At 42.6% G+C, this 144,179-nt stretch overlaps 1 long non-coding RNA gene across 1 annotated transcript; it reads right to left on the bottom strand.

Moving 5' to 3' along the window:
* Positions 1 to 64,053: 64,053 nt before the first annotated feature.
* LOC138740110 (uncharacterized) lies at positions 64,054 to 123,065 on the bottom strand. Its single transcript, XR_011342674.1, has 3 exons — positions 122,945 to 123,065; positions 102,493 to 102,633; positions 64,054 to 64,130 (listed from the first exon to the last, which is right to left on the bottom strand). It is a non-coding gene; the product is annotated as an uncharacterized lncRNA (long non-coding RNA).
* Positions 123,066 to 144,179: the final 21,114 nt, after the last annotated feature.

The following is a 144,179-nucleotide window of genomic DNA, read 5'->3' as shown; positions in this document are numbered from 1 at the left end:
AACCAAATGAGACTAAATCTGGAAGGATGTCGGTGAACTAAAGTACAGGGTATCTGAAATTTTCTTCTTTTGTCTAAAAATTTCTAAAGAACTGCTATTTTGTGTGTTTGATTTTTATCTTCTAGTGTTTCATTTTTCAAGGAGGGATACAATGTCTGTGGTCTATGTTGTATTGGTTTGTACTTCTTTAATAACTTTACTATGTAGCCAGCTGCTCCCTGTGTAGAGTGATGTCCTCATTGCATTGTAAGTTATTTAGCTTAGTTCTTTAGTTCTTTACTTTCTTTCTTTAAATAAGCATCACCCTCCAATGCTTTAGAGAGTGACTGAGAGATGAAACAGATAAAATATGAATGTCATCACCAATTTATGTTTCAAATAAATTCCTGTGCTTTACTTTGCTTCCATTTCAAGTTCAAGTTCATGTTTATTTACCATCCAATTGTAAGAGTACAACCCGACAAAACAGCATTCTCCGGTCCTCGGGGCAAAAACACACAAACTCACATCCAAACTTAACACCCAGACAAGCGGCCATTTGCATTCTTTTCACACACCCTGCAGGGCCCTGAGATTTGACATTCCTTGGTCCAGAAAGAGGCTCAAGCCACAATTGAGGCAGTGCAGGACTGGTGCCATTACCTGGCCAGTAAGAGATTAACCTTGCTGACTGACCTACGCACTGTCGTGCTCCTGTTCAACAATCAACAGCAGGGTAAAATCAAAATCTATAAAATACTGCGGTGGAGAATAAAATTATCTACCATATTCATGATATCCTGCACTGGCCTGGAAAACTTAATGAGCCACCAGATGCCCTGTTCTGCGGGACTCGTGCCAGCACTCAGATTGACCGACTGCAAAGCCTCAATAATGATCTCTGTCGCCCCGGAGTCAACAGGTTTTTCCACTTGGTCAAGGCGCACAACCTCCGCACTCTATTGTTCAGTAAAAAGTCTATCTAAATTGTCTTTACCTGTTTCAGTTAGTGTCAGTAATATCACTTGTGACAAATAGTCATCTATAACCATTTCATCTTGCAATGATTCAGATGTACATAATTTTTCATAAAATCCCTCAAAAGTTTCATTTATTTCTTGTGTTTTAAATGTCACTTCAATATTATTTTGTTGTATTGCATTATCATTCTAGAAGTCTGTTCTGATTTTTAACTGCCAAGCTAAAACTTTATGTGATCTTTCTACTAATTCATAATATTTCTGTTTAGATTGTAATATCATTTTCTCTAAGTCAACATTGTATTATATTGTAATTTCTTATTAGTTAAACATCTATATTTATTCTCTGATTATGATTTTTTAATTTCTTTTTCCAATACTGTTATTTCTTTTTCTAATTTATCTATATCTTTCATAGAGTCCTTTTTAACTTTTGAAGTGTAGTTTATAACTTGTCCTCGTAAGTATGCTTTTAACGCATCCCAAATAATAAACTTATCTTCTATTGAAATGTACATTTTTATCATAAAACAATTCTATATGTTGTCTTATAAAAGTTCAAAAATCTTTCCTTTTCAATAGTAAAGAATTTAATCTCCACCAATAGAGTTACTGTTTATTTTCAGCAAATTCCAATTCAATCAACAATGGAGAACGATCAGATAATATTCTTGTTTTGCACTCAATATTCAAAACTCAAAAGTAAAAAAAATCAATTCTAGAAAAGAGTTTTAGCTGCCTTAGATTTAACTATTGTCTTGATGATTTATATAATAAAGGATCCAAAAAAAAATTAAAATCTCCTCCTACTAAAATATTTTCATGATTTTGTGCCCGATGGAGATGTGGGGGGGCTGGTAGTCATGGTGGGGAGCTGGCTGATGGAGGACCTCAGTTTTCTTCAGGCTGACTTCCAGGCCAAACATTTTGGCAGTTTCTGCAAAGCGCTGAAGAGCTGAGCTGAGGTCCTCCATCAGCCAGCTCCCCACCATGACTACCAGCCCCCCCACATCTCCATCGGGCACACAAAACTCAAAACGGTCAACCAGTTTACCTATCTCGGCTGCACCATTTCATCAGATGCAAGGATCGACAACGAGATAGACAACAGACTCGCCAAGGCAAGTCTTGGCGACTACACAAAAGAGTCTGGAAAAACAACCACCTGAAAAGCCTCACAAAGATAAGCGTATACAGAGCCGTTGTCATACCCACACTCCTGTTCAGCTCCGAATCATGGGTCCTCTACCGGCATCACCTAGGGCTCCTAGAACACTTCCACCAGCGTTGTCTCCGCTCCATCCTCAACATTCATTGGAGCGCTTTCATCCCTAACGTCGAAGTACTCGAGATGGCAGAGGTCGACAGCATCGAGTCCACGCTGCTGAAGACCCAACTGTGCTGGGTAGGTCACATCTCCAGAATGGAGGACCATCGCCTTCCCAAGATCGTGTTATATGGCGAGCTCTCCACTGGCCACCGTGACAAAGGTGCACCAAAGAAGAGGTACAAGGACTGCCTAAAGAAATCTCTTGGTGCCTGCCACATTGACCACCGCCAGTGGGCTGATAGCACCTCAAACCGTACATCTTGGCGCCTCACAGTTCGGCGGGCAGCAACCTCTTTTGAAGAAGACCGCAGAGCCCACCTCATTGACAAAAGACAAAGGAGGAAAAACCCAACACCCAACCCCAACCAACCAATTTTCCCCTGCAACCGCTGCAACCGTATCTGCCTGTCCCGCATCAGACTTGTCAGCCACAAACAAGCCTGCAGCTGACGTGGACATTTACCCCCTCCATAAATCTTCGTCCGCGAAGCCAAGCCAAAGGTATATATATTTAACAAAGTCCATTCCTCTGAAAATATTTGACAATTTACCATTACATATCTAACTGCCGGGCCTGTTATCACACTTTGAAACATAATTGGTAGATTTTTCTTAAATAAAATTAAACTCCTCCAGCCTTAGAATTAAATAAAGAAAAGATCTATGCAATCTCTTTTTAACTTTAAATGTTCATTTTCAGTTAAATGTCTTATGCAAAAAAAATTCAACTCCCAATTTCTTAATATAAAACAAAATTTTCTTTCTCCTAATTGTTCCATTAATCCCATTAATATTAAAACCTTAATTACTTCATTCATTTTTCTTATTTATAAAATTTGTAAAATTCGTTTTCATCACTCCTATCCAGTAAAAATTCCCATAAAATAATTTGGCCTTGAACACCATCATCTGCAATCCAAAAACATCCAGATTATTCAAACTAAATACATTACACTTAATTACTAAAAAGAGAGAAAAAAAGCAAAATAAAAATCCATCCCCAAGAGCTAAAAAAATAACTAGCTATTTTATGGGTCATGGCCAAAGCACGAAAACACATATGGCTGCCAGAAATCAAACTACCACATCCCCCAACCCCCACAAGGAATTTTATTTTATCTTACCAACCATTCCATCCAATATTGAAATTCTTCATCCATCAAAGAGAAGAAAATAGGGGAAAAAAGGGGGAATAACACCCCCTCTCTTTATACATCAAATTCATTGCAACAAATCCGTAACTTTTGTTACTTGAATTTTAGACAAATTCTGAGCTACTCTTTGGCTTATACATAATTTGTAAAAAACATATTCTGTTGACCTGGCACAAATATTTTCAAAGTAGCTGAATAATGCAAAACAAATCTATGACCTTTATCATATAAAACTTTCTTAATTGGATTAAATTCCCTCCTTTCTTTAATAGAACATGGCTGAAATCAGGATTTAAAAAATCTTATCCCCTTCATAGCTCAAAGGATCATATTCTCTCACACTTCTCATCGCCAAACCAAGAAGCCTCTCTCTATCCTGGTGGTTCAAAAATCTAACCAGAATAGATTGAGGTCTCAGACCTGGACCTGATTTTGAACTCTAAGCTCCATGAGCTCTCGCAATTAAAATCTTGTCCTCAAAATGTTCTTTTCCAAATATCTTCGGTATCCATTCTTGAACAAAATATCACATCTTTTCCTTCTTCAGACATTCCTACTATTTTAACATTATTTCTTCTACTAGAAGTTTCCAGAATATCAACTTTTTCCAACAATTTTTCATTAATTGAAATCAAATTGGTCGTCATATCTTCAGACTTATTAGATCTCTCTTCAATACGTTGTATTTCTTCTCGAACATCTTGAATTTTATTTTCCAACTTACCAACTCTCTGTGAGACATTATTTATCACTTTTAAAGCATTATCGACTTTAACTGTCAAATCTGTCTTAATTTGCTTCAATTTTCTAGCCAACAATTTAAAATTATTTTCCAAAGTTAAAGTAAATCCATCTATTTTTGTCTCAATTTTATTAATTTATTTCTTAAAAATCTTTTTCTTGCCTCTAAATTGTTCCTCTTCTGAACTTGACAATTCTTCTTCTCAGTCATATTCTTCTGAGACCTCTTCTTGTTCAGATATCGAGATGCCGGACTCCCCCTTTAACAGACCTTGTAATTTTTTCCAACCTTTTTCCCTTCTGTACCGCTCATGCCCGACTTCTCAGTTTTAACTTTTCCTCTGATGCCATCTTTACGGGACACTGCCAAGAAGGCTCCAGAGGAAGGTCCCTCACCAGAATCCTCACCAGCGGATCCAGAGTGAACTTCAGTGGACTGCTTCACTGACAACTTCTTTCTTCTTCTTCTCTGATTTTTTGGTAGGTGTTAATTTTGGAGTCTTTTCTTTCTTAGGCAACATCTTTTTTTTTTCTTTTGTTAATAACCTTAAATTAACTTTAGAGTAATTTTTATATAAAAAAATTTTCCTTAATATGGACTTTTTTAATTAATCCCGCAGGAGTCGTTAGAGTACATGCTGCCTTTCACGGGATCAGGCGATGTCCCTCACCAGCGTACTCTTTTGACGGGATCAGGACTATGACAAAGAACTGCCAGGTCTGTGCTGAGTGAAAGCCACACTTCTACCGACCAGACAGGGCACAATTAAATAAAGCCACCTGCCCCTTTGAGCAACTCAGTGTCAACTTGAAAGGACTCCTGCCCTCCACCAACCGTAACATATCCTTCCTTAACATCATCGACAAATACTCCTGTTTTCCATTTCCCATCCTCTGCTCAGACATGACCGCTGCCACAGTCATCAAGGCTCTGCACAGTATCTTCACTCTATTTGGCTTCCCCAGTTACATCTACAGTGACTGGGTTCCTTCCTTTATGAGTGATGAGCTGCGCCAGTACCTGTTGGCCAGAGGCATTGGCACGAGCAGGACCACTAGTTACAACCCCTGGGGTAATGGGCAAGAATAGAGGGAAAATGTTGTGGTCTGGAAGGCAGTCCTACTGGCCTTGCATTCCAAGGGCCTCCTGGTCTCCCTCTGGCAGGAGGTTCTCCTGGAAGCCCTCCACTAATGCTTCACCACATGAATGTATGTTTTCCTTCCCCAGGAAATCTGCCACAGGGACCACACTACCAGCATGGCTGATGTCCCCAGGGCCCATCCTGCTCCAGAAGCATGTGAGGAACAATATCTAACATATTGGTCCTCCATGCCAACCCCCAATATGCCTACGTGGCATATCCAGATGGACATGAGGACACCGTTTCCATCAGGGATTTGGCTGCTAATCACCCCAAACCCTCCTCACAGATGAATGCACATGATGCACCCAACCTCTGGTATCCTGTCTCTACCCCAAGGGAGGATACACCAGGCATGGTGCCCACCCATCAGCACAATACTGATGAATATGAACAGGCACCCAAAACTGACCAGTGCTCCGCTGCTGCACGACAGTCCCAGTGAAAAACCAGACCACCTACTAGGCTGAACTTATGACATTTTAAATGGTAAATTTGTAACTTTGTAAGTTCCACTTCAGCCCACGGGACTCCTTTTTAAAAACAAGGGGTGATTGTGGGAAACCACTGTTATGTATAATTATCTGGTCAAGCATACCTATTGGCCAGTTGTAGCTGTGGCCCCTCCCCACTGGCTCCTGTATAAAGATGACTGTTCCACAGCTCCTTTCTACTCAGTGCAGGACAGCCAAACAGTAAGAATATGCTAAGTTCTAAAGTGAATAAGTGCCTATTGGTTTCTCTACAATAGTCTTTTGAGTGATTGATGGTGCATCAGTAACCTGCTAGAAAAATTCTAGGATTGGTTAAACACGACCAACCATGCACAAAGCCATGTTTACTATTCCTAATCAGTTCCTATCTATCCAAATGATTGTATATATGACTTCTTGGAACACCTTCCAATAATTTAACACATACTGATATCAGGCTCACCGCCTATAAATTCCAGGATGACTTATGGATCCTTTTTAAAACAATGTGAGTTACACTCCAATCGCCTAGCACCACACCCATGGCTAAGGACATTTTAAATAGTTCTACCAGAGTCCCTGCAATTTCTACACTAGCCTCCCTCAAGGTCCAAGGGAATCTCTTATCAGACCATGGGGATTTATCCACCCTTATTGGTTTAAGACAGCAAGCACTTCCTCTCCTTTAGTATGTATAGGTTTCATGACCTCACTGATTGTTTTCCTTACTTCCCACGACCCTGTGCCATTTCCTGATGAAAAAGAAATTGAAGACCTCTCCCATCTCATTTTGCTCCATACAAAGCTGACCACTCTAATCTTCAAAGGGACCAATTTTCTCCTTAACATCTTTTTGCTCTTAATATACCTGTAGAAACCCTTAGGATTTTCCTTCATATTGTCTGCCAAAGCAACCTCATGTCTTCTTTTAGCCTTTCTGATTTATTTCTTGAGGTTTTTCATTCATTTTTATGCTCCCTAATTACCTCATTTGTTTCATGTTGCATATACCTGTTATACACCTCTCTCTTCTGCTGAACCAGATCCTAAATATCCCATAAAATCCAAGGTTCCCTCTACCTTCTAACCTTGCCTTTGATCCTGTACTCTCAAAATGTCACCTTTGAAGGTCCTCCACTCACATCCATGCCTGAAAACAACTTGTCCCAATCCACACATCCTTTCTCATTTCCTCAAAATTGGTCTTTCTCCAATTTAGAATCTCAACCCGAGATTGCACTCTCTCAAGTTGGAATCTCTACATATTGATTCATAAAACTCTCCAGACTACATTTGACAAACTCCAAGCAATAGCAACATTCAAGTCATTTTTTGAATTAAACATTTCTTCCACCTCCCTATTAAATATTCAAAATGTTTTCATTATGTCTAAATAACACATTTCTGCATGTAGAGTTGAACTACTACTTTGTAACTGAGTGTAACTACTGGTATGAAGCTGAAGATTGTGCAAAGTTGTGAATAAAATTAATTTTCAGAAGTTTCAGGTTACGGCTGAAACGACATGTTCTTGGCTTTGAGGGGAAGATTATTGAGTAAAAGAGACGAAGTCCATTTGAATTATCATGGTATTAGCACAGCACCAGGGCATATTTAAGGTAATAATTTACGATTGGCAAGAATGGCACAAGTTAGAAACTGAAATATATGAAATTGTGTTTGCAAACAATGATTTGAATCAATTTAAGTTGAAGTTTTAAAGCAAAGTACTGTAAATAACTGTCATTTTTGAATATCCACTAGACTGATTCCTGGGATGGCAGGACTGACAAACACTAAATTTTAAATTTAGACATACAGCACAGTAACAGGCCCTTTCATCCATAGCGCCCTATTACCCCCAATTGATCTACAACCCACCCCCCCCCCCGTACATTTTGAAGGGTGGGAGGAAACCAAAGCACCCAGAGGAAACACATGTAGACCTGGGGAGAATATACAAACTCCTTACAGACAGCGCAGGAATCGAACCCTGGTCCTGATCACTGGTGCTATAATAGCATTGCACTAACCCCTATGCTAACCGTGCCGCCCAACAATATACTCATTGGAATATAAAAGAATAAGAGAGAGGATCTCATTGAAATATATAAGATTCTAACAGGAGTAGACAGGTTGGATGCAGGAAGAATCTTGGGGATATCAGGAGTCTCAATCTAAGGATAAATTATAAGCCTGTAGGACTGAGAGGAGAAGCATTTTTTTTCACTCAGAGAGTTGTGAAATTGTGGTACTGCCTGCCACAGAAATTTGTTGAGGCCAATTCATTATTGGCTAAAGAGGTCAAGGGGTATGGAGAGAAAGTTGGAATAAGGTTTACAAGATTATGAGGGGTATAGACAGAGTAAATGTGATTAAGCTCTTTCCACATAGATTAGGAGAGATAAATATGAGCGGACATAGCTTTAGGTGAAAGGGGAAAGGTTTAAGGGGAAATATTAGGGGGAACTTCTTCACTCAGAGTAGTGGGAGCATGGAACGAGCTGCCATCTGATGTAGTAAACACTGGTTCACTTTTAAGTTTTTTTTAAAACTTTATTTAAAACTTTTTAAAGCTACGTAAAATCAATAGCACAACAAAAAAAAGGTTTTATACAATATAGTAAACCCCCTCATCCAGCCCCCTCAAGGGGAGCCAAAAAAGAAAACATAAAACATATACAATATTTTAAGATATTTCCAAACCCATATAATCTAAATACGATGACCACATTTTAACAAAAAATTTTATCATGTAAATTATATGTTATGTTATTTTCTCCATATAAATACAAGATCTCAATTCATTAGGCCAATGAGCTACATTAATCTCTGCATTGTCTTTCCAAGTAATTGCTACACATTTTCGTGCCACAGATAACGCCAAATGTACAAATGTGGTAAACACTGGCTCACTTTTAAGTTTTATGAATAAATTGGATAGATACATGGATGGAAGAGGTCAGCAGGGTTATGGAATGCATCCAGGTCGGTGGGACTAGCAGAATGATGTTTTGGCACAGACTAGAAGGGTCGAATGGCCTGTTTTCTGTACTGTAGTGTTCTATGGTTCTAAACATGTTAAATTCCAAACCATTCAATTCTTCAGAGCTCTAAATCACTCCAACAATATCAGCCACCAGTCTGCTTAGCTAGATTTAAAATTCAATCAAGTTTGATTTTAATCCCTCCTAACTTCAGCTCATGATCCCATCACCCCCTCCAACCCATGCAGCGCTGACTCTCACCCCACCTCTGTTTCATGGCTACTGGGTAAATTCAACATGCAATGTGATATTAAAGCCATCCAGGAAGGTTCATTTTTAATCCCTAGTCAGAGCTGACATTTTTGATCACAGACAGATTTCAAAGATTTTCCCAAGGAAGTGAAAATGCCATCACTTAGGTGATGTCTGTCACTCACAAAGAACATGTATCTATGTGCTGAGGCAGACTCCTCGGCTGGCCGCTTTTCCACTGTTTCCCTTTCCTTACCCAGCTACGAGGAAAGGCTGACGTTTAAAGCTCTAATAAATGACTTGTAAGTGATGGCTCTGAGTGAAACAAAATGCATTTTTTATACTTCTAAATTATCTGACCACTTACAAATTACTGCAGCTTGAATCTATGCCATTTTGTTCTGTCAATATGGATACCACTGGAATTAAATTTTGTTTGACCTACTGTGTGTGGGAGACCCGCTTAATGATAAATATTGTGATGAACCTTTCAGCGAACCACACATAGTTTACAGACACTGTGACTTGTTACATTTCTAAATAATCTAAACTCGGTCAGGAATCCTTTGGGAAAATCCTTCGTGAAATCCTTTCAGTAACACTGACAACATTTTCACAGCACCAGGCCTTTCTGCCCAACATATTATGTGTGTAAGCAAGTTAACATCTGAAGAATTGCAGTTGTGCATTACATTGAATAATTTACACACAAAGAATGTATTGCTACTTTTCACACACTACAAAAAGAATAGTTTTTTAACTGAGTAATTGTTGTATCATCGACTCACATTGGTCACAATTTCCATTGATCACACTCTGCTTGGTGAGCATCTATGAGATGGAATCTGGTGTTTCTCACAGACCATGGACTTCTATTAAAGAGTCCAAAAACTCCAGTAACACCAATAGCATAAGAGGGCACCAGCATTGCAACAACAATGGAGCAGTAGAAGAGAAATGAAATACAAAAGTCTGCAGACACCGCGATTGAAGTAAAACACAATGCTTGAGAAACTCAATAGATCAAACAGCAAATGTTATATAGCAAAGATAAAGATACATCACCAAGTTTCGGGCCAGAGCCCTTCATCAAAGTATGAGCAAAATGTAAGCAGGCACCTGAATAAAATGGTGGGGTGGGAAAGGCAGGGGGAGGGATGAGAACAGTCCCACAGGCAGGAGGTAATAGGTGGATGAAGGAGGAAGGGCATACCAGCAAACAAGGGCAGGGGAGATGGCTCTCTGAATGGAGAGGGAAGGGGTTGGAAAGCTGGAGGAAAGAAGACAAAGAGATGGGTAAGATAAGGAGAAATGGGGAGTAGCCTAGCAGAAGATCATTTGACACCATGCTCAAGGTGTGATAGTACAGATTCTTTCACCAATGTGTATATGTACAGATGGTAGTGTAGGATGACTGTGATTGGCTGAGAGTGTAGCCACGCCTACTAGCAGGTCTTAAAGGATTGCTCCTAGCCAGACCAGGTCATTCTGGACTGGTCGACCTACTTGTGATATGCTCCAGTCTTTTAGAATCAAAGTCTTTGGTTCTTTCGATGCGCTCTACAGGCATTATTTCTACATCGTCACCAAGCTAAATATTCATTACAATGATTCTTGCGAGTGGTCCTTTGAATAAAATTAGTTCACAAATAATGTCATTTATATCAGTTAATTGAATGAGGCAGCTCCCTGGTTGCTGTTAAACTCCTTTAAGCTAATATTGTTTTGGGAAAATAAATTCTGGTGTTGATACAAATTTATCGAGTGAACATTTTCTTCAGCATCAAAGGATTAATGAATGGTTTATTTGGGTCTTTTTCTTTGTTGTGCAATCTATATCGTCAAATATATTTTACAACATAAGTATGGCATTTGTCAGATAACACAACCCTCATAGTTCTGCAAGGGAAAAGCTTCACTGGTGTCGATACAGGCCCAGTAGTATCTTATCTCTTGGATGAAAGTAGAGGGGGGTTTAACAAAAGAAGAATCCAATGAACACCAGCCTCCTATCGCTATCTGGGTCAGAATCATGATGGGCTTGACTTGGGCTTCACATAAGATTCTGGACTGAGTAATTCGTGTTGATCATCACTTGGCCCCATAGAGGACATCTACACGAGGCAGTGTCTTAAGAAAGCAGCCTCCATCCTCAAAGACCCCCACCATCCAGGCCACGCCCTCTTCACTCTGCTACCATCGGGAAAAAGATACAGGAGCCTAACGACAAGCACTCAGCGGCACAGGTACAGCTTCTTCCCCACTGCCATCAGATTCCTGAATAATCAATGAATTAGACACTGCCTTACTTTTCAAGCACTACAATTGTTATTATTTTTTTATAGTCATGTCGTAAGATGGTTATAAGATGTATGTTTGCTCTATGACGCTGCCGCAAAACACCGAATTTCCTGACTTGTTCCTGACAATAAATCTTGATTCTGAATTCTGATTCTAATTGAGCTTCTGGGCACGGATATCACATTAATCTAAGGATCTGCTTCAATGCCAATTAGATAAGAAGGCTCCTTCATCTTGATGAGGGATGATGTAGATAATAAGCTCCAAAACTCAGTAATCCCTCTGGATTGTGGGATTAATTGGAGGTCAGGGCTCATACTCAGTGCTCGGTATCAACCAACATTCAGGTTGTGAAGAAGCAACGAAGCACCATTCTTAGGGGTCATTAGCCACCGCTCAATGGAAAATGCTGTCGTTTCTGCTCACATGAAGTAGTTCTGATAACCAGACTAATCACAAGGAATCAGTGATAACCAATATCCACCTAAAGAGGTCTGATGTTCACACTTACAAAGCTCAGAGGAACAAGCTGCATGAGTGGGGGAAAAGAATGGTCAACATTTCGTGCTGAACGATCCCGCTTGGACCATTGAATTCCTCCGGCACATTACGTTTGCCTTTAGATTCCAGCATCAGCCATCTCCCGTGGGCCTCCACACTGATTTGTTGTCCCTGACAAATGATTAAATGTCCTCCATAAGTTTGATGTTTGGTTTGAGATCAAAGTAGGTTGAAAGAGTCATATTCAGAAACAGAAAAGTTCATAACTAATTCACACTTGTTTGGCAGATTTGGTAATCTGATACCTGAGCCAAGCAGGAAATTGATGATTGACCAGGGAGTCTGATTTAGTAATGGAAACAACAGGTCGAGTCCTGGCACCAGGGACTACAGATTTTAGCCTTAGGTAATCCTGCAAGGTGATGAGCAAATGGTAAAGGATGTTTTTTTTTTAATTTCAAAATAAACTTTATTCAGAACAATAATATATATTTATATATGCGTGTCTTTTCAAATTTTCAGTGTCCTTTTCCTATATATACAAAGGAAGGCAGTGCAAGGTCTATTAACATTCATAATGTCATATTTGTTTGTACATTCTGTTATTGCACCTTGTAGCATTAACCATTAAGAACACCGTTGCCACTCTACCCAGGGTTCCTCCTGTTGTTTGAGGGGCTTGCCACAAATCTCAGCCTCCCAACGCTCAGTAACGGAAATTTACTGGACTGTGGTCCTTTCTCACAGTTTTCATGCATTGGCTGCGCCAAGCCTCAATGCATCCCTCAGCACATACTCCTGCAGCCAGGAATGTGCTAATCAGCAACATTCCCTGACTGACACCTTACTGTGCTGGAAGGCCAACAAGTTTTGGGCAGACCGCAGAGTGTATCTGATGACTGGCTGTCTGTCTCTGCGTGTGTCCGTTGGAACGGCCCATAAATCAGGGTTCCCTGTTACACTACTGCAGATGTACTGTGACAAGGAGCCTTGCAACCTTCTGCATACACTCTTAACAAATCCTCAGTCTGCAAAGAGGCAGTCGACTGTCTCCTCTCCATCACAGAAATCTGGAAAGCAATGTACATTGGGATGATAGTCCAGCAGCAAAGGAAAGATCTGACCAGGAATGCTCCTCACACCATCAGTCTGACCAGGCCTTGTCCTGGTGCTTGTTAGTGAATTCCATCAATGAAGCATTCTGCCAGATGACCTGAATAGTCTGCTCAGGAAACCACCACACAGTATCCATCGAGTCCTTGTGCCTCAGTATTTGCAGGACATTCTGTGCTAATCACTGCCTGATGGATATTTGATCAAAGGTATTTTCCTGGAAAACCTTCTCCACAAAGGATAGATAGCATGGCAATTTCCAACTGACTGGGACATTGTGCAACTACAGGGCTAGGCCCATCCTCAGGAACACCTGGAACAGGTAGAACCTCAGCACATGACAGCACTTTGCGCCCTCGTACCTTGTACATCAGACCCTGATGTAGCCACACATGAAGGTAGCCCTCAGGATGAGAGCTACATTAGATGTGCCCTTGCCCCATTCTCAAGTGACTTACACATGGTCACCTTTTGAACAGTTCCATTTTGGATCTCCAGATGAATTGGAAGACAACTCAGATCATGGGCAAGACAGAGGTATGGGGGATGGGTCACACCTGTGCCCCAAGTACTACAGTTTTGAGAACACTTCATTTCTGATATCCAGATACTTTGCTGTTATCAAGTGAGAACATTGCTCCCACTGTTCCTATTTCTGGTGGACCTTTGCTAACTCCTCTGACCATTTATTGTTACATGCCCTGGATCCTCCAAACCAAATCCTAAGCACCTTCAGGTAGTCAGATCTGACTGTGAAGGGGTTGGTGGACTGGTCAGACCAGTTAGCAAAGAGAATTGCCTTGCTCTTATTCCGGTTATCCCCAGTGCCCACTCAAAATGGCTGCAGATGCTAGTCTGCCTACGCACCGATTATGGGTCTGAATAGAAGACAGTGATATCATCCATGTACAGGGAGACTTTGACCAGGGTTCCTCTACTGTCTGGCAACATCACTCTTCATGCCCTCGCCCTTCCTGACACATTCAGTATAGAATGCTTTACAGCACACAAATAAGACAGGAGTGAGTAGACAACCCTTCAAGACTCCAGATTTGATGGAGGAGCAGTCTGTTTCCCACACATTAATTTGAACTGCACGACAAGAGCCGATGTAGAGCCATTTAATTCAATTTATGATTCCCTCCCCAAAAGTTAATTTTGCAGAGCATATCCAAACTCAAAAAAAATGTGCTTTTTTTTCAAAAATAGACTTTATTCCCAATAAATTATTTCCAAAAAGAAAACTGTTCCAAGTCTCTTGCCACCCTTTGTGTCATGTCTATACATTCCCATCATTGTACATTGTTATTAACTCTCTATTTACACCATACTTACACAATTCCCATCATTGTGGCGCCTTGTCTTTATTACCCCTCTGTTGTTTGAGGAGCTTCCCCTCGGTCAGAGCCCATCAATGCCCAGTAACAAAAAGAGTTTTGACTGTAGTCCTTCCCAACAAAACTCTCGTGTTGGCTGCAGCAAGCCTCAGTGAGTCCCTCAGCATATACTCCTGCATCCTGGAATGTGCCAGTTGACAGCATTCCTGCACCAACATCTCTGTGTGCTGAAGAGCCAACAAGTTTCAGGCAAACTATAGGGCATCTTCCACCAAGTTGATCGTCTCCTAGCAGATCCAGATGTCTGTCTCGGTGTGCGGCCTTGGAAACAGTCCATAACTGAGAGAGTCCTTTGCCATGCTGTTGCTGGGGATGAACCATGTCAAGGACCCTTGCACCCTTCTCCACACACTCTTAGTTTGGAGGGATTGAGGCAAGCAACAAAAATTGGTCAGAGGGGATTGCAAAAGTTCACCAGAAATTGGGTCTGTGGGCATAGCGCTCCCTTTCAATAACAGGGAAGAGCCTGGTCATCAGTACTGCTCTCAGGTGTAGCACTGGCAGTCACCAGAGCAGTCTTCCATTCATTTGAGGATCCAAGAGGGAAAAGATCCAAAGTTTCACCATGTACAAGTCATCAGACATTGAGGGCAAGAGTGTACTCAACATGATGACCACCTTCGTGTGTCGCTGCATCAGGCTGTGCATGGAACGAAATGAGGGCACAAGTGCAGCCACGTGCAGAGATTCTCCCTGTTTCAGTTGTGAACGATGGGCCTGGCCCCATTGCTGCATAATGTTCGAGTCAGCTGGACCTTACCACACCACCTGTACTTCATGGAAAAGTTTTTTTTCCCAGTCAAGCACCTTTGACCACAAGTTCATCAGGGAGTGGTCAGCACAGAAGGTCCTGCAAGTACTGAGAGATAAGGACTCGATGGACATGGTGGAATGGTTCCCTGAGCAGGTTGTCTGGTGGATTGGCTTATCTCCAATGCTCACGAACAAGCACCAGGACTTGGCCTGGCTAGCGGTAAGAAAAACCCTTCTGTCAGATCCTTCCTGTATAAGAGGAACATCATCCACAACACATATTGTCCCCAAGATTATAGCAGTGGAATGGAGACAGTCGCACTAATTGGAAAAGATTTTTTAACCAAAAATAGAATTTATTCACATTAAATTATTTAAAAGGAAATCTGCTCAAAGGCTCTTCCTATACATAGTTTCATATGCACACCTTTCCATAACTCTACATTCTTTCCTTCTTTTATTTTGGTCTCAGCTCTTCAATTCCCAGTAACAGAAAGACTTTAGACTGTGGTCTTTCCACATTGTACCAAGCCTCAGCGCACCCCTCAGCACGTACTCCTGGAGCCTGGAATGAACCACTCAGCAGCATTCCCACACTGACATCTCCTTGTGCTGAATAGGTTTCAGGCAGACCAAGTACGTCTTCCAGCAGTTCTGTGTATCTGACCCTGTGTGCATCCCCAGGAACAGTCCATAAATCACACTGCTGTTGTGGGTGAACTGTGACAAGGACCCTTACATCCTTTTCCACCACCTCTTAGCAAATCTGAATTCTGCAAAGAGGTGGGCGACTGTTTCCTCTCCACTGCAATCATCTCAGCAACAATGTGCATTGTGGGTAATATTCCACTTGTATAGGAAAAGATGTGTTTTTTAAATCTAAAAATAATCATTATTCACAATAAATTATTTACAAAAGGAAAACTGTTCAAAGACTCTTCCCATCCTTAGTTCCGTATCTATACATTTCCATCACTGTATATCATTACATTCATTACCACCACTATGGCAGCTTGTCATTACTCCCCACTTCAGTGTTTGAGGGATTTGCCTTGGTCTCAGTCCCTCAATGATAGGTGATGGGAGGACTCCAGACTGTGGTCCTTCTCACAGCGCCCTTGTGTTGGCAGCACCAAGCCTCAGTACATCCCTCAGCATGTATTCCTGAGGCCTGGAATGTGCCAGTCGTCAACATTCCTGCACCAACATCTCCGTTTGCTGTTAAACCAACAGTTTTTAGGCAGACTGAAGTGTGACTTCCAGCAGTTCAGGATGTCTGATCCTGTGTTTATCCCGGAGAACAGCCCATAGATCAGAGAGTCCTCTGTCACACTGCTGCTGGGCTGAACTGTGACAAGGACCCTTGCATCCTTTTCCACACACTCTTAGCGAATCTGAATTCTGCAAAGAGGAAGGTGACTGTTTCCTCTCCACCAGTCATCTCAGGGACCATATGCACTGTGGGTGATGTAAAAACACACAGTAAATGCTGGAGGGACTCAGACTCGCAACATCCATAAGAGGTAAAGATAATATTACAAACATTTTGGGCCTGAGCCCTTTTTCATGGCAGAAGCGAAAAGCAGGTAGGTGTCTCGATAAAGACAGAGAGAGAGAGGTGGAAAAATGGGAGGGGGAGAAGTCCAGACCTACAAACAAAATGAGCTAATTGGGTATGATAAGAGGAAAAGGTGAAAATTGATTTTGACTCTGTGAAAGGAGATGGAGGTAAAAGGGAAGAGTGGCGGAGGCAAAACTAGATGAAAAGAGACATGAGGCGAAAATGGGGTAGGTGGGGTTTTTTTGAAACCAGAGAAGTCAATGTTAATGCCATCTATTTGGAGGGCACCCAGCTGGAAGATGAGAATTTGTTCCTCCAATTTTTGGGTCGTCTCAGTCTGGCAGTGCATGAAACCATGAACAGACATGTAAGCAAGGGAATGAGATAGGGAATTGAAATGGGTGGTCACTGGTAAATCCACACTATTGCGGCAGACAGAGCCCAGGTGCTCAACAAAGTAATCTTCCTGTCTGTGCCAGCCTCTCTGATGTAGAGGAGACCACAAGTGGAGCACCGAATGATATGGGTGCCAATGTGGATGATCTTTCAATTGTATTGGAAGGATATGACTGGGAGAGCTCCTCTCACCATCAGCGAGATTACAACCTGGCGCTTGTTGGTGAGCACTGGTGATGAGGCATTTACCAAATGACCTGGACTGCCTGCTCAGGGAACCACTCCGCCAGGTCCATCGATGGCCTTGTGGTCAAAGGTGTTGGTCTGGAAAAACCTTTCCACAAAAGATAAGTAGTATGGCAAAGTCCAGCTGACTGGGACACAGTGCAGCCATGAGATGGATAGAATCTCAGGACATAACTGCTCTTGGTGCCCTCATACTTTGGTTCCATGCACAACCTGATGCAGCCACACATGATGATGGTCATCAGGATGAGGGACACATTGGGTACACCTTTCCTTCATTATCATAGTGACCCTTCAGATTCTTTGCATCTTAGATCCCCATATGAACCAGAAAACACCTCTGCTGACCCCCCCTGGCGGAGATGCGGAGTGTGGGCCACTTCCTCCTTCTCCTGGAAGTCCAAAAGCATCCTCGGCCATCCCACTGAGGTCTCGAATTTCACATCGAAGTGGCAGTCAACTGTGACGTTCTGGAGACAGTAGATGTTTTTTGCCTCAAATTTGTAGCATTCCATCAAGACCTTCTGAATAAAGAGGTCCCAGGAAAACAGGGAAACTTCACTCAGGTCCTTCAATGCCACCCTGTTGGTGTTCGCGATTCTTTGTCCTCCCGAGGAGTTTATGGCTGTAGCCATCCTCGTGAAACTGGTGGGGGTGAGGTGACTGCTGGAAAGGGTATTAGATTGGTCCCCCCAATCCGCATAGATCCACTCCAATGTCAGCAGGCCAGCTCACACCAGAAGATCTCATTTGCTCCAACAGTCATCTCAGCTGTCTGCCTCATCTTTCCTCTTCCTTCTTGATGCTACAGTTTTTCACTGATCTTGGTACCATACTTTGGTATGGTACCATACCTTGAGGAAGGGCTCAAGTCTAAAATGTTGGTTATATATCTTGTTCTTTGCTACATAAAGGACACTGTTTGACCTGCTGAGTTTATCCAGTATCTTTTTACTTCAGAAATTAACATGTTATTTGTGCTAGATACCAGGCAGAATAAAAATAACTGCTGTCGGCAAATTAATCACAATCATTACAAGAAAGGTTACCGTTATTATGAATAAGAAGCTACTTTCTTTTCCATCGGGTTTATAAGTTTTTCAGCAAAATTTGAATGCACTTTTCAACAAAATGTTTGCAAACTGTCTGGTGGAAATGGCAGATTGGAAAATGTTTGATCGACTGCAGCCAGGAATGAGAATGAATAGTGTCGACATTTATGTGAAGCATTCATAAAGTAGTAAACAGTGGCAAAAGCTGGATGTGTGCCTGAGTTATTTTTTATTGAGTAGAAAATCTTCATTGGGGTTAAATCGGTAAATGTGCATCGAGATTCCAATGCACAATTAGCCTGCAGGTCACACACACTAAATTCATGCTCCTGCCTCATTAGTATGGTTGCAGGATTCAGGCAGCGCTAACCATGCTGTTTATTGCCTGAGCAATAACATTTTGCATGAGCAGCTAGCACCAGCTGAAGTTAACTTGTATTAACTGAACCCATGCCCATAACTCTTAAAAGGTTGATGCTCATTGTCTACAACCAATATGGAAGCCATTTCGGTAGCTTGCTGAAAGCTTTTACAGTACAGTTGAAGGCACACACCCACTTTTTCAGACTTGGCTGCTTTGGTGCCTAAATAAAATTTCCTGAACAGAAGAATGTCATGGATTGTATTGGTAAACATGCTCTGATGCATGATGAATGTACAGGTGCACACAAAACATGGGCCCCTGCAACATAGCCATGATTTTAGATTCAGGCATTGTGTCGGTTGAAGAGTGGAGAGGAAATCTTTCCTGTTGTGTAATAGAAGTGCCTTTTACACAGCCACTTTGTTCCGGGATATTTGCGGGGTTTTTTTTTTACATTACGCCTTCTTTGTAAAAGGCAACGACATGGAATGAGGGGGATGGTCATTCCAGACCCAGCTTTTTTTTTCCTGCAGCAGAGATAGTAAGAGTGCCTGAACATCGTCTGTGTAAAAGGGAAATCAACCATTCCAGGATCAACTAGGGTGAGGATGTGTTTGTCTATCATATTTTTAAAGTGTTTTTATGGGTAAACATTTAAAACTTGGACAAAACATGCAAGAAGGACAACAGGAAAAATCTTTTTTAATAATAATACTGCTCTCCCACTTTCTCTCGGTGGCCTGCAAATGTTCTTTTCTTTGGCTTGGCTTCGCGGACGAAGATTTATGGAGGGGGTAAAAAGTCCACGTCAGCTGCAGGCTCGTTTGTGGCTGAAAAGTCCGATGCGGGACAGGCAGACACGATTGCAGCGGTTGCAAGGGAAAATTGGTTGGTTGGGGTTGGGTGTTGGGTTTTTCCTCCTTTGCCTTTTGTCAGTGAGGTGGGCTCTGCGGTCTTCTTCAAAGGAGGTTGCTGCCCGCCAAACTGTGAGGCGCCAAGATGCACGGTTTGAGGCGTTATCAGCCCACTGGAGGTGGTCAATGTGGCAGGACAGCAAAGGTAAAAGGCAGAGTCGATCTGACTGACAGCAAATAGTTCACTAGGGAATATCTGACCAACCAGCACTTGAGGGTTTTAGCCTATCTCGGATGTCTATGCATGCTCCCATAAATGTAGATGTCTGAATTAAGATGGAGATAAAATGGCTGGAGATGGAGATGAAATGAGCTGGTGGTGAAATAGAGATGTATCCTCTACTAGACTCACCATTTTGATATGTGATGTGTTTCTGGGAGGGGAATGAGAGATTATTTAATTCATAAGTACATAATTCATGGTTTTGACAGGACAGATGTGGGGTGGCTGTTGGTCTTTCAAAATAGGGCTTGATCATTTATGAATAAGATAAAAAGTATGTATCAAAGTAGATGCGAATAGGCTTTTTCCATAGATTGGGGAGATAAATATGAGAGGTCGTAGTTTTAAGCTGAAGCAGAAGACATTAGGTGGAAGTTTTTCACTCTGAGAGTGATGGGAGTGTGGAATGAGCTGCCATCTGATGTGGTGAATGTGGCTCAATCTTATGTTTTAAGAGTAAATTGGATAGGTACATGAATGTGAGAGGACTGAAGGGTTATGGTACGGGAGCAGGTCAGTGGAGCTAGGGATAAGATAGTTGGTACAGACTAGAGGGGTGAAACAGCCTGTTTTCAGTACTGTAGCATTCTATGGTTCTATGGTTCTATGGGCACTGAACCTGGAATTCTACCGAAGGAGATTGTGAATGCTCAGTTACTGAATGTATTCAAGAGGGTCACTGACAGACTTTCAGATATTAAAGGAGAGAAGATTAATGTTAGGGAGTGGCATTGTGATAAAAGACCAGTCCCCACACTGATCCAACTGCCCTGGTCTCAGCTGTTCCCAGGTGTCTCTAGTCACCTTGTGCTGTGAGCAAACTGGTCTGTGGGCTAGTCCTCAGTTTGAACAGTCTGAAGCCCACCACCCCACTCCCCACCTTCCCCCTCCCCCGACAGCCTGCCAACAGCCCCCAACGATTGATAATGGTGATTAGTAAGAGATTACTTAAGGTAGTATGTGGGTGGAAAGAAAAAGTAGAAAACCACTGTTTTAATCATACCTAATTGATTTGTTATGTGGGTGGTTTCATAACTCCAAAGGAAATGGGCCAATGACATTTTTTCTCAAGCAAATTATTTCAGAACAGTGATTCTCAACCTTTATGACCCACTCACATACCACCTTAAGTAATCCCTTACTAATCACAGAGCACCATTGGCATAGGGATTACTTAAGGTGGTATGTGGGTGGAAAAAAAAGTTTGAAATTCACTGCTATAGATCAATTCTTGCAGTACATTTTCCCATTCTCATTTATAAATTGTGCATGCACATTTTATTAAATTTTTCACGTATTTTCCAATGCTCTTTTATAAATTTTTCACATAAAGTGGAGGAAGCTAGAGAAGAGGAAGGGGTGGGCTTTTCTTTCGAAAATATGCCCCAATATCTCATGAATTACAAGTGATTTCTCTAAGCATAATAGAATTCAAACCTGAGGGGTGAAATTACCTCTTGTAGGGCAATTGGGATAAAAATGCATGTATTTTCCCACACTCTTTTATAAATTGTGTGCATGTGTGTTTTATTCCCGCTACAATTTTTCCATGCCCTTCTATTAATTGTTGTGTGTTAATAAAAGTAACTTTTGATTCAAACCCTTGAGTTCAGACTCGTCTCTCGAACTTGACACTTTCTCAACACAACAATGACCAGTGCGGAGAATGACAGCAGACCACCAGGAGAGTCTCCCTACAACCTGCCACCAATCCCATACTGATCCCACTGCCTCATTCCCCCCCCCCCCCCCCACACTCTCTGACAGCCCTAATTTCAATTTTGGATATAAAACCAAGGGAATATTTTTCAGTCATTTTTGGGGAAAAAGTGGGCCATCAAATCCGGTATGTTATACATGACACTAGAATCCGATGCTGAAGCTGTTGTGTTACATGTTCCCGCCGGCTTGCTGTGTAAAATGACATACCGACCTGTCATTATGCCAGCTTAATTTGGTTCAGTGTAAACAACCATAGCTGGCTAAATGCTGGGTCTTCTTTCTGGCAATATTGCGGGATTTCTGTGAGGGAGAGTACCTCTTTTCAGTGCAACTAAGAGAGAAAGAAGCTTCAAAAATTAATGTCCCGTTCAAAAATCCAAAAGGAGAATTTCCAATATTGTGGTCTCCCAATATTCTTAGTCACATAGACATAAAGATTTCAACAAAGACTGTTTCCTAACTGAGCCAAAGGTAAGTTTGGCAATCAACTTACCAGGCCTTGAAAGGTGGTTAATTCAAATAGAATTTGCTCTCTTCTCTCATGATGAAAAAAATAGTTTGTGACAAAAAACGTAATTTTGTTTCCCTTTTCTCAGTTTTCTTGCAGACAGGCACCATAAAGTTCAAGACTGACTTTTCAAGATAATGGATCGCAAAAGCAAAGAGGTTTTCGTTCATTGGTTCACATATTGTGTAATTTATTTTATGATTTCAAGATTCCTTTGTCATTTACTAATACACAAAGTTAATTAACTTTTGCCTGGTGTAGAGGCATAAAAAGGGGCACTATTAGCATTGCCTGGTGCCTCCAACAATAAGAGAATGAGAAACAAAAGAGAATCCCTTCAGAGACACAAAGTGTCTGTGGATCACCTCCAGTGATCACCCAACTGCTGCAGCCTCCAGTTTGATCCACTGGCAAATGAGGTCCCAGATCCAAACCCCTGATACACTCCTGGAGTTTCCCTGAGGGCCCTTTGGGAGCCCTTCTTGCCATTGGTACACCCTCAAATCCAATCCCAATATCTGGCTCCCAGAAGTCAGTCTCATCACAGCCCAAAGCTCTACCATTAAGAGAATGAATGTGCATTTTAATGTTTCTCCAAGATTTTGGAGGTACAGTTAAACCCCTGTTATCCAGAATTCAAGCCACTAGCAGCCTCAGGCAACCAACAAAAAAAAAACTGCAGAAAGTAAATAGGTAAATATTACATAAGGCATGTCTGACTGCTATTTTGGCAATCCATGCCACAGGCAATCTCAAGCAACTGGGAAATTCACTTATCCAACATCTACCAATCTCCATACATGCTGGATGCCACGGGTTTTACTGCACTATGTTTGATTTAAATCAATACCGTATAGTAATTTTGACAGAGACTTGGAAGTAGAATTGAAAAAGATATCATGGGTTAAAAATTGCAAAATGCAGAAATCTTCTGCTGACAGAAAGATTTCATAGCATAAAGTTTTCTGCTTCATTTTGGAATGATGTTTCTGGCATCATGTGTTGTGATTTCCAGGACAGTGAGACTGTGATTACCTTCCATGGAAGGAAATGTGGATGGGAACCAATCACCTCCCTGATTGACCATCCTGATTAAATCTAGCATATTCCTATATTTCCAAGTTCCATCAGCAGAATGAGAAAGCCCTTAAAAATGCAAGCCTATGAATTTGTATCGGTCATGTTACAGAGTTCTGTGTTGTGTATTGACCTATGTATTGTGTGATTTTTATGTTAAAAAGTGACAGTTTGCCTTAGAAAGCCAAGGTGAAGGTGGACTGCTGAGAGAGTGGGAGACGGACTGAGCATGTGCAGAAAATTTTCTAAAAATTTCTGGAATTGGATGATAAACCACCACTGGACGGTGCTGTGGAGTGGAAGGAAGGTCCAGGGCATGAGTCATGGTCTAGAGGACAGTTTAGAATGTTGGAATTTCAAAAAGGATGAACATTCCGAAGGCAACCAGAAGGATCCAGACAAAGCCAGTGGTTCCTTTCTCTGCAAGCAACACAAGACAACTTTGAATTTTGTGCTCTCTCTCTCTCTCTCTCTCTCTCTCTCTCTCTCTCTCTCTCTCAAAGATCTTTTGGCTTCAGTTTACCAAACAAACTGAATTTTGTTTATGATCTTTGCTTCGGTTGAGATCGAAGTTTTGTGAGTCTTGTGTGTTTTGTGTTTAAGTTTTTCGGTGGGCTGGTTGGAAATATAACTTAGACTTTAATTACATATATTATATTTAGACTGGGAATTTATTAGTTTTACACTGTTAAAGAAATTTGCATAGTAACCAGTGGGCATTGTTATAAAAGGGGGGGATTTTGAATTAAAGTTTGAAGGTGAATTTTTTTGTTAATAAAGTCATTGTTCATCTTTACCCCTGTGTGATATGCCTTCTTTGTGGTTGCTGGTTTGATCTTGTAACAGTCACCATTTGTGCAAGTTACATTGGACTAGGAAGATTTTGCTTCCTGAACACTTGAGGGTGTATTTTATGGATTTTGGGCTGCTGATCATAAAAATTCACCTTAAACTTTTCCCATGTTTTCTCAGGATGCAAAATCTTCCTAGTCCAATGTTACTTGCACAAATGGTGACCGATACAACTTCATAGGCTTGCATTTTTAAGGGCTTTCTCATTCTGCTGATCGAACTTGGAATATGCTAGATTTCATCAGGATGGTCAATCAGGGAGGTGATTGGTTCCCATCCACATTTCCTTCCATGGAAGGTAATCACAGTCTCATTGTTCTGGGAATCGCAACACATGATGCCAGAAACATCGTTCCAAAATGAAGCAGAAGATTTCTGCATTTTGCAATTTTTAACCCATGATATCTTTTTCAATTCTATTTCCAAGTCTCTGTCAAAATTACTATACAGTATTGATTTGAACAGAACATAGTACTGTTTTTTTAGATGTAACCCCAATGAAAAATCATTTTCTGCATTCACACTTGGACTTCTTCCCTGCTGATCTTGGTGGAGTCAGTATCAAACACGATGAAAGGTTTCATCAGGACATTGCAAGTATGGAAAAATGGTATCAAGGCAACTGTAATCCATCAATGCTGGCTGACTATTGTTGGACACTGACAAGAGAGGCATGAGATGCTAAGTACAAAAGAAAATCAGTGGCAAAACATTTTAAGGTCAGTTGAACTAACGCAATGTGCCAGCATCATTATGCGATTAAATATGCTAAATTAATTTAAAGTTAATTTAACATTTCTCAACTGCCTACGTAATACAGCATATCTGAAATTATCTTTGTCTTTAGCTTGAAGTTGTCTATCATAATCCCCAATTTTTTTTCAGGAAGCAAACCCTTTGAAAAAATATGTTGTCCAGTGTTATAAAACAATCACAGAGCAATTTTCCATCTGTACTATTAATATATGTATTAGACATGTTAGAACATACATGTCATGTAGGCTTTCTCAGAATACAAAAACATAGTGTTACAATTAATACAGCTGAGCATCTAGTATATATACAGATTTATGTTTAGCACTAGAGGGTGCAGCTTTCATAAATGTGATGACAGTTTGGCTGAACAATTACTTTTTTCATTGCCAAGCTCAAAAGAACAAAGCTTTCATATTTGACAAGGTTGATATCAGTTCCATTTCAGTCTGATTATATCCTCATGGTATTTGCACTCCAAGCTTCACAGCTGTCACCAGCCACAATCCTACTATTCCTAGTAGTCATACTTGCTCTGTCTCAACATGTCATTACCAACATTTTTTTCCAGTCCCTGGCACCTGCTTCTCTGCTGACGTTTTGCAATTGGGTTGTGGGGGGGGGGGGAGGGGCGCTACTTTAAATCAACTGAGCTGTCTTTTACTGCCAAACTCCAGAACCCAGAAATTTACACTCATATGGGATTGCATGCCCAAAATAAACTGACCCAGGAAATTTCTGCACAAATTACTTTCCTGAAGAAAGTAATTGAGCAGAATTGAGCAGTCTCAATTCTTTCTCCAATTATATTGCAATGCAAAAATGCTTCTTGTTGAGAAGCTTTCTTCCACTGTGAAAGCCCAGAGAATTAGATATATCTAATTAACAGGTTTGTCCTTAGTTGTACCCAAAACATAATTTTCCTTTGAAGAAAAATATTAATTTTATCACAACAAAAATTTTATCTTTATATATTCAAGTAAATTGAGACATGAAGTTTTGATAACAATAACAGTGTAGTGTTAATTATCAAGTGTAAGTATAGCTGTAAAATTGTGATAGTACAGACCTATCACCAATGTATATAGTTACAGTATCTAGAGTGTAATGACTGTGCTTACAGCGATTGGCTGTGAACTTAGCCACACCTACTGTCTGGGCCTTAAAGGGTTGTGTCCCTAGCCAGGTCAGATCATTCCGGACTGGTCGGCCACCTGTGAAGAGCTCCTGTCTTTTGCTAATAAAAGCCTTAGTTTGGATCAACAAGTCTTTGGTTCTTTCGACGAGCTCTACAAAAATATCCTTAATTGGGGCAGTACAGTTAGCGCAATGCAGTTACAGCGCCAGCGATCTCAACCAGGGTTCAAATCCTGCGCTGACTCTAAAGAGTTTGTACATTCTCCTCATGTCTGTATGGATTTTCCCCAGGAGCTCCATTTTCCTCCCACTGTTCGAAACATACTGGGGGCTGTCAGCTAATTAGGGGTAAATTGGGTGGCACAGGTTCATGGGCTGAAATGGCTTGTTATCGTGCTTTATGTCTAAATTTAAAAAAAATATAAATCTACACAAATCCACCAACTCTTGCAACAATCTTGACTACACCTCTTCATACCCTGACCCCTGCTCCATGTCTCTCCACTGCCTCTCTATCCCTATTTCTCTTTTCTTCTCACTCTCTTTTTCATTCCTGTCTCTTTTCCTGCAACTCTGCATCCACAGAGCTACCCCTTCCCCGATCACTTCTTTCTTTCCCTGTCCTCCCATCCATGTCCAATTATTACCTTTTGCCTGTTGGCCTGAGCTACTCCCTCTGCCCTTTCTTCTCTTCTCCCCAGCCTTTATATTCAGTTACCTGCCTGCTTTTTGCTCAGACCTTGAAGAAGGGTTCAGGCCTGATTCGTTGGTTACATAAGCCTTATCTCTTCTGGATGCTGCGAGACCTGCTGATTTCCTTAGTTTTTTTGTGCTTTTACTACTCTCATAGGTCTTTCGTGTTTCAATATAAATTTGAAAACAAATTTCCATTTTTTTCTTCAAGCAAACAGAACTGAATCTCTAATAGCTGACAGATTCAAAACAGTTTCTAAAAATACAAAAATTGTTAAATTGATATCATTGATTCTGGATGCTTAAAGTAAAAGCAAAGAGATCTACTAAAATATTGCAACATAATGTTAACAAGCAATAACTCAAAGAAAAATAAAATTAGTGCAGAAATAAAAGTATGTTTTCTAACATCCATTCACCTCTATTTTCAAAGGATGGAACAAACCCAACTCAAGAAAAATATATGCAACTTTTCACTTCGAGTTGTTCTGCCCCAGGATCTCCTGACAGAAAGCTCTGAGGAAGCAGGAAAACTACAAGCTGAGGCAATGTCACGATAATCACACTGTTTTAGTCAACAGGTTATGAATAGGTTTTCTGTAAAACTGTTTTGATGCCCTTGTTAAGCAGTGAAAGATGAACAGTCAGCTAATCCTGTGATCTCTATGAGAGCATTGTTCCATCCGTAATAATACTCCGCAGCCAGAGTGTAGGTAAGTTTACATGGCAAGAATGTTTGACATTCTAATTACCACCTTGGTGTTGTTTGAAATGGGAGTACATATCCACTATCCACATTTTCTTACTGCACACTAATAAAACCAAAGTGCAACTGGACGAATTTAAGTGCTTTTGTCAGTACAGATTTAGAAGACAGAGATTGATTAAACATATAAAAGTTTTAAATGGATATGAATCATTACAGGGGAAAAAAATTTAATTGCTGGAATTGTGGCTTTGCTTACATGACCCAATGCAGCAAGCAGAAGACAACCCGAAGGACTGTGACCACGGTGACGGTCCAGCGAGGAGCCCTGCAACTGAAGGGCACGCGCAGGCAGGGAGCTGTTGGCAACTTGCGGGTGAGGAACCAACACGGGCTGCAGGCTGCTAGTGACAAGGTCAAAGGAAGCAGGCTACAGAGCTGTTGGATACTGGCTCATGAAAACCAGGCATCAGAACCAGGATTTGAGAGGATTTGAACAAGAAGGGCTCCCAAAAGGCCCTGGGCACTGAAGACTTCTTCATCGTGTCGGATGTTTGGATCTGGGCTCAGGTTGCCAATGGTTTGATCTGAACTGGAGTCTTGTGAAGCTGCAGAGGCTGACTGAACATTGGTGGCAAATCCTCAGACATTAAGTGACTCTAAGGGAACCCTCTTTTGCTTCCCTTTCTCACTGTAAGAGCACCATGACAATAAATAGTATCTGATCTGATCATATAATTGTAGAGTTGAGCCCACCATTATGTTTATCACCAAAATACATCAGATATAATATTGTATCCAGTTCAATTAAATCTTGGAAGTATTGATTGAATTTGTGGCAGCACCACTTAAAGGGGCAATACATTTGGCCTAGAGGTTAACACAACTTGGTTATAGTACCAGCAATCGGGACCGGGGTTCGAATCCTGATCCGTCTGTAAGAAAATTGTGCATTCTCGCTATGTCTGCATGGGTTTTCCTCAGGTAGTCCGGTTTCCTCCTTTTAAAAATGTACTGGGGGTGGAGGTTAATTGGGAGGCTTGGGCTTGTGGGCAGAAATGGCATATTATCATGCTGAATGTGCATGTTGAAATTTAATTTAAAATTAAAATTTAAAGATGATATGACACAAAACTTTGGAATTCTCCACAGATCAGGAAGCATCAGTGGTGAAACATTTCAAATTGATGATCTTACATAGTTTAAAGGAAGTGACCCCAGTAGAAACCGGATGGTCTAAACCTGGGTAGGACAGGGGTTGTGTCTTGGGGGGGGGGGGGGTGGGATGGGTTGTTTGCTCGTTCTGTTAGGGAGGGTTTAAACTAATATGGCAGGGGGGTAAAAATCCAAGAAGAAAAACAGAATACAGCAATGGGGAGACGAAAATTAAAGTTAGAAAAGAGAAAAATAAAAGTTGGGTACAGAAAGGTGAAATGCAAAAGACACAAAGATTACTAAAAGACAATAATGGTAAGCACTTTATCTGAATCCCCAGAGCATTCCAAAAGGTCAATTAACTTGGTGCAAATAAGTATAAAGGGGTTTGATTAGTGACCATCACAGAAATGTGGGTTGCAGGGTGGAGATGCTTAGGAATTAAATCTCTTAGAGAAACAGGTCATTCAGAGTGATAAGGAGGAAGGAAAGAGAGATGAGGCAGTGGTTTAATTAAGGATTAGATCAGAATGATAATGAGAAATGATATAAGACCAAAGGAGCAGAAAGCTAAGTCCCTCTGGATTTGTCGTTTAGCTCCAATCAACTTGCATGGCAGCTTTTAGGGAATGATGGTTCTGGATCCCAAGATCCCTCTGTTCCTCATAGCTAGGGATTCTCTCACAAAATGTGATCACAGTATCATTGAATTTTGCCATTTTGAGGATGCAATCCAACACCTGTATATTATGCCTAAACAAGTGAGACTACAATGAGATGAGGGAGGAGTTGGCTGGCACAGACTGGGAACACAGGCAAAATGTTGGGACAGTTGAGGAACAGCGGAGACTTTCTAGCAGAAAGGGCCTGTTACCATGGTCGATGTCCAAATTAAATTAAAATTAAAAAAGAATATTCCAGTTAAATATGAGGTAAGAGAGGGAGGGTAGAGCCAGCCTTGGATAACTGAAGAAATAAAGGAAGACATCAAAGTAAAAGCTCATACATTCCAAGTGGCCAAGAGTTGTGGGAAACTAGAACATTGGGGCTTTAAAAAGCAAGGGATAATGCAGAAATGGCTGAGGCGATGAATGACCATTTTCTGGCAGGGTTCACTGTGAAGGACAAGTTTAACATGCCAAACAGAGATATTACGGATGTGCTCGTTGGTGAAGACCTTAATGCAATCGCTGTCACTAAAGAGATCAAAGTAATGAGCCTAAAGATGGGTAAGTTCTCTGGTCCTGATTGAAAGCATTGCAAGATGCTGTGTTACAGACTTGTGTTATTATTAATCTTTAAGTTATATCTTAGATATTATATCTTTCTTTTCTTTGGCTTGGCTTCGCGGACGAAGATTTATGGAGGGGGTAAAAAGTCCACGTCAGCTGCAGGCTCGTTTGTGGCTGACAAGTCCGATGCGGGACAGGCAGACACGATTGCAGCGGTTGCAAGGGAAAATTGGTTGGTTGGGGTTGGGTGTTGGGTTTTTCCTCCTTTGCCTTTTGTCAGTGAGGTGGGCTCTGCGGTCTTCTTCAAAGGAGGTTGCTGCCCGCCAAACTGTGAGGCGCCAAGATGCACGGTTTGAGGCGTTATCAGCCCACTGGCGGTGGTCAATGTGGCAGGCACCAAGAGATTTCTTTAGGCAGGAAAGGGCTTTGGCAAATACTAGAGCGCATCGGATGTCCCCCAAAGTTCCTCAACATGATTATCCAACTGCACGAAAACCAACAAGGTCGGGTCAGATACAGCAATGAGCTCTCTGAACCCTTCTCCATTAACAATGGCGTGAAGCAAGGCTGTGTTCTCGCACCAACCCTCTTTTCAATCTTCTTCAGCATGATGCTGAACCAAGCCATGAAAGACCCCAACAATGAAGACGCTGTTTACATCCGGTACCGCACGGATGGCAGTCTCTTCAATCTGAGGCGCCTGCAAGCTCACACCAAGACACAAGAGAAACTTGTCCGTGAACTACTCTTTGCAGATGATGCCGCTTTAGTTGTCCATTCAGAGCCAGCTCTTCAGCGCTTGACGTCCTGCTTTGCGGAAACTGCCAAAATGTTTGGCCTGGAAGTCAGCCTGAAGAAAACTGAGGTCCTCCATCAGCCAGCTCCCCACCATGACTACCAGCCCCCCCACATCTCCATCGGGCACACAAAACTCAAAACGGTCAACCAGTTTACCTATCTCGGCTGCACCATTTCATCAGATGCAAGGATCGACAATGAGATAGACAACAGACCCGCCAAGGCAAATAGCGCCTTTGGAAGACTACACAAAAGAGTCTGGAAAAACAACCAACTGAAAAACCTCACAAAGATAAGCGTATACAGAGCCGTTGTCATACCCACACTCCTGTTCGGCTCCGAATCATGGGTCCTCTACCGGCACCACCTACGGCTCCTAGAACGCTTCCACCAGCGTTGTCTCCGCTCCATCCTCAACATCCATTGGAGCGCTTACACCCCTAACATCGAAGTACTCGAGATGGCAGAGGTCGACAGCATCGAGTCCACGCTGCTGAAGATCCAGCTGCGCTGGATGGGTCACGTCTCCAGAATGGAGGACCATCGCCTTCCCAAGATCGTGTTATATGGCGAGCTCTCCACTGGCCACCGTGACAGAGGTGCACCAAAGAAAAGGTACAAGGACTGCCTAAAGATATTATATATCTCTTAGTAAAACTACCTTGTGAGATGAACAGAGGAAAGACACGTCACACATTTATGTTAGCAGATAAGAAAGTCTTCCAGAGACAAAATCAAAGTCGAGCAGAAGCCATAAAAAGCCATATGCTGTTTCATTGAATTTAGAGACAATGGAGTGCTTGCTTAGAGAGGCACCTATTCAAACAAACAGCCATTTGTTTCATGACCTGTGGAGACAAGTCCAAGACCAGTGCCATGAGTTGTGTTCTTAGTAAAAGAGCCAGTGATGATCAAAGCAACTCATGTGATTAAAGACATTTGAAAAGCTGCATTTTAAGTATTCAACCAGATTCATCTGAAGTCGGAAATGCAGTAATATTCTGTGAGAAAAGAACTGCTACTGTTTTTTCCTTGTCAAGGGAGGAGCACAGGATCAAACTGGCTTCAGGAAAAATGGCCTCCGACTAAGAGAGAGCAGTGCTACTGGGGCCATTTGTAATGGTCATTTCATCTAAGACCCTTGTCTGGGTTTGTAAAATCATCATCGAAATCACGTTCGGTAACCTCCATGCAAGAGAGGGGAATTGTTATGAAGAAATATTTATCTGAAAGCAACTCTACAAAAGTTCATGGGTTTTGAGAAGTCTGATGTCTTGGAGTCTCAACTCCATAATTACTTTTGAGCAACAGTTTAAAGACTGAGTTTCAACACAAAAGATTTCTAAGACTGAACTTTAAATATGAATCATCTCTTCAGAATTGTGCCTAAACTGTAATGGTTTGGGATCTCTCTCTCGCTCTCACACACACACACACACACACACACACACACACACACACACACACACACACACACAAAATTTGCACATCGTGGGGTTAAGTTTAGAGTTAAGTAAGAAATGTTATATTATTAATAACAATTATTGTTTTGAAGATACCATTGTCTTGGTGAATTTCTATTGCTGCTGGTCTAGGTTGTAACAGCTGAATGAAGTTGCAGTAGATGCTTTTTTTCTTTTAAAAAAAATTCCACTCTTATTTTTATTTAGTAGGTGGTTTTGAACCAATTTACAAAAATTGTCTGGACTCTGGGCTGGTCGTGGCAGAATGAAACAGAATAGATGTCATACAGCTATATTAATCTGAATGCAGATCAAAGGCAGGTAACTATAGGTCAGTTAGCTTAATGTCTGTTGTCGTGAAAATGCTTGAAGGAAGTAAAAGCAAGATAACTGGATAGAAATTGTTTCATCAGGCCAACACTGTGGATTCAGCAAGGGCAGGTTGTGCTTAATACATTTACTGGAGTTCTTTGTGGATATATTAAGTGCAGTGGATAGAGGGGAACAGGTGGATGTTGTACACTAGGATTTCTGGAAGACATTCAAAAAATGCCACATAAAAGACATAGATAAGATAAGAATGCATGGAGGTGGAGTAAAGTATTAGAATGAACAGAGGTTTGGTTAACTAATGGAAGACAGAGAGTTGGGATAAATGGGTGTTTGTCTGGTTGGTGACCAGTGGTGAGCAGAGTGCTGTAGGGATCGGTGCTGGGCTCACAACTGCTCACGATGTATATTAATGATTTGGAAGAACGAACCATGTATAGCATATCGAGGTTTGCTGATGACACTAAATTAAGAGGAAAAGAAAATTGTGTTTAGCATGCAGAGAGTCTGCAGACTGATATTGATAGGTTAAATGAGTGGGCAAGGATCTGGCAGATGGAGTGCAATATTGGTAAATGTAACAGGTAGATCACATATGCGGTCTTAGGTAATGTAGTGGGTTAGGAACAGGGTTCCATATACATTCAGAAATGAGGTCATCTTTCGGAGTTGTGATGTCTGCAAGCCAGAGTTATGAAGGTCACACGTTTCCAATACCCTGGACCTGCAATATTGGTAAATGTAAATCCACTTTCAATAGTAAACTAGTAGATGAAATTATTTTCTACATGGAGAATGGTTGCAGTATGCTGTTGTGCAGAGGTCATTAGGAGTGCTTCTGCATGAATAGCTCAAGGTTGGTTTGTAGGTGCAACAGGTCATCAAGAAGGCAAATGGAATGTTGACCTTCATTGTTCATAAATCCAATCCCTCCAGCGTTGAGGTTCTGCTGCAACTGCACAGGTGAGACCACACCTGGAGAACTGTGTACGGTTCTGGTGTCCTTTCTTGAGAAAACATTTACTGGCTTTGGAGACAGTGCACAGGAGGCTCACCCGATTGATTCAGGAGATCAGGGGTTAACCTATGAGGAGAAATTGAGTCACTTTGTACTTTATTCACTGGAATTCAGAATGAAAGGGGATCTTAGAGAACATATCGAGTTGTTTCCACTGGTCAGTGAGACGACAACTAGAGGACACAGCCTCAAGATTTAGGGCAGTAGATTTAGGTCAGAAATAAAGAGGAACTACTTTTTCCAGAGAGTAGTGAATATGGAATTTTCAGCCCAAGAAAGCAGTCGAGGTTGCCTCATGAAATATATTCAAGACACAATTAAATATATTTTTGTATAATAGGGGAATTAAGGGTGATAAGGTAAAGGCAAGTAGATGGAAATAAGTCCATGGCAAGATCAGCCAGGATCATACTAAATGGCAGAGCGGGCCCAACAGGGCACGTGCCTATTCCAGTTTCTAATTCTTTTGTATTCAGCTTATACTTAATGTATTTTTTTCTGAAATAGCTGGAAGATTCTTGGTCATCATTACAAATGGTACCCTCTATTCAAAATTATTACAGCTTAATTTCAGAGCTGGAATGGTGATTTTGAATTCATATCATAACAAATCTGTATTAATATTAATATTTAGGTTAATGTTGAGCTATATTTCCTATAAAATGTCTTAGGTAATGTAGTGGGTTTGGAACAGGGTTCCATATACATTCAGAAATGAGGTCATCTTTCGGAGTTGTGATGTCTGCAAGCCAGAGTTATGAAGGTCACACGTTTCCAATACCCTGACCTGGCAACTGTAAATTCCAAGAATTTAGACTGATCTCATTGATGATATAATGTCTGTGTGCTACTGGTGCCATATAACCCAGTTCGACCTGTAACGCAGTCAGGTGGTCAGCAACTATAGCCCACTTCACATGCATCCCACTAAATTGGCCATTCAGTGTCCTGGGATAGGAATGGGAGTCTGGCTTTTCACACTTGACCACTCTTAACTGGGACACAGAATGCTTTCACACTTGCAAGGAGCCATCCCGGGGTTAGGACTATTCTACGTTCTACCGGTTACATCATCAAGCAACGGTGGACCTGCCCTAAATCCTGATCAATGTATTATGATATATTTAAACAAAAATGCCGGGCGCGGTGGCGCGCGGCTGTAATCTGGCTACTCGGAGGCTGAGGCTGTCAGATTGCTTGAGATCAGGAGTTCTGGGCTGCTGCTGCCTGTGTTGAGCGGGTGTCCTCACTAAGTTGGGCATCGATATGGTGTCTCCCAAGGAATCGGGCGTCACCAGGTTGTGTGAAGAGGGGTGAATCAGCCCAGGTCAGAAACGGAGCAGGTCAAAGCCCCCGTGCCCATCAGTAGTCGGATCGCGCCCGTGAATAGACCTCACAGCACAGCCTGCTCAATACAATGAGACCAGGTCTCTTTAAAAAAATAAAAGAAAAAAAATTGAACAAAATTAATCATGCCTAATTATATCATAATTAAGCTTCATGTACATCACAGTATGACCCCTTCAGCCCCTGTTTTGCTGACATATATAAACCTTTATAAGGGACCGTTGGAAAGTGCTAGCAATAAATAGCAATAACGGACAATTTTTAAACAGGTTGGGAAAGTTGGTAGCGCTTTAGGGCACAAATTATACAGCATGATAAAGTTTGTAGCACTATAGCACGCAATTTATACAGCATGGGAAAGTAGATTGCACTATAGTGTGCAATTATAAATGCTGTGGAGATCTTGTCGCTGAGGAGGACTTTGCCTTCTGAGCTGCGCAGAAGGCTTTGGACGGGGTGAGGGGCCGTACACAGCCTTTAGTGTCTCATAGAAACCCCTGAAGTCGCCAATGTCGGCACTAAGCTGGGTTCGTTTGGCGAGGCTAGTCCACCACTCATTTTGGATCTCCTGGAGTTCGCGCTGAAGATGGCTGCATGCGAGACAGAAGGCTCGTTTTTTCTCTGGCCAGGAAGGCTTTGCAAGGTGAGCCTGGAGGGCAGATCATTTCTTTGCCAGCAGCTCCTGGATTTCCTGGTTGTTTTCGTCAAACCAGTCCTTGTTTTTCATGTAAGAGAAGCCCAGTACCTCTTCAGTGGTTTGCAGTATGGCCGTTTTCAGCTGATCCCAGAGGGTTTCAGGAGACGTGTCCGTGAGGCAGTTTGCTTGGAGGTTTGCCTGGAAGTTTTCTCTCACTTCGTCTGACTGCAAGTTTCCAACATTGAACCTCTTTCTGGGGGCTCCACTGTTCTTGAACTTTGGCTTGAAGTGAAGGTTGAGCTTCCTGTTTTGCAGAAACTGCCAAAATGTTTGGCCTGGAAATCGGCCTGAAGAAAACTGAGGTCCTCCATCAGCCAGCTCCCCACCATGACTACCAGGCCCTGCACATCTCCATCGGGCGCACAGAACTCAAAACGGTCAACCAGTTTACCTACCTCAGCTGCACCATTTCATCTGATGCAAGGATCGACAACAAGATAGACAACAGACTCGCCAAGGCAAATAGCACCTTTGGAAGACTACACAAAAGAGTCTGGAAAAACAACCACCTGAAGAAACACACAAAGATCAGCATGTACTGAGCCGTTGTCATACCCACGCTCCTGTTCGGCTCCGAATCATGGGTCCTCCACCGGCATCACCTACGGCTCCTAGAACGCTTCCATCAGCACTGTCTCCGCTCCATCCTCAACATTCATTGGAGTGACTTCATCACCAACATCGAAGAACTCGAGCTGGCAGAGTCCGCAAGCATCGAATCCACGCTGCTGAAGACCCAACTGCGCTGGGTGGATCACGTCTCCAGAATGGAGGACCATCGCCTTCCCAAGATTGTGCAATATGGCGAGCTCTCCGCTGGCCACCAAGACAGAGGTGCACCAAAGAAGAGGTACAAGGACTGCTTAAAGAAATCTCTTGGTGCCTGCCACATTGACCACCGCCAGTGGGCTGATATCGCCTCCAACCGTGCATCTTGGCGCCTCACAGTTCGGCGGGCAGCAACCTCCTTTGAATAAGACCGCAGAGCCCACCTCACTGAGAAGAAAAGATAAATACTGTGGCAAAAAGCAATGGCAGACCCACCCTCCTAGAATGCCGTGTGGCAGAAAAAGGGCTGCATGCATGGAGGGGTTTCTGTGCTGCATGGCATTCTAGGAGGGTATGTCTGCCATTGCTTTTTCCCACAGTCTTTATAAATTGTGTTATAGCGCTACCAACTTTCCTACACTGTTTAAAAATTGTCTCCTATTGCTATTTATTGCCATTTATTTCCTCTCTCTCTCTCTCTCTCTCTCTCTCTCTCTCTCCCGCTGTGACTTTCCCACAGAAAAGTTTTTACCTTTATTTTAATATTTTCTTCCTTCACTGATCCTGCACTTGCAAAAAATTGGGTCATTTCAATCCCACAATGCAATTACCCATTTCACACTTGCATGATTACAACATCGGCATCCGCAGATGCTGGGGGTTGTACTAGGGGGTCAAGGCCGTCAATCCCCAGTGTGAAATGACATCACATGTCACCAGCATTGAGCTGATTTTGCTTTCGCACTAGACACTTTAAAGGCCAATTGGCCATTAATTCCTAGGATCATTTGCAAGTGTAAAAGGGGCTGAAGCTGGCTCCCCCATCTGGGGCAGAGGTTAGCTGGACTCCCTGCAGGATGAAAAACAAGACCTGTCAAAGGACAGATGATCCCTCTTGTAGGGTCAATGGCCAATTAGCTAACACGTGCCATGAAGTGTGGAAAGGACATCCTTTACATCGAAGCTTGGTCTGGCCATTCACTACAACAGAACTTCGTCCAGCCATCTTGGACCTCACCATGCCGCTGGATCCAGGAGGGAATGTCAAGAGGGTGGGTCTGGACCTGTACATCCCTTCTCATCTAAATCCATTCACGCACAAGCTCTTCCTTTCTGAGGAGTGGGGTGTCCTCGTATCAAACCCCACAAACTGCCAAAAGAACATCACATGATTTTGAGAAATACATTGGAAAATTCAGACATTTTGAAGCAGTTCAGAAGTTAAGATCCTGTTGAACACATAGGAGTTAAACCCTTGTCAAAGACAGGGTTGAATTGAAGTAAGTGGAATAGGTGCTGTTTTGTGTTACTCCTAATAAAAGGGAAATACAGAAATAAGTGGATTTTGAAAGGGAAACCACTTTCTGACTGCTTTTCTTTTGAACATAAAGTGTGCAGCCTCATCATGGAAGGAAAATCTGTGACTCTTAAGAAGATAAGAAGGAGTTGAAGGTCACTAGTGTGAGAGATTAAGAACAAATCTCTTCCTAGAAAATGGCTCAACAAGATTTGTGAGCTTGGAAAAATCTAAGAACTTGAATGTTAACAAATACTTTGTTGCTTTTAAGCAACATTTGCTTTATAATTACTTTTGAACTGCGATTTAAAAGTATCCTCGAAGTTCAACATGAAGTTTGATAACTGGACTTTAAATTGACTTTTCAGACTCACTTTAAGCTAAAATGGATTGGACACACACACAATTAAATTTACGCATGATGGGATTAAATTTACCATTGTCTGGTGAATTTTCCATTGCTGTTCTTTGTTAGTACTAATAAGGATTGTTAGTTCATTACAAAACCATGTCTAATTCTCTCAATTACTATTCCAATTACTTTTTCAATACACATCTCATCTTCACAATCTCCAACTCTCCAAGCTTTCCCACTCAGACAGCCAATAACTCCCACCTGGCCTGGGAAGAAGTGCTGAGCAAAAATAAAGAAATGAAGGTCGCATCCTGCCACTCATATAATCATAGAGAGAAAAGGCACAGAAAAAGGCCACTCGGCCACTGAGTTCATGCTAACCTAATTAAACAGGGAAAAGTCACGTATTGTGCCTGTTTTGCAGCAATGTAAAAACTGTCACAGATAATTAGGAACATTCATTTTGTAAAGTCTGCAGCTAGAACTTAAGACCTCATTAGACTAGCAGTTTAAGTGTGCTACCATGCTAGTAAACTTCTTTGGATCTGTAATATAGTCTATTAATGCCTTTAAGAAGACATCATAAATTATTAAGAATTCAAGATTGCTGAATGAGATTAGCTTTTTATTTGTTTGGTTTTAAGTGAGTTTACAGGACTAAAATTGATATTTTGTTGTGTTTCTCTGCAACCACTCATGAGGAATTTCATTTCCCTTGGCGGCCATTAATACTAATACTAAGGAAATCGCAAACCACAGCAACCCACGCTGATGATAATGATCATTCTGTAGCGGCAGCTACACTGTTCCTGAAAGAACACACACAACCAGATGGGTTGAGCTCAATGAGCAGACTAGTTTATTGCAGGCTGCTGGCTGTACTTATACTCCCAGCCTGGACCTGGCTGAGAACCGCACTGGAGGGCGCTGACGTCACCCGGGCATCATGTGGTCCCCCAGCGTGGGGCTTCTGAGCCCCGTGCTGGGAGGAAGGGAACACCCCCGACGGCGCCATTTTGGCTGGCTGCCCCACCGCGTGGCTTACAAGCGGGGCCAGTTTGCCTGCCTAGTGGTGAGCCGTCACACAGCCCGCCCCCCCAGAACTGGCGCCAATCTCCTTTTTCGCCAGGCAGCCTCGCTTCTTGGGCTGGGCTATGACCACAGACTCAGTGGGATCAAGGTGCGCTGGCTTCAGCCTGTCCACGGTAAACAGCTCCCGCCTGCCGCCAATGTCCAGTATGAACGTGGAGCTGGAAAGAAGTACAACCCCTCATACTGTCACTGCAGATATGCCACAGTCAGGCTCTGCCGAACGAAAATGTACTCCATGGAAAGCAGTTCACCGGGAATGTGAGACGGGCGGGTGCCATGCCTGGGCGGCGGTGGGGGTTCGAATGAATCCAAGCGTGTCCTGAGGTGAGGAAGTATTTTGTGCAACGACCACTGGGAATTGTGAGGTGCATTGATGAACTCACCAGGTAGTGCCAGTGACGCACCGTAGACCAGCTCAGCAGATGATGCCTGCAGATCTTCCTTGGGAGTGGAGCGGATGCCCAGGTGCACCAAGGCAGTTTGTCCGCCCAGTTGGGACCGGTGAGGCGGGCCATGAGTGCCGACTTAAGGTGGAGGTGCAGACGTTCAACCAGTCCATTGGCCTGCGGGTGGTAGGCCGTGGTACGGTGTAGCTGGATCCCCAACCTGTTGGCGAGCTATGCCCAGAGTGCAGATGTGAACTGGGCACCCCGATCACTGGTGGGGTGACCCAGGATGCCGAACCGGGTGAGCCAACCATGCAACAGTGCTCGGGAGCAGGAGTTGGTGAAGGCGTTTGGGATCGGGATCGCCTCCGGCCAGCAAGTGATGCGGTCCACAGGTAAACAGGTAATGGTTGCCACAGGAAACAGGTAAGGGCCCGACGAAGTCCACGTGAATGTCGCTGAACCGTTCCCTGACGTGCTCGAACTCCTGTACGGGCACCCTGGTGTGCCTGTGCACCTTGGACGTCTGGCAATGGGTGCAAGTTCTGGCCCAGCCCGTGATCTGCTTCTGCAGCCCATGCCATACGAACCGTTCTGCCACCATCCAGACTGTGGACCTGATGGATGGATGTGAAAGGTCGTGGATGGGACAGAAGACCTGCCTGCACAGGATATCGAGGCCTTGTGTTGTGCCTGGTCCTTGCTGGCAATGAGGATGCGTCCAAATAAATAAAGACAAAATCCAAGTCCCTGCCCACAGAGTCCATGAGGTGCTGGAAGGTCTGAGCGGCATTCTTAAGCCTGAATGGCACGTGCAGGAATTCAAACAAACCAAAAGGGGTGATGATGGCCATCTTGGGTATGGCCTCAGGGTGCACCGGGATCTGGTGATAACCATGCACCAGGTCAACCTTCGAGAAAACCCTCGCACCATGCAGGTTGACCGTAAGGTCTTGAATGTGAAGGATGGGGTAATGGTCAGGAACTGTTGCCTCGTTGAGACATCGATAGTCTCTGCAGGGTCGCCAGCCGCTGGAGGTTTTCGGGACCAGGTGGAGCGTCGAGGCCCATAGGGTGTCGGACTGCCAAATGAATCCCAGTTCCAACAGGTGCGAAACTCCTCCTTCGCCACCTGGAGCTTGTCAGTCGGGAGCCAGCATGCCTTGGCATGAACCGATGGGCCCTGGGTGGGGATGTGGTGGTTCACCCCATGGTGCGACAAGGCAGGGGAGAACTGTGGCTTGAGGAGTGTCAGGAACTCATCCAGAATTCGCTGGAACTCGTCTCTGGGCATGCTGATCGTGGCCATCTGCGGTTGCTCCGAGCGGGAGGAGTCGAGGCAAATGGCCTGGAAGGTACGGGCATCCAACAGGCGCCTACCTCAAATGTCCATCAGAAGCCCATGTGCGAGGAGGAAGTCTGCACCCAGGATGGCAGTCGGGGGGGACGAGACGGTGAACCTCCACACAAAATTTCATTGGCCGATCTGGAAGTGGACTGTCTTGTCTCCGTATGCCCGTATTGCTGTTGCGTTGGCCACACAGAGGGGAGGTCCACAAGGTCGGTTCCTGGACTCGATGGCTGTGGCCGGGATGACACTGATCTGTGCTCCAGTGTCAATGAGGAACCGCCAGCTGCTGACTGAGTCCTGCAGGAGGAGGAGGCTGTGTCCTTGGATAGCCGCCGCAGCCATTAACAGCGGCTGGCCTGGTCATTTCCCTGGAATAAACAGGGCTGATGACACTTCTGAGCCTTGGCTCTCCAGTGATGGTGGTAGAAGCAGAGGCCTGGAGCAGATGCTGTGGCCTTGGTTATGCTCTTTGGGGCCCCTGCAGGGGCCAGATGCTCTACCGCAGCACTAGGGGCGGGCTTGGTGTGGTCGTGTCCATGCCTCATGACCTACTGGACTGTTGAGCCCTCCGGGAATCGTGCAAGCCATAGCTCTTGGGCCTTCTGGGCGACCTTCCTCGGGTCGGTGAAGCTCTCCTAGACCAGCAGCAGCTGGATGTCCCCGGGCATATGGTCAAAGAAAATGCGCTCGAAGAGTGGGCAGTTGGTGTGCTCACCCATGAGCATGAGCATCTCGTCCATCAGCTCCATCGGGGACCTGTCCCCCAGGGCATCGAGGTGCAGCATCCGAGCGGCACGCTGGTGTCTGGATAGTCTGAGGGATCCTGTAAGCACTCGCTTGATGGCCTCGTATTTGTCTTCGGCAGGTGGGTGCTGAACAAGGTGCAGCACACATCTGGCGGTGGCCTGGTCCAGGGCAGTGACCACATGGTAGAATTTGGTCGTGTCGGACGAAATCTGCTGGAGTTGAAACTGAGCCTCCACATGGCCGAACCAGGTCTCCGGCTCCTGAACCCAGAATTCAGGCAGTTTCACGGCTACAGCGCTGATCCCAGGCTCGCTCATGATGGGTTCAAAGATGTTTGAACCAGTCGGGGTCACCAATTGTAGCGGCAGCTACACTGTTCCTGAAAGAACACACACAACCAGACGGGTTGAGCTCAGTGAGCAGACTAGTTTATTGCAGGCTGCTGGGCTGTACTTATACTCCCAACTCGGAACCTGGCTGAGAACCACACTGGAGGGTGCTGACATCACCCGGGCATCATGTGGTCCCCCAGCGCGGGCTACTGAGCCCCATGCTGGGAGGAAGGGAACACCCCTGATGGCGCCGTTTTGGCCGGCTGCCCCGCCTCGTGGCTTACAAGCAGGGCCAGTTCGCCTGCCTAGTGGTGAGCCGCCACAATGAGTTCGTTGTGATATACAGTAAATCCCATGGTATCTAGCACCTATGGTTGCTTGAGATTGTGTGTTGCTTGATTTGTAAACTAAAGACGAAGCATGCCAATTTTAAATTCTGTATGTTTTACCTATTTATTTTCCACAATACTTTTGCCGGTTGCTTGAATTCTGGAAACAGAGGCTATACTGTACATTGTAATACACAGTAGCAAGAGATCGTAGCACTTATTTATTACTGTGTAGTGTCTACTCCAGTAGATCTACTAAATCAATTCACCAGGCACAGTGTTAGTCAGCAGAGTTAATCAAATTTGTCTTCTCTTTTAAATCCCTTCCAGTTCGGACACCCGGGACCAGAAATTACATCACCCTGTGCGTCCAACTCCCCTGAAAGGCGTGTGTCTAAAGTAAATTCGACAGGAGACCCATACCATCTTGTAGGTGAGTACTCAAATCTCCAATGTGCCATGTCCCGGCCCGTAGCACCACGCGGCCTCCCAGCCAGGTGAGAGAGTGGCAACCAGGCCCACAGCGCTGCACAGCCACTCATCCAGCTGCACGGGTGACGGTTCGTCCCACTGCACTATGCAGCAGCTCGTCCCACTATGCTATCCCCCCACCCCACCAGATTTGACGCCCAAATGAGATGAACCGGTTGCGCACGCCTTAGGTGGACACCTTTGTCTCCTCAGCTGGTGGCAGTGAATAGGGGTAGTAGGGTCCACATGTGCTGGTTTGAATCTGTCTAAGGTAAACAGTTGAAAATGTCCCCCAAAGTCTAAAGTGTACACAACCCTATCCCTTTTGATCACGGAAATGGTCATTGTACGGCCGTTGCAATCCTGGGACCTGTCTCAGCATGAACACAAAGTCAGTCTCAAGGAGGGCTGGAGGCACATACTGTTTGGAGGGTCCATGTCAGTTGGTTGGAATCAGCTTTCTCGTTGCGACGTGGTGTGAAGCTGCTGAAGCTCGTCTAGATCCGAAGGGCAGGAGTCGGACAAGAAGTGGACGTCACCTGGAACCGAGAGAATTGAACCATAAACCAAGGAAGACTGGCATGTCTTCCTTCAGGTTGGTGCACACTCCCAGCGGAACCCATGGCAACTTGTCTACCCAGTTGGGTCCAGTGAGTTGGGCTTTGATTGCAATATTGAATTGCCAGTGGAAGCATTCCACAAAAACATTGGACTGCGGGTGGTACGCTGTGGTGTGATGCAGTCGTGTGCCACAAAAGCATGCAAGGGCAATTCATAATGCAGAGGTGAATTGCACTCCGCAGTCTGAGGTGACATTTATGGGAACTCCGAATCTAGAGATCCAGTTGGCAATGAAAGCATGGCTCAGCATCACTGGATGTCAATGGGATGGCCTCTGGTCATCAGGTGCATTGGTCTATGACTGTGAGGATGTATCTCATGTTCTGAGACACTGGCAATGGTCGGCACAGTGCTGGGAAAGACTGGAGAGGTGCCTTGGTGCGCCACTGAATTTTGGAATTTGGCAGTGGGTACAAGTCCGGGTCCACTGCGCAACATCTTTCTTAAGTCCATGCCAGACCTATTTGGTTGCCATGATCTTGACCGTTGCTCTGATGACAGGTTGTGAACTTTGTCAAAAAAGCATTGTCTCCAAGACAAGGGGTCTACCGTCCTGGGGTAGCCCATAGACATATACTAAAGCAGACTCGGCCCGCCCAGTTGTGGTGCCACATCTTGTATGTCTAGGTTTGTAATGACAGTTCTGTACGCCTGAGCATCCGGGTCCACGGGCTGTGCACTCGCCAAGTCAGAGACTTCGATGCCACCCTGGATATGATGCCCTGCCAGTCTGGACAGCACCCCAGCAACAAAATTATTTTTTCCTGAAAAATGATGCACATCCGTAGTGAACTCGGAAATGTACGACAAGTGGCGTTGCTGCCTGTCCGACCATGGGTCCGATCTCTTGCTGAAGGCAAAAGAGAGTGGCTTTTGGTACACGAAAGTGGTGAAATGACAGCCCTCCAAAAGGTATCGGAAGTGTCGAGTGGCCAAGTACAACGCCAAGAGCTCTCAAACAAATGCGCTATACTTCATTTCTGCCTGCTGCCTGCTGTTGTTGCATCCATGTTGACTGTGGATTCAAGCTTTGGGTAAACCTTGCAGTCGGGTCACCAATTGTAGCGACTACTCCAGTAGAGCTACTGAATCAATTCACTAGACTCAGTGTTAGTCAGCAAACTCTTTATTCAAATTTGCCTCCTCTTTTAATCGCTTCTGGCCTGGACACCTGTGTCTGAACTCACCTGAAGGGCGCGTCTTAAAGTAAAGATGACAGGAGCTCTGCGCCACCTTGTAGGTGAGTACCCAACTCCCCAGAGTGGGCCCAGCCCGCAGCACTGCCCGGCCTCTTGGCTAGATGTGTGGCAACTAGTCCCGCAGCACTGCGCGGCCACTCAGCCAGCTGCATGGGCGATGTTTCAGCCCACCACACTACGCAGCTGCTCGGCTTGCTACACCTGGACTTTCTCACACCCACCACATTTAACTGTGCTATTATTGCACAGTGTTCTCACAACAAGGCTGTTCCACAAAGAGCTATTTTGGTAGCCTTACATATATATGAACAAGTTTAAAAAACTTATCAATAGATATGTTGTTCAAAGAAAACAATATCCTGGAAGAGTAAGAAGATGAAGGTAATAGTATGAGAACTCAAAATTATGAGATATATGAGCATAAAAACCAATACTCCTGAAGGGTTTTGGGCCAGAGACAGATCTTTTTACACCATATCTTATTTAAAGATGTCATGCAGAAACTGGAAAATTACTTTAATCTGAAACCATTAAAAATGGCTGAAACCTATCTATATCAGATGAGCATCTAGAAGTGGAGCAAGATGATACAGTAAAACCTTGTTAGAATGCGGTAGTTGGGGGTTCAAGATTTCATACTACATTAGCCGAGTCGTGGAACAGATGCATACATGTCATGATTCAGGAAGCAGGAAAACAGTATTTAAGTCCACCCAAATTGTGCTGCCATATCCTTCCACTCGCGCTGCTGTCTCCCCCCCACCCATGCCCACCCGACTTGCGCTGCCAGTCTCTCCCCCTCACCCACCCAACTTCGTGCTGCCGGTCTCTCGCCTGCCCAACTTGTGCTGCCTGTCTCCCCTCCTCGCCCATCATATGAGTCCATTTTTTAGTTTGTGGCTGTTAGCCACTGTTAGCCTGGCATCCTAAAATCAATGTTTGGGGTCCACAGACACCTGCGCTGTAGCGATCCGCGGATTAACGAATTGCGTTCTAACAAGGTTTCACTGAATTATTTCATGAAAGAATTTATTCCTTCTTTTCAAATTTACTACCTTATTAAATCATGTCTTGCATGTTTATTTTAGAGTGCAGTGACTAACAAACAATTTGAGCACACAATGTCTCGCATTCCAATTGCAGACAAAATTACCATGTTAAAAGAAACACAAAAATCTTGCATCCAAGAAGCAACCACAAGCAATTGGATGAGCAAAGATTTGAATCCTTTAATCAACGTCGGCAAATCAAGAATTTTTAACCAAACTCTCCCTGCTGCACCACACTGCACTCAAACAACTGATCTGGAAAACCCAGAATATTTCCTACACCTTGGGAGCCACCTCTCACCTCATTACAGGATTGATGTAGATGCTAGAGAGAGGGTGCAGAGGAGATTTATCAGGATGTTGCCTGGATTCGAGAATGAGGTTGACAGAGTGAAGACTTTTGCAGTGATGAACAAACAATAAAGATATATGAGATTATGAGGATCTTAGATAGAGTGGGCAGCCACGTTTAATTTCTTAGCTCCTCTAGGAAGTCAACCTCACAAGCAAGGAACATTTTTTCTGTATTATTGGCTTATTTCTAATGATGGGATTTGGAATTCTGGATAAATTTCCTATGAAAGAAATACCATTGCCAAATTTAGAAATACCACCATCTCCTCCAGTAAAAACATTGACTGAATATGACATTTCTTTTTACACTGTACCAACGTTGCACTAAATGTTTCATTTATCAACTTGGGATGATATAATTTCTTGAAGACCCAGGCCAGTCATCAACTATTATTGGTATTTCTAATTCTATGGGAATTATGGTCATGCTTATGCTCACACTCAGGTGCTGAAAGAAGTAATGGTAGAGATTGTCAAGACATTGGTAATGATCTTTCAGGAATCAACAGATTCTGGTATGGTTCCAGAAAATCACAAATGTCACCCCACTATTCAAGAAGGGAGAGAGGCAGCAGAAAGGAAGTTATAGACTGGTTAGTCTAATGTCAGTGGTTGGGAAGATCTCGGCGATGATTGTCAAGTATGAAGTAACAGAGTCCTTGGAGTCACATGACAAGAGAGGCCAAAGCCAACATGGTTTTCTTAAGGGAAAGTCTTCATTTACAAACTTATTGGAATTCTTTGAAGAAGTGACAAGCAGGCTAGATAAAGGAGATGAAGTGGATGTTGTGTACTTGGATTTTCAGAAGGTCTTTGACAAGGTACCACACATGAGGCTACTTAACAAGATAAGAGCCCATGGTATATCAGAAAACATACCTGCGAGGGGAAAGCATTGGCAGGAAGCAGAAATTAGGAATATAATGATCATTTTCAGGTTGGCTGCCAGTTGCTATTGGTGTTGCACAGTGGTCAACTTTGGGCAGCTTCTTTTAATGTTGTACATTAATGATTTATAATTATGGAATTAATGGCTTTGTGGCCAAGTTTGCAGATGATACAAAGGTAGGTGGAGGAGTTGGTGATGTTGAAGAAATAGGGAGGCTGCAGAAGGACTTAGATAGTTTAGGAGAAAGCAGAGAAGTAGCAAAATGAAATACAATGTCAGAAAGTATACAGACATGCACTTTGGTTGAAAAAATAAATAGGCCATTATATTCTAAATGGGAGAAAATTGAAAATGCTCAGCTGCAAAGGGACCTGTGAGTTCTCGTGCAGGATAGCCTGAAGGTAAACCTGCATGTTGAATTGATGGTAAAGAAGGCAAATGCAATGCTGGCATTCATCTCAAGAGGAATAGAATACAAGAGCAGGAATGTGATGTTGATGCTTTACAAGGCACTGGTGAGGACTTCTGGACTCCTCATTTAAGAAAGGTTGTGCTGGCGTTGGAGAGGGATCAGAGGAGGTTCACAAGGACAATTCCAGGCATGAAAAGGTTATTATATGAGGAATATTTGATGGTTCTTGGCCTGAACTCTTGTTGGAATTTAGGAGAACGAGTGGGGGATCTCACTGAAACATTTCAAATGCTGAATGCATGGACAGAGTACATATAGAAAGGTTGTTTCCTATGGTGGGAGTGTCTAGGACAAGAGGGCACAACTTCAGGATTGAAGAGCGTCTGCTTAGAAAAGAGATTCAGAACAATTTCTGAAGCCAGAGGATGATAAATCTGTGGCATTTGTTGCCTCATGCATTATGAAGGCCAAATTATTGGGTGTATATAAAGGAGAGATTGATGGGTTCTTGATTACCTTGGGCATCAAGGTTATGGGAAGAAGGCTGGGCAGTGTGGATGAAAGGAAAAATGGATCAGCTCATGATTAAATGGCAGAGCAGACTCAGTAGGCTGAATAGACTATTTCTTATGGTCTTATAAATATCTCCTTTGGAATCCTTTTAAATTTCAGAGATGGTTCAGCAAATGACAAAGTAAGTGAAATGTGTCAATTGGTAGAAATAAAATACAGTTTATCTCAAAAATCTACAGCTGTGATTGTTTTTTTTTCTGCTGAGAACCACAAAATTTAATAAAAAAGATCAACCATGGAACTTATTTCTGATCTATAGAAGTCCTTTGCCGTGTGATCCTGAAAATAAACTCCAAGCACTTGGCACAGAGGGTGAACTTTAAAGATTTCCTCTTCAACTCCCTTCTTGTGCAAATCTTAAAACATTGGATCAACATCTTAAAGATATTTCAAGATATCCTCCTTACAGAAACCATATACATCAGCTTTAGATCAGGTTCATTACATGCATGAGTCCAATCCACATTCATGAAGTGAAATTTTCTTGAAATAGTATGGTCAAAGCAATGAAGAAACAGTGGATTGTAGTTTTCCATTCAAGATCAAAAGGTAATTATTTTGGATCAAGGATAAAGAGCCACTAAATAGGTATAAAACTAATACAAATTTCCTGCCCGGATTTAGCATACAGCTTTGCTCCTACTTGTTGAAGTAGTAAACATGCATCTGGAAAATGATGGAAAAAATCATTCGGATGAATCAGATAAAGGGCGACAATGGGAAAGTCCTCAGAAATATTTACACTTGCACAACAAAATGGTTGGTGCATTGACAGGTCTGCCAAAAAAAAGTGACATAAATTTCAAGGAGTATGAGCATGTCCAGCAACTACGTTACACAAGGCTTTTTTTAATTAACCAAAAATAGATTTTCTTCACAGTGGATTATTTACAAAGGGAAAACTGTTCAGAGTCTGTTCCCACCCTTATTTTCATATGCATTCATTCCTGCCACCGTGCCTTGTTACATTTGATTTCATTTACACCATTACCACCACTGTGGCACCCTGTTGCTTCTCCCCGTTCTGTTGTTTGTTGAACTTTTCCTTGGTTTCAGCTCTTTAGTGCTAATGGGATGACTGTGGTCCTTCATGTTCAATGATAAGCCTATTCTTTTCAGAATCCATTTGTCCCAATCAGGTTCCTTTCAACTATTATAAAGATGTACCACCTCTTGGGGCTTCTTCTGAAGCTATATCCTTCCACAAACTTCCACAAACCTTTCATTAACCATGGGAAAATCTTCCACTAACTATGCAATATCTTTCCAATAACCATGTTGCAACCTATTACTAAGCAAGGACCCAAATTTCACCAATCATAACACAACTACCTCAAGACAGTAAAAATTTACCACCAATCGTGCTGCAGCTTATCGCCAACTCTGGTCCAACCCTTCCACTAACTATGCCACAAAATCGAAGCTAAAAATGGAAACTGTTGGAAATGCTGAAAATCTGTTATTGTTGAACTCAGCATACACTCCAGAAGACTTTATTTTAGCGAGACAAAAAAAAAATTAAAGTGTTGGTAATTGAGCTGATCTTGAACTGCATGGAGAAAACAATGAGTGGCTGAGGACGGTGATCAGATTGCAGGCAGAATGAAGAATTAAAGTGGCAAGAGACCTGGAAGCTCTGGGTCACACTTGCAAATTGAACAGCAATGCTCTAGCATGTGCCAGTTGTATTTATACTACTGTGGTTGGTGTATTTTATGCTCCTGTGTGGTTGCATCTGTACATTGTACTTTTATATATGGCAATAAACTTCTGCATCATACTATCATCTATGTTTGGTCTCTCCAATGTACAGGAAAGATCATTCTAAGTAATAAAAATAGTTTCAAAAAATACCAGTAAGTTGCTGCGTTTTAACAATAGAGTGTATCTGATGGCCTGAACAACGGGGAGAGGAGATAAAACTCATGTGATCTCCTGCACTAGCACAGAGAAGTACTTTTTAAAGGAGAATATGTATAAATGACAATAGAAAAGTAAACCAGAGTGACCTGGGGGATAATTGCCTGCAGAAAACTAAAAAGTTATTTATGATTGACATTTTAAGGTGTTCTGCCTGGCTCACAGGGTAAAGAATCTTCGGGTTGTATGTGACATCATGTACGTACTCAGATAATAAATCTGAACTTTGATCTTTTTAGATCTGCACTGTCGATCCTTCACATCCTCATTTCATTCCTTGTAAGGACCAACATCAGACGCCTTTGACCTTTTGCCTGGTGATTTTAGATCAGTGGAGCAGCACAAAACTCTCTTTTCAAGACAGACCTCGGAGAAAACTTTTGATATAGAATGTTGCTGAAACTTTGACAGTGTACAAGAAGGTGTCTCAATACATTTCAAACATCTAATTCGTGACCGTGGGAAAAGTAGGTCTACCTTTAAATAATGAGCAGGTCTTCAAATGGAATTTGAAAAACTTTGATTGTACTCCAATCAAATCAGCTGACAGCTGTTGAAGATGGAAGTGGACAAAGGGCAGCCGTCGATATTTTGGAACAGGAATTCCATTTTGAACTTTTGACACAGCCTTTTTCCTGTTACGCATTGGCTGTGTAAAAACCATAAATGTTTTGGGTCTAAACCCTTTCTCAAGGTTAAGATAGGAGAAAGTGCACACATAAAGGGGGAAAGGAGTTGGGTGAATGTCCTATCAGCAATAGAATATGGGACAGAAGGTGGAGAAACAGGCAGAGAGAGAGAAAAATCTATGTGGAAGGAGTGATTGGTACTGATTAGTTGTTCCTAATGTTGAATTCAAATTCATGTGTCCAACATGGACGTTCAAATCAAAACCCTTATCTTGAGCATGTCCCAGTATCTTTAATTACTAAGGTTTTCACTAAAAATTGCCCTCAAAGTATTTCATCTTAAAGTGCAAGCCCCAGCAGTGTATTGCTTTCCTATTTTATTTCAATGAATAAATTAAAAAGCCTCTGCAGTATTGAAGTAGGACTGGTCTTAAGAAGCATTTATGGTCCTGGACTGAAAGTGTAATAATACATGACTTCATTAATTGCCATACAATCATTTTATCTCCCAATTTACAACAGGCCCAGATGAATTAGTCAATGATAGGAAGATCTTTGCAGATTTTTGCAGCACTCTGAGGGGCATGTATTTTGTGAATACAGACATGAGCATGACAGAGAGTTGGGGTGCAGAATTGATGTAATGGTCAAAAAAATGGGTAAGTGTGCAATTGTCAAATTTTTATTTGGTTCCGGTTTCACTGACAGTAATCCAGGAGGGATTTATTTTTAAAAATGATTCCCCTGAGAAGATTAGCACATCTATTTGTTGTATAACAGCTCAGAACCTACAAGTGTTATCTTCCAGAGCTTTAATAGAAACTTAATTTGCAATTTCTGAAGCATTTTGTACCAGAATGGTGTTCCTAAAAATTAATAAATAATATCATGTGAAAAGTACTGCGACTCTACTATTTATTTAACAATAATATTTGTATGTATGTACTGTGCATATATATTATTTGTCTGTATGTGTGTTTGCAGTGTTTTGCATCAAGGATCAGAGAACGCTGTTTCATTGTGTTGTGCAATCAGATGATAAATAAACTTGTACTTGATTAAATCTAGTGATCAAAATCCTGCGTTTCCTCCTAAAAAATGGGGTTTAAGTAATTGTTCATCCAACCTTATCTGAGAGGTGCATTTAATTTGTGTTCTTTGTCTGTGGGTGCAGATGTAATCATTGTCCTTCAACACTTGGTCAGGAAGCTGTCAGAGATATAAAATCCTCCTTGAAATTGACAACATGAAATATGGGCCATTGAGGCTGTGATATGTGTGGACTACTTGATCCAACAATTTACCACGGAAAAATCAGCTAAAAATTATCTCAAAAATCTTCAATAAATTGCTCCTAAATTGCACGTTTTAACATCCAGGAGTAGCAATTGTGCCCTTGAGTCATTGGTAAAGCCAACACTTACTAACAATCCATTGTTTATCTTTCAGATGCTGGTGGTGAGCCTCTTCCTCAGAAAGTTCAGGATCTAGACTCAATCAGGCTGAAGAAACTAATGCATTTTCAAGTCGGGAATAATACATGACATGGAGGAGAATTTGCAGGCTGTGGTGTCCTCAAGCACTGCCATCCTTCATCCTTGATCCTAGGTGGTAGAAGCCATGACTTTGCATCTTTAACAAGATGCATTTTGCAGATCAGCACATTGGAACACAGTGCATCAGTGAGGGAGGTTAGGAATACTTAAAATTATTCTTTGGTTGCAAATCGTGGGCTGCTTTTTAATGATAATTTATGACCTGTTTAAGGACTCTTACGTGCACTTTCTCTCTGTATTGCAGAGAGTTTGTTTAAATCTTTTTTTTTCAGTTCTTTATTTGTTTACATGTATACACTGTGCACTTTTTCTTTACACTACCGTAAATGGTCATTCTGCCTGACCTGCAGAAAAAGGGAAACTCAGGGTTGTATGTGATGTCATGTATGTACTCTGACAATAAATCTGAAATCTGATCTTGTTACAGATTGCATTGAAGCTACAGTCATCGAGGTAAATGGGAAAAAAATCCATCTTGTTCACCACTTCATTCACCAACCTATTCATTCCTTTGAGGGAAAATGATTGTTTTAATGTTAGGTGAACAGTCCATGATTGAAACCATTAGCTTGTAAACTCAAGAACTCATAATTTATTGAATTTATTTTGACTTTCAGCTCTGGATTCATTTTTTTAATTTTTCTGGAATTTATATTAAGAGAAAATTTTGATTCACATGGGATAACAGCTGAGAATTGGTGATAAATCTTACCAACAATGGATCACACAGTGAAGAGGAAATCAATGTATTTTTTTTCCTTCATTTGATTTATATGTTGAGGTTAGCAACATCTGCATCATTCACTGGCAATGCATTGAGCAGGTAAGTCAGAGGGTGGGTCAAAAAGCAAGGACCAATCATCAACATTTAAAGGCAATTTACATCCCATGAATGGAATTTTTATTTTGACAAGTGTTGAACTGAATTACATTTGGCAAAACCTTGTACAGCACAGGAAGAAGCCCTTTGGCCAAGAGGTCTGTGCCAAATTGCTTTCCTTCCCTCATTGAGAAACTTTTATGATGTGAGTGAGAGAACGAACCTCCTGATCTTACAAAGATATCCAGGAGAACAGGTAAATGTCCAGCAGGTGTCAGATCATCCTATGCCATGTGGTTAGAAAGGGATTACTTAAGGTGTTATGCGATTGGAAAGGAAAAGATTAAGAACCACATTAGAGACAAGAAAAGTCAGGTTGTTCTGACCAAAGTGGCAACACTCCCACTCGTTTGTCTTATTCTTGACCAAAAGCTTTAGTACCTGGTTCTCACCGAATCTCAGCAATACACTTCATTAAACCACCTCTTCACCTTCTGAACACACATTTGCCTTCTTAGGCCATTAACAGAGTTGAAGCCACATGAGACTCCACGTGCTGGAAACTAGAGGAATAAAAATGAGCGGCTGTAGGAACTCAGCAGGTCAGGCAGTGTCTGTGGAAGCAGAGGGGTGGTTGTTGTTCAGCATCTTATTTTAAATTGAGCTGAAGGATTGGTGCCTGGAGGTGTCTTTTTGTGCAATCCCAGAAGAACTGGTCATAAATTATCATTAAAAAGTGGAAGGCCCGTTAATCTGGCTGAGGAAGCGAAGCCATAAGAGCTGAGGATTAAGGGGAAGAACAAGGATCAGCACCATTGCTGATCACAATTACTTGACTTGCTTATCTATACTTCGAGATATCTTTAGTGCACCAAGGTACGACTCATCCCTGCCCACCCATTCCCAAATTCACATAGCCTGTCAGCCTCAGAGATGTCTGTTAACAATAATTAACACCAAAGAAGTGGCACAATTTGTGGTGGGGAGAAAGACCGAGTCTGGTGCGACCCTCTGGAAATGCAAGCCATTCATCTATTATTTGTTGTTGGAGACCAAAGGGAAAAGCAATGGTGCTGATCCTTGTTCTTCCCCTTAATCCTCAGCTCTTATGGCTTCGCTTCCTCAGCCAGATTAACGGGCCTTCCACTTTTTAATGATAATTTATGACCAGTTCTTCTGGGATTGCACAAAAAGACACCTCCAGGCACCAATCCTTCAGCTCAATTTAAAATAAGATGCTGAACAACAACCACCCCTCTGCTTCCACAGACACTGCCTGACCTGCTGAGTTCCTACAGCCGCTCATTTTTATTCCTCTAGTTTCCAGCACGTGGAGTCTCATGTGGCTTCAACTCTGTTAATGGCCTAAGAAGGCAAACCCAAGATTTAATATGAATGAAACAGTGTCTCCCTTTAACCAGAAACTTACTGTGAATGCAGCACTTCTGGGAGGGACAGAGAATCACAACTCCAATTCTGTCTATAAACATTGATCTTGCAGTAAAATAGAAGGGACATTTATATGAATTGTTCCCCTTCTGTAAATCTTTGTTTAAACATCTTGGTCGTTGAAGTTTTATAGGAAGTAGAAAAGGGACCATTTCAATGTCACAATGAACTGTCCACATTTCTCCTCGAAGATTAAGTGTCATCTCATTTTAGAAATGGTTAAAAAAAAATGCTAACATTCAAAGGCAATCTTTATTATGTGCTGTACGAGGAAATTGGCTGTGATTTATATTGATTTCCCCTCAAGGGCAAATTGTAATTAAAATGCTGACTTTGCCAACATTGATGAATCAGGATAAAGCAGATGGAACCATTGAATTCAAATGGCTTCCAAGCCCCTAATTTATAACAATTAAATATTTTTATCTCATTTATGTTCTTGAATTTTTTTTAACTTTTACCAGAATTTCACAGTGAACAACAGATGTTGCTACTCCTCAGAATTAGAAGCCTTTATGATTTATGCAAAATTCAGAAGCAGAACTGGACAATTGGTCACTGCAAGAAGGCCCCTGACATGTGCTCAAAAGTAGTTAAAACTGATCCTTAGGCAACAGAATTAATTCAGTTTCTCACAACACTGATGGTTTGCTATTAGCTACAGTGTATTCAGAGGTAATTGATGTCAGTCCCTTTGCTAATAGGTGATCATTGAGTAGTCATGTCAATTTAATTCTTGATAGCTGAGTTTAGCCCAGGGCAATTTCAGGACTAAGTCATTTAAGAATTCTTTTTATATATATCTATCAGCTTTAATTTTAACAAGGTTAATGGTCAGATGTAATAGCCCAGTCCATTCATTAAATACTCTTAACCTAAGCCAGCTGTCAAACCATTTTTTAAAGAATTGAACAAACATCTTAATTGTTTGTGAAGTCCCAAATTAAAATATAGATTTAACCTACATTTTAATATTTATTTCATTTTAAGCAGTTAAATTAATGACAAATTGAACCACAGGTTTGCCATGAATTCTGTACTTGATTCTGTATATAAGATCTTCATTTATTTTCTCACACAGCCACGGTTCGACTCCATTTCACAACATGATATTGTCTTCATTGTTTCCATATCTTCTTTAACTACTTCTGTTACTTATATTTTTTCTAACTTTTCTTCACTCCTTCCACATAGATTTTTCTCTCTTTCTCTGCCTGTTTCTCCACCATATTCTATTGCCGATAGGACATTCACCCAACTCCTTTCCCCCTTTATGTGTGCACTTTCTCCTATCTTAACCTTGAGAAAGGGTTTAGACCCAAAACATTTATGGTTTTTACACAGCCAATGCGTAACGGGAAAAAGACTGTGTAAAAAGTTCAAAATGGAATTCCTGTTCCAAAATGTTTCCTGCGGCGCCCTTAGACATAATTGCAGACTGCCCGCAGTCTAAACTGAACTGCAAGTGGTCTGCAACAATGGGCTAAATGAATAGGACGGCATCAATGCAGTGACGCTGTATGTCGTACACAGGGACTATGTCACAGTTGATGCTGACCTATGTCCACTGTGTAATTGGATCATGGATTTCCTCACCTCCAGACCACAATCAGTGAGGATTGGTAAGAACATCTCCTCTACAATCTCCATCATTAGCCCTTTGCTCTACTCACTTTGGACCTATGACTGTGTGGCTCGGTACTGCAACTCAGGTATTTAGTGTAAGTGTCCTTCCTGTGTGAATGGCCATTCTGGAAGGTAAGTGTGAAAATTGTCAACGGGAAATTATCACAGTGGCTGTGTAAAAACCATATTGACTGACCATTTGTACCCATGGATGATGTCTGACCTGCTATGTTCCTGCAGCATCTCTTTGCTTTTGTCTTTAGTTGTGTGCTTACGGATGCATAGATCTTAGATCAGTTGTTAGAGATCAATGGAAAACTAGCAAAAGCAAAAAACAATTAGAAACATGTCTGGAACCCACCAAAATGGGGCTAAATGAAAGCAGACATTTTGTTGCTGAGTATTTAGCATGTGTAAACAATAATGCCAGATTAGTAGAAGCTGCATCATTCCTTCAATTATATTAGAAAGAGAAAACATGAGTTTTTATGGAAACATAGAGACATAAAATTGACAGCACATTTCTAAAGAGCTCAAATACAATTATTTGTTCTATTTAAATCTATGAATTATGATTAATTTCTCATCTATCATTAAAGCCCCGAATCAGCTTGGGCATACTGCCTTTGCATTATTGGATCTTTGAGGGTAAACGATCAAAGAGAAAATGGGCCAAGACAAGTAAACAGCACATGACTTCAGCAAAATACTGATGAGCACTCAGATTTCTTGCTGTTCACACAAAATGCTGAGGATTGGCTTGGAAGGTACGTATTGATTTGTGACTAGCCAGCAATGTTCCCTCTGATTTTTAGTAGTCAGGGTGTGCAAAAATCTTGTGTTGTGCAAACTTTTTTCCTGTGACAAAAGGATATGCGCATTGGAAATTGTTTCAAGATCATTTAGGCACATGGCTAATAAAACTGTGTTGGCATGTCTTCATATAATAAAAGTATGATTGCATTCTACAAAGTAATGTATTTAGTTAAGATTTTATTCCATACTTTGAACTATGTTCAGTTTGTTGGTTTATTAAATTAAACATCAGAGTATTTCTTATTTTTATTGATGCAATATCTAAATAAATTAATAACAAAAGCACCCATCAATTCACAGATTATTATTATTAAAGTTGTTGGAAATGGTTAGCTCAAAACTCATTTAATTACAAAACTATTTGATAAACTATACAAATGCTTAATCTGAAATTCTTCACACATAGCACAGTTAACTTAGGTTTACACAATATTTGACATAAAACTGCACAGAATAACATAAATGCTACAGCTGTACAAACCGGAACAGGAAAGGTGAGGTGACATAAATTAGTGATGTGCAAAAGTGGTATTTGAAAAACCAACTAACTAGTTAAGAGAAACAGTTAACTAAGAGATGATTTGCAGTAGGTATAATTATTAATTACTCCATTATTTTAGGTGACTGACCTTTTATGCACACATTAATTTCCTTTGTGTACTGGTGGCAAAACAAGCGTGTGCATGCTCAGCTTAGAGGGAGCAGTGCTAGCTAGTCAACCAGATCTTGTCATGAAGAGAGAGTTTTGTATACTTCCTCCAGCTCTAGAGCTCCTGGCTAACTGGTGAGTTTTAAAGATATCAGAAATGCTGTTAAGGTAAACACGCTCTCAAAACATGCAATTAAGTTTTATTTAATTTAAGTAGAGTCTAAAATACCATTGAAAATATTTGTAAAACAAATTGTTGTTGCAGTGAAATATTTTAGGTTTGGTATAAACTCTCCCTATGGTGCATCTGGAGTTTATTCCCAAATATTCTTAATAGCATACTTGTGCCCTAAACACTAACATTGGTTGTCCAGTTTACATTTCATTATGATTCAGAAGAAGGCCTTTCTGTCTATCAAGATCATGCCTGGTTTATACTAGAGGAACCCATAATTCTTATTCCCCTCTTATTATTTCTCTATAGCCCTGTCATTTGTCTCTCCTGGGCACTTACCTACATTAAGAGTATTTTGCAGTAACCAGTAACCTACCAGTGAGAACAGACCGTGTGCTGGGCAGTGTGGATCCTTAATGATTACTGCAACTCTCCGATGGCAGCATTCCCTGTAGATGTTCTCGATGGTGGGGAGGGATTTATCTGTGATGTCCTGGGCTGCGTCCGCTATCTTTTGGAGAGCTTTATGCTCATGGGTATTGGTGTTCCCATATCAGACCAATGCAGCCGATCAGTACACTTTACACCGCACCTATGTAGAAATATGCGTGGATTTCTGGTATCATACCAAACCTCTGCAATCTCCTGAGGAAGTAGAGGGGCTGATGTGCTTTCTTCATGATGCCATTGGTATGTTGGATCCAGGAAAGATCCTCCAAGATAGTGACTCCCAAGAACTTAATTTTGCTCACCCTCTACAATCACTGGATTGTACACCTCTGGCTTTCCTTTCCTGAATTCAACTATCAGCTCCTTAATTTTGGTGACATTGAGTGCAAGGTTGTTGTTGGTGCACCATTCAGACAAGTTTTCAATCTCCATCCTGTATGTTGACCCATCATTTTCTTTCATACAACCCACTACCAAGATATCATCAGGAAATTTGTAGATGGTGTTAATGTCGTACCGAGCCACACAGTCATAGGTCTAAAGTGAGTAGAGCAAAGGGCTAATGATGGAGATTGTAGAGAAGATGTTCTTACCAATCCTCACTGATTATGGTCTGGAGGTGAGGAAATCCATGATCCAATTACACAGTGGGGTGTTGAGTCCCAGGTCTTGGAGTTTGCAGACTCGACAACCCAGATGGCCGATTCCTCCTTTTATTTTTCAAATTCTTCTGTTAAGCATTGTGGTTCTGCGGGGTTCAGTGATAATCTCACATTTCTCACACTGTAGAGCTAGATTTTTATTCATCCATTTCATCATTTGCTGACATTTTGTAACCACCTGACACCTTATTTTCCCATTTCTCAGTGGTGGGGCCTCAGTTATTTCTTTGGCTTGGCTTCGCAGACGAAGATTTATGGAGGGGTAATGCCCACGTCTGCTGCAAGCTCGTTGGTGACTGACAAGTCTGATGTGGGACAGGCAGGCACGGTTGCAGCAGTTGCAAGGGAAAATTGGTTGGTTGGTGTTGGGTTTTTCCTCCTTTGTCTTTTGTCAGTGAGGTGGGCTCTGCGGTCTTCTTCAAAGAAGGTTGCTGCCCGCCGAACTGTGAGGCGCCAAGATGCACGGTTTGAGGCGATATCAGCCCACTGGTAGTGGTCAATGTGGCAGGCACCAAGAGATTTCTTTAGGCAGTCCTTGTACCTCTTCTTTGGTGCACCTCTGTCTCGGTGGCCAGTGGCGAGCTCGCCATATAACACAATCTTGGGAAGGCGATGGTCCTACATTCTGGAGACGTGACCTACCCAGCGCAGTTGGATCTTCAGCAGCGTGGATTCGATGCTGTCAGCCTCTGCCATCTCGAGTACTTCGATGTTGGTGATGAAGTCGCTCCAATGAATGTTGAGGATGGAGCGGAGACAACGCTGGTGGAAGCGTTCTAGGAGCCGTAGGTGATGCCGGTAGATTTGGAGCCGAACAGGGGCGTGGGTATGACAACGGCTCTGTACACGCTGATCTTTGTGTGTTTCTTCAGGAGAGCTGGCTCTGAATGGGTAACTAAAGCGGCATTGTCTGCAAAGAGTAGTTCACGGACAAGTTGCTCTTGTGTCTTGGTGTGAGCTTGCAGGTGCCTCAGATTGAAGAGATTGCCATCTATGCGGTACCGGATGTAAACACTGTCTTCATTGTTGAGGTCTTTATTGGCTTGTTTCAGCATCATGCTGAAGAAGATAGTAAAGAGGATTGGTGCGAGGTCGCAGCCTTGCTTCACGCCGTTGTCAATGGAGAAGGGTTCGGAGAGCTCATTGCTGTATCTGACCCGACCTTGTTGGTTTTCGTGCAGTTGGATAACCATGTTGAGGAACTTGGAGGGGGCATCCGAGGTGCTCTAGTATTTGCCAAAGCCCTTTCCTGCTCACGGTGTCAAAGGCTTTGTTGAGGTCAACATAGGTGATGTAGAGTCCTTTGTTTTGTTCTCTGCACTTTTCTTGGAGCTGTCTGAGGGCAAAGACCATGTCAGTAGTTCCTCTGTTTGCGCGAAAGCCACACTGTGATTCTGGGAGGACATTTTCGGCGACACTAGGTATTAGTCTATTAAGGAGAATCCTAGTGAAGATTTTGCCTGCAATGGAGAGCAGCGTGATTCCCCTGTAGTTTGAGCAGTCTGATTTCTCGCCTTTGTTTTTGTACAGGGTGATGATGATGGCATCACGAAGGTCCTGAGGCAGCTTTCCTTGGTCCCAGCAGAGCATGAAAAACTCATGCAGTTTGGCGTGCAGAGCTTTAGCTTGAGTCAAGGGGCCAAGTGCATATGCTGATTTTCCAAAAATGTGTGGGAGAAAAAGTTGCGAAGTGTACACAAAAAATGCTCCAAACATTTTAATCATCAGATTAAATGTATTGAAATTTACATTTTGGCAGGAAGAATAGTAAAGAAAATATTGCTTAAATGGTTAGACACTTTCGGAAACTGCATTCAAATGGATTTGGACGTTTTCAAATAATGAACATAGGAAGTTAACATCCAGGTGTTTCAAGTACCTGTATTTAGGGAAGCAAATCCAGTGGATAAAATACAAGGAAGGAATGTTTTGCGGCATCAAAATGGAGCTCGGCAAGACATGCCTGTAGGAGGTGTCAGGTGGCTACAAAAAGTCTGCAAGTGATTAAATGGATGAGCAAAATTATGTTTTGGCTCATTTATTTAGGGAAGCACATATTTTCCTATAAGCCAATGCAGAAGAAGTCCACTACATAGGAATGAAAGGGTTGATTTAAGAAGAAAGGTTGAGTAGATTATGGCTCAGCTTTTTTGGAATTTAGTAGAATACAGGAGTTCTTAGCAAATAAAATTACAATTCCAAAAGTTCTCAACAGGGTGGATGCTCAAACAATGTTCCCCTGATGTGGGAGTGGAGAAATACGAGACATATTTTAGGATTCCCCGCTGAGGATCAGCTAAAAATCGTTGGAATTCTCTACCGCAGAGATTTGGATCGGCTGAGTTATTGAATATATTTAGAGTGGAAATATATATAGATTACAGAGAAATCAAAGTTTATGGAGATTAGGCAGAGATGTTGAGCTATGCCTATATTTTACATCAGCTGTGGTTTTATTGAGTAACAGAGCTAGCTCAATAGGCCAAATGGCACACCATTGCTCCTTTTTCTTATGTTCTATGCTTTATAACATCGGGGAAGGGATCAGCGGAAATGATATTGAAGTAGAATGGTTGCCGTAGAACTATAGGACATAACAGCACAAAAGAGACCCTTCAGCCCTTCTAGTCCATCCCAACTTATTATTCTGCCTAATCCCACTGACTGGCATCCAGATCATATCTCTACATATCCCTTCCATTCATGTACCTGTCCAATTTTTTTTTAAATGCCAAAATGCCATAGTTCATAAGATCAAAACACCATAAGATTAAAGGCAGAATTAGACCATTCAGCCCATTGAGTGTGCTCCACCATTCAAATCATAGCTGGTGTATTATTGCTTTCAATCCTATTCTCCTGCCTTCTTCCAATAACCTTTGATGCCTTTACTAATCATTAAAAATACTATCAACCTCTGTGTGATGCAACTGATTGTGTCCGAGACAAGTGAGAAGTACAATACGCTTTTAATAGCTTACAATCAATGGCCGGTAGACACAATAGTCCTCAGGTGAATCTGAGGTAAGATGGGATAACCAGGGTTTATATGTTGGTGAGGTTTAGAGCCAGGGGAGGAGCCAGCCATCTGAACAATACACAGACAGTGAATTCCAGTTCATTGCATTCACCCCTTCCTTCAGAATTGAGCCTGTGGGTGAACAACAGAGACCATTCATTCAAAATAACTAATACTTTACAAGTATTTACAAGTTAAGTCTGTCAGGGGGTCTGGTAATTCTTGTCAAGCGCTGCGGTTCTGGAGGACTTTGGGCTTCCTGAACTTCCTGGATCCGCTGTGGTTCAGGGCCAGTGGGTCTCGAGGGCTCCAACTCAGGTCCCTGATTGAGACGGTGTCCTCTCTGCTGTCGGGGTATGCCACGTAGGGTTGGCGTATAGCAGATGCACCCTCTCAATCAGGGGGTCTGACTTGCTCCTCCTCATGTGCTTTCTCAACAGGACTGGCCCTGGTGCCATCAGCCAAGCCGGGAGAGTAGTCCCAGATGTGGATTTCCTCTGGAACGTAAACATAAGCTCGTGACAAGTTGCATTGGTCACCGTGCAGAGGAGTGACCTTATGGAGTGCAGGACCATGGGTAGGATTTCTTGCCAGTGTAAGTCTGGAAGGCCTTTGGACCAGAGAGCCAATTTCATGGCCTTCCATAGAGTTGCATACTCTTTTTCAACTTGTCCATTCCCCCAGGGATTGTAGCAAGTCATCCTGCTAGAGGCAATGTCTCTTATGAGCAGGTACTGGCTCATAAATGATGAGCCCCGGTCACTATGGATACAGCTGCTATACCCTAACAGGGAGAAAATAAAGTTCAAGGCCCTGATGACCGTGGTAGTGGTCATGTCTGGGCAGAGGATGGTGAACAGAAAACGTGAGAACTCGTCGATGACATTAAGTACACGCTTCCATCGGAGGAAGGAAGGGGACCCTTGAAATTGATACCGAGTCGTCCGAAGGGGCAGGCTGCCTTTATCAAGTGTGCTTTGTTGAGGCAGTAGAAGTGAGGCTTGCACTCCATGCAGAGCTGGCAGGACCTGGTCATTTCTTTGATGTCCTCAATGGACTAGGGCAGGTTGTGTGCCTTGACGAAATGAGCCTGCGAATTTTGCCTGGATGGCAAAGCTCATCATGCAGTGACTGCAACTGGCCACTGTGTGCAGTAGTACAGCTTCCTCTAGACAGGTCATCTGGAGGTTCATTGAGAGTACTTGGCCTGTATGCTATGTCGTAATTATAGGTAGAGAGTTCGATCCTCCACCTAGCGATCTTAGCATTCTTTATTTTGCATTATTTTACAGTATTAAACATAAATGCCACCAATTGCTGGTTGGTGAGCAATGTAAACTTCCTGCCGGCCTACAGAGCCAGATGGCCTCTAGAATGGCTTGAGCCTCCTTCTCTACAGATGGGTTCTGAAGCTCATGGCCTTGTAGGGCATGAGAGTAAAAGGCAACCGGCCTGGCCACCTGTTTAAGGGTAGTGGCCAGATCTACATCAGCGGCATCGCTTTTCATCTGGAAGGGTGCGTTCTCGTCCACCGCATGCATGGTGGCCTTTGTGAAGTAGCTCCGAAAGTAGTCGAAAGCTGCCTGGCCTTTGGCCGACAATGGGAAAGAGGTGGATTTTAAGAGGGGGCGGACCTTATCCATGTAGTGAGGGACCCACTGGGCGTTGTAGGAGAAGAAGCCCAGGCAACTCCTTAAGGCTTTCATGGTCTTTGGGATTGGGAGGGCTAACAGGGGGCACATTCGATCGGGGCCAGGGCCAATGATGCCATTCTCCAGCACATAGCCCAGGATTGCTAAACGTTTAATCAGGAACATATATTTACTGGAATGTATGTGAGGTTCAGGGCCTTGGCCGTGTGGAGAAACCTCTGGAGGTTGGTATCATGGTCTTCCAGAGAGTGTCCACAAATCATGACATTGTCAAGATAAGGGAAGGTGGTCTTCAACCCGTACTCGTCGACTATTTTGTCCATCTATTTTTGGAAGACCGAGACCTCATTGCTAATACCAAAATGGACCCTCCGGAACTGATAGATCTATCCGTCTGCCTCAAATGCTGTGTAGGGGCGGTCCTCAGAACAGATTGGTAACTGATGGTATGCAGCTTTCACGTTGATGGTTGAATAGTCCCGATACTGTGCAATTTCGTTTACCAGGTCTGAAATTCGAGGGAGGGGGTACGCGTCCAGGAGTGTGAAACAATTAATTGTTTGGCTGTAGTCATTTACTAGCTGGACTTTTTTTTTCCTTTTCACGACTACCACCTGGGTTCTCCATGGGCTGTTGCTAGGCTCAGTTATGTTTTCTTTGAGCAGCTGCTGTGACTCGGTTCAGATAAATTCCAGATCTTCCACACTATATTGCTTGCTTTTTATAGCTATTGGTTTGCAATCGGGAGTCAGGTTCAGAAACAGTGGGTGGGGGTGGGATTCAATATTTAGGGTGGAGAGACCACATGTGGCTCCGGCTTTTGGCACCTTCTGTTCCATACCGTGATTGGAGGAAGTGGGCCAGAGTACTCCAGGGTCACACTTTTAAGGTGACACAGGAAGTCAGGCCCAGCAACACAGGAGCGCACAGGATTCTACCCTGAAATTGTGCAGATATTAAAAACAAATCTATCCTGGAAAAAGAATCAAGTCTATTTGAATAAAAAGAACAGTCTCTTTCCTTGGATTTATTCTTCTCCATGCATCTATTAAAGTTAAGTCGTTCACTAACAGCAATGTGGCCTTGGCTGCTCTTGTCCTTGTTATTGCTCTTGTTGATCTATCTAGAACTGGATCTAAACAAAAATTAAAATCTCCACCAATTAATATATTATCATGTACATTTGCCAAGTTAAGAAATGTTTCTTGTATAATTTTTTTCATCACCTGCATTCTGTGCTTATATATTCATAAGCGTCCAATGATCCAAATAAAATTGACAATGTACCTTGACATATCTCCCTGCAGGGTCAATTATTACATTTTTTATTTTAAGCGGAAAAGTCTTCTTTATTGAAATTGCTACCTCCCCTTGCTTTTGAATTAAATGAAGAAGCTGCCACATATCCTTTTTAGCTTCTGATGCTCCATCTCTGATAAGCATAACACAAATTAAATTGCCTTTAATTGTTTCCTTATGGAAATGAGCTCATACTGAAATCTAATGCACATTTTTAAAAAATGATCTCATTCTGAATAAGGGAATTCCAGGGTCTGTAGGATGGTGGAAGTTCTGGTGAGGTTGTATATTTTCAGTAAATGGCTCAGATATTTCTGCCTACAATGCTGAAGGTGGTTCCTGTCTCTGAGCCAAACAACCCGTAGGAGTCATAATAATGTGGCTTATGTTACAACTGATATTTCTTTCCTTTAATTTCATGAGAAAAAAATGGCAGCGCTTCTAGAGCTGCTGTAACAGCAGAGCTGCCATTGGCGTGGATTTGGGAGAGCGGGGAATGGAGGCACAGCGCTGCTCCACAGGATCCTACTGCCAAGTCTTAATTCGGCTTTAAATGGTTTGTCAAGGGAGCCAACAATTTTTTTTTTAATCCTGCAACTGCAGGGTCCATCCCTAAGAACGGTAGCACCTGTTCTGGGCGACAGACCACGAGAGGAGGCAGATTCTAGGAGAGGTGTAAGCCAGAAACCAGGATAACACCCCCTACCCCCTCCCCTGCCCAATTTAAAAGGAGAAGCATAAATGACGAACCTAAACTCCAGATCAGCAAGAGGCTCAGTGGCTGAAAGATCCACACAGGTTGCAGGCTGTTGGCAACTTGTAGTTGAATGATCCGCAAAGACTGCGGGGGCTGGTTCATGGGAACCAGGTATCTGAAGCAGAAATCGAGCAGGTACTGAGAGCTAGAAGGGCTCCCGGAGGGACTCGGGTGCAGCAATCTTCCTGATCGTATCAGAGGTTGCCAATGGGTTGATTAGGTGTCTGTGCCAGCTGCAATGGCTACAGGAGTGCGAGAAGTGAATGAAGGGACACTTTTGCTTCTCTTTCTCTTACTATAAGGGACACCGTGCAATGCTAATGGCAACTCTTGGTTTTCCTTTCGGCCAGCAAAAGGAAATTTTGTGTAATGTTATATTTTCTACATTATTACATGGCAATAAAAGGAATCTTGGATCTTAAATTTGTTAATGAATTACACCTGGATCATATAAACTGTCTTCAAGCCACGTTTTTCCTTGGAACATAGGATGTTATAGTACAATGCAGACCCTTTGGTCCACAGTATTGTGCCAACTTGTATAATCGTACACCACATCACTCTAATCCTGCCCAGATGCTGTAGGTTTCTGTGAGGGGCGCTGGACAAAGTGGCGACTCTGTCCACCTTAAGGTAGAAAAAAGTTCAAGAATTACATGTATGTTACATTTTAAATGCAGTATTATGTGACAATAATGGAACATTTATCTTTACCTCACAGCTCATAACCCTCTATTTTTCTTGCATCCTTTTGCCTATCCAGGAGTCTTTTAAATGTCCCCATTGTATCAGCCTCCACCACCACCCCTTGCAATGTATTCCAGGCACTGTAGAAAGAATCCTAAAATATCAGCCAGAGAATGCAAGCAACAACTGCTGAGAACAAGGCCATGTACGTGGGGGTGGCAGGTAGCCAAGGTATTGTCTGTGGAGACCTGAGCCTGCCGTCCCTGTGAAGGGTTGAGGTATACAAAGGATCAACCCAGTTAGGGATGGACAGAAATGAGAAGGATAGACAGAAGTGAGGTCTCTTGGATTTGGGATCACCACAGGTTAGGTCAAGACTGATGCTGCAGACCAAATGGAGAGGAGTGCTGCTTGGGTGTACTTCTGAGATAAGTACCACTTGCTGTAACTTGGCAATAAAGTATGTTATGCACAGCATTGCATGTAAAGGCTTATTTCTATTGGATCTGCAAACAGGCCTGCTAAACTTTGGCACAACAATGGGACCCACTGCTCTGTAAAATAATTTATCTCTGACATCTCTTCCACTCACCTAAAACAGATATCCTCTGGTATCTGCTATTGTTGCCCTGGGAAAAAAGGTGCTGGCTGTGTAATCTTGACAACATCATGGTAAATCTCCTCTGCATCCCCTCTAAAGTTTCTATAATGTGGTAACCAGAATTGAACCTATTGCTCTAAATGTGGTCTAACCAGAGTTTTATAGAACTGCAACATTATCTCACAGCACTTGAACTCAATCCAATGACTAATGAAAGCAAGTACATTATATGCCTTCTTGACAACCCTATCAACTTGCTTGCAACCTTGAGAGATCTATGGTCTATTCCTCCACACTGTTAAGAATACTACCATTAACCACGACTTCCACCTTCAAGTTCAAACTTCCAAAGTGCATCACGTCACATTTTTTCTGAATTAAACTTCACCTGCCATATCTTCAGCCAACTCTACATGCTGTCTATATACCATTTTTACCTACAACAACTTTCTACACTATCCACAACACCTCCAGCCTTCGTGTCATCTGTAAACTTGCTGATCCAACCCTTCACTTCTTTGTCCATTTATAAAAATCACAAAGAGCAGAGGTCCCTGGCAAAATTCATTCCATCTACTACCATTCTCTTCCTTCTGTAGGCAAGCTAATTCCAAATCAACACTGCTAATTTTCCATGGATCCCATGCCCAATGACTTTCTTATTGAGTCTACCATGGGGAACTTTGACAAATGTCTGACTAAAATCCATATACCACCCACCACAGCTACCACCCTACTTCATCAATTTCTTTCATCTTCTCCTCAAAGAGCTCAGTCGGGTTCATGTCCTTCGCAAAGCTTTGCTGACTAATCCTGAAAAGACTTTGCTTCTCTTACTGCTTGCAAATCCTGTCCTTAAGAATCCTCTCCATTTGCTTGCCCACCACTGACAATACAACACACTTGTCTATAATTCCCGGGATTCTTCCCCTTACTTATCATAAAGAATTAGAATTTATTGTCAGGAACAAGTCATGACATTTGGTGTTTTGTGACAGCAGCGTCACAGTGCAAACATTCATATTATGAACCATCTTACATTACTATAAGTAAAAAAAAAATAGACTTGCACAAAAAGGTAGGTGTGATAGTACAGATTCTATCACCAATGTGTATATGTACAGATGGTAGTGTAGGATGACTGTGATTGGCTGAGAATGTAGCCACACCTACTGACAGGTCTTAAAGGATTGCTCCTAGCCAGACCAGGTCATTCTGGACTGGTCGACCTACTTGTGATATGCTCCAGTCTTTTAGTTAATAAAAGCCTTGGTTTGGATCAACAAGTCTTTGGTTCTTTCAACACGTTCTACAGTAAGGCAGTGTCTTTGGTTCATTGATTGTTCAGGAATCTGATGGCAGCGGGGATGAAGCTGTCCTTGTGCTGTTGAGTGCTCATCTTTAGGCTTCTGTACCTTTTTCCCAATGGACTCACCTCCAGCCCTCTCGCAATTTCTGCAGTTTCTTGTTCAATTCATCGGCAACCCAAGCTCTAGATCCAAAGCCTTCGGTGCCTTCAGTTTAAAAACATCATAGGCTCCTCTTTAAACAGGCCTTTTGGTTAATCCCTGTGTGGAGCAGCCTGCATAAGGATCATGTGGTTGAACCCTTCAGAGTAGCAATGGGTCTCAGCTCCCTGGTCTCGCTGGCCACACTAGTGGCAAGGTTGCTGTTATGGAAGCTCTGGGAGAGCCACCAATTTTTTAATATGTACCATATACATTATAATTTTAATGTATTATCCCGTGGAAATAAATTTGAACCTTTCAACGTTTCAACCTTTGAACCTTTGAAGTCTCCCATAACATCAACCCTATTATTTTAATATCTTTCCAAAATCTCCCAATTTATCAGATCCTTAGTGGCCCAGTGGCTATTTGGGGGCCTGTAGAACATTCCCAGTAGAGTGATTGCTTCCTTCCTGTTTCTGACATTCACCCATACTGAGTTAGTAGACAATCCCTCCACAATATCCTCCCTTTCTGCAGCTGTGATAATATCTCTGATTAGCAATGCCATACCTCACCCAACGTTTTACATCCCTCCCTAACATTTTTGAAACATCCAAACCTGGAACATGAATCAACCAATCCTGTCCTTGCATCAACCAAATCTCTGTACCAATAATGGTCATAACATTATAATACCACGTACTGATCCAAGATCTATGCTCATCGCCCTTATTCTTAATACATTTTGTATAATTGTAAACTCATTTCAAACAATCCAACTGTTTGCATTTATGCTCCATCTACTGCCTGACCTTCATAGTCTCACTTTACGTTGCATCTACCTTTTGCATCTACCTTTCCACCAACTGCAGCCTTGTTGTTGCAGTACACAAAAGTGCTGGAGAAACTCAGCAGATCATCAGACCCCGGAATCTGGAGATTTTCTGGTTTACTTTCTTGGTTCATTATCTCATTGTGCTCAAGCATAAAAAAAGTTAAATTAAAAGTTGAATTCCTTGTTCTAATATTGAATGATATGAACAAGAGTGATATCCTAGAATTTGGTCGTGCTTTAATTTTTTTACGCAATTTACAAACTTTTGGTAACTGATGGAAAAATATCTTGAAGTAGTCCGTGACAATGTATTTAAATGAACGTATCCATATTTCACATAATCCTCCTCCAACTCTGCATTGATGCTGTAATACAGTATAACCAATTCACAGACATGTCATAGTCTTAAGCTAAAAAGGCCAGGACAGTTCACCAAAATCACTCAAGGTTAAGAATATAAAATCATACTCTTTACAGAAAATGATAATTTGGTAACATTTAATAAAATAGCTGATACAGGGTCAATGTTCTTCAACACAGCTTAATTTGTTCAGACTTTAATTACTTCCGCCTCTTGGCCAAAAGGCAGACAAAGTGTCGCCCACAACACCTGAACACTGAGGAACTGCTGCAAATGACTATAAGGAAAATGCAAATGCCACTTGAAACTGCAAATCGTTCTATTCATGAGACTGCAGATCCTTATATGTCAGGTTATCTACTCAGTGCCATTAAGGATTTTTACACTCCAATGTCCTGACCAATGTGGTCAGCTTTGCTGAGATTTCCCATGAATCTCATCATCTTATGACAATTATTTCCATCAGTCTGCCTTCTGCCATATTAAGGACCAGATCATCCGTGAATGGCCTCATCTGTGAGTACTGCTAGTTATTAACTATTGATTTATTTAGCATCCTATTTGACATCACCGTGTGGCAGTGATGCATTTCTTATAACCGGAACAGTGAGAGCAGCTAACTAGAATATTTGTTCTCGCAAATGGCTCTGGGGCCTAAGAACATGACCAGTCATGGCATTGAAGCACAGGAAGGGGGAGTTCATCCTTATAATGTCATAATGCATTTGAAAATGAAGGTGGCAAGAACAGCACAAATAAATTCAAATAACCTGGTTAGAATGATTATGTTTTTAAAAAGAGCTTGTTTCTGTTCTTAAAACAGAACATTCCTTCAGGCATCCACATATTTTTAAACCTGTCATGTTTTCTTCTGTTATCCCAGTCAGTTTATGATATTGCTGGCTGTCAGATGGGGCAATAATTCAAAATCAATGTTTCAATTCCTCAGAGAGACAATTTTCTCTTTCTCATACTCCCAGCGAGTTTTAAAGTGGCCATGTTAAGAGAAGAATTGTAATTTATAACACCACTGAAAAGTCATCCACTTTATACTGAGGCCTGATTGAACCCAATCTTCAAAGCATGTATAAAAGTATGGCTTCCCTATTGTGCAGGTTAATATCTTTCATCTGTCTGAACATAAATTACATTCACCTAAAACTTCAAGTTGCATTTGGCATCCAATCTTTAAATGTGAAAGGGTTATATTTCTGAGTTTACTTTAGCCTGTTATCACTCAGGAATAAAGTATTTTTCTTTTCCTATTGCCAGTTATTAAGTTCTGGGAAATGGTTTATTTCCTAGGCACAATTTTGCTGCACTGCACTCAGATAAAGCAAGAACTTGTCTCTACATTGCATCTTTCAAAGCCACCAAGATGCTATACCACTATTACTTTGGCTTGCCTGCCACGTTTTGCTACATTACAATCTGCCCTTTTCCAAGGTCCCGTAAGCTCATGGTGATTAATGAGATGAAAACGATAGTTTTATTTTCTCCTTCACATGAATATATAGTGGTCTGAAAAAAGTTAAGGGTAAACATCACCTTGCTCACCCTCAAAGATTTCTCCTTCCTTTCATTAGGTTTTAACCAAAACTCCTTTCTTAGCAACTTTCTTTCCACGGCAAACATCTTTGGCTCCAACTTATTCCACAAGGAGTTCAACTTATTCCACAAAAATGACCACAAATATGAACAAACTATCCTGTGTCTCTTGAATCACAATTCTCATTGCAACCAGAGATAGGCTTAACCCATATGTTGGCACTAGCATTTTCTTGACTTCTCTCTTCAGTGACACCAGTTCACTTTGTGTCAAGGTGGTCCTCAGTTCTACTTTATCCATTACCACACTGGGTACTGCACCAATTTTTTTTTTAAACCCTTCCTGTTTGAAAACATCAATGACTCTAATTGGAAAGCTACTTCCAGGTCAGAGCAGAAGGCCACAGACTGCTGCCAGAGGCTGAAAGAAGAAACTCACATGGAGGGGAGGAGACTCATCACACTTTCCAATGGCATTCAGAGAACATTTGGATTCCCTATGGATAACATCAAGGTGAGCCTCAACCCTCCAGGGATTCCAACAGTATTCCCCAGTCAACCTTCCAAGTGAAAAACGCGATCTTTATGTTTCTTTCCCAAACAGCATAGTAAAGGTAGTTAAGCAATTTCTATCCTTTCTGGTTTCCTTTCCTTTGAAGTTAGTGGAAAAGGGAAATTAGGCACTCCAAAAGCAAATGAATGATCTCCATCTCCTAGCTTTACACTCTGCAAAAATTACATCTTCCACCTAATAGGTTTTTCCATTCACAAGGGAGAAATATTTAGCTAAACCAGATATATCCCCATGGATCAGACGCATTTATCAGCAAGTACGTAGTCTGAATGTTGCATATCCACTACATTATAAAGGATGGAGTGTACTGGTAGTGTGAACACTCTTCCTGTCTTGTGCACATAATGAATTACTGGTACACTGTGCACTGCCTCACTGTTCATATTAAAATTCCAACAGATCATTTACACAGTCTCAGTCTCAGTCTTTTAAACACACATTGTAAATGATCAGCATGTGACACCCTGCAGAATCTTAATTTTAGAATGGTTTACCCTCAACAATTAATATTAACCTGGGACTTTACAGTTCCCAGTAGGTCCTCATTTCATCCAGTGCACTTTGCTCTACTGGCCAACCCTGAGATAAGGGGGGAAGGCAAGGAATTGGGGGGGAGAGGGGGGGAAGGTTGCAATCCTAGAGCAGGTGCATAATTGCAATTTTCTGTAACATGTAACTGTCTTGTCTTTGGCTTGGCTTCGCGGACGAAGATTTATGGAGGGGGTAAAAGTCCACGTCAGGCTGACAAGTCCGATGCGGGACAGGCAGACACGGTTGCAGCGGCTGCAGGGGAAAATTGGTTGGTTGGGGTTGGGTGTTGGGTTTTTCCTCCTTTGCCTTTTGTCAGTGAGGTGGGCTCTGCGGTCTTCTTCAAAGGAGGTTGCTGCCCGCCGAACTGTGAGGCGCCAAGATGCACGGTTTGAGGCGATATCAGCCCACTGGCGGTGGTCAATGTGGCAGGCACCAAGAGATTTCTTTAGGCAGTCCTTGTACCTTTTCTTTGGTGCACCTCTGTCACGGTGGCCAGTGGAGAGCTCGCCATATAACACGATCTTGGGAAGGCAATGGTCCTCCATTTTGGAGACGTGACCCACCCAGCGCAGCTGGATCTTCAGCAGCGTGGACTCGATGCTGTCGACCTCTGCCATCTCGAGTACTTCGACGTTAAGGATGAAAGCACTCCAATGGATGTTGAGGATGGAGCGGAGACAACGCTGGTGGAAGCGTTCTAGGAGCCGTAGGTGATGCCGGTAGAGGACCCATGATTCGGAGCCGAACAGGAGTGTGGGTATGACAACGGCTCTGTATACGCTTATCTTTGTGAGGTTTTTCAGTTAGTTGTTTTTCCAGACTCTTTTGTGTAGTCTCCCAAAGGCGCTATTTGCCTTGGCGAGTCTGTTGTCTATCTCATTGTCGATCCTTGCATCTGATGAAATGGTGCATCCGAGATAGGTAAACTGGTTGACCTGCATTATCTACATACGCATCAAGAAATGAGTTTCAAAAAAATGAATGTGTTTAATTACTTATATTTTTTACATAAATTCTGTGAGTGAAAACTTTTAAGTAGTGACTTAAAAGTACATTTCGAATGGCCATAACATGAAGGTTGTTTGCATAGAAACCAAAAGCATTCCCCAGTGCAGTCAGACAGCAGAAAAAAGCCCACACTGGTTGCCATGGAGGAGAAAGTGTCCGCATGATAGAGGGAGATAGTTCCCATATTCACTTAAAGGTGCAGTATATGCACATCCTGGCCAACAAGATTAATTAGAAGTATGGCTCTATCATGATGTTCCTGAGAGCTTTTCCTGGACAGTTGGAAACAAAGCCATGGATGCCAAGCAGGGACGCCTTGTTGTCTCCTTCTGCCTCCTGCTCCTCTTGTCCTGTAGGCTCCACTTCAGGATTGTTTTGCTGTTCTTTCTCTGACACCATCTGCTGTTTTTGGTCTGCAAGACAACAGCATGCAGCAGATAATGATGAAGTCTTCAGCTTGGAGTTCTACTGCAGGGGTCTCAAGGGAGTGATTCAGGAAATTAAACCTCAGCTGAGGATACCATATTCTGGCTTGTATCTGCTCGGTGTTGCAGTAGCTGGAGATCATGCAGGTTATTGGAATCATGGAACATGAACATCACCCTTGTACTTTAGTATCCATTCCTCTAGTTGGTGCTGGTCATTGTAAATATAGGATAGTCTCTTAGAATGAGAATGTCATGTGTGCTTCACAGAATTGTGCATTTAACATGATGAGCTGCACATTGAAGAAGAATTTTTGTCTGTTCATAATTTTTTTTTCAAATTAAGACATACAGCACAGTAATAGGGCCATTTTATCACAATTTACACCCAATTAACCAACAACCCCCAGTACATTTCGAATGGTGGGCATGAAAGCATAGGCAGAACATATAAATTCCTTATAGACAGTACAGGTTTTAAACTTCAGTCCCAATCGCTGGCGCTGTAAAGGCATTGCACTAACTCCTACGCCAATCATCACCCAGATCTGAATTACTAGCGGGAGGTCCTAGAGGCACATGTATTCAGTCAATGGCTGCCTGCACTCATGGGAAGCCATTAACAATGCCCAAGATGCTACCTGGGTCTCACTCGAAGTCGTACATTGTCTTAATGTTTTGTACACATATTCCACTAGATAAGGTTCCTTTGTTACACCACTCAGTCTCAGAGTTATGTGCATATTGTAGTGATGCAGGTGCCCAGATACACGATGCAGTCTTCTTGTTTTATAAATGGGGAATTATTGGCAGTCTTCCTTTTCTTATATTGCTTTGAAAACCTGAAACTACAAGAACAAACAGAGGATTTAAAGTTTCCCCAAACTTGCTCAAGACATTTATGCAGAATTGGAATAAGCATTTGATTCTACACTGAGTTTTAAGATCTCAAAAATAATTGCACTTGAGTGCAAGAGTAGGACATCCCAAATCCCGATCTTTGACCCGTAGACACTATTCTGATGCCGATGGAAGGTCAACCTTGTGAATCCCATTAACCTGCCTTTTCTCTTGAGGAGTGTTTATGCAGTCTGGCATTCCCAGTGGGAAGCACCAACCTCAGCAAGTGCATCTTGCAAAGTCAATGAAGCACAGGCTGTGATTTTCCATTCATTGATTTAATGAATGGAAAATCAGTCTCCATAACTATGATTTCCCAAGATGAGGTTCTCAACAAGCTCTGTCTCCCATCTGGAAGTGCTGAACCGTAAAATGAACTCTCAAATAAAGTTCACTCTGAGCTTCTGTGTTCCTTTGCACAGCTCAAATTATTTTACATCCATGCATTTACGTGTTCTTGGGCTTACAGAGCAGTAGCTGTGCCTTTTTTTTAAATACATCAGCTCCGTTCATTACCACAGCAACTCAACCAAATCACACCTGAACCTCTTTGCCTCCATGAAAAATAATGGTTTCCCTCCCCCCACCCCCCCACCTCACCGCCCTGCACAGTTAATCACCAATACAATGCACCTCAAGTAGGAATCTCCAAACTGAATATGTAATTCAGACTTATCTCATAAAATCTCAGAGCATCAGAAGAAGGCTTGCGTAAGGCTCTTGATCACTCAAACTGAACTGAGACAAAAGCTTAAAACACTGAAGGTAGAAAAAGTAAGGTATCTGAACAATATGACCAAATACAGAGCACTGTGATATTACCATGCAACAATCTCACTTCAAGTGTAAATCTTGCCTTAATCTGGGAACAAATGTTGGTAATTGTTGATTCCTGTGTATGGACAGTTGAACGAACCCAATAGCAATGATTTTTTTAAAAAAACAGCATTGTGCCAACAGCTGTAAAAGAACTGACTAAATTTAGGAATAAAAACACAATGCTGGAGATACTCAGCAGTTTGTAGCAAAGGTAAAGATACATAACCAGTTTCATCAAGGTATGAGCAAAGCATAGGGCTCAGGCCCGAAGCATTGGTTTTGTATTTTCCTTTTTACTGTAAAAGGTATGCTGTTTGATCTTCTGAGTTTCTCCAGCATTGGTTTCTACTTCAATCACAGCATCTGCAGATATTTGTGTTTTACTCCTGACTAAGTTTTGGAGATGACTGGTTGGTATTCCACCTTGTGGATTAACTGGCATTACATTTTCATTAAATTATGCAACTAGAACAAGCAGGCCAAGTCAATGGAATACCAAGAATATGTTTAAGTCACTAAGCAATTGTTGTGCATTAAACAAAGAATAATCCAAATAAATTCAATAGTATTCTTTTTAGGCATTTCCTCAGTTGAGGTGAATTGCATTCACTTCAGTCCTATTGATCTGAGGAGATTGATGAGGCCAATGCCCGATCCTCCATTTATGCCAAGGATGGGGTAGGAGATGCTTGATGAGATGGCCTGAGGGGTAAGATGGAAAATAGTGTGATCCTTTCAGAAGTTCCCAACTTCTGTCCTTGTAACAGATGAAGTAAGATAGTCTAGGGAACAGCCAGGAGGAGGCCCTGGGGAAAAGCCTGAGAACTGAGCTAATGAATGTCCACCAATAATAACCATCTTTCTTTTGCAAACTATAACTTCAGCCAGTAGAGAATTTACCTGACAGACCAATAAACTTCAATTATGACTCCTCTCTGCCACACAGTCCAACACTACCTTGTAATCAAAGGTAGTCACTTTCACTGCACCCCCAGACTTCAGACCTTTTGTCCAAGGTTAAACAAACCAGTAGTGAAATTTGAAGCTGAATGTGAACATTAGTGAATAGAGTATTGACAAATTGTCAGATTGTTGATGATTGATCACTGATGGGGCTTTAAGTGGCCAGATTCAATTTCTCCTACTTGTTCTGGACAGACCCAAGCAATTTTCCACATTTCTAATCAGAGTTCAATTGTAGTTGTACCAGAAGCATTGCAGTTCTGAAACATAAGTCCAGAGTATTATGCTAGAGTAACTTAGAAGGTCACCCAGCATCCTTAGAAAGTAAAAGCAAGTCGATATTTTGGGCATGAGTTACTGCACTGGACCCCAGCATCTGCAGATTTTCTTGTTTACCTCCACAGTATTACAGCCTGGATGTTGTCTAGTCCTATTGTCTTTGCTGGAATAGTGTACAAAACCAGACATGGGTTAAGAATAGGGGGAGGGGGGTAAAACACAGGATTCTGTTGACACTGTGGTTAAGTGAAAAAACACGCAAATGCTGGAGAAACTCAGCAGGTCAAACAGTGCCTTTATGTAGCAAAGGTAAAGCAAAGGTTAAGAGTGAAAGAGGAAAGGTTTAGGTGGAACATGAGGGGAAACTTCTTCACACAGAGAGAGGTGGGGGTGTGGAACAAGCTTCCAGCTGAAGTGATGAATGTGGGCTCAATTTTAACATTTAAGAGGAATTTGGACAGGCACATGGATGGGAGCGGAATGGAGGGCAATGGACAGGGTGCAGGTCAGTGGCACTAGGCAAAACAAAATGGATCAGCACATGCTAGAGAGGCCAATGAAGCCTGTTTCTGTGCTATTATGTTTTATTGTTTTATGGTTCTAAATAGTTCCTTAATATCATATCCAACAATTGAAGTGGCAGAAAGCTGGCTTCAATTGTGGAGGGACCTCTGGATTCGACTGAGATTGATCATCCATTTGGTACTTCTGATGGAATAAGATTGCAAATACTTCATCGTCACACCAGGCCACATCATTGTTGAGGATGGAAATGTTTTTAAAATCTCCTTTTCCCATTAGTTGCCCATTCTCAGCATACAAAAGTGTCCCTTTGAATCAGAGACAAGGAGGAATTTTATTACTCAAAATGTGATGAATCCATGGAATTTATTGTCACAGATGGCTGACATTCAGGATATTTAAGGAGGAGGTAGATAGGTTCTTGATTAGGAAAGGAATGAAGTGTTACAGGGAAAAGGAAGGAGAATCGGGCTGAAAAGGATAGAAGATCAGCCACTTGGAATGGTGAGGCAGATTGGATGGACTGAATAGTCTAATTCTGCTCCTGTCTTATGGTCTTAATTACTCACCACCAGTCATGAATAACTAGATAGAACCCAAAAGTTTTAATTGTTCATTAATTTGGAGAACAGGTAGCAGCATGGAGTATCAGCTGTTTCACATACTGTACATGCAATTTTTGCAGATTCACCAGATTACCTGAATATTTTGTGGTCTGGTCATGCCCCTAGCATTAACTTCCTCCTTTCTCATCGTATCAAAATTGGTCCGTGATGGTTAATGGATATGCTGGGCCATGCGACCTACTGAACATAGTGAAATACCACACTGGAACCCAATTGTTTTGAATCCATTCCTTTTGGCACAGTGAATATATCACAACGTAATAGAGGGTACCCACGCTAATGACAATTCTCCTAACCCGAACTGTAAAGTCTGAAACACATCTTCATGCATCTGTTCAGTTACTCAAAATGTGATTTCCTCAACTTGAGGTGCGTTTATTTTTTCACTTTTCTTTTGGTAGTATCATTGTACAATGTCTGTAACTGTTAAACACTTTGCAGACAGTAGTTCCAACAATAATATACACCTATGTCAAATTCCACTTTTCTCGCAATCCACTGGAAGTTATGTTAAAATCTCACTAACCATCACATCATCACAGTGAGGTAGAGATAACCAGTTCTTGGCATTGTGGGGATAGTCAGAACATTCACATTTTGCACTCAATTCCAGCAGGATTATTGACTTTGAGATTCTAGACTGATGAAGAAAGGGACACACATCTGGTCTGTAATTTATTTGGGGGAGGGGGGAAATGCTACTTTGTTCTGCTGTATTTACATGCTGACAATCAGGATTGCAATTAAATTTGATGAGGAACTAACCTCCCCACTTAGATTTTCAATGCCAAATTTGAAATAAAATCTAATTTTCACATTGAGAAACAACCTGTAATGACTTCACCATGAGACGCCTTTGGGAGATATGGTGCATTTTGGGACCCAATCTGCTATTCAAGAATTCCTACTGTGATCCAATTTGCTAATACATTTCAAATGTAACGTCTGTCCATGTAACATGATGGTTGCTGTGTTTGCCTCCTACTGATCCAGTTCTTGCTTTTAGTCACTGCATTGGGTTTGACAGCCATACATATAATGAATTCTGTCAGTTCCTCTGCAGGGATTCAGGAAAGATGTTCTGAAGAATATGGTTCTGAATTTTGGAACTTTATAGCAGTCAAAGGCAGGCAGTTTAAATGTACAAAACAAGACCCAAGGGTTAATATACATGTTGTATGTTTACACTAGAAACGTATTACTGAATCTGAATAGAGTATAATTAAAGCTTCACCATGGTGGCCTCTTCACATTCATTTAGTTCAGTGAATCAGTGGAGTGGACAAACTGGAATGACATGAACCAAGGGGAGAGCATCTGCTTCTTTTCATTGGCGTTGGTGTGTTCAGCATGTTGAGATTCTTTAACAAAATAGCAATATTCTCTAGAGTTACTACCACATTACTTCAAACTTATGGAAGCAGAGTTTTTGGCTCAATGTGACAATCAGTTGTTAGCTCAAAACATCCTCAAACAGATGAATAAAGTGTCTTTAATCATCAAGAAATTATGCAAGTTGCCTCAAGGTAAATTGCTGAACAAATTGGCTCACTCCGACTACCTCAACCTAACTCCAGTTGGGTACTTTCCTTGATGCACCTCTATTATGTACTTAGAAAACACTGGGCACAATTATTTTCAAAAGGTTTGCTTCCTGAAAAAGGATTGGGGATTATGATAGACAACTTAAAGCTGAACAAGAAGTCAATTTCACATTTGCTGTATCACGTAGGAAGCTGGAGAAACATTAAGTTAACTTTTATTGAATTTAGCATTAAGTGTGTAGTCGCCACCAATGTAATAGAATGTAAAGCAGCTTTTGTGATATTGACGAGACATTTCTGTAGTGAATCTTCCTGAAAAACGTGCATCAGCATGCATTCAATCTATAATCAATGTAATGCACAGCATTTTTATATGTGAGTTGCTTTCATGATCAGCAGCCTAATATCTATAAAATGCATCCAAAACTGTTCAGGAAGCATAATCCTCATTGTTCAGTGTAACCTGTAGTTGAAGAATTTGGTAATAGATGACTTGGCATCAACGAGAAAAATAGCACCACTAATATAGTATCACCTCAATTAAAGTCTCAAATTTCTACTTTTCAACACGAATACCAAATCCTTCATTTTGATGTTGTCTTCAATAATGCGTGAATAATTTGAATTTACAGCTGAAAAATGACACACCACTGATGTGCTCTCAATAATGCAAAAACTAGAAGTTACCTGACTGAGAGGCTTTTATTACCATAAGCAGAAGGCAAAACTCATGTTGCTGACCCAAGACCTGAGCTTGTTTTGGGGGAGGGGTTATGGCATTACCGCCTTTATTGGGAGAATCAAGGGGAGGAGCCACAGGTACAATCAGCAAGGGGCGGGCCAGCCATACATGTACAAATGGTATTAACAGTGGTTCCACCTCATTCTCCCTTTCTTTTAAAAGAAGTCCGGCGGGGTGAAGTGGGTTCCATGTCCATCACAAGTTCAGTCTGTCTGGTGGTCTTGTCTGCCATTGTGACTGTTATAGCACTGGCTCAGCTGTTGACTCCTGGACATTGTCGGTGGGTGGGGTGTCTGGTGACTGAACTGAGATAGTTGTGGCGGGAGCTGGGGGTGGGTGACATGGTATATGATGGGTGATAAAGGAGGGATGGATGTAACAGTTGGTCGGCTAGAGTCCCAGGGTATCCCACACACGGCAGGTCCCGAAACGACACAGTGTCCTTGCGCATATTGGGAGTTGGTGTGAAGAAGGAGGACCCTCTCAACCAGTGGCTCGGACTTGTGGCTTTTCACATGCTTCCAAAGCAGGACTGGCCCTGAGGATGTCATCCAGAATGGCAGCATGGTCCCCGACGCAGGCTTCCTGGGGAAGGGAAATCTTTCTTGTGAGGTGGCATTGGTGGCGGTGCATGGGAGAGGTCTGATTATGTGGAGCGTTTCGGGGAGGACCTCTTGCTAGAGGAACACAAGCAGGCCCTTTGACCTCAGGGCTAGGAGGATGGCCTTCCGGATGGTGGTTTTCTATCTTTCAACCAGGCCGTTTGCTCGGGGATTGTAGTTGATGGTCCTGCTTGTGGCAATACCTCTGGCCAGCAGATATTGGTGCAGCTCATTTTTCATGAAGGAGGACCCCTGGTCGCTATGAATGTAGCATAAGTATTCGAACAGTGTGAAGAGGTTGTGCAAGGCTTTAATGTCAGTGGCAGCGGTCATGACTGGGCAGGTAATGGCAAAGGAGAAATAGGAGTATTCATCAATGATGTTGAGGAAGTACACATTGTGGATCGAAGAGGGCAGGGGCCCCTTGAAATCCATGCTCAGACACTCTAAGGAGTGGGTGGCCTTAATCATGTGCGACCTGTCCGGCTGGTAGAAGTGTGATTTGCACTCCGCACAGACCTGCCAGTTTCTAGACATCATCCTGATGCCCTCAACCAAATAAGGGAGGTTGCGTACTTTGATGAAATGGAAGAACCTAGTGACCCCAGGGTGGCAGAGGTCATTGTGAAGGGCTTGTAAACGGTCTGTCTGCACACTGGTACAAGTGCCTCAGGACAAAGCATTCGAAGACTCATTGAACTGTCCGGGCAGGTACAAAATATCATAGTTGTAGCTGGAGAGTTCAATTCCCCACCTTAGAATATTGTCGTTCTTGATTTTACCACACTGCTTGCTAATGAACAGGTAAGTGATTGCACATTGTAACACAACTGATTGCATTCAGAGACAAGTGAGGAATACAATATGCTTTTAATAGCTTACAATCATTGCCCAGTAGACACAATAGACCTCAGGTGAATCTGAGATAAGGTGGGAAAACCAGGCTTTATATTGGGGAAGGTGAGGGTGGAGCAAGGGGAGGAGCCAGCCATCTGAACAATACACAGACAGTGAATCCCAATTCACTGCATTCACCCCTTCCTTCAGAATTGAGCCTGTGGGTGAACAACAGAGACCATACATTCAAAACAAACTAATACTTTACAAATATTTACAAATTAAGTCTGTCAGCGGGTCTGGTAATTGTGGTTGAGCGCTGCAGTTCTGGAGGACTGAGCTTCCTGAACTTCCTGGACCCCCCTCCCCCCACCGTGATTTAGGGTCAGTGGGTCTCAAGGGCTCCAGCTCAGGTCATGGGGTGGATTGGACCACTTCCTGAGCAGTGTCCTCCAAGCCCCTGAGTGGGGTACTTGTCGTTCCTGGCTCATTTGAGGCATCAGCCAGGTCCCTGATTGAGTCAGTGTCCTCTCTGCCATCAGGGTATGCCACATAGGCATATGCACCCTCTCGATCAGGGGATCTGTCTCGCTCCTCCTCATGTGCTTTCTCAGCAGGACTGGCCCTGGTGCCATCAGCCAAGTCGGGATTGTAGTCCCAGACGTGGATTTCCCCTGGAACGTAAATATAAGTTCATGAGGAGTTGTGTTGGTTGCCGTGTAGAGGAGCAAACTTATGGAGTGGAGCGCTATGGTAGGATTTCTTGCCAGCGTGAGTCTGGAAGGCCTTTGGACTGGAGAGCCAATTTTATGGCCTTCCATACTGTTGCATTCTCTTTTTCAAATTGTCCATTACCCTAGAGATTGTAGCTAAGCGTCCTGCTTGAGGCAATGCCCATTACGAGCAAGTACTGGCGTAGCTCTTCACTCATAAATGATGAGCCACAGTTGCTATGGGTAGAGCTGGTATACCCTAACAGGGTGAAAATAGAGTGCAAAGCCCTGATGACCATGGTAGTGGTCATGTGAGGGCAAAGGATGGTGAACAGGAAACGTGAGTATTCATCAATGACGTTAAGAAAGTACACGTTTCCATTAGAGGAAGGAAGGGGACCCTTGAAATCGACACTGAGTCGAAGGGACGGGATGCCTTTATCAGGTGCGCTTTGTTGGAGCGGTAGAAGTGCAGCTTACACTCTGCACAGACCTGGCAGGACCTGGACATTTCCCTGATGTCCTCAATGGAGTAGAACAGGTTGCGTGCCTTGACAAAATGAGCCATGTGATTGAGGCCTGGGTGGCAAAGCCCATCATGCAGTGACTGCAACTAGCCGCTGTGTACAGAGGCACAGCTTCCTCTTGACAGGCCATCTGGAGGTTCATTGAGAGTAATTGGCCTGTATGCTATGTCGCAATTATAGGTGCAGAGTTCTATACTCCACCTTTTGCATTATTAAACCTGAATGCCACCGATCGCAAGTCGGTGAACAGTATAAATTTTCTGCCAACAAGGTAATGCTCCATTGCCTGATGACTTCTACAATGACTTGAGACTCATTCTCTACAGATGGGTTCCAAAGTTCATGTACAGAAGAAAATGGCAACCAGCCTGTCCGTCTGGTTAAGGGTAGCGGCCAGAGCTACATAGAGACTTTGCTTTCCACCTGGAAAGATGCATTCTCATCCACCGCATGCATGGTGGCTTCTGTGATGTAGCTCCAAACATAGTCAAAAGCTGGCTTCGGCCACAAATGGGAAAGAGGTGGACTTTAAGAGGGTGTGGACTTTATCTGCGTAGTGATGAACCCACTGGGCATGGTAAGAGAAGAAGCCCAGGCACCTCCTTAAAGCTTTCATGGTCTTCGGCATTGCGAGGTCTAACAGGGAGTACATTTGATCGGGGTCAGGGCCAATTACGTCATTCTCCACCACATAGCCCAAGTTTGCCCGATGTTTCATCCGAAACATGCACTTACTAGAGTTGTACGTGAGGTTCAGGGCCTTGGCCATGTGGAGAAACCTCTTGAGGTTGGCGTCATGGTCTTCTAGAGAGTGTCCACAAATGGTGATTTTGTCGCGATAAAGGAAGGTGGCCTTCCACCCGTACTCATCGTTCATTTTGTCCATCTATCTCTGGAAGACCGAGACCCCATTAGTGATGCCAAAAGGGACTCTCCAGAACTAACAGAGCCAGCTGTTTGCCTCAAATACTGTGTATGAGTGGTTCTCAGAAAGGATCGGTAACTGATGGTACGCAGCTTTCATGTTGATGGTCCAATAGACCTGGTACTGAGCAATTTCATTTACTGCGTCTAAAATTCGAGGGAGGGGGTACATGTCCACAAGAGTGAAACAATTAATTGTTTGGCTGTAGTCATTCATTAGCCTTGACTTTTTTTCCCTTTTACCATGTCTGAAATTCGAAGGAGTGGGTACGTGTCCAGTGTGAAACAATTAATTGCTTGACTGTAGTCAGTCACTCGCTTGGACATTTTTTCCCTTTTCACAACTACCGCTTGGGCTCTCCATGGGCTGTTGCTTGGCTCAATTATGTTTTCTTTGAGCAGCCACTGTGTCTCAGTTCTGATAAATTCCCGATTTCTCCCACACAGTATTGCCTGCTCTTTGTAGCTATTGGTTTGCAATCGGGAGTCAGGTCTGGAAACAGTGACGGGGGGAAATCATATTTAGCATGGATGGACCGCATGTGGCATCCGGCTTTTGGGATCATCCGTTCTACATCGTGATTGGAGAGAACGTCCCAGAGTACTCCTTGATCATGCTTTTAAGGTGACACAGAAAGTCCAGGTCCAGCAACACAGGAGCACACAAATCCTTCAGTAGGTACAATCGTTACTTACAAAATTCCCCACTTTTACTGTTAGATGTACTGTACAATAATATGCATTGATCGTCGCAGAGTGCAAGAGCAAAGCTGGGAAAATACGATAGTCCGTCAGGTACACTCTTAAGTTGTACCGCAGAGCTTATAAAGTTCTCAGTCCAATATCTGTTTACCCTCACCTCCATCGTCGAGTTATTCAATTGGTGACATATAGCCTGATCCAGGACGACCAGTGCCAGTGCTCCAGAAACCCTGTCATTCCCCATGCTGATGTCAACTCTCTCCTCTTGGCAGACAAGATGACATCAACAACAAGGCGCAGCAGGATGGACGCCCTCCATCTTGATACAACAAAGGACTAGGTTGCATTGACCTCGAGGCATGGCAAAATGGCCACCTTGGCTTCCCACGATGCTTCATTTCTGGTGGCAGTTCCTGCCACGAGGTACAGAAAGATGCTGGTGGCAAGCAGCAAGGAGAGGCTGAGTCCAGCACTTTGGAACTCGGGCATGGGTCGAGCACTGATTCGGGGGTTTCACAAGCTGTTGCCCTCTTTGGGTTCCCTTTAGCCCAGCAGACCTTAACCCAGTGCCCCCACTTACCACATCCTGAACACACGGAGTCCTTCGCAGGGCATCGGGTGCGGGGTTAGTGTGCCTGTCCACAGAAGAGGAATCCCTGGTCACACGTGGACACAGTGGTCAGTGCTGGGACTGCAGGGATCACCGGTTCCCCAATGATCTGGTCATCTGAAATGGTGCCACTCTCGCTCGTGAGGTCATCAGTTCCCAGTTAGGCTTGTTCAAGCGCTTTCACCAGGTCCAGGCCAAGTCGTTTTACCCAACTCTGGCAGTCACTGCCTCACGTACCTCGACCTCACTCCTGCCACAAGGGTGTCCCGGATTTGTTCCTCCTCTCTCACCCGGGCCGTGGCCTCTTCGTAGTGGCATTTTCTGGTCAGGGCCCACAGTTTAAGAGCATAATCATCCAGCAGCTCACCTGGATGCTGCCGACGTTGAGAGAGTTGGTGCCTCGCCAGCACATCATTCTGGGGCCTCATGTAGCAGGTCTTTGAGGCTTCTATAGCCGACTCGTAGGTAGTCCAGCGTCTGATGATAACGTACCCTTTAGGGCCGACTCAAGAGAGAAGTGCCGATCTCCAGAGACTATCCAAGTTGAAGACATCTCATGTAGCCGTCAGGTAGGACTGGAAGCGCTCCAGCAAGTAGGCGAATTCCTCCAGGGCCTCAGAGAACAGAGGGTCGACCTGGAGTGCTTCAACAGGGCTTCCATCCCGTTTCAAAGTTAACACAACTGATTGCACTCAGAGACCAGTGAGGAGTACAAAACACACTTTTAATAGCTTACAAGCAATGGCCGGTAGACACAATAGTCCTCAGGTTGAATCTAAGGTAAGGCGGGAAAACCAGGGTTTATATTGGGAAGGAGCAGCTATCTGAACACTACACAGAGAGTGAATTCCAGTTCACTGCATACGTTGATCAATCTGCAGGGTCAGTCATTTGCCAGAAAGATAGTGCCTCCAGTGATGTATCACCTCAACGAAGACCTGGGTCTCCTTCTCGATGGATCTCGAGGCCTTGGAGGGTGCGAGAGAAAAACGCTATGGGTCTGCCTGCCTGGTTAAGTGTGGTGGCCAGGGCAAAGTCGGATGCTTCACTCTCCACCTGAAACGGAATGAATTTGTCTACAGTGGGCATTGTGGCCTTGGCAATATCGCCTTTGATACAGCTGAAGGCCTCATGGCCTCTGCCAACTGGGGAAAGAAGGTGGATTCTACGAGAGGAGAGGCCTTATCTGCAGATCTGGGGACCCACTGGGCCCAATAAAAGAAAAATCCCAGGCACCTTTTCAGGGCCTTGAGACTCTGAGGAAGTGGGATTTTCCAGGGAAGCCATAAAAGTGGTACCATGGATTAAAGATCTTTCTAATGCAGATGTATTTCAGGGATTTGAACATCAATTTATTTTGTGCAGGAGAAGTGGTAAATGAGAGAAAATATTTTAGATGTTAAGAATTCCTTTCCAGTGATGTAAGATTGTAACATTGAAGTTGAGGAATATTTAGCACCTAGTTTCTTCAAGCGCAACCAGTCTGACAGAAATTACCTGCACTATAATTATTGGCCCAGATGGTCAGAGTGCCCATTCACGTTTTCTTGGATTGTTGCCGCACTATTGTGTGCATCTGGAGCCACAAGTTGTACTAACTACTGAACATTGTAGCCCATCTGGGAATATGCCTGATCTGAAAGTAACTGAAACTGTGGCAATGCAGTGCATTCAACCAGTGATCTGGGGGAGGAAGTATCCAACTGGACCATTTCTGAATTTTTCAAGAAAATGAATCAGATCAATCTCCAACTAAAGGACTGAACAAAAGTTAACATAAAGCAATAAAAGTAATGCCAACAACATGCATTTTCAGGAAAGCAAAGTATCACTAGGTTCATCACAGGAACTTTGCTCAACCAAACTGAACCAGGCCACACAAGATATAAGGTGTATATTTTGAGGCAGATATTAAAGGAGAAAAAGGTAGAGAGTTAATGAGATTTAAAGAGGTCATCCAAGAATTTAGGATCTAGAAGACAATTCAACCATTAATGGTGGAATTATTACATTTTGAGACGCACAATTTGTCAGAATGAAGAAAACCTTAATTTTGAAACTTTGTAGGGATGGAAGAAGGGACAAAGAATGGAGGGGGTGAGATTTGCCTACAAAGGCCTTAAAGTTCAGGTTTGGCTAGATCAGGGTTCAATTCAAGTCAGGGAGCAAAGATTAAAAGTTGCATACAATGGTGTCAGTTTTGGGATAAAGACTCTTTGGTTTTGATTGAGTTTCATCTTTGTTAATGGTGTAAGGCAAGAGACCAGCTAAAGGACAATTGGAATAGTCAAAACCAGAGGTAACAAAGGCAAGGATGAAGGTTTCAGTTGTAGATGAGATGAGGGTGGACAATGTCATGAAGGTGATCTATCATGTGAAGTGCAGATAACAATTTTAGTTATTGAGGAGAGCTTCTGAGTCCTCTTGGAGAGTTTTATTTCTTGTCTATTTTTCAGTATCTTAATAATTTTTCATTTTCTGTCACTGATCACTACATGCATGATGCTTTTTGAATATTTTGCATGTCAGAGAGATTCGAAAGTATCCAGAAAACTATAGAAAAACAGGGGCCTTGGTTTTGATGTCATAAAGGTTTCCCCAACAGTTTGTGGCTCACCTACATAACTCTCATTATTCAGCTCAAGGCCCAACAGGGCTTGGTCATTCAAGTCCACAGTGTTTCTGGTCAGCAGAACCTGAGCCATACCACCTGGCCACACAGCAACATTTAGGCAATAATAAACCTCTGATGCGTTTGGATTTAATGTATTGCCTTTATTGTAGTTCATAGTTCATTAATATTATGCCTTGAACAAAATAAAACCTCAAGGAACCATAGAAATACTTTCAAACAAATCTTCTGTCTCAGTTCACTGATCAGTCAAAAATAAGAGATTTATTTTTAATCTGCACTCAAGCAGGAGGTTCGAATAGACCAATCAAATCACAAAGAGAGAAAGCTACACACAGGTTGGGGAGACGAATTTAAAAATGACCATTTACAGTGCTCGATGCTTGAGTGGACCAAACATATTTTGATTCATCAGCAGGAACAAATAAAAGTAAGGGGCAGCCACAAGCTGTGAGTGGTTTAGTGTAGAAGGGAGAGTTAGAGGCTTCGGCAAGCAGAGGTTGAGGACATGCTCTAGGTAAGGTCAGGTAAGATCTGTTCATAGGTAGTGGAGATGGCAGCCGATGTGGGAAATCTAGGTCAGCCCATTTGTCCCTAATGACCACACCTGCAAGAAGTCCATCTACCTACAGCTCCTTACAAACCACGTTAGGGAACTGGATGAACTCTGAATCATTCAGGAGTCAGAGAAGCTGAGAGACAGAAGCCATTAGGAGACAGTCGCACCCAAGAGGCAAAAGAGAGGTAATTGTGTGACTGTTAGAGAGGGGAAGGAGTATTGGCAGTCAGCGCAGAGCACCCCTGTGGCCATTCCCCTGAACAATAAGTATACGGTTTTGGATGCTGTTGGGGGGGATGATCTACCAGGTCTTTGGCATGGTGTCTATCACTTAGGCTCAGAAAGGTAGGGAGGGAGAAGAGGAGAGCTATAATGATTGGTGATTCAATGCTTAGGGGAACAGGGTTCTATGATCAAGATCGAGATTCCCAGAGAGTATGCTGCCTCTCAGGTGCTTGGGTCAGGAACATCTAGGATCGAGTCCACAGCATTGTCAAGTGGGCGGGTGAGTAGCCAGAAATCGTGCTGCACATTGGAACCAATGACATAGATCAGAATGTCCTAAAGAAGGAAGCTAGGAAATTGGGAAGGAAACAAAAAAAATCTCGACCTGAAGGGAAGCAATCTCTGGATTACTGTCTGTGCCACATGCCAAAGTTGTGGTAGGTGAAGAGTTGATGCAGTGTGCAGGGGTTCAGACTTGAGATCATTGGGATCTCTTCTTGGGAAGATCTGACCTATCCAAAGAGAACAGTGGTTCCATCTGAATAGGAGGGGGATTAATATCCTGCCGGGCAGGTTTGCTAGAGCTGTCGGTGAGCCTTTAAACTAGTTTTCCACAGAGATAGGAACAAGAATGAGAGGAAAGTGAATAGGGAGAAGATACACAAATAGATGCAGTACAACGACAATTATCCAAAATCGGATTCTCAGAAATCCTCATTTATCCAAAAAATTTTCAGAGCCAAGCTGACCTGGGACCTTGGGTTCCCGGCAGTAGCAGCAACGGACCTTGGGCTCCAAGCGACAGCAGGGACCTCAAGTAGATGAGTCTCCCATACCAGATGGAATGCCCCTTAGGAATGAAGCAGCTATAGAATTTGTAGAGGCATTAGTAATGACATTCCAAGAAGCAATAGGTATTGGTATAATTCCAGAGAACTGGAAAATCTAAAAAGGGAAGGAAGCAGAAGAAAGGAAATTATAGACCTGTTAGCCAAACATGGGTGGTTAGGAAGTTGTTGGAGTCAATAGTCAAGGATGAGGTTATGGAGTACCTGGAGGTGTATGACAAAGTAGGCCAAAGTCAGCATAGTTTCCTTAAGGGAAAATCTTGTCTACAAACCTACTACAATTTTTTGAGGAAACCACGAGCAACCTAGATAAATGAGATACAGTGGATGTTTCTTATTTGGACTTTCCAAAGGCCTTTGACAAGGTCCTGCATGTGAGACTCTTTAAAAAGAAGAGAGTCCATGGAATTACAAGAAAGATACCAGCATGGGTAGAGCATTGGTTGATCAGCAAGAAACAGAGAGTGGGAATAAAGAGACCTTATTCTGGTTGGCTAAAGGTTAACAGTGGTGCTCCACATGGGGACGATGTTGGGGCCACTTCTATTTTTGATGTATGTTAATCATTTGGATTGAAGAATAAATGACTTTGTGGCAATATTTTTAGATGATGCAAAGGTAAGAGGAGGGGCAGGTAGTGATGAGGAAACAGAGAGGCTGCAGAGAGACTTAGAAAGATTAGGAAAATGGGCAGAGAAGTGGCAATTGAAATACATTGTTGGAATGTCTATAGTCATGCACTTTGGTAGAAGGAATAAAAGGGCAGATTACTATTTGGATGGGGAGAACATTCAAAATTTGGACGTGCAAAGGGACTTGGGACTCATGCAGGACATCCATAAGGTGTTGAGTCAGTGGTGAAGATGGCAAATGCAATGTTGGGATTCATACTGAGAGGAATAGGATACAAGAGCAGGGATGTGATGTAGAGGTTTCATAAGGCTGTGGTGAGGCCGCACTTGGAGCTTTGGGTTTTTATATATGAAAGAAAGGATGTGCTGAGAGGTTTCAGAGAAGATTAACAAGAGTGAATCCTGGAATGAAACAATTAGCATATGAGGAACATTTGATGGTTCGTGGATTGTACTCCTTGGAGTTCAGAAAAATGAGGGGACTGTGGCAGGTGTGAAGGGAGAGGTGATGACACCTCTGAAGCATATTGAATGTTGAAAGACCTGAACAATGTAGATGTGGCAAGTTACATCCCATGGTTGGAGAGTCAAGGACAAGAGGAACAAAAACAGAGAAGCCGAGGAATTTCTTTAGCCAGAGAGGAGAGGCCAAGGCATTGGGTTTATTTAAGACAGGGATTGATAGGTAAGGAATAATGTTTTTGCACCAAGGACCAGAGAACACTGTTTCATTAGGTTGTACTTTCACAATCAGATTACAATAAACTTGGCTTGGACTTGAATTGTCAGGGCATTAAATGTTATTGGGAAAAGGAAGGGAAGTGGGGCTAAATGATAAGATCATGTTGGAATAGAAGAGCAGACTCGATGGGCCTAATAGCCTACTTCTGCTCCTATATTTTATGATCTTAATATGTCAGGGAGAAGCAGTTGCATAATGTCAATTTCTGTAAAAGAATAGGAAGAGAAACTGAGGATGGTATGGTAAGTGCAATGCTGTTACAGTGCCAGTGATCGGACTGGGTTTTTAATCCCATACTCTCTGTAAGGAGTTTGTGCATTCTCCCTGTGTCTGTGTAGGTTTCCTCTGAGTGCTCCAGTTTCCTCCCACTGTTCAAAAACCTACAGGGAGTTGTAAGTCAATTGGGGGTAATTGGGCGGCACAGGCCCGTGGCCGAAAGGGCCTGTTATCGTGCTCTATGTCTTAATTTAAAATGTTGGAAAAATTTAAATGGGGGTGGAATGAACAGAGGTTTAACTCGTTATGAAGTTAGTTCCAGCTGCTGCTCATTATTCGCTGAAATGTGTAATGAAAAAGAAACCATTGTTTCCACATCATATCTTTTAATACGCAGGGGACTAAATTGTGTAGCACTGGCAAACAGGTACTGTATATGAGAGTCCATGAGGTCAGAGTGGGATCAGTATAAAGAATTAATGTTGCAGCAACTGGAAGCTCAGGGCTACTCTTACAAATGGAATAGAGGTGTTCAACAAAGTCATCGCAATTAACCCAGGCTAAACCAGGGGCCATACAATTCAGCCTGATATATCTTAACACAATCTTAATGACCAAAAAGGAAATAAGACTTGCATATGCTAAAAACCTGAAACACTGTAAAAACAGAAATTGGAAATGGTTCGTCAGTCAGATAGCATTTGTGGGGATAGAATTAGCGATAAAATTTCAGATCCATAAACTTGTCAGAAGTAGGTAACGTTTGAAAGTAAACATGTTTTAAGTTCCACAGAATGGATGGAGACCAAACCAAGACGAGGCTCTGATATCCATGATGGTGGTGCTGGGTGGGAGAAGGCAGTGAAAGCTTTTTAATTGCAAATGATTATGCTGCAGAAGATGCAAGTGGCAGAAGGAGATGAATGAAGGGAGAAAATCAGGGCTAAAACTGTGAGATGGCAGGATGCAGCAATTGCAGGAGACCAACCAGCAAACAAAATAAATTGAGTAACTGCTTTGCAGAACACCTCCAAGAATAACACTGAGCCTCCATTCCATTTGGTGCCACATTAATAACGAGAGTACTCGCTATTATTCAAGATTCCTTTTATTGTCATGTACTAATACAAAAAATGTAATATACAAAAATTTCCTCTTGCCTGCCTTAAGGCAAAGAGCATTGATAGGTGCCTCTAACAGTAAGAGAAAGAGAAGCAAAAGAGATTCCCTTCAGAGATACTGGGTATCCATGGACTTTACACCAGTGCTCTTGCAACCTCTGCAGCTGGAAAGACCTGTTTGATCCATTGGCAACCCAAGCTCTCGATCCAAATCGCCAACACAATCAGGAAGCCTTCAGCACCCAAGGCCCTTTGGGAGCCCTTCTCTGCAACCTCTCAAATCCCAGTTCTGATACCTCATTCCCATGAGCCAGTCTCCAGCATCCTGCAGCCTTCGTGAATCCTTTGTCCACAGGTCACCAGCAGCCTGCAACCTGTGTGAGTCCTTCAACTGCATCGCCAACAGCATGCAGCCTATGTTGGTCCTTCATCCACTGAGCCCCTCGTTGGTCCGCTGCCATGAACTCCGTCCTGTAGAGTCATCTCCTATGCTTTTCCTCAATGGGCATGGGTTGGGGGAATGTTCTCCCCATTTCTGGTGTCCTGCACCACCTTTCTGTTCCACTGGAGTCTGCAACCTCTTGTGGTCCGCTGTCCAGCACAGGGGGCACCATAAGGGCACCACATGGCTGCAAGATTTAAAAAAACATCATTGCCTCCTTTAACAGGCCATTTAAAGCCTATACAGATCAGTAGTCATAAGGTTCGGTGGTAGGACCCTGCGGATCAGTGCAGTGTCTTCACTCCCTGCTCTCCCAGGTCCACACCAGTGGCAGCACTGTCATGACAGCAGCTCTGACAGAGTCTCTGTTATCTTATATTTACAACAACAAAATTGTCATTCAGATCAGCACATCCATGGCAGCTACCAGGGGATCCACACAGTAGCATTGACCCCACATCTCCACACCTCATTTTTTTTTACGAACACCTGCAACTTAGTGTCTCACACATGCCCATCAACTCCCCCTTTGTTTCTTTTTTCCATGAACCTATCCTGAGGGATAATTTTGCAGTTGCTATTTAAAATAGCTAAGTACTGTCTTGTCCTCAGAATTAAAGATGTTGCCATCACAGAGTCTGGCCAGCCTGGCACTCATTCAAAATCGTCTTCTTATTTACGAGTTATTATTGGTCAGCGCAGGCTTCTCTTATTTCCTCCCTCTCTCCTCAACTCATCTGATTTCTCCTGTTCAGGTATGCTGGCATATCTATCTGATCAGCAGACAGCAGCTGAGCAGCAAAAGAGGCAGAAAGCTCCCAGTACAGGAGACTCATAGCATAATAACAGTATCCAACATGAAGTTCCAACCAATTCAACACCTATAGCATTTAAACAAAGGGAGCACCAAACTAATTTCTTGGTCCTATTATCATAGAATAATCAACAACCACTTTTGGTAAGAGTGTCGCTTGAGCAAGTGTGCTGGTCTGATTCATAAAAATAACACATTGTGTAGCAATGGACCATATGATACAGAATGTTTTTGACTCAGTTCCTAGCCTGTGCAAAGTAAAAACAACATTTTGGTCACTACATTTAACAAGCAATATAAAACAAAGCAAAGAGCGTCTAGTTTTTGGTCGCGATGCTCTGCTCCTGTTTCTCAGCATTTCATGGCAATTCATGATTTTTATCTAATTGGAAGAAAGCATAATCTTCCACTCTACATCATGAAGAGATAGAAATGAAGGGAACATGAACTAGAGGTAACAAGTCTAAGGGAGAGTCGACTGAAGGAAGTTGTCAAGGGAGCATAAGCAATGGGACAAGGAAAAGGGTTTGGGTGCATAAGTGTGTGCGTGAGTGCGTGAGTGCGTGCGTGCGTGCGTGCGTGCGTGCGTGCATGCGTATACACCATGTCTACAGCAGAGCCTAGTCCTAGTCTCCAATTATATTGAAACCTCTTGACCACTGGGTCTTCAGTCATGATTGAAAAACAACTCATCATTCAGCTCTGTCCACTTGAATCCCTCTACCTGCTTAACACATTCGGCACGGATGTTCTAGAGGTGCATGTCACCTCAACCTCTCAAACAGAGAAAAATGTCAGAAGTAAGCTTCAAGAAAACACAGGAATTAAGTGAGATTTTTTTTCAATGCTTTATGCCAATTTTTGGCTTAAGGATGCACAATCGTGCCATGACTAGATAGTTAGAGGAAACTAGTGATTCCTGCTCTTCAGAAGGATACAGCATGATACATAACAATGCTCATGGATAAGACCGCTGATTTCTTTAGGAGGCCAATCATTCATTCAGGCCTCCACTACCAGCTGAATATAACCCAACCTTTGGGCAGTAAGAATTGATCTGGTCTCTGTGAAAGTGAAATTTAAAATGCATCGAAAAAGAATGGATTGGGATTCCTTCAAGGCCAGGAAAGCGAAGCTAAAAAAAGTGCTTCATGAAAGTCTATTGCACACATATGTTATCTTGATAGAGTATGGCTTACACACTGAATTGCTTTTAAAGAATTTTCCTTTGACATCTCCACCCTTGAATCAGTTATAAATATCAGAGGAAAGAAGCCCTAGGCTTGAGCAGCATCAGGTCACCTTCAAAAGACAAGTTTGACTGAGCTTCTCAGGTCAGTTTGAATTAAAGGTGTTACAAGCCCAGAGGAGCCCAAAACCCAGCAGCAATGGAAATTCAGCAAGACAAATGGTTACGTAAACAAAAGTTTTTTTTCAAATTATCTTTAAACATGAAAACAGATCAAACTTTAACTTATTACTATTAATTTAACCTAACTTAACCCCCTTCTCATTCGAAGCGCACGTGTATGTAATGTGTGTGTAAGTTCAGAAAATTTATTTGATTCACAGTCCAATCTCACTTCTCACTCCTCCAAGTTCACTAGTATCAGACAATTCTTATAATGTGCACAGAATTTAACATATATGAATTTCACCAGGTTTTGGTGCTTGAAAGGTAAATGGTTTTCAGTGAGAGATTTGTTGCTCATGGGACATCCACAACTGATTCCTTCTGATCAGCCACTTCAGTGTCTTGCCAAAGAAACTTGCCTCATCAGGGTTTTCCAGATGATAGCCTCTTTCTTTCAGGTCACCACAGAGTTCCTTTTCTGGTTCCCTTATTTCAAGTGAAACATTATACAGCCAGCCATCTTCCCTTGTATGGACCACAAGGGCTTTGACCAGGCTGAACTAAGAACTTACAACCTGTCTTCAAAATGGGGTTTTTCCACAAGTTTGCCAGCTTGTCCTGTTCCAGTCCCAGCTCCTGCTGCTGAACTGTAGAACTGAATTCTCTCTCATTCAGAGAAAACCACATGACCCTCTTAGAACAGTCAACTGCACTCAGACAGACTGCGGCTCTGGACGTAATCTTCCGAGTTCATTCATCTGTTGCTTTCCAAAACAATAATCCATTACTCCACAGCATGTACAATTAACACCTAGTTGTGAAGTCCCTTATAGGCATTGTTCAAATTTTTGCAAAGGTATTCAGAGCCTGGACTGTCTGGCTTGAGCAGAGCTCTGGCATTTTAAATGAGGTCTGTTTTGAAGTGTTTGTATGTGATCTACACTAAAAAACCTGCCACAATTTATCTCCTATAAAACATATCTATATAGAATATGAAGTAAATGGTCACAAAGGATTTGAATTAGATGTTCATACGGTGACATTTCTTCTTAGATAGCTTTTGAAATAATAGTTACATTACTTATTAAATGTAATTCACTGCAAAATGATCCATAAGCCACAAGTACAGAGCTGGTCATGTTGCATTCAATAAACTTTCAAAGACACTTGGAACATGCAATAACTCTTGAAAGACACAGGAGCTGCAAAAACTGGAATCAATGAGCAAACAATGAGATTCTGAAAGGTCTCACCCATGTCAGGCATCATCCATGGAGAGAAATGGCTCGTCAATGTTAAGGATGTCATACATATGTAATTGTTATTGTCATTCCCACATCTGGGAGCATTTGAAATGTATGCCTTGCATAGTGTGAAAGGAGACTACATGAATTCTGTAACAGGTGAGTCAGAGGATCATTTTGATGGGACAGCCAAGAGGACAAGGATAATGAGCAATGACAGCAAAATAATATGGGTGTCAGCAGTCCTGATAGAAAGCCCACATTAAATGCTAGGGAACTTGGGGAGTCAAGCTGCAACCTTGTATTAGGCTATGCATGGAGAACATTCTTTCCAGCAAGGAAGTTGTGGATTTCTCTACTCCAACAGCTGCAACCCAAACAGCTGATAGCTGTGATCTCACCTCCCATAGCAGCAACTGACAAAGGAGTGCTGCAGAGAAAGTGCCGACTTCTAGCATGCAAACTCCGCTTGTGAGCTTTGTCTGCTATCACCTGGCTCTCGATCAGTGATCAAAGGAGCTTTGAAGATGTCACAGCATCCCAGTAATCCATTCTCCAATAGATAACTGGAATTGGAGATGTGCTGCACCAGGGAGTGGCTGCGATTCTTTGAAACTTGTCCATTAGAAACATTCAAAATCATTCACCGCTGTTGACAGCTGTCAACATTAGATAAACATATGACATAAGATTTTAAAAATGCTGTCCTTAACCCTTAATTGTATTAATAGATTATCAAAGCTAGATTATGTTGGATCTCAGAGGAGAAATACCTGTTAGTGAATTTGTGGTCATGTATCAGAGAGGAAGTTTAAAAAGTATAAATTCTGCCCCCAGGTCCTGCACCTTCTGTTAACAATGTACAGAGCTGCAGTAGCAGAAATCATCTATTAGTTGCCATATATATTCTACTGGCTTCCTAAAGCTTGTACTACTATGAATAATAGACAAAGGGAACATACCACATATCAGCCACTGGACATGATTGAGGATCTTTCTTCAAGCTCACATAACTAAAAGGGTTAAGTGCCCAGTTAAGTGGCTAATACCTACTGCAAAAGGCCTGCAGGAAAGTTATTGCATGACTAAGAGTAATATAGCTTTGTAAAGGGAATCTGGCATGCTTAATATAATTATGTAAAAGTGTCAACAAACAGGGTGAGCGAAAGTATAATTTCTACGAACGTTGCACGGATTCAATTTTTTTAAAGAAAGTCAAACACAACTGAAAGCTATTGCGGAGAACCTTGGCACAGTTACTTGACTTAAGTCCAATGAATCTGGAAGGAAATAATTGCAGTTTATTACATATTAAGATAAATTTAAAATCCCAGTACTCCCAGAGAAATCATACAGAAGCAGATCCACTGCACCATAAAATGAAAGCAATAGCGGGCATGACCTGATTGGTGACTGGGCAGAAGAAGGTAATTTATTTAGCAGGCACCCTTGACCTGGCAACTACAATGAGTATAAGTGATTTTTTTTCCAATATTTACATATTTGTTCATTGTCTGATATACCCAATAGCCACAAGATCACAACTCAGCACTAGAAAAAACCAAACAACACAAACCTAATAAATGAAAGTAGCATGTCCAATTATTCCGACTTTGTTTGTGAGACGAGGAAAGTAATGGGAACATGAATGTAAACCTGGATGCAGTTTGGAAATATATGGCTCCATGTTCATACGAAAGCTACAGAAAGAGTTTAATTTGTTCTGAGATCAAATAGTTTTGGCTATCTTAGAGGAAACAAAAATTAAAACAAAAAGATATTTTAAATAATGGCAACAAATATTTTCAAAAGATTTGCTTCCTGAAAAAACTGGGGATTATGATATTTTCAAACTGAACACAAATATAATTTCAGATTTGCTGTATCACATAGGAAGTTAAATTAACTTTTATTGTATTTACCATGTTTAATCACATAATGATTGCATTAGTTCAACTGACCCAAAAATGTTTTGCCACTGATTTTCATTTATACTCAGCATCTGATACCTCTCATGTCAGTGTCCAAAAATAGTCAGCCAGCATTGATGGATTCCAGCTACCTTGATACTGCTGTTCCATGGTCGCCCACGTCATGGTGAAAACTTTCACCATGTTCATCACTGATGACACCAAGATCAGCAGGGAAGAAGTCCAAGTGCAAATACAGAAAATTATTTTTCAATGACATGTGGCACTTCATGGTTTTGTATGCTTGAAGTAGAATTAAAATACAACAGGAAATCACAAGAAGAAGTTATATCTAAAAAAAATGTGTTAGAATTTTTTTAAGTGATTTTCATGATCAGCTGCCCAAAATACATAAAATACACTCAAAAGTGTTCAGGAAGCAAAATCTTTGTGGTCCAGTGTAATTAGCATTAATACAGTATACCATTTTCCCATAGTGACTGGAAATATATTCTTTGAACTCAGTATGAGTTCTAATATATTTCTAGATTTACTTTTTACATTTGCTGACTCAACACCGGAAAGTTCATGATAGATCAGACAAACTATTGAAACACAGGGAATATATGAACAATATTTCCTTCAATAGCTCATTTTTAGCTGAACTTAGGGCGCATCATTGAAATGGAAAGCAGAGAAAAAATTAGGCCTTGTTGAATGCCCAAGGTGGGCACTCGAAAGTGCAACTAGCCCCTCCACTCCACTTCCTCTGCCTCAAAGGACCTGGATAGGAGAGCACCTCAGATTTCCAAGTTCAAATTCAAGTACCAGTACAACCAAACAAAACAGCATTCTCCAGTCCATGGTGCAGAACAGTGCAAAATCTACACAGAGACATAACGCACAAACAATACAGCATATACATAGTACAAATGCACATATATTAAAGCAGGTATTATTAATAAATAGTAGAGTGGCAGAGAGTTGTTTTAACAGTCATTCACCAGTCTCATTGCCCATGGGAAGAAGCTGTTCCTCAGCCTGGTGGTTCTGACACTTATACTTCTTGATCTTTTTCCTGACAGGAGTAGCTGGAAGGTGCTGCATGCATGGTGGTAAGGGTCCTCCTTGATTCTGTGAGGCATTATATCTTTATGATATAGAAAATAGGGAGTTATCTCTCTTGAGGGATCTACAGGCTTACAGTTCACCAACTAATTAGAAACTTTAAAGGTTAGGCTACTCTGTTCTTGTATTGCAACTTCTTAGGATGCATTAGATGTTTGGGAATGACAAGGGATCATCCCTTCATCTAAGACATCACCTTTCTGGATGACTTGGTCTCCATTCCATTATATTTGAACAGTCCAGTCAGAGCAGCTTTATGGAAATGTTGTGATCATTCATGTAACTGTAAATATTTATTATCTATCAGTCTTTTGTATTTATTAGCTCTTTTTCTATTTAATATAATGTATTCAATTATAGTTGGGATTTTTTTTATAAAGTGCCTGTTTAGCTGCAGAAAGTAAGAATTTCAGTGCATTGTACAATGTATATGACAAACATATTCATCATTATCATACATGTCTGAACAGAGAGGAGCTATTCAGGCAATAAAACATTTATTTTTGCCTACTAAAATTTAAAATAGATATTTCCATTAGGATGCAATTGCACTGAAGACTCTTAAAATTTCTGCAGGTGTACCGCGGAGAGCATTCTGGCTGGTTGTATCATTGTCTGGTCTAGAGACACCAACTCTCAGGCAAGGAAAAACTCCAGAGGGTTGTGAACCTGGTCTGTGACATCTCAGCCAGCAGACTCCACTGCATCGAGGAGAGATGTCTTAAAGAAGCAGCCTCTATCCTCAAAGAGTCCCCATCATCCAGGCCATGCCTTCTTCATCGGGAAGGGGGTACAGGAGCCTAAAGATGAACACTCGGCAGCACAAGGACAGCTTCTTCCCTGCTGCCATCAGATTCCTGAATAATCAATGAACCAAAGACTCTACCTTACTTTTCACGCACTATTATTTTAATTTTAATTTTTTATATTATTGTTATAAGTTGGTTCACAATATGTATGTTTGCTCTATGATACCGCTGCAAAACACCGAATTTCATGACTTGTTCATGACAATAAATTCTGATTCTGAATGTAAACAGCAGCACAGACGACATTTTTTCCTGCTGCTGCTCCAATCTATTTACAGTGGTATCATACACAAACCATGTGAGCTCTTGCTATTCAAGTGTTTGCTGAGAGAACATTTATACGGCTGACAGGAATCTTTAATACAGCAATAGCCATTTAAAAGGGCAAACCATAGTAACATGTTTAAATCTACAGTATTCCCATTAAACAAAGAATTTATACTCATGGATTCCCTGACCAAAATTGGTACAGTGGAATTGCCTGCTGTGAGGAGTGACAAATGGCAGATGGGGAAAGTGGGAGTCTCTCTTGCAACTCAAAACAATTTCCAGAGAAGAGTGGATGAAAGAAGGACGTATGCTCTTCATCACACACAATGAATTAGAATGATTTAAAAAAGCTGAGATCTCAAAAAAATCCCTGAAGTCTTGCAGTTCAATTATTTCTAAAAATAATTTCTCCAACTATATATATCACAAGATTTTTCTGACAAACTTTTTTAATACACTTCATTGTGCTGAATCAGGAATTTACATATACGTTCTAATTTCTCCTTCTGAGTATTTTAGGATAATGTTCAAGTTTCAATTTATTGTCAAGTAATAAAAGACAGACCAATATTACACGAAATTTGTTTCAGTCTTCCATAAAGCAGATTCACCATCAGCAGAAATTGCAATCGGAGAAAGAGAAGCAAAAAATTGTCTGCTCAGAGTCACTGAATGTCCGTGGATTTGCCTCTGCACCCACACAGAGCCAAACAATCAGAAGCCCAAGTTCCAGATCCGAGCCTCCAGCTCGGGACCCTTTTGCATCCCAGTTCCAATGCCTGCTACCCCTTCAGCCAGTCTTGAGCCAGCCTCCGGCAGGCTGCAGCCTGGTATGAATCCCTCGACCGCAGTCGCTAGCAGTCCACAGCCTACATGGGTTCCTCGCCTCGAGCCACCAACAGCCCATTGCCTATGTGTTCTTCAGCCTCTGAGCCGCTCACTGGTCCGCTGCATGGGATGACTCCTCTGCAAGACAATGACAGGGATGGTCTCTCGTTTTCTGGTGCCCCGTGCAAGTCTTCTGCATCTCCGGAGTCTGTAATCCCTCATGGCACTGCCATCTTGGGCTCAGAACCCAGGGTTGCAATAATTTAAATACAATCAGGATCAACTCCATTGGCAGGCCGTTTAAAGCCTGTGCAGAGCTGAGGGCAGTCAAACTGGGTAGTTAGACCCCACGGGAGTGCCATGACTCCACTCCCCACTCTCTGTGGGTCTGCACCAGCAGCACCACTGCCTTTTTAGTAGCTCTGGCAGTGCTGTCATCTTGAATGTATGAGGGATGTCAAATAGGTGGCTGTGGTGCACGCTGTCAAGTGACATCAGTCTTTCTGCAGACGTGTCAGTGCATTTGGTAGAAAGCAAACAATGCCAATTTTTCTTGGAGTGATATGTGGAGTTGAATTTAGTGTACAATCTTGGTATGAATAAAGTCTGCTGAATCTCAAGCAGCTGAATGACACTGGGAGAAAGACCCCATCATCACTGACATTTGAATTTTCTGACAGGATAGAGAGAGTCAGCAAAACAGGGAAGAATAATCATAGATGTTAACTGAGGAAACAGAGCAGGTGGCAAAGTAGCAGAAAGGCCTTGGGCAATTTTATCAGTTCTGTGTAGACAGGAAAGTTTTCATCTCACCCTTGAAGAAGCATGGCCACTTCACTGCATGTTGTTTAAATGGCAATTAATTTTCTGGGTGGAAGTGTTTCTGCAACTACCCTCTTCACAGTCAATACCTTCACCCCACTATGAACTAAGGTCATGGCTGGGCCTCCTCCTGATCTTCCAGATTTTTGAAGCTGAGCTTTTATGCTGCCAACAACTAATATCCTAAGTGACGCTATCTGTTCCAGCTTATGATACATGCATTTGACCTCTCTCAATATTGATTTCAACAGTTTTAACAGCCAGAGCTGCTGATGTTAGGTGGTTCCCAGAAGAGCCATAACCCCACTCTCCCTCAGTTTCAAATAGCCTAACAAAAATACTGTTGCAAAATTAAAACACCCTGACTACTGCCTGGAAATGAAGCTACTTTGCATATCCCAGTGTTTGCATGTTGAAGATCCTACCTTATATGCTGTAAATTAAAGCACAACTGAGTGAAGTTGAATACCTTCAAATTTCAATAGTTAAGTTTGAAAGTGCTTAATAATCTTCACAGTCATAACACATATCATTTGAGCAGGTACTCCATCCTTGATTCCTTCCGCCATCTAGGCTCTCTCTCTGAACTTAGTGAATCTTCTTCACCCAATTCTGATGAAAGGACATTGACCTGAAATATTAACTCCATTACTCCCTCTATAGATGTTGCATGTGTAGTTGCATTGCTTATTTTGTGTTCGCCTTAGGCAGCCCCTTGAAGCTCCACCTTTTACATTGGTTCTGTGCATTTTGAACTATCTGAGTTGTCCGATGTTGGAGCCGTAGATTCTGCCATGGTGGGAGATGTGTGAGTTGTTTGGAATGTTGCGCATTCCTTCCACTGCTGATATATGGCCGCTGGGTGTTTTCATCGCACAGGCTTGTGGTGTTCAATGCCTTCCCAGATGCACCTACTCCATTTTAAGTGATCATAAACCTGGATCTATTACAAACTGAAAGCAATGGGACATATTTTCAAGGAGGCTTTCTCTATCCTCCTGGAAATCTTTTGCAATGACAAGGTTCAGAATTAAATGTTCATTTCAAGAGTCTGGTGCCAGGCATACAGATCTACCAAAGACCAGAGCCTTCATGTTAGAGAGGTGAAATGACTGCAGCATTGATTCATCTAATCCTGCTAATAATTTGGTAGGATTTTGATATTAAGCTTATTTATTGTTGTTGTCTGTGACTCTCAAGCATACACAAGGGCAGGGATTACTGCTTAAAAATGGACCATGAACGCTGCTGGCTTCAAACACAATTTCCCTCAGTCCAATAAGGCAGTAAGGCCCCCATGAAGGTACTAATGTGTTGCATCATTATTGCCTAGCTTTCTGGGAAATGCTTCCTACCATATGCAAAGTGATCCATCTTGAACAAAGTTTCATCATGGATCTGAATTATCACATGCCAGTGATATACAGCAGGAATGAAAGATCTTTGTCATTCAAATGTTCAATACAAAGCTCATCGTCTCATATGTACCAGTGAAAGAATGAACAATGACTTACAGTTCAGCATCCTTCCTTACACATAGGCAACTGTCATCTGACTGAGTTTGGTTGGCCTTGAGTCTGGAGTGGAGGTGATGAAATTTGAACAGTTCCTCATTGATTCTTTTTAATGTCTTCCTCTTCCACTACAATGGGAAACTTGTCAGAGACAAGATGCAGTGTTATAGCAAAGAAGTTTGAGAAAAGGACTGGTACAAGATAGCCTTGTTTAAGACTAGTCTGCCTAGTGTTCAGTTTGTAGTGAATCTGTTGGTTAAGTTCAGATATTGCATGACATCTTACTTGACTGACAGAAACACAAACTTCTTAATTTTAATGTACTTAATTTAGATATACAGCATGGTAACAGGCTCTTCTGGCCCACGAGTACGTGCCACTCAAATACTCCAATTAACCTACAACTCCTGTACATTTTGAAAGGTGGAAGGAAACTGGAACGCCTGGAGGAAACTCTCACAGATGCAGTGAGAACATTCAAACTCTTTACAGAGAATGCCAGATTCTAACCCAGTCACTGGTGCTACATTTGATCAGATGATCATCCTGCCTATTTACACCTTGGTGACCAAAATCTGAATGTTTGATTCTGGGATAAGTTCTTTGGCCACTTGGAGGAGAGAGTTGAGGAGGAGCCTTGCGACAATTTTCCCCATAGGACTAAGCATGGCCATCTCACTGTAATTACCACAATGAGATATCCTTCTTGAAGATGACCATGATAATAGTGACCCTGCAATCTTCATTCAGCTATGACCTTCTTGCTGGGTTTTGGACTTTTGATACCTTTTCTAAGGCTCTGCTCATGCATTGAAGGAAATTATGTATTCTTTAACTGCCTTCACTAAGAAGTACATTTCCCAGAGTCCATTCAGGGATCTTTATTTTCAGTAGTCAGGAGTTTGTGATGGAGGAAGGCTAGGGGAGGACTTTCTTGATCAATTACTTAACCCATTAACCAATCTTTTTAATTCATTTGACCTGCTATCAACTGAAGCTTGACTTCAATTAAAACACTAAAATGTTATTAGTTGCTTGGTCTGAAAACTTAAAATAAGCACCCTGTATTTACATTTAAATTGCCATACAAATAAATAACTGAAAATGACATTATTTATGCCCCATTCACTGCCACCAAGGTTCAACTTCATGTTGTTCCTGACTTTCACACTCCAATGGTCTCTCACAGCTCAGTGAGTGTTCTTATCAAGATTCAAGATTCTTTTTATAATTATGTAATAAAACAGAAAATGCAATATGAAATTAAATTTCCTTTAATCCTGCTCAAGATGAGATGTAAACTCAGGAAAAAATTTTAAGGATTAGCTCTTCTCACGATGGAAACATATATCAGGATTTTATAGGCAGAGTTCAAGGGTCAAGTATCTGGTGGAAAGCATGCTTAGCGGCTGCATCATGGTCTGGAATAGGGACACCAATACCCCTGAGCATATAGCCCTGCAAAAGGTTGTGGGCACAGCCCAGGACATCACAGGTTAAAACCCTCCCCACCATCGAGAACATCTTCAGGAAACACTGCTGTCGGAGAGCAGCAGCAATCATCAAGAATCCACACCACCCAGAACATGCTCTGCTTTCACTGCTGCCATCAGGAAAGACTCACGCTTCCAGGTTCAGGAACAGCTGCTAGCCTTCCACCATCAGACTCCTCAATGACAAACTCAATCAAGGACTCTTATTTTAACACTATTGATTTTTTTCTCCCTTTGTATTTCACAGTCAATTTGTTTACATTCCTTTATTTGATTACATGTGCACATTGAGTCAGGATTATTTGCACTGCCAGTAAATGGTAATTCTGCCTTGCCCACAGGAAAAAGAAACTCAGGGTTGTAAGCGATGTGCTCTGACAATAAATCTGAAATCAGATTCAAGAATAAATCAGAATGAACGCAGTAAGCATCAAGATCAGAATGTTACTCCCTGGCTCTTGGTTCAGTGAACTTCAGCAAAGAGGAGGCACACGAGAACAACCAAAAACAACACTGGATCTTGAACGTACAAGGAATAGATCAAAAGAAAAATACTGAAAAATATTGGAAAATGTAACACCTAATCTTGTGTTTTCTTCTAAAAAAATTACTGAAGTATTCTTTCTCCACAAATTTTGCCTGAAGTGAGGTCGCTGAAATTTCTTCTTTCTTTCACTCCAGTTTTGCGGTTTGTGAGATGGGTAAAGAATGTCAGGTCACTCATTGGAGTGCTACTGGTACCATGTAACCCAATACTACCTATCGCATGGTCGGGTGGTTGGTGACTAAATTGGCTGCCCCACTAGGCTTGCCTGGTGCAAAGGGTGTCGAGACACCCTGCAGGATGAAAAACAAGGCCTGTCAAAGGGTGGATGAACTGTCTCGTAGGATCAATTGCCATCTAGCAAACACATGCTGTGATGTCTGGAAAGGGCATCCCTTGCATCAAAGCGTGATCTGACCATTCACTGCAACATAATATCCCCCAGCCGTCTTGGACCTCACCATGCCACTGGATCTGGGAGGGGATGCCGAGAGGGTAGGTCTGGACCTTTGCAACCCCTACTCACCTAAGTCCATTCACACACATGCTGTTCCTTTCTGAGGAGTGGGGTATCCTCAAACCAAACCCCACGAACTGACTGAAAGGAACCATCATCATCCCATGGGGTGGAGAGCCAGAAAAGAATCCAATGCAGGGAACCACATACTCTTCCACAGATGGAGCAGAAATTGGCTGATGAAAGGAGTAGGTGGGGATCTGTGCCATTCTCTTTCTCCTGCCTAGTAGAATGGTTGTGTCCTCCCAATACATGGTCTCCATGTTTTCAATGCCATACCAAATGTTTCTTCTCCCCTTTGAGCTAGTCTATAGCCAAAAATACCAGGAGTGAATAGGGAAAATAAATCCATTCAAGTTTTGAGCATACTCTTGAATATCTTTTTTTCTATATCTACTGGTAATCTCACTTACCAAAGCTCAGAAGGGCTCAGGCTCAAAATGCTGGTTATATATCTTTACCTCATATGGATACTAGGTGTCCTGCTAAGTTATTCTTTATCAAAGCATCCATTCCAGTCTCGACAGAAAATAGCACCGATAAACAATGGCAACTTTTTTTGGGTTGCAGAAATCCCGACCACATATCCTGTTAAATACTCACCTTCTGACCTGCTTTCACTGAAATCTTCCCAACAACAAGTTGCTGAACTGCATAGATGATCTTTGGATCACCAGAATGATGGCCGAGTCCAGAACAGAAATGAAGAGCCCTTAAAGGGCTAAGCCACCACCATGGTCATGACTGGAAACATAACATGAGGGCTGAGATCCAAACCAGACTGATGAGCAGGGGACTGGGACCTCCCCTACTACCATTCATGCTACTGGCGAATGTCCAGTCATTAGAAAATAAAATTGATGACCTCAGGGCAAGGCTGCTTTATGCAGGTGAGACAAATCACAGTTGTTTGCTGCACCAACAACTGGCTAACAGAGAATATACTGGACGCTGCTGTCTGACCAGAGGGTTTCACAAATCATAGACTGAATCAGAACATAGAGAGGGGGCAGGGGCTACTTTTTAGTTAATACTGGCTTGTGCATGGATGTGGGATTATGTTGATCTCCTACTCCATTACCTTTAAACAAATATCGATTAAATACAGACCCTTCTATCTTCCCTAAAGTTCTCATCAGCAATTCTCCCTGGAGTATAAATCCTCTCGATGGCAATGACAAATAGGCACTCACGGAGCTGCATGATGTGCTTAGTAAACAAGAGATAGCTCATAGTTGATGATTTTAATCAGGCCAGTCTCAAGAAAGTCCTGCCCAATTATCACCAGGATGTAACCTACTGTGCCAGAGTTTCTAGTACACTCGATCACTACTAAACTAAGATAAGGAAAGTCTAACATTCTTTCGCAAGATCACATTTTGGCAAGTCGATCACTTGGTGGTGCTCCTTCGACCTGCATACAGGAAGGCTCCAGAGATCAGGAAAGCAAGAAGGTGGGTGCAGGAGGCTGAAGAACGATTGCAGGACTGCCTTGATTCAGTGGATTGGGCGGTGTTCAAGAACTCAGCTGAGGATCTGAATTATTATACCAGTTCCATTACAGACTTTATTAGAATAGCTGTGGACGTGTATCCCCACCAAATTATTCATAGTTTTCCTCAACCAGGAACTCTGGATGAACAATTAAATCTGGAACCTGTTGAGAGCCAGATGGCAGGCATTTAAGTCTGAAGATCTAGAATACTAACACAGCACAGGTATGACATATAGAAAGCCATCTCACAGGAGAAGTGGAGATTCCAGAAGAGAAAGGAAACAACAAAGGATACTCGAAAGCTGTGGCAGCACCTAAATGTCACAACTGCTGCAAAACTAAATCTGGTGCAATCAGAGACAACAGAGCTTCACTCCTAGATGAACTCAATGCATTCTATGTCTGATTTGACTACCAGATTAGGGGAGAACCACTCTGCAGCCCCTGAATGTCAGTATCTGAAGATAACATGTAGGCTTCCTTTAGGAGACTGAATTCAAGGAAATCATTCAGTCTGAACGGAGTACCAAGCCAAGTACTGGAACCCTGCACAAACCAATTTGCCACTGCGTTCACAGATATTTTCAACATCCCTTACCCCAGGACGAAACCTGCAAATTGTGCAAGCAACCAGAGGCCAAAATTATCAAGCAGTCCAGGCTTGGAAAGACAACTGCTATTGTAAGTCTTCTACTGCCTGTTTTACAGGCAGGAGCCTGCCTGTAGATTCAGTGGCCAACCGACAATTATCTAAGACGAGGCATCTTAGCCCTGAACCCATCAGACCTTTCTTACTGAGGGCTCAGGCCTAAAGCCTAATATTAGCTTCTGCATGTGTCCAGCAGATAAATTTTGGGTTGCACGGTTGGTGTAGTGGTTAGTTCAACGCCTTTGCAGCACCAGTGATTGGGACAAAGGTTCGAATCCCACGCTGTCTGTCAGGAGTTTGTACATTCTCCCCATGTCTGCGTGACTTTTCCCTGGGTACTCCAGTTTCCTCTCACCGTTCAAAAATGTACTGTGGGGTGTAGGTCAATCGGGTGTAATTGGGTGGCACAAGCTCATGGTCTGAAATGGTATGCGGTGCTGTATGTCTAAATTAAAATATAAATGTAACTTTAAAATGTATAAATTTAATCAAATGCAAAGAGAACAACAGTTCTGGACTGGATAGATTACATTTAGCATTTTAAGTCAACCCTAAAAGAAGTTGTCTAGGTTTCATTACACATATTTAAAATTCATCAGAAAAATAATGTCATCCAGAAAAATGACAGATTACTAAATTAAATTCCTGTTTTAAGAATATTGATAGAACATATCATTTCTAGAAAAGTCAGATTAACTTATTTGTAGGAAAAGTAATGGAATCAATCTTAAATTAGGAACTAGGAAAACATCTGGGAGCAACAGTTTTCTACAGAAATCTTGCTGTCGGCAAAGGTCCTTCAGCCCCTGCCACTATTTATGCCACAGTCTGCATGAAAACCACAAGATCTACCTATTTGCACAGTCAGACTGGCAACAAGAAAAAATCAACCAACAACAAACATGTAAATTACTTATGATCCTATTAAACATTGGATATTTCATCAGATGGTGGTTGTATGGGAATCATTCCCGTTGCTTTATGAATGTTTAGCCATACAAGGAAAGGCATTGGCTGGATCGATGAAATCACAAATGACAACAGAGATTTCTGCAATGTGCCAAATCCTTAATAACCTCACATCTGATACAATTAATTAAAGAAATATGAGCATATGCATTTGATGTCATTTTGGTCCCCAATTTTTTTTTATTTTAGCAAAAAAAACCATAGAAGGCCTTTCAAGCCCATGAAATCCATGACACCCAATTATACCCAACTAAGCTACCAACCTTGAACATTTTTGAAGTGAGGGAGGAAACTGAAGAATCTAGAGAAAGCCCAAACAGGTCACAGGTAGAATGGACAAACTCCTTACCAACAGCGCCAGATTTGAGCGCAGCACACTGGTGCTGTAATGGCATTGCACTAACTCATACGTTCCAAACAATGGACATCAACAAGGCCAGCTTTACACCCTATTTATCCTTTATTCACCTGATGAATTATTTAACAGCATGTGAAACGAGTTTGGTAATTTAACAAGCAATACAAAATTTGATTTGATTGCTGGACTTTATTGCTCATGCTATTAATTTTTACATGGGTTATATAAAATGCAGATGATGGGAGTACAAATAAGTCATTCATCTCCCCCACCCCAGCAACTCCACCATCCAATAAGATCATGGTTAACTTCATTTTCCAGTTCACTCCTCATAACTCTTGATATCACAATGGATCAAAAGCCTGTCTATCTTGACTTGGAATATGTTCAATTTCTTAATCTCTACAATTATCTGGAGTGGAGAATTCCAAATAATCACAATGCCATGAGAGGAGAAATTTATCAAGTAGGTAACCCCTTACTTTGAAACTACTGTATATCACCTTGATCTAGATTCCCCATGTGCTTAAACATATTCCTTGCATGTATCCTATCAAATCGTCGTACTGTCTCAGAACCTTACTTATTTTAATTAACTCAGGGTCCATGCACACTTTAATTCATACATGCAGCATGGTAACTGACCATTTTGGCCCATGAGTCCATGACCCAATTACACCCAATTGGTCTTCAAGCAAACCAACTCTCTCCAGAAAAGAAACCAAAGTAATAAGGAACCCACCTCACCCCAGTCATTCTCTCTTCTCCCCTCAGGCAGCAGATCCAGAAGTTTAAAAAACACATGCCACCAGATTCAAGGACAGCTTCTTTCCGATGATAACCAAACTTTTGAACAGACTTGCAATTTGCAAAAGATGATCTCTTTCTCAGAAAACCTCAGGGCAGACCTTGCACTGTTTATTAAACTGTGCTCTCTCTCTCTCTCTGTAACACTACATTCTGCTTTATTTTGTACTCCCTGTTGTACTTAAGTATGAGTTGACTTGCTTGGATAGCACACAAAATATCCTTTTTAACTATACCTGAACAATTAACTAAATTTAATTCAAAATTTAATTTCTCCCTTTCCAGTAGCCACTTGCTACAACTGCAGTGGAGTTTTTGGCTAATCTGTTGGCATCAAATCAGTATTAATCAGTCTACAGGAGGCAGAAAGAAAATTTCAGCACTCTGAACTCCCCAATCTTTCACACAAAATAGCAAAATCTGTCCCTTCATTTGTTATTGTATTAAGATTTCCTTAGATTTCTTCTTGCTTGCTGTCAAGTATTCACTACCTTAGATGGCTTTGCAACTCTTCTGTGTTCTTTGCTTGTTTGAAGTCCATTAATTATTTCAGATCACAACTTTCCTTGAATAATTGTATACAAATTTTAGGTTATTTTCTCAATATAAGGTATTAGAAACTCAGAGATCAATGGTACTTGGGACACTTTTGTCAGTGCCTTCCACGGGTCATTCCCACATTTACAAATTTGGGTGGCATGGTGGGTATAGAAGTGCAATGTTATTACAGCGCCAGTGACCTGGGTTCGAATCCGGTGCAGTCTGCAAAGAATTTGTACGTTCTCCCCATGTCTGCGTGGGGTTCTTCCAGGTGCTCTGGTTTCCTCCCACCCTTCAAAACATATGGGGGTTGTAGGTCAATTGGATGTAATTGGGTGGCACGGTCTCATGGGCCAGAAGGGCCTGTTGTCGAGCCATATGTCTAAATTTAAATTTTAAATTTAAACATCTTCATGCTTTTGTCCCAGTTAATGTGTGGAGGGAAATATTCTTCCCTTATGTTTCAGTTTATGTGAATTAATAGCCCATATTCATTGTTGCCCCGTGCAAAACAAAACAACCCTGAGCAGATGACTTTGTTACATTAATCAGCATACTTATTACAGTCCACCCTAATTTAAACCATGTTCAGTGAAAACAAAGGCATGGCAGCTATGCAACTTTACATACAACTTTGTGTCTGTTTTCATTTAAAATGAATCCCTGGAGTGTGCAAAGTAATGTTCATAAACCTGAAAGAGAATCTGCTGATTTATAGCCACCTGTTAACATAGTCCTAACATTGTTCATTCCTGCTTTGTAGATATTACACATTCAGTGAGTATTTCATTAGAAGGTGGCTGGAGGGCAAGGCTGATCTGTAGACTACAGCTATTTAATCAGTTCTTTTTATCACACTCTCTCCATATGTAGTTTGGTCCCTTTTAATAAAAGTGCATAAAATGGTCAACTGTCATCAGACACACTTTTAAAAAATACGTATATCAGAATTTTGTAAAATTAGAGTAGTTTCCTGTTATTTTTATTGAATTCAGTTGACTGAAACAATCTGAACTTTGCCTGTACTAGTTATATTAGTTGGAAATCACTTAATAACTAACTCAATCATTCAACCTTGGATTTATGGCCTTGGTGAATATGTAATGAATATGCAGGAACTGAGGCAGGGAAGCAGAAATCTTCCCTCCTCTCTCACCTGTGTGACAATACCTGGGTGATACCAATTCCCATCCTTTCACCACTGGGTTGCTGGTATCACCAAAGAGCCTTATTAGACAATGTCAATGAGTCAATAGAAAATGCATTGACTTCCTCTAACATTTTTCATAGGATATTTGCAATCCTGTCAGGATGTTAGAATACAGCATAAAAAAAACACATCATTCGAATCGAGAATAAATACTTTTTTTTCCAGAAATACTCTTGCAATGTTTCAGAATACTTTATGATGTTTGAGAATTTTGCACCATACATTTGCTCTTCTGAGTGATTTATAACCATGAAATACTTTTCACATGCAATGGTGTTTTTTCAGAATTTAGAAAAAAAGTAATGTTCACAAGCAATAATGCATTAAGATTAAATGTCATTAAGAATTATTTTGTTGTAATTTGATTAACATTTGATAAACTGATCTTTGTACAACACTAAAATTCAGGTACTCCAGTTGAGGATCACCACCTTAAGCCTTACAGACAACACTGCTTATTGATAACGATTCTGCAGTTGCTACTTTTATTCCTCTAGATCCAACTTTTGTCTCTACCTTTCTCCCATTCCGACACTTTTTGGCTTTGTACGATTACTTGATCATTTTGGCCTTCTACTCCATCAGAGATCTACGATTTGGTTTTACCTCCACAACCCTCCAGAAATAGTCACATATTAATTTTATCAGCTGTTTGAGTTTCCAGATGATTGATAATTAGCATTTTACTGAATAAATATCTGGATACACAAGGACTGATTGGGGATAGACAACATGGCTTTGTGTGTGGTAGCACATGTTTAACCAATCTTATAGAGCAGCCATTCTCAATCTTTTGTCGGCTATGGCCTCTCAAAGAATTTACTCAAAGTTTACAGGGACCTTTCCCTGTCTGTGATGTTGTCTTCATGGACTTTAAGGTCTTTGACAAAGTCCCATATGAGAAGTTGGTCAAGAAGTTCAGTTGCTTGAGGTATTAAATTAAATTGGACATTGGTTTTGTGGGAGAAGCCAAGAGCAGTAGTAAATGATTTCCTCTCTGACTGGATGAGAGGGATATTGAAGGATACCCTAGCAGGTCCCTAGGGTTGGGCAGAAATAATGTTTTGACATGGACGAGATGGGCAAAAGAATCTGTTTCAGTGCTCTAGTTTTCTATGGTTCTAATGATGCATAAAAGAGTCATCAGGATGTTCTCAGAACTGGAGAAGATAAGTTAAAAGGAGAGCCTGGATAAGCTATCCTTTTTTCCCCCCGGGAACATAGGATGCTGAGCGCAAACTTAGTGAGTTATGTAAAATCATGATGGGCATGAATGAGGTGAATGATTAATTTTTTTCCCCAGGTAGGGGAGTCTAAAACTAGAGGGTATAACTTTAAGGAGAGGGGGGAAGAATTAAAAAATTATCTGAGAGGCAACTTTTTCACACAGAGGGTGGTGTATATATGGAATGAGCTGCCAGATGAAGGTGTAAAGATGGATATAATTGCAACTTTTAAGCAATGGACTGGAAAGGCCTAGAGCAGTGGTTCTCAACTTTTTTCTTTCCACTCACATCACCTTAAGTAATCCCTTACTAACCATAGAGTATCGATGGCATCAGATGACATAGGTCAATGGCTCCCATAGGTGCTTGATCGTGAGTAAGGGATTACTTAAGGTGGTATGCGAGTGGAAAAAAGGTTGAGATCACTGGGTTAGAGGGTCATGAGCCAAACGCAGGGAAATTGGACAGCTCAGATAGGCAACTTTGTCAGCAGGAGTGAGTTGGGCCAAAATTGTTCTGTTTCTATACTATGTGATTTGATGATATTCTGATTCCATGATGTCATTTACATTAAGGAAAGATTACTTAAGGTGGTATGTGAGTGGAAAGAAAAATATTGAAAACCACTAGAAAGAATCTCATCATTGAGAAATGTGTCTGTTTCCTTAAAACAGTTCCTGCTGGTTTAATCACACAATAAAATTAAGATCTTTATTCATAGGTTCTTGGCAAGTGCTGGCAGATCACCATTGATAGCAAATGGCAAATTCTCAATCAATAACTTTGATTTTCTTTCCACAGACAGTTCCTGTCTGAACTGTTGAGCATTTTGAGTTCCAATTATTTCAGTCATCAACAGTTTGTTGCACTGGCTGTTAATAAAACTTTTCAAAGAGCAGAAATTCAGAACAGGTAATAAGTAGCTGGATGATAAAGGCAGCATAACTAGTTACTGGTCTCTATGATAATAAGATTCAGATGGACTATGTTTAAAATAATAAATCAGAATAATTTTAGTCGGTTGTACAAATTAGCACTTAACGTAGAACTTTGTACAATGGAAATGTGTATTGAAATGTGATGACAGAGATCAAAGTGTCCCATACATTTTTCCATCCATTTATTGTAACCATACCTTTCAGCCTGAAGCAGTAAAATTTATAAAACCCAATTCTTAACAGCATGATCACTGGCCCTCTTCATACTTTGTAAATAATATAATGTAAATCTATCAAAGAATGCGAATAATCCTTTAAAAAGATACAAAATCTGATATTAAGAATACAAAATGTAGATGTTACGGATTCAAATGCAGGCTTAAACATTAAAAGACCAGAGGGCATGAATTGGATATCGTTCAAAAAAAAATCATTTCAATTGAGATGCTCTAGTAAATTGTCTGAGTTTGTGAAGGTGCAGGACACACTTAGAAGTTCTACTTTTATTTCATGAAGATGTCTATTTTCTCCAGTCAAAAGTGGCCATGGCCGTTCATTACACTAAATGTTATGCATGGGGTACAAGCTCACAAGTGTCTAACGCCAGTTCAAATGAGCTAGTGCCTATTATAACTATGCCTGCACGAGTTCAAAGTTGGTGGTGGAGGAGATTTCAGCTTCAAAATCGTTGAAAATTTTCAGAAACACTGAATCAGGACAAAGAGAACACGTCATGACTTTCAGGCACAGATCTAGACACTGGTCAACAAGGTACCAAACAGAATGGGAAGCCACCCTGCCACTCCCAATTATTTAGCCACGGTACGGAAACAACACAGAAAATATTTCAACACATTCACTAACTCACCTCCCACCTTCCTGTTCCAGAAGACCATTCACAATAGCTGTCAGCAAAAACAAACGTGCAATGATCAAAACCATGTCCTCCGCTCAGCAGTTGACAGGATAGAATGGTGGTAATTATAGAAGTAGTCATCGTCATGTCTACAGCCAGCATTATTTTGCTAAAACCAGGAATATAAAAATACTTTATCAGTCTTCTCCTAACCCATTCCCACCTCAGCCCATGAACTGAGAAAAACAATGCATCCAAATGCTGGAATCTTGAGCAAAAAAGAATTGCTAGAAGAACTCAATGGATCAGACAGTGTCCATGTTTTGGGTCTGAACCCTTTATCAAGACTAAGATAAGTTTAGTAAAATTACATTCAAATCTGAAAAGAAGCTGTGGAGTGACCCAGAGGTGATATAGAAGACATGAGACAGGTTGAGGGTGAATCCATTCAGAAAGGGGAGTGAAAGAGAGAGAGAATAAGTACGAGTTGCTAAAGAGAAGATGGGAACATTGAAATCAGATGAAAGTGGCAATTACCTAACATTAGAAAAATCATTGTTCATGCAGTTAGGTTTAAGGTTGCTGAGGAGGAATATAATGTATTGTTCCTCGAGTTTATGTTTAACCTCATCCTGACAATGAGGCTGTGGCGTAGATAAAAGCTTGTCCTCGACTGGAGGGAGAACTAACACTTTTATTAGCTTACAACACAGGTAGGGTTCATGAAAAGGCTTCAGAGGGGTTCTGAGTTTAGGTGGGAAACCAGGGGTGGGGGGGTGGGGGGGAGCCGGGAGGCGGGACTAGTCGTCAGTACAGCACACTTGTTGTGAATCCCAGTTCACTATATTCACCCTTCAGAATTAAGGGTCTGTGGATGAAGATAACAAGGATTAGAATAGACACAGGAGAGAAATATTTACAATACTATTTGCAGATTCAGGTGGTCCGGGGGTCTGGAGATCCTGGTGGAGCGCCTTAGCATCGGGGGGCCTTGGGCTCCTGGTCCACCTGTGATGGAAGTGTAGCAGGCTGGGGCTCTGGCTCGGCAATAGGGAGGGGTTCACTCTCCTCCTGAACCGGGTTCCCTGAGTCCCTGAGTGGGATTGGGGAGAAAAAGCTCGGTAGCTCATGGAGCACCTGAGGCAGCAGATCCTCTTGTTCCTGATGGAGACGGTGTCCTCCCTGCCATCCGGGTACTCCACATAGGCATATGTGGGGTTGGCTTGGAGCATTTTCACCCTCTCCACCAAGAGGGGGTGGGTCAGTCTTGCTTCTCCTCACGTGCTTCTTGAGAAGGACCAGACTAACACTAGTGATCAGGCTTGGAGTGTAGTCCCTGATGCTGCCCTTCTGTCGAATGTAAACATGAGCTCATGAGGAGTAGCATTGGTCACAGTGCAAAGTAGCGACCGAATTGTGTGGAGCACGATGGGGAGGACATCCTGCCAGCGCGAGTGTGGAAGTCCTTTTTGCTTCAGGGCAAGTTTGACAGCCTTCTAGATCGTGGTATTCTTTTTTTCAGCCTGCCCGTTCCCCTGGAGATTGTAACTGGTAGTTCTGCTGGATGCGATGCCCCTCACCAGCAGGTACTGATGCATTTTGTCACTTATAAGGGCTGAGCCCTGGTCACTATGAATATAACCAGGATACCCGAACAGGGTGAAAATAGAGGCTATGGCCTTCATAACGGATGAGACGGATATGTCTGGGCATGGGATGGTGAATGGGAAGCGGGAGTACTCTTCAATGACCAAGATAAAGTAGGTGTTCCCGTTCGTGGAGGGGAGATGTCCCTTAAAATCAATGCTGAGCTGTTTGAAGGGCCTGGATAATTTTGTGGGGCAACAAAAGTTGTACTCAGTGCAGATCTGGCATGACATGGTCATTTCCCTGATGTCTTCTATTGAGAGGGCAAATTGCGGGACTTGACAAAATGAGCCATACCAGTGACCCCTGGATGACAGGGCTCATTGTGTATGGTTCGCTCATTGTATGTGGAGGCACAGCATCCCCTGGACAAGGCATTTGGAGGGTTCTTAGGGGCCCTGGCCAGTAGGCAATGTCAAAACAGTGGATTGAGAGTTTGATCCTCCGCCTAGCTGAATATGAATGCGACAGAGTGCTGGTCCGTGAGGAGCGTAAATCTTGCACCAGCCAGTTAGTGCCTCCAGTGCTTTACGGCTTCTACAATGGCCTGAGCCTCCTTTTCCATAGACAGGTTCTGGAGCTCGTAGCCTTGAAGCATTTGTGAGAAAAAGGCAACTGTCCAAAGCATCACTTTCCACTTGGAAAGATACATTCTCTTCTTCTGCATGCATGGTGGCTTTCGCAATGTAACTTAAAAGGTAATTAAAAGTTGTTGGCCTTCAGCTGAAAGTGGTGGCCTTTAAGAGGGGACGAACAATGTCAGCGTATTGAGGGACCCATTGGTCGTAATATGAGAAAAACTCCAGGCATCTCCTCAATGCCTTTGTGGCCTCAGGGAGGGGAAGCTCTAACAGAGGGTGCATCCTATCAGGGTCTGGGCCAATGACCCAGCCAAGGATAGCCAGTCGTGTAGTCCTGAATAAACATTTGTCAGAATTGTAGGTGAGATTCAGGGCTCTCGCTGCTTGGAGAAAGCTCTGGAGATTGGCATCATGGTCTTCCATGGTGTGGCCACAGATGGTGACATTGTTGAGGTAGGGGAAGGTAGCCTTCAACCCGAACTCGTCCATCATCCTGTCCATCAACCATTGGAAAATATACATCCCATTGATAATACCGAAAGGATCCCTCCGGAACTGATAGAGTCAACCGTTAACCTCAAATACTGTGTATGGGTAGTCCTCGGAACAGATTGGCAGTTGGTGATGGGCAACTTTCAAGTCAATGGTCGAATAGACCCAATAATGCTCACCATATCTGAAATGCGAGGGAGGCGTATGCGTCCAGGAATGTGTATCTGTTAATTATTTGGCAATAGTCAATCACTAACCTGGACTTGTTTTCCGCCTTTACTACCACCACTTGCGCTTTCCACGGACTGGTGCTGGGTTCGATGATCCCCTCCTCCCGCAGACGTTGGGTCTCCGTCTTCATAAACTCCCTGTCTGCTGTGCTGTACCTCCTACTCTTGATGGCGATGGTCTTACAGTTGGCAAACAGGTTTGGGAACAGGGTGGGTGTTGATGTTCAGCATGGAGAGTTTTGAGGGCCCTCCATTCCGAACTGTTACCGGGGGAAGTGGACCAGAAAACTCCAAGGTCACACTTTTAAGGTGACACAGGAAGTCCAGACCCAAAAATACTGGAGCACACCATTCGTCTAAAATGTACATGCGAAATTTACAAAGCTCCCCCCCCACCGCCCAAACCTCAAATGACAGATGAACTATACAATGTTTCTGTACCCACGCCGAATGGGACTGGGATGCTAGAAAGATTCAGTAATTAGACGGGTACATTTTTAAGTTATATTTTTGCACAGTCCATGAGTCTATGAAATTTTTCACAGAGCTTGGGTCAATCAGGCACCTGGTTGAATGCCCGTTTACCTTCACCGTCACCATCAAGTTGCTTAGGTGGTGAGGACTGTTCTAGTCATTGACCAGTGATGCCAGGTTGACGGAGACGCTGTGTTCTTCCCGCAAGTGGCCCCCTCTGTCCTGAGTTGACCTGCGCAGGTAAGATGGTGCCAACCTCATGGCATGGCAAGATGGCCACCCTCCTTCCTCCTCTGACGATGATGGTGCTGAATTTGAAATCAGGCTGCTGCAAGATGGCCGCCGATTCGTTTCACGCCATTTCTGTAGGTGGCGGGTTGCGCAGCAGGTGATCTTGGGAGAGTCTGGGGTAAATGGCTTGGGGTTGGAATTGGATCCAGGAGCAGTACAGGCCATGGACTTCCCCGCTCCTCCCTTCCCACAGCAGACCCTCGCCCAATGTCCCTTCTTCCTGCAACTGGAATACGCCGAGGTTTTGGCTGAGCAGAGGGCACAGGGGGGCTGTCCCTTGCCACAGACAAAGCACTCCCAGGCTCAGAAAGTGGCAGCCATTAGAGAACGAGCCGCTGAAGCAGCCGGTCCTTGGAAGTGCTCACATGAGACCGTGAGTTCGCTGACCTCGAGGTTGGCATTCTTGAGATTGGCCTGTTCCAGTGATTTGGCCAGCTAGACGTGGTTAGCGAGGTCCTTCCTTCCCGACTCGAGCAGTCGCTGCCTCATGTAACTCGAGCGGACCCCTGCATCCAGAGTGCCCCGGATCCGTTCATCTTCCTGGACGCGGCACAAAGCGGCCTCATACCTGCACTTCTTAGCCAGCGTCTGCAGATCCAGGCCATTGATGGCATAGGGCGAGGCAGTGTCTCGCTAGGACCTCATTCAGGGCCTTCATGTAGCGGGCCTTCAGCGCCTTGATGGCAGCTTCATACGTTGGGCAGTTTTGGATGACTGCGTACCCTTTCGTCCCTACTCTTGTGATGAGCGCCAACCTCCGGAGCTCGTCTGTATGGAAGACGTCTCTGGTCATGTTCAGGTAAGCTAATAGACCCCAGTCTAGCCAATATGCAAACTCCTCAGCCACGTCGGGGGACTGGGGGTCTATTAACAGCATACTGGACTTGGGTAATGCCTCCATCCTTGTTTGTTAAGCTGATAAAATTGTGGTGTAGATACAAGCTCACACTTAACTGGAGGGAGAACAAATGCTTTCATTCGTTTACAACACAGCTAGGTTCATGAATAGTTTTCAGAGAGGTTCTGGGTTTAGGCGGGAAACCAGGGTTATATACAGGCCCTGGGAGGAGGAGCCCAGAGGTGGGACCAGTCATCAGTACAGTTCAAGTGAGTCCCAAGGGCAGACAAGAATGGTTTAGGGATCTTAAATGGTTGGCTACAGGAAGCACAAGTTTAGATGCACAAACAGAGCATTCAGCAAAGCAGTAGCCCACCTTTTACCCTGCTCCCACTCCCATCTGATTCTCTCTCCAATTTTTCATTCTCCACACCCCTGCCCCTCCCCTTTCCTAATGGTTTCTCCCTCTACCTATCTCTCATACCTTCTGTCCTGTCCTCCCTCACCTCTCACCTCCTACCCTAGCTTATTTCTCCCTTTATATATGTAATTTCCTCTATTCTATCTTCGTCTTGATAAAAGATTCAAAACTTAATCACTCTCTGTCCAATTGCTAGAGTCTGACCTTCTAAGTTCATCCAGAAATCCTTGGTTTGCTCAGCCCACTAACTTCTTGTTTTACAAACTGCTTGTGGTAGAAGCAGCACCTTCTACTTTGCTCTCCCTCTCAGTATCATCCTCTCCCTGTGCATTTTGATAGGCTTCAAGCAGCCCAGAGACCATCTGTTAAAGAACAAGAAACAAGAAAATGACACTCCATCATATGATCGGACTTCCACAGGCAAAGCCTTTGCTAATGGCTCTACACGAACCCTCAAGAGATATTTAAGAAATAAATAAAGACTAGCTTTTTGATAGTTTTGTACCCCTCTCATTGCATCGAGTCCCAAGCACATGACCGCCAATGAAGCATAGCAGATAAATTGTGCATGGTAAGCCCACAAAATATTAACATGATAATTATCAGATAAAGTGTTTCAGAGAAGTTGATGAAGGGACAAATGTTGGGCAGGGTGCTGGGGAAGGAGATCAACTCTTTTACAAAACAATACTATTGCATGGTTACATCCACCTGTGCTCTCAAGGTCTCGATTTACAACTCTGATAGGTCGTCATAGATGAAGTCTGATGGACAGGCACAACTAAATCTTTGTGACATCAGGCCTACTGTCTGTGTGAAATGACAAGAAGCTTGGTAGAGAATTCATGCCAAGACAGGGATAGTGGCTAGCTTTATTCCATCACCCAGCTTCCTGTTGAGTGGGGAATCTCCTTTCATTATAACATAAACAGAGCCACCTGACTTGAGTCAAGTAAGTTCATCTTACTGCTCTGCAAGCTTAGACTCGAGGTTTTGGATCCCAGTGTTTAACAGAGCTTTGAGCGTAACACCATTTCAATGTACGCTCCATCAGATTACTAGAATTCCTGTGCCACCAGCCAGGAGAATGACAGTGAATGAATACAGCACAAGCCACAATGATCTCCCATTGCCATTCTGCCAACAGCATGTATCTTGCCAATCAGCCATGAGCCAAGACAAATTCCACTCAGGATTAAACAGCACAGTTCAGTGGTTCTCAACTTTTTTTTTTCCATTCACATTCCACCTTAAGTAACCACAGAGCACCTACAACATCCTATGTAGTAAGGGATTACTTAAAGTGGTGTGAGTGGAAAAAAATCTTGAGAACCACCGGCATAGTTCCAAGCTTAGTCATTTAAACAGAATCACTCAAGCCCATCCTTCATCTGCAACATTCTCCTCTGCTGGCAGAGCTTTCCAACAGCTTTAATATAAGAAACAAGAGCAGGTGAAGGTCAATCTATCCTGAGACAGTTTCAACATTCAATAAGTTCCAGTCTGACTTCCAAACTAAGCCATTTTCCTGCTTTCAACACCAGTTTCCTGCTCCCTTCCTATATCTCTTGACTTAGTTTGCATGTCAAATAAATATTTATTTTGCAACGCTTGACTGCATCCATTGGCAAAAACTTACACAGAAGCAGTATAGAGGAAATGTCCCTGAAAAATCAGATTGTAAATGCAAAACAAGCAATTATTATTTGAGGTTCATAGAGTTTGTCTTAATTTAATTTGGAATGTTGATCAAGTTTGGTCTGGTCCTTGCAAATTGTTGTGAAATTGGTACCGAGTTGGGAAGCAAAAATCAGAATCAGAATATTAGGAGAGTGGTCATGGGGAATGTTTTCCTTTATCTTTATTCACTGGTGGGATATGGTCAGCATTTGTCACTAGGCTCCACTTGTCCTTGAGAAGACGGTGGTCAATGCCTTCTGGAACTGCTGCAATCTTTCTGAAGACCAAACTCCCATAATGCTATGAAGTAGGTATTTCAAAACTTTGACTCAGCCACACAAGGAAGACATGTCCAAAGCAAACAGTGTGCAGCTGAGAGTGTGAAATTACTGTCCTCGCCCAGAGCAGAGGGTGTGGGCTTAGGAGTAGTGCGATCAAAAAAGCTGAAGTGAGCAACCATGGTGTATTGTTTGAATGGCACACACTGCAGCCACCCTGTGCTGATGGTGGGAGTGAATGTTCAAGGTTATACATAGGAGGGTCAATCAATTAGGATGGCATGTGTGAGATGATATTTAGTTTCATCAGTGTTACCAGAGCTGCAGGCCACCAAGGCACATTCTTAGAACCACTGGTCATTCAAGAAGATAGAGAGTATTAAATACAACTTATGGCCTGTGCCTTGCAGATGATGGAAAATTTGGATGGGAATAGGTTGTGAATTTCTATTAAAAACTACAAAGTCTTTGATGCATTCTTGCAGCACGGTAATTACATTTTACTAGCAAAGTTTCTGATCAATTGTGAATGTAGTGTTGATGGTGATATATGATATGATATGAGAGCTTACTGTGATATGTACAAATGTACCAAAATTCTCACTTGCTGCAGCCACACAGGTACACAAATTGTCGTAATGTGACATGAAATTGAAAATATATATAAAAAGGATAGACAAGAGACAAGCAATACATATATAGGAAAAGTATTTTATCATTTGCTGTTGATGCAAAAAAAACACCTGATGTTTCAATATTGCAGACCGATCTTTTGGTGATCATGGAATAGTTAAGGTAGATCGGGGAGGGGTTCGTACGCCTGATAACTGTTGGAAAAAAACTGTTCTTGAACCTAAAGGTGCTGGAATTCTGAAGGTAGCAGCAAGAAGAAAGCATAACCAAGGTAGTGGGGATCCTTTATGTTGGTTGCCTCTTTTATTATTTTTTTTATTTTTCACACTATGAACCATACTAACTAAAATACACACAAACATTTCCCTCTTGAATGTACACAGTGTCATTTTCTCCCCTTTTTCTCCCCTCCCTTCCCTCCCTTCTTCACCCCCCCCCCTCCCCATCCACTCAACGTTCAACCTATATGATACATTAAACCCATTAAACAATGTCATCACACAATGAAAATAAACAAGAAATTTGTGTCTTCTACTTTTACATACTGGGTCAGTTCATTTCGTCTTCTTCTCCTTCTGTCATTTTAGGCGGTGGAGGTCCGCGGTAGGACTTCTCTGTTGTGTTCCATGTACCGTTCCCAATTTTGTTCGAATACTGTGATGTTATTTCTTAAATTATATGTTATTTTTTCCAATGGAATACATTTATTCATTTCTATGTACCATTGCTGTATTCTCAGGCTATCTTCTAATTTCCAGGTTGACATAATACAATTGTTGCTCAGGAGCCACACACCAAATCCTCAATCTCCATTCTATACTCCTAATCGAGCCACACACCAAATTCTCAATCTCCATTCTATACTCCAAATCGAGTCCAAGTTCTTTACTTCTTATATTACTTAGAAGAAAGATCTCTGGATTTTTTGGTATGTTGCTTTTTGTGATTTTATTTAATACCTGGTTTAGATCTTCCCAAAACTTTTCCACTTTCTCACATGCCCAAATTGCATGTACTGTTGTTCCCGTTTCCTTCTTACAACGAGAAGGCAACCAACGTTGTAAGAAGGAAATGTTGGTTGCCTTCTTGAGGCAGCACGCATATAGATGTCTTCAATGATCATTTGGTCACTGCCTGTGATGAACTTAGCTAAGTTTGTCACTTTCTGAAGACTTCTACAGTTCTGAGAAATCATGTATCAAACTAGGCTCTGATGTAACCAGTCAACCTACTTTCCGCAGTGTACCTGCATAAGTTCAATAGCGATTTCAATAACATGCCAAACCTTAGAAAGTTAAGGTGTTGGTGTGCTTTCATCATGTTTTCCTCGGTGTGCTGGCTCCAGGAGAGGAATGTGAAAGTCCTAACCGTTACCACCACCATCCTGCCAATGAAGAAAAGTGCATGTTCTTTCCATCCTAAAGTTACAAGAAGCTCTTTGGTATGGATGTCATTGGTAGGACAATTGTTGCTCAGGAGCCACACTCCAAATTCTCAATCTCCATTCTATACTCCTAATTACCAGTTAGTCAACCAACAACTGTGATGTCATCAGCAAATTTATAGCTTGTGTTGAAGCAGAATTTGGTGATATAATCATGTGTGTACAGGGATTTGAGCACGGGACGCAGTGTGCACCATTGAGGAGCCCCATGCTAATGGTAGCTTGGAGGATGTGATGATCCACTGACGGTCTGCCAAAGAGGAAGTCAATGATCCTGTTTATAAAGGAGGAACAGAGTCTCAATTTCATGAGTCTGTATTTTAGATTTCTTTTCACACTAAACATCCAAGCCTCACTTATTTATTTTGTATAGATAAAATACTTGTCCTATATATGTATGTGTGTTATGTCTGGTTGTGTGTCTGCATGTTTTGCATTGAGGACCAGAGAACACTGTTTCATTGGGTTGTTCTCATACAATCAGATGACAATGCTGGTACTTGTCAAGGGGAAATTGGCAAACTTACTTTTTCCCTTCCGATTGTCCTTGCCTATTATTTGTGTTGCAAAATTTGACTTATGCCATTTATCAGTCTAAGCCTGAATGTTATCCACTTCTCACTGTATGTGAATATAGACTGCCGCATTCTGGTATCTTATTGATGCTACAAAGAAGACAATTGTCTGAACAATGACAGCACAAGCAGAAAAGGCATCTCAATCAAATTCTACTCTGATCCTCCTCCTCCTCTGCTTTGTAGCCAATGTCATCATGTGCTTTGTATTTGGGTCTCTACCTCTTAACTCTTCAACCAGGTTCAGATGAAGAGCCACTGACCTGAAGCATTAACTTGGTTTCTCTCTCCACAGAGAGATACTACTTGCCAACTGAGTGGTTCTGACATTTTCTGTCTTTGTTTCTTGCCAAATCAGTGCAAGAATGGATCCCATGAACCACATACACTACTCCTTTCTGGAAACTCACACAAGTCTGCTACTTCTCTAACCAATCTGTCAGGGTTCATTGTAGAAACTGCAAGTAAATTGGCGCTGATGGAATTGAGGAAAGGCATTGACAGTGATGAATTTGCAAGAGGCTTTTCATACAGTCACTATCAATGATTCGTAGGGTCTAATCGTCCGAACATACAGTATCAGTGCACAATGTCATTATTATAACCAGAACTTGAGTGTACCCTTGCTCTCTCTCAGATCAAAGGGGATATCAAAGATCACAGACCTTGTGAGAAACAAAGGGTTACCATCACTTTGTCTCATCTTATTCTCAAGAAATCAACAAGAAAAATCTTAATGTTCAAGTTCAGCCACAAACAGAGGAATTCCGGGTGCCACATTTCATGGAAGTTCTGTAAATCCTACAGAGAGTGCAGAAGAAATTTATTAAGATTCTATGAAGAATGGACAAGATCTTCCTTAACTAGATCACATGGGATTGTTTTTATTTTGGAGCAGGGGAAATTGCAAGGGGATCTGAGTGAGTGATTTAACATCACTAATTGAAGAGTAGATAAATAGAAACTATTCTGATGAATGGATGGATTGAGAACCAAGGAACATGAAATAAAGTTGTGCAACAAAAGCTATGGGAGAAAAGTTTTTTTTTCAGTGCATGGTAGGGCTCTGGATAGGTACCTGAATGGAAAAAAAAAGTGTTGGGCTTAGCGTGAGTATGGAGTGAGTTATCCCTACTCAGACAGTGCAGACTCAACAGGCCAAATGGGCTTCCTGCCACACTGTTATTTTGTGCTTTTATGTCATGTAACAAAAAAATAATTTAACTGAACATAAGCGTATTCAGAGCTGAATTGGGACACTTATGACTGATGCACGTGCATGAAAGTTCAAAGGTGGAAAGCAAGAAACTGACATCATGATTAACCTGTGATGTAAGTGACCTGATCAACATTAACCTGTGATGCAAGTGACCTGATCATCTTTAACCTGCGATGTAAGTGACCTGATCATGATTACAATTCAACAGTTTTCATGGCAGACAAGGCAATCCATAAACCATTGCATGTTCACTGTTATCATCAGGAAAGAGGTACAGGTGTCACAAGACACCAGGTTCAGGAACAACTGCTGCCCCTCCACCATCAGACTCCTCAACAACAAACTCATTGGGGACATTTAAGGACCCTTCACTTTGTTGGTTGTTTTTCTCTCCATTTTGCACAGTTTGTTTACATTTCTCTATTTGTTTATATGTGTACATTAATTAAGTCAGTTTATTTTTCCACTGCCAATAAGAGGCTTAGCCCACAGGAAAAAGAATCTCAGTGTTGTATGTGATGTCATGTATGTAGTGACAATAAATCTGAAATCTGAAATCTACTCCATAAACTGGGGGACCCCAGCTGAATGTTTGATGTTCATCGTTCACCTCTTACTTTGAATCTCTTTTTCAATCGAGATGAGAGAACACATAAATTATCTACTTCAGCAGTCTTGCACATACTTTATAGGATATTTTGTGACTTATCAATAATTTTTGCATGCAAATTCTTAATGGGCTTAATTCTTAGTGCATAACACTTATTATGCACTAAACCCCATAACTAGAAAAGCTCATATCCAAAAGATTGGATATTAATAAGTGGCTGTTATACTCAGAATATTTACATTTCAATATATATTGACTAGATTTTAATATGTATATTTAACTTTTTCTTTAATATTCTTTCTTTTTTCTTTTTTTTATGGCACTCCTTAGGAGAGTTGGCTGAAGGGGGGGTTCTTTTTTTCTTTTTTTTCTATATATATAAAAAAAAGTTCATGTTTAATTGCTGTATATGTCATATATTATTTGTTTTTTGAACGAATAAATAAAGTTTTATAGCAGTCTAAATAAATGTACTATATATTAGAAAAACTCAGACCCATGATCCTAATTCTAGCCTTTGTACAATGGATATCTGGAGTGGCAGAACCTCTTTAAAAATTAAAAAGGCTGACCGTGATGAGTGCAGTTAATCATGTGGGAATCAATACACAGTCCATTACTGGCACTTCTTACTGGGTCAAATAGAGGCCAGATGCTTTTCCTTGCCCGGCAGAAGGAAGGCTCATTAACCAGCTGCAGCCTTTCGACTCCTGCAGCTCTTGTGATCGACTGTCCCTCCCTATCCAGCAGCATACCTGGCATGTGAAAATCCTGCCACAAATTTTCCTGCAAGACTGAGATTTTTTTTCCCCCATTTTCCTCCATTCCATATCCCCAGCTCTTGACTTGTGAGGTTGCTCAGGATCATTGGATCAACTGACAAAGCACCTATTAGCAGAGCTGGGTGGTGACTTGTCAGAGGTTCTGTCTGAAACCCAAGAAGTTCAATCCCTTCTCCACCTACCTCTGTTGAATTTTGACACTATAAATATGCCAAATTCCAGTTTGACAAACTCACTACCTCGAAGTCAGCTTGATTGACAAGATTTGCTGCGGTTTCAACTTGAGGTGCAAGCATGGGTTCAATTCTACATTATGGCCCTAGGGAAAGTGAGAGACATAAGCAAATGAGCAGGGGAAATCAAAGCTAAGGACTCTGTCCCAGTTGGGAAGAATGCCCGTTGAGTGTCAGAATCTGATGAAATGGAATTTCAAGACTAGGGTGGCAATTCCTTCTCCACAAGCTCTCCATATCTATCTGCCACCCACAGATTCACAGAGACTTGAATAACCATGACTATAGCGAGGTCTCCAACCTCATTAAAATATTTAATTGGCCAACTGTCATATGTTAATTGTAGAGGAACATGTGACCTCTCTGGAACATTGTAGATTCCAGAGGGACACATGACCTCCCTGTCTGAAACTTATTCAGGAGTTGCATCATGCACCAATCAAGGTTGGACTCCGGCTTCCCATTGGTGCACACCTTACCATTGGCTCATTTAAATGACTCAGTGGCATCATTGGTCAGACGCCCAGCTCAGAACAGGAGAAAACATCAATGCACACCACATTTCTTTCTCTCTGCCTCTTGGTCTAAGTGCTGGACATCAATCCACGCCAGGTCGCTACTGTGGACATCGCTAAAGGAGTTGTGGCTAAGGTGTGCACTACACTTAAGTTGGGCCAATTGGTACAGGGAATTTGGAGTGTGTTTGTCAGTCCCTGTCTGTGAAGTGTGTACACGTGTGGTAGCATGGAGAAGATAGGCGATCACTGGTACAACCTGGGTCCAATGTAAATGTCTATATAGTTATTTTGTTGTGAAGTAATTAGGTATCGTTTGACATCTTCTGTTTATCTTCCGTGTGTTCAATAAAGTTACTTTTGATTTCTCACAAAAATACACTGTTTTCACAATAAAGCTATGTACAAAGGAAAGAGTGCAATATTTTCACATCCTTTGTGTCATATTGACATGTACATTCCATTACTATACATTGTAACATTAATCCTCTAATTTTCCACATAGCTCTGTTGTCACTAATGTTAATTCCCTCTCTATTGTGTAAGAGACTTCCCCTCCAGTCTCAACCCCTCAATGTCCTGTAGTAGAAGGCTCCCAGACCACCCATTATACCCAGAAGAGGGCAGGTTGGAGGTGATATAATTTAATTCTTTAAACTTAGTGATACAGCATGGTAACAGGCCCTTCTAGCCCACAAGCCCCTGCCATCCAAACACACCAATTAACCTACAAACCCCATACATTTTTGGAGTGGGTAGGTCAAAGTGAGAACGTACAAACTTCTTACAGACAGTGTCAGATCGAACCCAGGTTGCTGGCCCTGTAATACCATTGCACTAACATCTATGATAGCCATGTTTGAATTTTTTTTAACATCAACATGAGACCCATTCCTAACACATTTGTTTTGAGGGCAAATTTTTAATGTTTTTAAAAAAGTATTTACATCACAGTGAAAGCCAATTCCAGTCATTTCAACCCGTACCACCCCATTACACCCAAATTAACGTACAATGTTTTGGAGGGTGGGAGGAAACCAGACCCCCCCCCCCCCCCAGGGAAAGCCCACGCAGACACTGGGAGAACATACAAACTCCTTACAGGCGTCACCAGATTCAAACCCGGATTCTGGCGCAGTAATAGCATCATTCTAATAGCTACACTATCTGTGCTGCCCATAAAATATTAGTTGTTCTTTTCGTAGTTTAGAAAGGTTGGATTTATTTTTCTCTTTTTAGAAGTTTGTGAACCTTTCTCATCAATTCCACAATAGTCTTCAATTACATGAAATTTAGGAAGGAGACCACTTCTAGGAGAGTCCCTACCCAATTTCATGTAATAAACACTGTTTTCACTCTACTATTCTTCATATCAGCAGTATTAATTAATAAGTATTATTCCACAAGAAAATGTTGCTTTTTGTGAATGTTACTCTTCTAAGATGAAGCATATCAGCAATAGGAAATGGAGCTTTCCAATTCTTGGAAACTAGTATCAGCATCCTCTATTCCATAGACATACATAAAAGGATTGGACACAGCATAAAGCTTCTTCCATTCTGTCCAATAATTGGCGTCAACTCCAATCTCAGAAGAGCGTGCCCAGCTGGACTGGTTTCCCACAACAGCTATTCTGTGGCCTCATTTGAGTGAAACTGCCAAATGGTGCCAAATCAAAGCCTGTGTCATTGGAAACTGGAATGAGTTTGTCTGGACTTATTTTGCTTAAAGCTCTAACTGGGAGCAGCTGGAGAGAATTTTCATCCCACCAGATTTATATCCAGATCCCACAGGTCAAAGGCTAGCACCTACCTCTCTGTAACACCCAGAGCCTCCTACCCACCCTGTGATTTATTGGTTGTTGTTTTAAATCCAAGGGGCTTCAGGAGCTGGGACCCACTAATACACATGCAGTCTGTTAATAATTTAAGTAGATGTTGACACCACAATTTGTTTGAGCAGTTATGCACTTGTACTTATTTTAACATTTTATACCAAGGAAACATCTGGACCTTATTTTCTCTGTCATCCTATCAAATGCGACACATCGCTCTAATCTAACCAATCTCTGGATTGTTGGCTGGATTTCACAAAATCCCATTATATTAATGTTACTTTGTACTTTAAAACCTAAGGAAATTTAACTTTCTGTTTGATTTGGAATGGAACCTTGGTGCTATTTATTCAAAGTTCTTAACTAAACATCTGTGAAAATTACTTCAGAAAAGGTGGTTCTGGGTATTTGTACATTATTGTCTAAGGCTATGGAAGGTTAGCTTGTGCCTACAGGTCTCATTTCATGGGGTTCTGACCTCTGTCAAATTTACTGCATCACTTTTATAGTGTGCAGGTTTTTGAGCTTAAGACTTTACTTGGTCAATACCTGAACTCAGCCAGATTCCCCAAAGGAAGCATTTTATTGAAAGAAATTCAGAGGGAAACCAATCTAATTATATGGTACCTATTTCTTCACTTTTACATGACTTTTACAAGGGGAAACCTGGTCAACAATAATCTTTGGGTGGACATGTCTCAAATCTCTACTAGTCAGGAGTGTAGCTTTAAAAAGAAATATGATTGGTGGAAATATATGCAAATTATATGACACCATACGCATCATACACTTGTAAGTCAAGCCAACAAAAACATCATTGAGACTGATGGGCTCCTACGTCATTTAGCTGAGCTACCAGCACATGGGGTCAGTAAATACAACACCAGGGAGTCTCCATTGTGTATGAAAACTTGGTCACCAGAGTGGAATTCAAGTAAAACAAAATTCGGGGTCCTGCACATCCCCCGTCCCCTCCCCAGGGCACACTTTTAATCATAACAGATTTGCTGTGTACTCTATTTCACAGAGACCTGGCTCATCCGCAACTCTCCAGACTTGATCCTTCAACCTGAAGGTTTCTCCCACCACATGGGCCGTATGGCACCCTCAGGAGCAGCATGGGTCTGTAGTGTCTGCTTCACTGTTAACTGTTTGTGGTGCTCAGATATTATGATCCTGTCCAATGGCTGCTCCCCTCATCTGGAGCTGAAGTGCCGACCCTTCTACCTCCTGAAGGAATTCATCTGTGTTATGCAGTCTATATCCCTCCACAAGCAGATGTTAAGCCTGCACTAAAGGATCTACATACAGTGATTAACAACCATCAGATAGAGTATCCCAGTGCTCTCTCAGTCATCGATAAGGGTGACACGATGAGCTTGGGGGGGGCGGGGGGGAGGTTAGCATAATGGTTAGCACAACGTTATTATAGTGAGAATGACCCAGTTTTGAATTCAGTGCTGTCAGTAAAGAACTTGTATGTCTTCCCTGTGGCTGCATGGGTTTCCTCAAGGCACTCCAGTTTCCTCCCACCCTTCATATCGTACAGGGGCTATAGGTTAATTGGGGGTAATTTTTTTTTAAATTAGACAAACAACACTGAAACAAGTCAATTCGACCTTATGAGTTCATGCCTCCCAAATTACAATCCATTAACCTAAACCCCAGTATGTTTTTGAAGGGTGGGAGGAAACCGGAGCCCCCAGAGAAAACCCACACAGAGACTGGGAGAACATACCAACCCTTACAGACAGCGCAGGATTCAAACCCAAGTCTGGTCCCAATCACTGGCACTGTATAGTCATTGCACTAACCACTACACCCACCGTGCCATGCCAGAAGGGCCTGTTACCTAGCTGTATGACTAAATTTAAAATTAAAGACAACCAGGCCAGCTTAAAGAAGGTACTCCCAAACTACCAGCAGTATGTCTCCCTGCTACATCAGCATCGTGCAAGAAAACAGAAGTGTGGTATCAGAGTCAGACTAAGAATTAACTCATTTGGACCCTCGCTCCCGATGGTCTTACTCACAAATGTAAGATCGCTAGAGAAGAAAATGAATTACCTGAGACTGCACTTGAACCAGAGAGAACTGCAAGGCTGCTGTGCTCTGGTGATTACAGAAATGTGACTCCAGGACTCCTTTCCAAACTCAGCAATCCAGCTGGATGGCCTTTTTTCTCCTCAGAGCAGACAGGGATGCTACGGTTTCTGTCAAGACTCGAGGAGGGGGAGGGGGGGTCTGTGAATTTGCATCAACGAGAACTGGCACACAAATGTCTCTGTTGTCAAAATCTTCTGTTCAGTAGAGATAGAGTACGTGATGGTGAAATGCAGACTCTTCTACCTGCCCAAGGAATTCATGGCTATGCCGATTACTGCAGTTGACATTCCATTCTGCCTTCGGCGAATGAGGGTGAAACAATGAAGGAGCTATATTGTGCCATCAGTGAAGTCCAGATGACCCACCCTGATAGTTGCATGATTCAACTAGGCCAACCTGAAAATGGTTCTACCACAGTTTCAATAGGATGTCAACTTCGCCACCAGAGGAGAGAATACCTTAGATTAAGTGTACACCCATGTTCCTGGTGCATACAAGACTGCTTCTCGCCTCCACCTTGGATATTCAGACCACATATCTATCCTCCTATCCCCAATATGCTGACCACTAGCACTAACAAAGTCAGTTTGCAGGAAGATCAGGATGTGGCCAGGGGAGCAGGGTGAGGGAGGAATGGTGGTGCAGCCACTGCAGCACTACAAGACTGCTTTGCGATCAGGGACTGGAGCTGTTTAAGGAAAGCAGCCACCTACAACGGCCATGTAAACATCAATGAGGTCATGAGCTCAGTGACAGACTACATCAGTGAGTGTGTCAAAGATGGCACAGAGATCAAATACTGCACAACCAGGCTAACAACAGACCATGGATAGACGCAGAGATCCATGCACTTCTCAGAGTTTGAGATGCAGCCTTCAGGATAGGAGATCAGCCAGGGCTGAACTCTCCCGTGCAATCCAAAGGACAAAGCGTGGATACGCACAGAGGATTCCTAGTCAGCTGTGCAACACCAGTGACACGGGGCACATGTGACCAGGTATCAAAACAATAACAGATTAAAAGACAACCCTGCAAGTCAATGATAACAACGCCTCCCTTCGGAACAGACTGAACATCTTCTATGCACGGTTCAATGAGAAGAACAGGCTGATGCCAAACAAAGCTCCATCTCTCCCTGAAGAACAGGCCCCTTGTGTACCTATGGCAGAGGTGAGGAGAATCCTATCCAGGTGAATCCACACAAGGCAGCAGGACCAAACAATATACCCAGTTAAGTACTGAAGGACTATGCAGACCAATTGATGGAAGCCCTTATGGAGATCTTCAATACGTCATTACAGCAGTCCAGCATCCCCACGGGTTTTATGAAAGCTATCGTCATCCCAGCACCAAAAGGTTAGACAGTAACAGGCCTCAATGACTACCATCCATTGGCAATGACCACCACTATTATGAAATGCTTCGAGCGTGTGGTGATGGAATGTATCAAAGCACACCATCTGAGATATTAGTCATTTCAATTCACCTACAGATGGAACCATTCCTCTGACAATGCTATCGCCTTGCCCCTCCACTCCATTCTGATCCACCTGGAGAATGACATCTCATACTCCAGGCTGATGTTCATTGACTTCAGCTCAGCATTTAATACCAGAGGCTGGTGGAGAAGCAGTCCTTGGTGGGATCTTTCTCTATAACTGGATTCTAGACTTCCTAATGGAAAGACCACAGTCTTTCTTGATTGGCAGCAGAACCTCAAGAACCATCATGCTGAGGACTGGCTCATCTCAGGCCTGTGAGCTCAGCTCGCTTCTGTTCATGCTGCTGACCCATGACTGCATTTCCAGATCCAGTACCAAGGGTCATCAAGTTTGCAAATGACACAAGAGTAGTTGGCCTCATCAGCAACAGCGATGAGTCACACTACAGGGAAGAGGTGAAAGTCTCATGAAATGGATGAGAATAACAACTTGATCTTAATGTGGTCAAGATGAAGGAGATGATTGTAGATTTCTGGAGGACCAGGGATGTCCACCCTCCACCACATATTAATAGCTTGGTAGAGGAGAGAATGGAGAGCACCAAGTTCTTCAGAGACCACTTAAGAAGTGACCTATCCTGCACAAATATCTCCTCACTTGTCAGGAAGGCACAACAGCGACTGCACTTCCTTGGAAGGCTGAGGTTGACAAGGCTTCTGGCTATCATTCAGTTTTCTATAGGAGCTTTATTGAGAGCATCCTGGCCAGATGCATCACAGTGTGATAATGTTGATTGATCGGAGGTCAATCCACAGGACCACGTAAGCGGCAGAAAAGATTACTATGGTTTCCCTGCCCACCCCCCCCGCCCCCCCATCGATGTGATTTACCAGGATGGTTTTTAAAGAGAACTTGCAAAATCCGTAAGGACCTCCATTGCCCACCTGCACACATCTTCCAGGTAACCCCATCAGGAAAGAGATGCCGAAGTAATAGACCCTAATTCACCAAGATGTGGAAAAGCTTCTTTGCACTGACAGTGAGACTGCTAAATGACAGCTGAACTGCTAACCCCCCCCCCCCCACCCCCAAACCAGGCTCTACTATTTAGTAATAATATCTATTCTTAATATATGTAAATAAGATATACAAGTTCTGTGTGTATGTATAGTTTGTCTGTATGTGTGTTTGCTCTGTGGGGTGGAGAATGCTGTTTTGTCGAGCTGTACTGTTGCAATCGAATGATAAATAATCTTGAACTTGAACGTTGACAGTCTTGACTAGTAACATTAACTACATTAGATCTCTTCCTGAGAAGCTACAGGGAAGAGGTGAAAGCCTTCTATGCTCACTCCAACGGGGAAAACAATGATGTATCTTCACGCACTGCCACAGCCCAGCCGACTCTGTTCTCCCAATTTCTGAGGCTGACTTGAAAAGAATCTTCAGGAAGGTGAATCCTCGGAAAGCATCTGGCACAGGAAGTGTAAATGCTCACATTCTCAAAACCTGTGTGGATTAACCGGTTAGAATTTTTGCAGGCACCATCAATCTCTCGCTGCTACAGTCTGTGGTGATAATAGCAAAGTGACCTGTCTCAATGACTATCAGCCGGTACCACTTATATCTACCATCATGAAGTGCTTTGACAGATTGTTTATGGAGCAAATAAACTCCTGTTTCTGGAAGGACGTGGATCCATATCAATTTGCCATCTCACTGGCCCTCAGTCTGTGTTAGATCACCTGCACCAGAAGAACACCTACATCTGGCTTTTGTTCAATGACTACACCTCATACCAGAAAAGCCTATGACCAAACTGATGGATCTAGCGCAGGACTATAATTTTGCTTTCCACATCACCAAGACTAATGTGGATTTTAAGGAGGGGGAGGGCAAGGGTCCATGACCAGTCATCATTAATGGGACAGCAGTGAAGAGGGTTTTTACTTTCATGTTTCTGGGAGTCCACATATCAGAGGACCTCTCTTGGGGCCAGCACATCAAAGTAACCTTGAAGAATGCACACTAATGCATCTACTTTCTAAAAAGTCTGAGGAGATTTACCATGTCATTGAATACTCTTCCAAATTTTGACAGGTGCACTGTGAAAAGTATGCTGACTGGTTACATCACAGCCTGGTTTGGTTGTTCAAGCACCCAGGAAAGCCAAGGCTCTAGCCTTCTATTCATCGAAGACATTTACATGACATGTGGCCTCAGCTAACATCACAAAGGACCCCCATCATCCAGGCCACAACTACTTCTTGCTACAACCTTCAGGTAGAGAAAGCAGATACTCAGCACCTCTAGATTCAAGAACAGATTTTGTTTCCAACAGTATCAAGCTCTGAACCTTCCCAACTACCCTAACCATAAACTACTCCGGGACCACAAAATAACCTATCTCCACTATTGCACTGTTTTATATACTGAACATTTTCTTCTTACACTAATGTAACTGTGAATATTTATTATCTGTCTTTTATATTTATTATTTCTTTCCATTTCAAGGTAATTTAATGAATACTACTGAGATTTAACAAAAAGCACCTGTGTGATTTCAGCAAGTAAGAATTTCAGTGCATATGTTTCTTGTACTTATGTGTATGGCAATAAACTCATCAGTGCCGCGGTTAACGCAACGCTGTAACAGTGCCAGTGACCAGGGTTCGAATCAAGCTCTGTCTGCAGGGAATTTGTACATTCTCCCTGTTACTGCGTGGATTTCCTCTAGGTTCTCCGGTTTCCTCCCACCATTCAAAGCATACCGGGGTTGTAGGTTAATTGGGTGTAATTGGGCAGCATGGGCTCATGGGCCAGAAGGTCCTGTTACCAAGCTCTATGTCTAAATTTAAAAATAATATCATGCACTGAAATAGTTCTTAATTATAATAATAATTCTGAGTTTTGTTTTATTCTTAAATGATCAGAAATGGTACGTTAGTGAGTCATGGAGTTACATCAATCCAACTGCTTTGCCCATCTATTTTAAACCCATTTTCCCGCATTAGCTCTGTATCCTTCTCTACCATGCTTATATAAATGTCTCTTAAATGTAGTGATAGAAAAGTTTAAAGAGGGATTTGGCGAAACATAGGCAAATAAGACTATAGTCTTATAGTAGGCATCTTTTTTGGCATGGATATGTTAGGCCAAAGGGCCTGTTTCCATGTTATAAAACTCTGCCTCCTCTCCTACTCTGACTGTTTGTTCCAGATATCAACCATTCTCATTGTAAAACAATTGTCCTTCTCAGTTTTCCCTTTTAAAATTCCTTCCTCTCATCTTAAACCTACACCTTCTTGTTAGACCTATAATTGGAAAAAAAAATTGATTGTCTAGTCTAACAATGTCTCATTAATTTATATACCTCCATCAGGCCTCTTTCACTTCATGAAAACCAAGCCCAGCCTATCCAATCTCTCCCCATAATTAAAGTTAGATCTCCTCTCACGTCCTCATCCAAGTGACTATCCTCTGCACTCACTCCAGCACCATCACATCCTTCCCCTAGTTTGGCAACCAGAACTGCACACAATGCTTTGAGTGCAGTCAAACCAGTGCAACACACAAATGTAATGTAAAACTCAGTGGCTCAAGCCGAATCCATAGAAAGTAAACATAAACCAATGTTATGAGCCTGGGCCCTTCATCAGGTAGTCTAACCATTGTTGGGTGAAGGTGAAATAGAGCATCACAATTTTTATATAATATAACCTGCCTGACATAAGAAGGCTGGAATGCCATATGCCTTCTTCACCCCAGTTTAACCTGTCTTGCCACTTTCAGGAAACTGTAGATCTGAACTCCAAAGTCTCTCTATTCAACAACATTTTATAGTGCCCAATCCAATATTATGAATGTCCCATCCATATATACCTTCTAAAAATGCATCACCTTGCACATTTAAGGATTAAATTCATTCTGCCAAAACAAATAAAAATAACAGTTGCATTAAAACAAGAATGGCTGATAACTGTCTAGCCGAGCAATTCTCAATGGGGCCATATGGCCATGGGGACCACAGCACATTTAAGGAGGGCCATGGACTGAAATTCAAAAAAAAGATTTTATGACAGAAACCACCTAAACTTCACTGCTTCGCAGGGAAGGGGGTCCATAAACTTTGAGTAGAGTTCTAAGGGAGCTACAGACAAAAACCAGTTGAGAATGGCTTGTCTAGCCCCATTCTAGGTCTGTAGAGAGGACTGTAATGCTGGCTGAAGGTGTCTTCAAAGCTGTTTTGTGATCATTACTGAGAAACACTCATAGCTTCTTCTCATAGTCACTATGACCTTCCCTGCCTCCTAGATGATCCACATGATAGCAAAGTACCATCTAAGGACAATTGCCAGGTAATTGGATGATTGTTGTTATGTATATGATCCTGAGGCAAAACCATACTGAGATAGTACAGATTCTATCACCAATGTGTATATGTACAGATGGTAGTGTAGGATGAATGTGATTGGCTGAGAGTGTAGCCACACCTACTGGCAGGTCTTAAAGGATTGCTCCTAGCCAGACCAGGTCATTCTGGACTGGTCGACCTACATGTGATATGCTCCGCGCGGCAGCGCCTGACATCACGGGGCAGACACTGAACGCACAAGATACAACCCACCCTCACCGCGACGTTCACCCTAATGTCCGACCAGGCCCCAGCCCCGACCTCAACGCCCGCCGACGCTGCCGACCGGGGACCCGCCGACGCTGCCGACCGGGGACCCGCCGACGCTGCCGACCGGGGACCCGCCGACGCTGCCGACCGGGGACCCGCCGACGCTGCCGACCGGGGACCCGCCGACGCTGCCGACCGGGGACCCGCCGACGCTGCCGACGCTGCCGACCGGGGACCCGCCGACGCTGCCGACCGGGGACCCGCCGACGCTGCCGACCAGGGATACGCCAATGCTGCCAACTGGGGTCCCGACGCTGACCACCTCCCCGCTAACCGCCCCACCACCAATGGCAAGCAGCGACCCCCAACACTTACCTTTGGCTGCAGGCAGCAATACCACCTCCCCGACACTGTTTTTTCAGGCCCCACTGTTTGCGTGACATCATCACGTAGGACTCTACTGTCCCCATTACAAGTCTCTGCATCAATAACCCTCGACCAGCCCCTCACAAAAGCAATGGAATTGATTAAAGTGCGTGGACACTATACCACTTGCTTATTTGACTCGGGGTCAACTGACAGTTTTATTCGCCCGGACCTGGCCCACCGTTGCGGACTGGCTATTCTCCACACTACACAGAGAATTTCATTGGCGACCAGATCGCTCTCGACTGGGGTAAAGGGGTACTGCGTGACGACCCTGAAAGTCCAGGGCATCACGTTCACAGACTTCAAATTATTAGTCCTTCCCCAATTGTGCACCCCTGCTCTACTGGGACTGGATTTTCAGTGCCAATTTCAAACCATTTCCCTGCACTTTGGGGGGCCTCACGCTCCGCTCTCTGTCTGTAACCACTCCACCCTGGGAACCTCCTGCCAGCGGCAGTTTGAGCCACCTGCCCCCGCACCCCGGGGCCTCACCTGTAGTCTCTCCACCCTCCGAGTTGCTCCGCCAGCACTTTTCGCAAATCTCACCCCTGGCTGGAAGCCTGTGGCCACCAAAAGCCAGCAATATAGTTCAGAACAGAGGAAATTTATCACAAATGAGGTACCCAGACTGTTGGATGAGGGCATTATCAAACCTAGCTCGAGTCCATGGAGGGCCCAGGTAGTAGTTGTTACAAATGGGGAGAAGCAGCGGATGGTGGTTGACTACAGCCAGACAATCAACTGCTTCACGCTCCTGGATGCGTACCCCCTTCCACGGATAACGGATGTGGTGAATCAGATCACCCAATACCATGTATTTTCCACCATTGACTTACGTTTGGCCTATCATCAGCTCCCGATCCGCCAAGAAGACTGACCTTTCACAGCCTTCGAGGCGAATGGGCAGCTGTATCAATTCCTCAGGGTACCCTTTAGGGTCACAAATGGCGTCACGGTCTTTCAACGGGAAATGGACCAGATGGTGCTTTCCCGTATCTGGACAATGTCACCATCTGCGGCCCAAGCCGGATCCGACACAGCAGTGCCTTTAACCCAACCTCCCCCTATTCCTTCTCCCCCAGAGGGACCAGCACCACCCCACCAGCTCAGGCCATGACACGGAGGAACATGATGCCAACTTTGAGAAATTTTTTCAGACTGCAACTCGGCTGCACTTGACCTACAATTTCGACAAGTGTGTCTTCCAGACCACTCGGCTTGCAATTCTGGGCTGTATGGTGGAGAACCGGGTGGTCATGCCGGACCCTGACCGCATGCGTCCCCTCATGGACTTCCCCCCCCCCCACCCAGAAGGCACTCAAACATTCCCTGGGTTTTTTCTCTTACTATGCCCAATGAGTTCCACACTTTGCCGACAAGGCACGGCCACTCATCAAGATCACCTCCTTCCCCCTGTCAACCGAAACCAAAGCGGCCTTCGACTGCATCAAATTGGACATCGCTGCTGCAACGCTGCACGCCATCGACGAGTCCATTCCATTCCAAGTCGAAAGCGATGCGTCTGACTTTGCACAGGCTGCCACTTTGAACCATGCCGGCCAGCCGGTAGCCTTCTTCTCCAGAATCCTCCAGGGTCCTGAGAACCGACACTCCTCTGTCGAGAAGGAGCCCCAGGCCATAGTCGAGGCAGTACATCATTGGAGACACTACCTCACTGGCAGGTGCTTTACGCTGCTAATCAATCAACGTGCAGTCTCTTTCATGTTTAGCAATACCCAGCGAGGTAAGATCAAGAATGACAAAATTGCCAGGTGGAGAATAGACCTCTCCACCTTTAATTATGACATACTGTATCGGCCAGGCAAACTCAACGACCCGCCAGATGCGCTCTCCAGAGGTATTTGCACCAACATGCAACTGGACAGGCTGCAGAAACTCCACGAGGAGCTCTGTCATCCAGGGGTCACGAGGTTCGCGCACTTTGTCAAATCTCCCAAACTGCCCTACACGGTCGAGGAGATTCGCTCCATGACCCGGGCCTGCCCAGTGTGCGCTGAGTGCAAGCCCCACTTCTTCCGTCCGGAGAACACCCACATCATCAAAGCCACCCGCCCCTTTGAGCGTCTCAGCGTAGACTTCAACGGGCCCCTACCATCGACCAACTGTAACACCTACATCCTTAGGGCCATCGATGGGTACTCCCGCTTCCCGTTCACTGTGCCCTGCTCGGACATGACTGCCTCCTCAGTTACAGAGGCCCTGCACAGCATCTTCGCCATCTTCGGGTATCCCAGTTACATCCACAGTGACAGGGGGTCCTCGTTTATAAGCACGGAGCTGCGGCAGTACCTTCTGGAGCGTGGTATTGCTTCAAGCAGGACCACCAACTATAACCTACATGGTAATGGGCAAGTCGACAGAGAGAATGCCACTAGTGCCCTACACTCCATCCACTCCCTCCTATGCACCACGACCAATGCCACCCCCCACGAAAGCATGTTCTCTTTCCCGAGGAAATCCGAGTCAGGTATGACCATACCGGCATGGCTCACAGTTCCCGGTCCAGTCCTTTTACGACGCCACGTCCGGTACTCTAAGAACGACCCCTTGGTTGACCAAGTGACTCTGCTCCATGCGAACCCGCATTATGCCTACGTTGAGTACCCAGATGGACGGGAGGACACAGTCTCGGTAAGGGACCTAGCCCAAGCCGGATCAGACGCAGCAGTGCCTTTAACCCAACCTCCCCCTATTCCTTCTCCCCCAGGTGATGTGCTTGAACAGAGGGACCAGCACCACCCCACCAGCTCAGGCCAGACTGTCAACAACGGTGTTGGAAAATTGAGCAAAGCAGTGGCCACACCCTACAGGCCTGCCGGCGACACGACTCCGGCGACCCCAATCCTGGCGCCACGGCGGTCACGCCGGATGGTCAGATCCCCTGACCAGTACTGCCCCTAACCTCCATTCACCCTGGTGTCAGTTCTCAAAGAAGGGATGAATGTGATAGTACAGATTCTATCACCAATGTGTATATGTACATATGTACAGTTGGTAGTGAAGGATGACTGTAATTGGCTGAGAGTGTAGCCACACCTACTGGCAGGTCTTAAAGGATTGCTCCTAGCCAGACCAGGTCATTCTGGACTGGTCGACCTACTTGTGATATGATCCAGTCTTTTAGTTAATAAAAGCCTTGGTTTGGATCAACAAGTCTTTAGTTCTTTCGACGTGCATTACACATACTTTGTGTCTTAATGTTGTTAGTCCAACTTTCTACCAATAATCAGTGAATATGCAAGATCTCTCTATAAGCGGTGCTTAGACCAGTGTGGGTCGGAGTTCCCACTAAAAGTAAGTAGAGTAATGTTCACAGAGGTGGTAGTCTAAAACTGTTAGGATGAGCGCCTCCCATTCTCCTGGCCCAAGCAGGAACATAAACATCTAACCCATATAATTACAAAATGGAATTACAATAATTCTTTAAAACATTTGAAAAATATTATCGTCTTCAGGGAATTTATTTTCTGAAAGAGGTTGTGATTATCTAAAAAAAACCCTGAACCCAGTGAGCCAGCAGCTGTAAGTGAAGAACACTGAAATCAAAACTAGTTAAAGTACCTATTAATGGTGTTAACTACAGTGGGGAGACTGAAGGGCAGTGGCAATGCTCCATTTGTAAACCTAGCTTAGAATTGTTTGTCATGACACTTGTCTGCCTGGTTGAGTTTATATTGTTAACAGATGGGAATCTGGCAGCATTTATTTTAATTTATGCAGATGTGCTATAAAATGAGCAGCTACATAAAGTGATTATAATACTAACCTGACAGACCTTCCCACCACTGTGACAATAAAGGCAACAAGACTATAATTGCTCATTTTCTTCAGAATCTCAACTGATATTTCCAAAAAGCATTTTGTTTCTTCCACTACCTTCCTCTGCATTTCAAGTAAAGTTGAAATTTTCACCTGACTGAAATCAGTGCTTAACCTAAGCTTGCAATGGTGGCCGTGTCAGGCAGGAGTGGAGCAGGACCTGCTTAAGCCAAGTCTTCAGACCCTGAGGTGAACCAGAATGAGGCGGCTCTTCAATTAGCTTTCAATCCACAATCGTGCAAAAGGTAAATCCGATGAGGTAACATCAACTAGACAATTTCCTGTCAGATCCACCTCCAGTCGTCTAAAAAAAATTCAAGTACATTATTTTAAAGTGGGTCTAACTAGATTTCAGGTTCCATCACAAGGAAAACAGCCTTAATGAGAAAGAAGCAAATCTTTCACAAACGATTCTGCCTTTGGCTGGGATGTGGTGACATGCAACTGGACAAAGCCACAGTTTCCATTGCCTATCCCTTCCTGTGAGTACCCCATTTTGGCAAAGAATAGTACATGTACATTTTTGCCAGGTTAATCAGGGAAACTCCGTAGTAGAATGAATGGAGAGCAACAAAGTCCTTGGAGTTCACTTCATTCGTGACCCTATCATGGACACTCAACATCTCCTCATTGTTCAAGAAGGCGAGAAGACTGAAGGGGGCAAGGCTACTGGTCACCATTATGTCAACCTCCTGGAGGAGCTCTATCAAGAGCATCCTGGCCGGCTGCATCACAGCAGGGTACAGTTACTGCTGAGAAATCAATCAGAGGTCAATTCACAGGACCATAAGCGTGGCAGAGAAGATCACTGGAGTCTCGTGCCCCCCCCCCCTTCCCCCCACTGATGTAATCTACCCAGATCTGAAGAGGGCACACAAAATCATTGAAGACCCTTTCTACCCTGCACATGGCATCTTTCAGCAGCTCCTGTTGGGAAAGAGTTACAGGAATATCAGTGCCAGCACCACCAGGCTGAGGAACCCATGAGCAGTGAGAATGCTGAACGACTAAAGGAACTGCTCACACTAACTATCTCTCTCATATGTACAAAACAATATTTATGTATTTATTTGTATAGATAAAATCTTTTGTGTGTTGTATCGGTTTGTGTGGTCTGCCTGGCTGCACTGAGGACCAGAGAAAACTGGGTCATCTGGTTATACTTGTACAATCAGATGACAATAAGCTTGACTTGAGGATGATTTGATTTGATTTGCCCATTTTATGCCTCGCTCCAACTTGGAAGAAGGTGCAGAAAGTAGTGAACATAGCTCAGAACATCACACCTACTTTCTCCCCCCCACCCCCCGGCAAGATTTTAAATTTTGGAAGGAATGAATTTGTTTCAAACATTTTGATTGAACTTAGGAATAAACATGCCTTCCTGGGTGAATGCATTTGTTCGTAAAGGTGAGCGATAGAGTGGATTGAGCTAACAATTGTTCATCCACTATCAGTAGAAAACACTGACAAGTCAGTTGTACAATGTATCAGAGGAAAATTATACCTCCACATATATATATATATATATATATATCTCCTCTAATAGTCTGCGGTATTGTGACATTTTCCTTTCCCTTTCCAATAATCCTTGTGAACTTTCTGTAGGATGCTGACAATTTCATGTAGATTTATGCTAAATTATGTGTTTTCATACTGTACACTGCTTCCAAAAAGAAGCAAACTGAAGGTTGCCAAAATCACTTCATTTAGAGCCAAACACATACAGCTATCATAAGAGAAAACAGTTTGACATTGCAAGCTGCATTCAAGTTTCAAGAAGAAAGTTTACTACAACACTAGCCATCGAATTGTAAGATTTAAACTCTCCATACAAGAATCTAGTGCAGTTCAAGAAGGAATGGAAATATTTATTTAATTTTAAGGGAAAAGAAAATGCCAAAGAGACTCTTTATAAATCTAAATAATTATTCAAACTCACAAAGATGACTTGAAGTGGAAATTCATAGCTAAAATTTATAGGCATATGTAACATTGTGTGAATACATCGTATTGAACAATAAAAAAAATTATCAAAGATTATAACAGGCTCTGGATCAACTGGGAAAGTGGGCCAAGGAATAACAGATGGAATTTAACTTGGACAAGTGCAACATGTTGCATTTTGCAAAGTTAAACCAAGGCAGAAAATACATTTCAAATGGTAGGGCCCTGCAGAGTGTGTAGAACAGAGAGACCTGGGAGACAAGTACAGGTACATGATTCTTTATCCAGTACCCTTGGGGGACTGTGTGTTCTGAATTTTGGATTTTTCCGGATTTCGGAAAGCCAGATTTAAGCCCACCTGAATTGTGCTGCCGTGTCCACCCCCACCCCCTTCCAGTCGCCCTGCCGTCTCCCCCCCACCGCCCGACTCGCGCTGTCGGTCTTCCCCGCCCGCCCGACCTGTGCTGCCGCCTCTCTCCCCACTTGCCAGATTTTGGAGCTTTCCGGATTTTAGATGTCCGGATAAAGGATCATGTACCTGTCCATCATTCCCTGAAACTGATGACACAGTTTGATGTAGATGCGGTTTGGCATACTTACCCTCATCAGTACAAAAGTTGAAATGTAATATCACAACTGTTGTTCAGACCTCATTGGAGTAATGTGTGCAGTTCCGATCACATAGGAATAGGAAGGATGTCATTACACTGGAATGGGATCCAGAAAGATTTGCATTTTACTTTCCTGGGACTGAAGGGCTTGAATTGTAAAGAAATGCTGGAGAGATTGGGACTTTTTCCCTGAAGTGGAGGAAGCTAAGGAGTAAACTTATAGACATATATAAAATAAGGAGGCCATAGATAAGTTGAATAGTCCGTCTTTTCCTGAGGGTAAAGGAGTCCAAAGCTTGATTTAACATG

The sequence above is a fragment of the Narcine bancroftii genome, chromosome 7 (genome assembly GCF_036971445.1).
Source record: "Narcine bancroftii isolate sNarBan1 chromosome 7, sNarBan1.hap1, whole genome shotgun sequence".
Lineage (NCBI taxonomy): Eukaryota > Metazoa > Chordata > Chondrichthyes > Torpediniformes > Narcinidae > Narcine > Narcine bancroftii.
The sequence above is the reverse complement of the archived record's forward strand: the minus strand, read 5'-3'. Positions and strand labels throughout refer to the sequence as shown.